The sequence below is a fragment of the Sinohyriopsis cumingii genome, chromosome 2, assembly GCF_028554795.1.
Source record: "Sinohyriopsis cumingii isolate HCF-2022 chromosome 2, ASM2855479v2, whole genome shotgun sequence".
Classification (NCBI taxonomy): Eukaryota; Metazoa; Mollusca; class Bivalvia; order Unionida; family Unionidae; genus Sinohyriopsis; species Sinohyriopsis cumingii.
The window spans coordinates 68281027-68402922 of NC_142962.1; the positions used below are offsets into that span (position 1 = coordinate 68281027).

The window sequence follows — 121896 nt, forward strand, 5'->3', positions numbered from 1 at the left end:
AAACTTATCACAAGATCTTGACTCACTTATATTAGCCGAAAATCAAAAGTTATGCTGGTAAATACTGTAGATGTTGTCATACCTGTCAAATGGTAGGAACCCCAATCAGAAAATACCTAAGGCTCATCTACAACCTATTCCTGCCTTTGGCGAACCATTTAGTAGAATTATGGTAGACTGTGATGGTCCCTTACCTAAGACCAAGTCGGGTAATCAATGCCTATTGCCCATTAAGTGTGCTTCAGCAAGGTTTCCAGAGGCAATTCCTTTGAGGAATATAAAATCTAAAACAATAGTAAAAGCTTTGATAAAGTGTTTACTCAATTTAACCTGTCCAAATATATCCAACTGGGTCAAGGATCAAATTTTAGGTCTGGAACTTTCCAGCCTAATATGCTTGAATTTGACATTCAGCAGTTGAAATCAAAAGTGAAATTACGGTTTCACAGAACCTCAATGGAGAGAACTTTTGAGTTTGGTAATAATGAAATTCGGTCTCTCTTGCTCATTCTTCAAATTTTTCTTCAGATTAGATAGTAAGGGCCTGACAAAGTTATGAAGAAAATGAATGAGTTCAATTATAATATTAGTGCTCCTGGGATCTAAAAAAAATTATAGGAGTACCAGTATATTAAAAGAGATAGCGAGGTTAAACATGCAATTAATTTAGTTGCATCTGTCCTACTCAGTGAAGATTTAAGTGAAGTAATATCATCGGATTCTACTGATATTGGAGTGACAAATCTTCAGAATTCGGAAATTATGAAAGAGCTAGACCAGCAACTTTCACATTTGCAAGAGCAAGAAAGAAATAAGCTTAAAGAGTTATTATTTAAATATAAGTACTTATTTCCAGATGTTCCTACAAGAACAAACACAATTTTTTATGACGTTGAAATTTTAAATTCCAAACCTGTGAGATAACACCCGTACAGGATGAGTCCTCTCAAACATGAATACTTAAAAAAAGAAATTCAGTATTTGCTGGAGAATGATTTTACAGAGCCCAGTAAAAATGACTCAAGTTCACCATGCACACTTGTTACAAAACCAGATAAAACTTTTCGTATGTGTACTGATTATAGAAAGGTGAATAGTGTGACAAAAACAGATTCATTCCCATTACCAAAAATCGTTGAATGTATTGATAAGATCGTGAATGCCAAGTATGTTACCAAATTTGACCTTCTGAAAGGATTTTGGCAAATTTCGCTAACGGAAAGAGTTAAAGAAATTTCGGCATTCATGACTCCAGATGTACTTTACCAATATAAAGCAATGCCGTTTAGGACGAAAGGGTCGCCAAGTACTTTTCAACGTCTTATGAATATGATTACCTCTGGTCTAGACAGTTGTAATACTTACATCGATAATGTCATCATCTACAACGACACCTGGAAAGAACATTTAGCAACAATTCAGAAATTCTTTGATAGACTCACTAATTGCATGTTTGACAATTAATCTATCCAAAAGTGAGTTCTGCTTTGCTAGTGTAACTTTTCTAGGATATATCGTTAGACATGGAAAAGTTAAACATATCGATGTTGACCTTTCAAGGCTATCTCTGAATTTCCCGTGCCTGTAAATAAAAAGCAACTGATTCGATTTTTAGGTATGGTAGGGTACTATCGAACATTTTGTTCCAATTTTTCTATAAGTGCTGAACCCCTGACAAATTTTGTTGAGTAAGAAAAACAAGTTCCCTTGGACTGACAGATGTAAGGACTCTTTTGACAAGTTAAAAACCATACTTAAAAGCGCGCCAGTTCTTACAGCTCCAGATTTCAACCAATCATTTAAACTGTCTGTTGATACAAGTGATGCTGGGGTTGAAGCAGTTTTGATTCACGAAGATGAAAATGGTATTGATCATCCAGTTTGCTTTGTTTCTAAGAAATTAAATAAGCATCAAAGAAATTATTCAACAATCGAGATGGAATGTTTGGTTTTTTTATTGGCATTACAACATTATAAAGTTTAACTTAGTTCAGGTCCTTATTTGATTATTCGGTTTTGTCACCACAATCCCCTTACTTTCATCGGCAAGATGAAAAATAAAAATCAAAGACTATTAAGGTGGAGTTTGTTACAGGAATATAATCCTGACATCAGGCGCATCAAGGAAAAGCATACTTTAATAGCAGACGCACTTTCCCGTGTATAACAATGTAGTTTTTCCTGTACACTTATTTTTAACCTCATGTATAATTAGTCAGTGGTAAAAAGAAAGCTTTATCATAGAAATCATTTTTTTGTGGGGGAAGTGTTATGTATATTTAATTTAATTTATTTCTGATTTAATTGTTTGTAAGTTTTAAAATCTTTCTATTTTTAAATTTCATGATATCTCAAAATAATGTAGTTCTGTTTACTAGTCAACTCATACATTTTTCAGAAAATAGTTTGACCTTGACTGTAAATTTTTGTAAAGATAAGGGTGACATGCTTCCCGACCTTAATTCAAAAGTAGTAACAGCCACTTGAACAAATTATTTTTAATTTATATTTATTGTGGGAATAATTAGGTTGAGATTGAGTCTGTGTTAGATTGTGACCCTCAACTTGATAATAGTTTTTAGTGAAGTGAACAACTTTTATTCTCGGAGTAAAATGATTGGTTTTTATCAATGACATACAGGGGCTAAGTGATTTTTTTATATGTAAACATGGCCCTTATAAGGTCATCGGTTTTGTATTAGTTCTAACCTTCGTTTTAGAGAAATAATCTCAGTTGGGTTTCTAAGCACTCAGAGGTAAAGGTGTTTATTTTGTTGTGTCATTTTGGGAATTACGTTTTAATATTTATTCAAATTATTTGGATTTAAAAGGATTAATTTGTTTCTCTGGAAATATTTTTGATTGCTCATTCAGAATTCTTGAACAAAGTCATCTCTTTAAAATTTTGTTTGTATTTCCAAAATCGGAGGATTATTTCTTGTGCTTCTACAAGGAACTGTTGACAACAACATTGAACTGGATACAGCATACGGCATCGCCTTTCATCTTGGATTCTTCGTCGGGATTCGAACTTGAATTCAATTGAACATTTTATTATTAGAACTTCTAACATTTTATTCGTGGATTATTCTGTGATTATTTTTGGATTTGATTCTTCAAAACGTAAGTTCTTATTCTTTTTTTCTTCATTTTTATAGTATTTTTCTAGGGAAATAAATTTGTTAAATTTTTCAAAGCTTATTGTTTTCACTCTTTCTTCTGTTACTGTGTATTCGAGCCTAAACAAGTAACAATAACCATTGGTTCTAGGAGATATTTGCTTTGTTTCTTCTGCGTCTTGTTTCGTTGAAAACATGTAAATTGTAAATGCTGTGTTAACAAATGTTTTTCATGTTGATTTTTTTAACCAATGATTTATAATTTTGAAAATGGTTTGTATTTAATCTCCCGTTCCAAAATTTTCAACTGTTATTTGTTTAGCTGCAGAAAGGTTGTTTCTTGTCCCATACACTTCTGGTTGAGTCCTTTTTTTTTTTGTTGATATTCTGCCTTTGTTTCTTTCTGTGAAATTAAATATGATGATCTATGTTTAATTAAAATCATTTCTCATCAATCTATATTTGTTATTTACTTTAGCACCACTCTGATGTCATTGTTAAATGTATTGATTAATTCTTGTTGCTGTTTTGAGAAGTAGCTGCAGAACCATCTTTGATCAGATTAGGTAAGATATTTGTTTAATGACCCGGCGTTTTTGTTATCATCTCTTTTAATCTTCATGTATTTCAAAATCTTCCTAAGGCTGACATTCTTCTGCGATCTGCGTGATTTTGAGTTACAGTTGACGATAATAACAGGTGTTAGGAGATAAAGAATACAGTCAGGATAAAAAAAAATGTAAAATATAGAGAGACATACTCAGAGCTAAAAAGGAACAAATTTTCAAGGAGTATATTAATTGAAGGCAACGCTCACAACAATGAGAAATAAGTAATCCCTAACATATAAGCAGAGACCTGAATTACACAAAAGAACGTCTTAGAAATCAATTGTTTTTACCAATATAATTGCGGATATAGTTGGTATGCTATACATTTCATTACAGAGAATATATTTTGCTGCTGGTTATTCTACTATTTCTAACGAATTGAGAATAAAACATAACGGACAATAATGAATAAACACTTTTATTCCTGACGACTTATATAATATTCAGAGTATATATTCGAAGTTAAAGAAGGTAGAAGAATAAATGACAACATTGACGAAAGTATTATATCAAGTGAACGAAAAGTGCATCAAAAGGTTCTAGTAGCACCACCCAATAATTACAAAATGTATTTAACTAACTGCAACAATAAATTATAAAGAATAATTAGAGTATAATATAGCCATTCCTGAATCAGATACAGTTTTCAGTTTCAAATACTTAAAAATGTATGCATTTTTCTTGATTAATTAAAAACACTATCATTTAACTCTATTAATCATTATTCATGTCTGCTTGATTCTCTATATGTGAGAATTTTTCATGGATATTTGGTTCGTACATTGTTAATGATCAGTAGAAGCATTTGAATATTCATTCAGTACGAAGAATAACTATCGGTATAAATGATGAAAATGACACGGGTTAGAATTTGTATATTCCGTTCACATTACATAGCTCAAAATGGGACTTAAGTCAGTCAGAAAGAAGAAACTATTACAAATCAAACATTAAGCAATGATTTCAACATAAACAGCAAATATATTAGAGATTTAGGTGATGCTGTAAGATCAAAAAAGATTAAACGACTAGACAATTTGCAAATGCATGTAATTAGTACACCAACTCGTAAAGCCTTGCAGGATAATAATTTCGGAGATATTAAGGTAATGTGAGATCAAGTAAACAATAACATATTCTATTGAGCAGAGTACTAAAAGAATTATCGAGTTATCAGAATTAAAGTGTTGCAAAATCAGATTGTTGAAAGCAATCGGCACATTTTAGATGCGCATAAGTTGTAAAGAGGGATTTAATAATTTGTCCAAAGTAATACAGGAATTGCAAATAAGAGAAAATATACAAAAATTAAAAATATTTCAACCAGTTGCAGGAGGGTCAACTGAGCAATAGATGCACAAGAGAGTGATATGAAACAAATTTTATGGAAGAATATTATACGTTACAATCCAAAATAGAAAAACGACTCAAAACCACGAAGGTAAACAAAACTATGAAGAAATTATAATATAAAGCTAACGAATGAATAGTGTCTGGAACATCAAGGTGGCTGATAATACTAATAAGTTGTCAGAGTTGCAAGAGAATAATGATTCACCCTAGACAACTACAATGATAGAGAACAACAAGAGCTAACATAATATTACCGAAAGAACTATAAAAAGAAAGTATGAAAAAGACGTATCATTCGTCTGTTATTAATTTCATTGATATGAAATGACCAAAAATTACCAAATTTAAAAACAACAGGAATAAAACAAACAAACTCAGATGCGAAAGAATACATTGAACAAAAACTGGTTAAAGATAGTGATTTGGGAGGAAATCATATTGACTAAGTAGATTAAAGAATGAAACTATGAGAAACGATGATAGAGATTTAGAAGTCTAAGATCAAAGAAAAGTTTTATTAAGGATACAAATCAATTCAAAACCGAAGTAGTTAAAGACTTGAAGCAGTATTATTGATAGAGTTAAAACCGAACAAAACAAAACCACAGAGACAATAAAAAGTGAATTAAACAAAGAAAAGGCATAAACAGTGTTTAATATCACGTTTTAATCGACTCATCGAAATGGAGTTTGATAAGAAAGTTAATGTTTTGCATGGATGTGCATTTTGTTAATGATTTTTGCATTGTATCTCATTTGGAGTTTCCAGATGGAGTCAAATTTAGTATGAGTGATAAATACGAAATTATAATTACATCCGAATTAAATGCAATAGCTGAACACATGATAAAAAGTTTGTAAGTTATTTATTAAATCTGAAAGTGCACCACTTTAATTAAGATCTATAGATTTAATTATCCGCCATCGTTCAAGAGTGCTCTTAAAACTCATTTATTTCGACTGCAAGAACAAACTTAAAGACCTAATAATGTTTCCAATCTTAAATATTTTCAGCGTGTATTTTTATGTTTTCTAAGTTCAAGGTGTTTGTTTTTTGTAATCATATCATTATATATGTATTTTATGTTATAGGTGTTGTCTAATGTTGTAAAGTGCTTAGAGCTTCTAAAGATTAGGCGCTATACAAAGTCCTCATTATTATTATTATTATTGTTGTTGTTGTTGTTGTTATAATTATTAGTATTATTATCATCATGCTTTGCTGAATACAGGTTATGCACGTATTTTGGTATGCCGAAACTTTGCTATCGTTCATCGCTCAGGATTAAAAATTCTAGGACTATACTCAGTTGTTATGAACTTGTATATTAAATATTTAGGATTTGGTTCCCTAGGGCTATAATTGTCTTTTACATTGGATTGGAGTTAAACAGCCCTCCTATTGTTTATATATTAGAATTAAACTAAGATATTATTTTACAGTGTAAAAAACGCATATATTTTGCATAAAAGATAATGGTATTTTAATAATTGGGCTAATACAAAATAGTACGTTGAGTGAACTAAAACTGACAGAAATATCAACGTGTGTTGCCATTAAATATAAGATGGCAACAGCAGCAACACTGAATGAAGGAGTAATACTGAATGGCATTTACATAAAGCAATTATCTCTTTATATATTTGATCATAAACAGTGCTGGTGAAGAATGAATTAGATGCGATAGAACGGGATACTATAACAAGAATATAACAAGACACTTGACAGCTGAAATAAAATGTTAAGAGACTAATGGACCGATAATTAATACTTAAATAATCTTGATGGTCCTCTTTCTGTATTTGTCTACGATTTTGATGATGTTTTCGAAACATCTGTGTAATTTAAACCTGATAATTTTGCAAGCGTTCTGCTAAAAAGATGAAATATGAGTATTTATTTATTGATTATGAGTATTTTAATGCCTGGTTAGTTTCTATTAAGTAGAAAGACTGTCAAAGTATGGTAAATACACATTTACAAAACTGAGAGAAAATATTTCTGGGCATTAAACGTTTTAATCCAACTCATCACTACGCTCCTCTACGTATTACGATTGACCAAGTGGGTATTACATAAGGTCATGAGTCAACCAATATATGAAAGTTCACATTAGCCGTGGGTACTACACACAACTCTGGTATAAGATTTGTGGAGTTTGTAGTATGCGACAAAGAAATTTAGTATACTATAAGACCTCCGGATATTAACAGATTGTCCGCTTTACATTTTTTCTTCTTTTTGATTTTGGAATCACCGTTACATTAATAAAAGCATCTGAAATTATAAAACGGTGGCAACTCTGATTATGAACTTGAAAATATTTGTCACCAGTACAATACGATTACTTAGAGTTCATGACTTAATATACAAAGATAAATACAGAAATGAAACTTCCTGCTTCTATGACTAAGTTACTAGATGAAGATTTATTAATGTCGGAGCTTATGCTACTTTAATAAATATACTGTAGTATCATTTATTTTCGTTGGGCTCAATTTTCGTAGTTTTGTATAAAAAAGGGCATTTTCGTGGGTACTTGCATTCGTGGTTTTGCCTGTCAAAGTTTACATACTAGTAATACTTGGATCACCGTGAATGAATTTAAAAGGAGTGTTGGTAATGTGCAAGATGAACAAAAACGTTACTCCAGAAATGTTTTTTAAAACAGATATCGAAACTTGTATGATTACATAATTTTTTTTCTTTCTTCCAACGTTATAAAGGCAGCAGTTTATAGAAACAGCAAAGTATTTCTTTGACGAGCAACAAAAACATACATAAATTATTAACATAGATGTCATTGTTTTTACATAGTATCATTGCATTGTGTATGAATGGTACATATGATATTGGATTTCGTAGTATATGTCATGTATTAGATAATAATCAACGGGTTATACACCTGCAGATAAACAGAAGAAACAAAACATAGATGCACATTTACTTTGTTTCTAATGCACACACTCAAAACATCCTGTTAAAATTAACGACATATTTAAAATAAATAGAACACGTAAACGATTCATACTTTGAATTTTGTAGCAATACATTTAGCGCGTTAAATATTTAACTTGAATATTCAGTTGAACAAGAAGGTATTAAACCATGGATAAGTGGAGTTGAAGAAAACAATCAACCGAAAGGAAGAAGAATGTGGAAAGACAGAACATCACAAGTCAGTACAAAAATTAATCTGTTAGAAATATGTAATGAGACGGCTTTACCCCAGACAATTTCCTGATGAAATACTGAGTTATATTGTACATGCAATGAAAATGGATAACATAACACAACATGCATTGATGTTAATTTCAAATAATTTGCTAACATACTAAAGATTATAACGTAGTTTATGAGGTAGTGATGAAGCTAAAAGATAAAGCGATACACAGAAATAAACGTTATCTTGTCTTGGAATTATTTAAGTTATTCTCCAATTTTTAAAATCAGGGTTGGGTGATCAAATCAAACTACCCATTATTTGGGGAAAATATTTTCGATGCATGATTTAGGTAAAGCCCTTTAACATATAAAATCATACAGTAACAAACAACCAAATAATTAAATGTTAATAATCAGGAGGGATGGCAAACTTATTGCGATATTTAAAGAAATTCATAGCAAGGTCGTTTGTAGTGTTACACAGTTAAGGTTTGCACTAGATTTGAAAGAAACGGACAGTAACTATTTCTTTGAACATGATGTCATTTGTCCTGAAAGTATAAACAAATATACTCACATCATAAAAGGTTTTTTTTTTTCAAAGCTGACAAAGTAATTGTGATAGATGATGTAAATACATCTGACAAGGTTTTATAATTTCTTATCTGTTTTTACCATTTGTTCTGACAGACGATCGTGCTAACTTGGAGGATACAAAAACGAAGCTAAATATTCTAGCCATATCATAATTCAGATGAAGACATTGCAGATATATTTGTGGGTGATGGTACATAAAAACAAACAACACACACTCAACTATTATTGTTGTCTTGGCAGGCGGTAAGACTTTCGGGTATTTGAATTTATTGTTCTCTTACGCAAATTTTCCCCAGTTTTCAAATAGAGAGTTTTTTATCGGTCTTTGTTCTTTAAAGTGCATTTTTTAATATTAAATTTGCATTTAATTTTATTTTTGGCCGTCAACAAAGTTCTTCAACAAATAATATTACTCTCTGATTTTTGTTAAACATTATCTGGACGTAGAATCCCTTATTTCGAAACCGCTCCGCTGGCCTAGTGGTTAGAGCGCTCAGCATTAACAGGTTAGTGTTAGGACTGGTCGGTATGGTGTCAGGATAATGTGACTGGGTGGGACATCATGCTACATGTCTGTGGCATGATGCCCCAGTGCTAGACATCACTATAAACTGTCACACTGCTGACATCGTAGCGATATGACTGAAAATGTTTTAAAGCTACGTTAAAAATCCAAACCACACATACACACCTATATTTCGATAATAAATTACATATAGTTCTTTTCGGTGCTTTCAATAACCACGGTACTGTTTGAATTGTTCCTTTCAAACATTGATAATCTCTTTCTGTGTTATTGATAAGCCTTATATATATTTGCTTCTATTCTTTTGGTACTAATTTATAATGGTTAAAACTCATCTGGATATTGGTACTTCTGACTACACTTTAAAGATGCCAAGAAACATTATTTCTATTATTTGGGGAATCATAACCTGAAACATTGTGTATAACAAGGGAAATATACCTTTTATATTTGCTATTTAACTTACATTTATTATGCTTATGACTCTGCACTTTCTACTTAAATGATAAAAAAAGAAATATAGTCTTCTGTAATTCCTTTTTATAAATATGATACTTGTTGGTAGATTTAAAGTGTTTTTATCTTCGTTTGTAAATATTATTAACCATCGTTATTTAGCCTAGTTTCATCATAGCTGAAATCTGCCAATTGTGTAAATACCCACAAAACATTTGAATGCATATATAATAAATACGTTGATTGTATGTAGAATCTTTATACTGATACAAAATCATAATCAGTATGTTTTGCTGTTGGAATGGTCATTGCTTTCTTTGGAAGATTAAAATGTTTTATGATACTTTCAAAGTAATTATAAATTGCACAAATGAATTTCTAACTTATCATTGTTGTTAATAATTGTACAAGAGGACTCTTCTCTGGCATATTGCCAGGATAATAATTTGCTTTTCCACATTAATATCGACTTTCTTTCATTTACCCACGCTGGCAATTCTTTGAACTTGTTTCACTTCTAGCAGGATGATATTTACATACGTGCAGTGTTTATCTACTTCACTCAACACCCAATTTGTATTCTTACTTATTTACTATCCAAAGTATGTGTGTAGTATTTAAATTACTTAGTCAGCCATGTTTGTTTTCTTTGCAATTCATGATAATTAATGTTTTTGTTTTGTGAATCCAGTTTGTAGTGATTGTTAGTTGTGTTATTGCCTATGGCAGTATTAATCATTGAATTATTAATGACAAATCTAACTAAACTTTCAACCAACGAAAATGTATCATCGGACATTGTCTTGTCTTTTCTAAGCAGGGTTATACATTAGTAAGAAATTAATACAAATCCTGATTGCTTCCCCCGTAAAATGTAGTCATTTGGCGGACATATTTATGATTCTTGAGCCCTTCCGAAATTATAATTTTCATTCATTTGTGTAATCAATCATTTATTTTATATTTTTGTTCGGATATGTATAAAAAGTGATGATATTTATTCTGACACTATTTTATCGGCGCATTAATTAATGTTTTAATTTATTACACGTGGGGTGTTTAAAGAAGTAATTAATATAAAACTTTATTTTTCTTTCTCTGAGCCTAAAATGAGCCTTAAGTTATAGTCTTTCCACATTTACATGAATTTTCTTTTTTTTATCTTTGCTTTGAAAATAACTTTTCCTACGCTAAAGTGGCAGCTTTATTTCATCGTGTTTACAGGCATTTTATATCGTTCGTATTTTATGTTTAGTTTTTGCAACTTGATCAGTTGTTCCTTGCAGGTTACAATCATGGCGTTTGTATTTGTAACCAGATAACCGGGTTGGATATCGGATTTGCAAAAGAACACTTTTCATTGTGATACAAATACAATGTTTAATAATGAATGACTTGAATGAGAAAAGAATTATGATTAATACGTGCGTGTATAAGATCTACGTATTGGACAAATTAACATAATCCGCACGAACCTAATAATGCAACAAATGAAAATACAAATAAATGACCTTACACAGTACAATGACAAAGGTGAATGATCCACAGTAATTTTACACGACGAAAAGAATGATGTGTTTTACTCAAATAGTAAAAATGAATTCACTCAGATAGTGACAAATGAAGTATTTTACTCAGATAGTAAAATGATGAAAACAAAGGGACAGATATAATACGAAATATCTTTAGAATCCCAAAACACTGGGTATTACAAGCCCCAAAATTAGCCACGGCTAAAAGATTATATGTATGGAGTTACTCTGTCATCAGCACACTTGCTTACCAGTCACACTGGTTAATCAAGCAGTCAGTATTCCAGGTAATCACCGACCACGGTTCAATTCCTTGGTCAATCAAGCAATCAGGGCCTACCCATCGGTCAGCAACGCCCTATCACCTGCTACTCGACCAGCAACACTGTTAACTCAGCTCTACGGTTGCTATGGTTCAGCTTTACATCTGATATGGTCAACTCCTATGGTTAGCTCTACAGCTGATACCATGTCGACTCCGATCAGCTCTACAGCTGCGACTCCGATCAGCTGAAAATACATCTAACACAGTGTACTATGCATGACACGGGCATATACGATGAACGTAATGACGTTATATACGGAATATTATACAGATTACATTATCGGCACAATAATTACAAAACAACAAACAGGTTCAGAAATGTGACGTGTTGTGTGATGTGATTTGGATTTTTAAACGTAGCTTTAACAATTTTTCAGTCATATCGCTACGATGTCTTCAATGTGGCAGTTTATAGTGATGTCTAGCACTGGGGCAACATGCCACAGACATGTAGCATGATGTCCCACCCGGTCACATTATTCTGACACCGGGCCGACCAGTCCTAACACTAACCTCTTAATGCTGAGCGCCAAGCGAGGCAGCTGTTAGTACCATTTTTGTATGACTCGGCCGGGGATCGAACCCACGACCTCCCGCATCCGAGGCGGACGCTCTAACCACTAGGCCACCGGAGCGGTGAGGTTCAGAAGTAAACCTATCCGTGGCCGATAATAATCCTACGGTACTAAACGTTTCTTAAAAATGCAACTTTATATTGCGAATGTAAATTTCTTGGCAAGTCGCAAAAACAAATAGAACATATTTGCATTATACTACCTAAGCTGAAGCTACATAGAAAATATACTCAAATAAACGTTATAGTACAATAGTTATAACTTATACACAAAAAATTAATAAATAATACGCATACCTCTACAGCTGAAGATGTGCAAGTCCTTTAAGTAAACCGCTCACTGACAAGACCTTCCGTAATGTGTAGATTTAGTCTTACGGAGAAGCATTTATACACAGACATTGTCGACATACATCGTCTGTTCGCTGGAAGTATTCAGTTCTTCCCATCGAAAGCACTTCGCATAGGATGAACCGAACTCACTGTTTCGAAATATTGTACAATATACATAAATCACCCTCGGGTAGCGTTGTACACAAAAAACGAAACCCGAGTACATGTATTTAATAAATAAAAGGATTTATACAATTCCGTGACAGTATGTATTTTTTTCACGAATAAATCTAGCATGAACTTTATTTAATGTTTTAACTCATAAATTATCTCACTTATTTATTTCGCTCGTCAAAAAACAACGACAAACAATAACAAAAGATAAGGCAACATATAAAATATATTGTTTAACAATGTTTATAACACTTTTCCCCAAAGTTTTGTATTATTATCTGCTTGCAAATGCCCGAACAAAATACACAGTTTGTCGGCTTTGTTCGTGAGGAGTGAAGGTATATTGTTATCCAGGACATTGTTATAGTACCAACTACCTATGTATTGATTAATGGTAAAAAAAATATTTTACTACACAAATATCAAGATGACTATTCGTTATCATGACTGGCTCTTGTATTTTTGTTTTTGGGGGTTCCTTAAATTTTGGAGTTAATACTTTTGTCTTCCGTTTATGTTCAGGACATAATATTTTTAGCTGGTTCCCAGCTGTTAAAAGAATCATCATATCCTCTCCATCACTATATATTTTTTCATTCTTTTTTAATATTGTACAAATCATCTTGCTTGTTGTATAGCAACAACTCCTTAAGTCTTCTCATTTGTATGAAACTGGCTTGCGAAACATTTTCTTCCTCACTATAAATTTCTCTATTGTAAAATTAGGCAGACAACACTCTATTGGTATGTATATTTAATTGTGTGTTTAATTCTGTGTCCGTGATTGTAAGGCGTAGATAATGTAAGCAACATGTTCACAATGACAACTTTTGTTCATGATTGTAAGTTGAAAATACCATGTTTATATAGCATTTGACTGCGGACCATTCTAGGCCAAGTATTATTTACAAATTAAATTGGAATTTGTTTCTTTGGAACGATTCACGTCAGTAGTTAAGTGGGATACCCTACGTACAATGGGAATTAGCATTACAGGGACCCCTGGGACACTCTACGTACAATGGAAATTTAACATGGCGAAAAATCGTGGGACACTCTACGTACAAGGGGAATTTAACATGGCGAAAAATCGTGGGTCACTCTACGTACAAGGGGAATTTAACATGGGGGAATAGAGTTTGGGTTTGTTTAGGGACAAGGGGAATTGAACATGGGATTTTTTTTTTTTTTAATTTTTTTAAATTTAAATTTAAATTTAGGCAATTGAAAGGCTATCTCTTTTCGAGAAATATGGCTGGCCCTGAAAAGGGCCTTTGGGTTTTTTCTTCTTTTAACTTCTTAACTTTTTCCACCATCCTCTTATTTTGTCCATCATTCCTTTCTTTTTCTTCTTTTCTGTTTCCGGCATCCAGTCCGGGTGGCCCATGGAACGGAACTTCTCTTGGATTTTCATCCAGTTTGTGTTCAGTTTTTCTAGTTCTTCCTTTTTTTTCTATTTTCTTCTTCTTTTCTTTCCTTTGACCACTTTTCTTTGATCTTCTTGACCTCTTCGGTCAGCACATTCCTCATTAGTTCTTCAGCTTTCTTAAGTTTTTCTAACCCCCACTTCGCGAAACACCAATCTGTCCATTCTGCAATGTCTTCTAGAAAGCACCTTGCACTCGTCACATGATCTATTGCTTCTTTTAACTTACCCACTTTCACATACGGTAGGTTAATTAAACCTCTGATTCTCTTCTCCTCATCCTCTATCATTTCTTTTACAATATTTACTGATAAGTGTAGGCTGGTTACTTGTCTTGAGACGAAGTCTTTTGTCACTGCATACCTCCATTCCTGTTCAACCCTTTCTGCTACACTCAATCCATCTACCATCCAATACCAACTTCCCATAAGATCGTTGTATAAAGCTGAAGCTGCTGGCATCTTCTTGTTTGCTTATTCCGTAGAATGGGCTCCAATGACCAACACTGTTAGTTTTATAGTGAAAGCGCGTACGTGATGGAAAACATCCCCCTAAAAAACATAAAATTGATCTTACCTAGATCATGACCAAACAACGCGCGGACGTGAAGGAAAACATCCCCCTACTTTCTCATTTCATATAATAAAAACCCAAACTATACTCTCCACATACGCTAAGAAACAATAAACAAAATCCATAATCTACTATCCACACAATCGTACGTGAGCGGTTACAAAACCCAAACTATACTCTCCACATACGCTAAGAACAATAAACAAAATCCATAATCTACTATCCACACAATCGTACGTGAGCGCTTACAGAACCCTAACTATACTCTTCACCTACGCTAAGAAACAATAAAGAAACCCATAATCTACTATTCCCACAAACATACCTTAGCTCTTACAAGCACCAACACACAAACACATACCCTCACACTATCTTAAAAAAGAGTTAGTGTTTATATTCACACTACTCTACCTACACATTGGCAAATTGATGGTTATTTCTTTTCTAGAGTATTGGGTAGCCCTGAAAAGGGCTGTTTTTTTTGTTTGGAACTTCATGGACACCTGGTTAATGGTGGCACCTTCCAGGCCTGGCGCCGCATACACATCTTGTCCCCCAGTTACTTTTTACCTTTTTGGGGGAGAGAGCAGAGGCAGGATATGTCGCTTCAGAATCCCAATTTTCGCTCTCTGGGATTCTGAAATTTCTTCTTCTTCTCTCCTTTTCCTCCTCCTCCTCTTCTTTGTATCTTCTCTCCTCCTCTTTGTATCTTCTTTCCTCTTCTTCTTTATATCTTCTCTCCTTCTCTTCTTTATTTCTTCTTTCCTCCTCCTCTCTTATCCTTCCCTCCTCCACAATGGCTTCCGCGGCCAGTTCATTTAATATGCGCCTGGCATATTCCAGATGCACATGAAGTTCCAACAGTTTCTCCAGTCTCGTGTTCATTTTTGGTGTTGATCAATCAACAAGGGTAGCTGGACTGCCGAACGAGTTTCAATTTATAGTTAAAGCGCGGACGTGATGGAAAACATCCCCCTAAAAACATAAAATTGATCTTACCTAGATCATAACAAAAAAAACAACAACGCGCGGACCTAAAAGAAACACTCACTCACTTTTTTATGCTACCCATCACTATTTTAAAATTTTTTATAAATCACTTCAATAGACTATCCACATACGCAAAGCAATCCAATCTAACCCCAAATTTACACCTCAAACACCAAAAAAAAAAAAAAGACATCATTTTAATCTACTATCCATACCAACTTACTTAACCACTTACAAACACAAACACACAAACACATACCCTCACATTTTTTTTTAAAAAAGAGTTAGTGTTTATTTTCACACTACTCTACCTACACACATTGGCAAATCGATTGTTATTTCTTTTCTAGAGTATTGGGTAGCCCTGAAAAGGGCTGTTTTTTTTTTTGTTTTGCTATGGCATTCTTTTTAGTTTCTAAGAATGCGATGTCCTCTGAGGATAGACTTTCTGGCGATAGGTCTGCTTCTTCGGAAAGAGAAGAAGAACTCTTTGGTGTCGATACGACAATCGACAAAGCTTCTGTCAGCTTCAGGTTGCTGCTGCTGCTCTTGTTGTTGTTGTTGCTGCTGTCTCTGAAGTCTGTACTTCTCTGTCCATTCTTCTTTTTCCCTGTTCATTTCTTCTCTGAAGAGCTCTTCTATCAGGTCTTCAGTGATTTTTAACATTCTCACATTCTCTATTTCTTCTGGCTTCGGTATCAGACTGTGTCTGACCCTATGCAAATTCACGTAGGCTTCGTTGAGTTTAGCTAGTTTGGAGCACATCTTCTTAGGAGGATGAGTCGACAATGGATGGTTAGACTGGAAACAACCCGGTTCTTAAAGTCAAAGCGCGGACGTGAAGGAAAACATCCCCCACACGGTTTTTGAGTCGCAACGTTTAGTGAGTGTCATGAGAGGGATAGTAAGAAATGAAAGAGCATCAATCCAACATTCTTATAGCTAAACAAAAGACAAAGGCATTTTTTTCAAAACACATTTTTTTATTCAAAAATCACTTAACACTAAACAACAACTCTAACATTTTTAACAATAATCCAACATCATAACATCAAACAATTTTTTTCAAAACACAACATTTTTTCCACAGTCTCATCACATTCCATCTTTAAAGTTTCTCCACTTGGTAAAGAGGGATGACAGTCTTCCATGGTTTCTAGTAATCAAGGATGACTTCTCTCAAATTGTTGATTTCTATGGTATTATCGAATTCTGCATACAGGATGACGTTCACCGTTTCATCAGGGTCTCGGTCTTTAAACTGAATTTCCACACGAATCTGGCCGGATTTTATAGGGTGGAAATGTCCCTCGTCGCTGCCTTGGTCTGGAGTGAAATCGAAAGCCCACAAAGCGTAGCCTCCTGCATAATCCTCGTACGTAATACCATGACTGGTATTGGTTCCTAACTGTCCGGTGGCTTCGTACAGGGACAAGTACGATCTCAAGTAATTCTTCTTGGTAAAGTCAGGTTCGAAAGGTCGGGTACACAAGGTCTTGCCATCGCGACTGACTTCGATTTTGGACACGCCAAAGTGTTGAAAGTAGAAAGGATTTTTTTCGGCAGCTCCGTTGAAGGCTGTATTCTCGACGATACCAACGATCAAACGTTTGGGTAACTGTCCTTGGAACAGATGATCTTCGATCATGGATCGCTGTCCCTTGGGAATGGTGAAGGTTTTCACTTCCACGCGTCGTATGGGATACTTGGCGGTCGTTCTGCTCAACGTCTGACTGATGTCGTTTCCCACTTTAGGTAACACTTCCACACGGCGTACGTAGAGTCTGGCTTCTAGGATTTTGGTTTTGTAACCGTCACTATCAGCCATCAAATGGAAAGCGGCACTGCTACGATTCAGTCTCAGGCGGACATCCACCCCGTTCAGCAAATACTTTTCTTGCAACCACATGTCCAAATGCAAACGATCCATCAGTTCTAAACTTGTGTCGGCTCCCGTGATTCTCTTTCTTCGTTCTACAAATCCATCATTGTTGTCTTTCTTTTCATCAGTTTCCAATATTTCAAACTTGGTAGGTTCGTCAGCTTCCCATACCACACAGGCATTGAGATGAGTGTTCTTGGCATCTATTCCGTACGTCAAGAGATTTTCCAGGTAGGCACGATAAGGGTAAGTATCCATGCTGCTACTGACCAGTTTGTTATTCAAGTACAAGTCCACTCCACTGAACAAGGAATGCATGAAATTGTTGACGGGAGCTACTGCTTCATCGTCTATAGCACCTCCAGTCTTATCTAGAATTTTGACTTTCAGGTACAAGTAACTGCTATTCAGATCGATGTAATCTTCGGGCTGTCCTTTGATTTCAAACTCGATGGGAGCGGAATCGGTCAGTGAGGAGACGGGGTGAAATTCCACCCACTGGGATTCTTGCATCGTCATCATCGTGGGGGGGCATGGCAAACAGATCCAGTTCCGTCTTGGAACAAGCGCAAGATTCTCGGTGCATCATTTTTTTGTCTCTTTTCTCAATAATCGAAAACGTCTAAGTCTCGAACGGTTCTTCTTTTCTTGGCCTTTCTCGCTTGAAGTCTGGTGAAAGGGTGTTTTCTTCGTCGTCTCTTTCTGCCTTGTCCTTGCTGAATGCCTGACTCGGTAGCGTGCAGGGCATTTATAGGTGTTTCTCGTTGGCCTAAAATGTCTTTGCCCGTTTGCAGCAAGACATTTTTGCCTGCCCTCATGAAGGCTTCTTTAGGGTTTTGTTTGTCGATGATGACATTTTGGAGAAATTCTTTGCCTTGCGTCAGTGCCGCATCTTTCAAGGCGTGCAATCCGCGTGTCACCATCGGTTTCAACACCGGGGCCACCGAACGAAAGGCCGATTTTAACATATCTCCTAAGCCGTGTCCTCGCTGTCGAGCAACCCCTCGGTACACTGGATACATGACTTACTTACGAGTCGTGAGAGTACCGTTTTCGAAAATGGAGTTTCACGGTGACTTTTCCTTTGGTGAATGGAATATTTTGTCCCGGATCTCCTTTTATAGCAATGTTGACCGTGTCCAAATACGACTTACTGACAGGCAAATAGTGAGGATGTACAAATTCGCGGTGGACGTGGTAAGTGTTTCCACCTTCCTCGTCAGCGTTCGTGGCAGAATCTACTTTGAAAGGAATGACACGCAGTAACGGTACGGAGGTGTGTCCCACCACGTTGTACTCCACCACATCGGAATACACGAACATCAAATTCAGTCCTTGGTTCAGTTCTACCGGGGCACGAAATAACTTGCTAAAAGACTCGTTGTCGTAAACGATGGGTAATTCGTTTTTCTTGAGCATGGCCTTTCTCATGTCCATGTCTCCACCCAACATGTCAAGCAATTCAGGACAAAATAAAATGGACACGATTTTACTTCGTTCAAATTTCATCAAGAAGCGACGAGCTGTTTTGTGGTACTCCATGGTGACACTTTTGTTGACATGCTCCAAAGCTTTCAGAAACACGACATTAAACCTGGAGGCTATGGTGCTGACCAAATGTTGACCACTAAAATAATAGCCTGGGGGAATGAACAAGTGATAGGTGGTGTACTTTTGTGTACGGGTTTTCTTGTCATAGTTGACATTGCTATCCATCCACTGTTGCATCTGCTCGTCATGAACTTCCACATCAAAAAAATTTTGACTGGGAAGGACATTGAGGACTTGGGTCGGGTGAATCATTTCTACTAAAGCCACTTCCCAATGGGCTTCGTGATCTAACTGGATGGCTTGAGGTAATTTGGCCGTGTAACAGCACAACGTGTTCTTGGGAAACACATCCATGGAACTGTCACTGGGTAAAGTTAAGTAAAATTGGTTTTGGTGACTCATAATTCCAGAGTTCTGTGGCTGTCCGAGGGGATATTACTGGACGTCAGAGGCGTGTCTCCGTCTAAAATGGGGTTCTGATTGTGGTTGAAGTGGTGACTGGCACTGGCACTGGACACAAGGTTCCCGGGGTTCCCGTTCGAGGAGAATTTCAGGGAGGGATTAGGAAGCAGGTAACCGATGCAACTGCTCAATAAAATGGTCCACAATTGTTTGTCTCCTTGTTGCAAACTCAAATTGGCAATGGCTGCCCCGATGACACAATACACCACGAAGATTTGGCAGAAAAAGACGATTTGCGTTTTAGGCACACGTTCTCCACACCACACCTACAAGGGTTGTTTTTGTAAATCTTGCACAGAAGAACTAGGTGAAGGAGGAGTGGTCGACGTAGCTGCGTCTGTTGTGTGAAAGGGCATGATGGTCACTTCTTTTTATAGTCGATGACTTGCGAAGCGTCGATCCAAGAATCAAAACTGGGTGGATATCCTTTCCAACGTACTTTGACTTCTTTGACACGTCGTTTGCCCACTTTACGGGTTCTGCGTTCGAGAATGCTTTCGATGTCGTACACGTCGTCTTCTTTTTTGGTGACACGTTGTAACTCGGGCAAATAAAACGTTCCTTTGAGCACTTCTCCGTTCATGTCTTCCAATTTATAGACGGAGGATGACGGCCATGCACTCGTCCAGTGACGCGAAACAATTCGGTCGTCCAGTTAGGTAAGTAACCTTTGTCGAAAGTGCGTTTGGTTTTGCCAATGCGCACCCAATCTCCTACGGCCAACATTCCACTTTTCTCGGGGACAGCCCTCGTCGGGGACGTACCAAACAGACGCTCAAACACCAACACTTCGTTGTCGGGAGTCACGTCTTGCGGGGCACGTCCGATGCTTCGATGGTAAGATTGGTTGTACGCTTGCACCAGGTGCGGTAAGATGTCGATGTACTTCAGAGTGTGGTGATGAGTAAAATATTTCCACATGCGTTCTTTCAAAGTGCGTTGAAAACGTTCCACGATGCTGGCTTTGGTTTCGGAATTCTCGGTGGTAAAAAAATGAATGTCACGTTTCTTTAATTCTTTTTGGAAAGCTTGGTTCAGAAATTCGGTGCCTTTGTCCGTTTGCCATCGAAGAGGGTGACGACCGCTTTGTTTCAACACCCGTTGCAGGGCTCGCACTTACTCGCTGCTCGATTTGGAAGTCAAGGGCACGACCCAGGCAAATTTGGAAAAGACGTCGATGACACAAAACAAATATTTGTAGCCACGATTGTAGCTGGCCAAATGAGAGACATCGGCTAAATCGGCTTGCCATTGATGATCGATGCCTTCCACTCGGGTGCGACTTCTGGCAAACTTGCGTCGAATGGGTTTGTGTAAAGTGTAGGTAGCTTGTTCTTGTAACCATCGTTGCACTTGAGGTAAACGGAGACTTTTCAGTCGCGTTTTGGCAGCACGATACAATTTTTGAACTCCTGCGTAACCTGCAGGATGGGAGGGATCGTAGTAAATGCTGGCTAAGACTTTTTCCATTTTTTTTTTTGTGTTGGTTGGTGTGTTAATAAGACACCCACTCTTGGAGGATGCTACTCTTTTTCTCTTGGGGTATTTTCTTGGATTGCAATGCTTTGCGTGTGCGGCCAGCAATAGGTGTCGAAGAGGAGAAGGATGTCTGAGCGGGGGATATCGGTTCTTGTTTCACTTCTGTCTTCACTTCTGTCTTCACTTCTGTCTTCACTTTCTTTTTCTCTTGTGAGGAAGAAGGGGTGGCCATCATCTTTTTAATCCATCCAATTCTGGAGGTAGGTGGTGTTGTTAACTTGCGTACTTTTTCTGGTGGAGTTTGAAACCCTTCCTCTTCTTCTCCTTTTTCTGTCTTGGTCACGGGTACTGGTGGTACTGGTACTGGTACTGGTACTGGTGATGGTGCTGGACTTTTCATCAAGGTCTTAAAATCTTTCAGAGTGGGTAGAGCTGTTTCGTCTAAAGCTTTCTGGTGAAAGAGTTGCAGTCGTTGCAAGAGTTGACCGTACTTTTGCGATTTTTCTGTTTCGGACAAATCTTGGCGATCCATCAAGGACTGCAATTCGTGTTGTAACTGGGACATCTCGCTCAAATGGGGATTGGGAGGTAAATGCGGGGTGTGTTGTTCTTGCCACCGATGGTATTCCATCCATCGTTTGTAAGGCACTAAAGCTAGTTTTCGTCCTTCCATGGGGTTGTCAGGGGTCGATTCTGAGATCTTGGAACTTCCGAGGCCTTTTTATCTTGCTCCCACCAGTCCTCCCAACATGGTTCCCAAGACTCCTTTCAGTATGGGGCCTAACAAGAGAGGTAAAATACCTCCACGCTGCACTAACATCTTCTTTTTTTGACGAATGGGAATTTTCTTTTGAACCATTTGGCGAAGAACGTGACGATGTTTGCCTAAGCATTGTTTCTGGTGTTTGGACAAAGGGATCGTGCCTTTCAAAACGTTCAAACAACATTCGCACACGGTATCGATGACCTCTTTGGAGGCTGTTTGAATGAGTTTTTTTCGTAGGGGTGGAGAAGCTTTGGACAGGACAGATAACATGTCCCCATGTTTGGCTAAACGTGGTGGCAGTCCTTTCCTTTTCTTTCCTTGGGGTTTTCTGGAGGGTGACATCTTTGAGTCTTCAGGAGCACCAAAAAAACACTGATACCCGACTTGGTCACAGGCCTTTTTTATACTGGAACGCGTCGCCACTGATTGTCTTTACGTCGTATTAGTTTGAGGACAGGCATGACACGTCGTGCAGGGGTATGTAACGGACTAAATCGAGCCAGTTCTTGCTTGGTCAAATCCAGCAAACTTTGTAACATGCCCGATCTTTCTTGAACTTTGATTTTGGGAGAAGGTACTTTGTGAGCAGCAGCCACTGCCACTAAATTGGAAGGTCCTGCCACTGGGGAAGTTCTTTTGGGGGTCATCAACGGAGAAGTTCTTGGTGTGATCAACGTCTCCAAGTACTCTTCAGTTCTGGGTGTCATTAACGGAGAAGTGGACAAACGTGAAGCTGCCGGAGACGCAGTCACCGCCGTGGCAGGTCGTGGTTTGCGAGTGTAAGGTTGCGTCCTGGCCGAAGTGCCTCTCTTGCGACTAGTTTTCTGCGGACTTTTCTTTTTCTGGGGGCTTCTTTTCTTTTTCCGGGGTGGTGGTGGTGTCTGGTCAGAGGAGGGTCCTGCCACTGGAGAAGTTCTCCTTGGGGACCTGGTCTTTTTCTTCTTGGGGCTTCGTTGGACTTTTGTCTTGGGGATAACTTTGGGGGCATTAGGATCCCATCTTAAGAGTGAGCGAATGATGACCCCTCCTAGAGTACCGCTCCCTCCAGGTTTCAAAATGATTTGTTTTTTGGTTTGAGTGCCGATGCGGGGATCGGCCAGTTGGACCAAAGCGACTTTGTTTCGATCGAAAAAGCGTTTGGTTTGATGAGGAATCTGAATGATTCCTTGGAGTAATTGACGTGCCGTCACCGTGAACCATCGTAAGACTTCTTTGAGACTAGCTTCTAAGACACGAGCTCGTGTTTGTGGATCTTTTTCTCGACTGATGCCATACAAGGCACGAATCAATTTGACGGGAAGATGCGACTGAAGGGACGTCATGTTCGCACTGAGAGTGAGACAGACGAAAAAGGGTCTGAGGTTTTTATAGATTTTTATGGGGAGTTAAATGAAGTCGAGGAGGAGACGTGTACAGGACAGGCCCTCCGTCTTGGCACCAGTGGTGAAACAAGTGGGTACGAAATCGTAAATCCTCGGGAGTCGTAGGTTTCAAATCGACGAGTAAATAGGCGTGTGGAGTTTGAGTGGCATCGTCGTACGCCTGAGTCAACCAAGGCGTTCCTAACTGTTTGGCTAAGACTTGCACTTGCGATTTATCTCGAGGGCTTTTAAACAAGACCACGTAATGCGCATTGAGACTGATGGTGCGATGGGCTTTACTTTGTTGAAACAAATTTTGGGTGATGTAAACGACACTGGCATTACGGTGATGCCCTTTGTGCGTGAACCACAGTTTAATTTCTTCTTCGTCTTCTCCTAACATGTCGTCGAAAATGACCAAATGGGTTAGACGGGAGTCAGAGACGATGCCATCGTCTTCTTTAGGAATGCCTTCCACAAACACGATGGAATCGCCTTGACTTTCTCGCAAGAGGCTGTACGCCGATTGCCACTCTTTGTAACACCACACGATTCGTTGAGGGGGTCGATCGATCAAATGATGTTTATGTTCGATCAAACGTTTGACGAATTCGGTTTTGCCTGAACCGCTAGGTCCAGCAATGAGCATGTTAAAGGGATGGCGAAGATACAAAGCCTCCCAACTGGCACGATCTAAGTGTTCGTCGATGACTTTGACAGTAGAGGAAGAGGGAGCAGAGACAGCAGAGGTAGCCATGGTGTGAGAAATGTCACTTGTGACACGAAAAACAAACAAGACAAGAGTTTATATACTTTTTCAGAACACGTTTATTGAATGTTTTTTTCAAACATGAATACGAAAGACAAAAAATACATAAAAGCCAAAGGCTTAAGTACAAGAATAAAAGGCACATGAGAACCATGAACGTGGAATAAACACAAGTGTCTGCACAACATGTTTTGGGTAAAGTTCTAACCAGTTCTATAGTAGGGGTAAGGTCACACAAGTGTCCTCCCGAAAGGGTCTTTCAGGCCTGTCCACGACAGTCCTGTCCTGGGTGACGGGTTCTTCTGGCACCGTCACTAACACAGGTTGAAAAGTAACTTTTTTCCTTGAATAACTCTCGTGCATACTAGGCCACCTCTTGTGTCCAAGCCTCAAAACCCTGGTCTCGGTGATGTCCAACATTTGACTCCTAACCAATCTGGTTTCTTCTTCGTCAACGACATGGTAAGTTACTTCAATGAACAATGAACTATCGATCTTGCCTAGGGTTCCTTTTCATATACAGACCAATACCGACGTGACCGTACGGTAAGGTGAAGTGATTGGGACGTCGCACTCGCTTCTGGTATACAATTTGATAGACTTTTTCCAAGAGTCGACTGACGATGTGGTGAGTGGGTAAACGTACAATCTTGTTCGGTTGATAGGTGGTCACTTTAAAGTTTCCATCCTCTCCCGATTGCAAGGCTTCTTTCAATACCCCAAAGTTGACCACTCGACTGGTACGATGATTCAGAGTCAGTCCTTTCACTTTGCACGTCGTGTGCACTTCTCCTTGTTTGTCCCGGTATTCGTAGCCGTAATTTTTGGGACCACCACTGACGAAACTTAGAATCTTGTCGTCGGGATGCTCGTCTGTCCAGGCTCCTAAACGGTCTCCTTCGATGTCAGGGTGCTGTTGATTCGGGTGATGGATGTAAATGCAACTGTCCGTGTCAAAGTACAGGACGCGTTCTTCTAACAGTTCTAAAGCTTCGTACAATTTTAAGCGAGCATGAGCTGTCACGTAAGCCGCAATGATGACATTTCCAAAAGGGTCGTCTTGTACAAAGTCCAGATCTTCTTCGTAATTGACCAAGATCAAATCCTCTCGAACGACGTCCACGTGTTTCATGTATTTGGTTTTGTCGTGAATCATCTGGAAGTAGCGGGAAGGTTCTGTCAAATATTCCGTCTTGGGTAAACACGGTCGTTGTGCCATTTTACCCCACAAGCAATTTAACATCACTTTGGCAAACGATCGCCTGCCTTCGTTTTTCTCGATGTGGTCTAAAGAGATGCCTTCTTGTTCGTAGTATTTCTCTTTGAATTGTATTTGGTCTTCGGGAGTGTGACACCAGGAAGGATAGCCGCTGGCTTCTTGTTTCAGTTTCAAAAAGGCATCCACGTAGTCGGCGAAAATGCCTTTCTGAGTAGGGTCACCCTTGTGGTACTGTTGTGTCTTGGGAAAGTGGCAAATTTCGTACACTTCTAACAGTTGGTATCCCATGTCCAGAGCTTTGAACAATTCCACGCTGACCCAGGTTCCCGTCAAGGCCCGTTCTTCCTGGCTGTGATGGCAATGTTGGTCCTGGTTGCACGTTTCGGCACAAGTACGGCACAAGGGAAACATCAGTTTGCCTTGACAATGGTGAGGTAAGACGGGATGGTATAGGTTCGTGGGAGGCAAAACTTTACACTTGATCAAGCCTTCGTATTGTCGAATGTTTTTCAGGTCGATGTGTTCCGTCAGCAATTGCGGGTGCCCTACAGGAAAGCGACAATATTTGCACACGTAGGGATACAGCGAACACACGTCCAAGTATTTGATTTCTTCTCCTTTCTCTTCGTCGGCTTGGTACAGCAAACAGGTGGCATTGGTCCTTCCTCCGTACAAACTATCCCTCGGGTTCAGCGGGTCCATGAACTGGTAACTTTCCACGAGGCGTTTAAACTCGGGATCGGTTTTCATACGGTGATCGTATTCGTGTTCCCACATTTCCACCACTTGGTATCCTTGCTGTTCTAGCTTTAGGCGTCGCTGACAAGTGTCATGGTACAGGTCTTCCATGGTCCGTTGTAAAAACTGATTTTTAGTGTCACGGTCAGGGTAGCAGACGGGACATCCGTGAAATAAGCAACCGTTAAACTCGTACACGATCTTGGGGTTTTCTAAGTCCCAGCCATCGACCGAATACGTTCCGATGGTCTTTTCGCCTCCTCCGTTGCGGGCATGCTGAATCCATTTGTCTTCCTTGTCGCACAAGTAATGTAACCAACGTAGGGCTTTGACCGAGTATTGACGCTTGACATAGTGGGTCGTTTGAGGACTGATGACAGCCACAGTGTTTTCAGGCATGAATCGTTGGCGGTACACTAAGGAACACGCTTTGGCAATGGTGCAAGCTTCTTTCAAAGGATCGACCCCTCCGTGTTCCATGAACAGTTCTCGAAATTTTCCACAGCAACGCCGTAAAATGTCCACGTCGGAACGACAATACTTTAACATTTCTTCCTGAAAGTCGAAAAGGTCCGAGGCGTGAGCTTGGTACCAAGCGTAGAAAGCTTCTCGTTGTTCGGTACGCATGTTGTCGGGGTCGTAATAGTGAGCCTCAGGCAAATGGGGTAGAACAGCATGTTGATTGGCTTCCGCATTGAAAAAGTGTGGAAAGTACCCTTTAGCTATTTCTGTCATTCCAAACGTTTTAGGCATTCGGCTCAAAGGCATGGCCAAGTAACTCATCGAATCTTTAAACTGTACTTGTCCCACTTGCATGAAAATGATTTTGGCTCCGTTCAAAATCACTTTAGGACGTTCGGTGCCTTGTTCCGTATAGTACCTCAAAAGAAACTGTCCATCGTATCCGGAGAAATTGTGAGCCATCACTGTGGCATGACGATGACAATCTCCGTAACGTTCGATGTCCTCTTGGCTCCACGTCTTGTCGATGGGGTCTAAGACCCATTCGGCAAAATCGGCTAACGTGTTTGGTCCCCGAAAGATTTTTTCACGCCCTCCGGGAATCTTGCTGCAGTGAGGGCAATGACTGAAGATAGGTTCTTGAATGCACTTCTCGCACGCTCGATGAGCCACGCAGAAATTAGGAATGTGAATGCCGGTCTCTTGCATGCATTCGAAATCGAAAAAGATGAAATTGCTTTCTTCTTGTGACCGTCCTCTTTTTCTGGTGGGGGTTGGTATTTTTGCACGTAGCATTCGTGTTCCAAGTCCACGATGTGGTGACAAATGTGACATTTTTTCTTTCCTCGACATACGTGTGCCTTGGCATTGTTGGTAAGTATGCCTTGTCCACAGGTAGGGCACAATCTCAAGAGTTGACAAGCACATTTCTGCTGTGAACCTTGCGTCTTCAGATGTTGCTGGTAACAGGCAGGGCTGACAAACGTACGCAGACAAGTTGAACAAGGCACTGGTTCTTCGCTCAGACAGGGTGGAGAGGCCAAACATCCTGGGCATTTCAATCCACAATGCTTGTGTTGCTCTCGATTGTTATAACCATAATCACATTTCTCACAATAATAACCGTATCCCAGGAATCCAGTGATACTGGTAATGGTATCGAAATGGTCATCGTGATGATAGACATGAATGTATTTTCCGTCCTTAAAATCTTGGCCTCGAAACAACAGAGGCCCGCGCATTTCTTGAGGGTGCACTTTCAAGGTGTAGCGTGGAGCTAGGGCATCTTGCAATTTTTGCATCTCAGGAATGCCACAGGGTGTGTCTTTCGACAGTCCGGCTTGTTGTAACAGGAGTTCTGCTTCGTTTCGTTGTTTGGCTCGATAGGAACGTTGAATAGTGTTCCAGGTTCTTTTCCATTCTACCGTGTCGTTCTTGTTGGCATAGGTTCGTCCCACCACGATGGCTCGAGCTAAACACATCTGGTCTTGAGGGTTGTTAATTCGGACGAGACTTGTTTTGGTGTTGCGAAGGTCGTCCACCAATAACATCTTTTTGCGTCCTGTCCCTTGAGGAAGAGAGACGTGAGCCATTTTCAGTGTGGCTTTACCATCGGTGATGTCAAACTGGTCATTAGATTGTTGTACGTGTTGAATCTTGTCCATGACTTTGGAAGGGGTCAGTTCTGCGGGTCTGCTAAACTCGATCCAAACAGGGGATTTCAAACCGTCGTGATCTATGGATAGTGTCAAGCGATCGTCTTCTTTGGGTTGACATTGTCGCTTGAGTGCAGTGAGCAAAGAATCCCACATCTCGGTGATAAACCCTTCTGCTTTCTCTAAGGGTACGTCGGCCTTGAAATCTTTAAACTTCACCGTGTAGGTGTAAGCCGTGGTTCTAAATTTTCTAGAGGAGCGCTTTTCCGTCTCTCGAATGGAATAGTATTTTTCAGGGTTGACTAAGGGTGACGAACTTGGTTTAGAGGGTTCGGATTCTGGTTCACTCATGTCCTCTTCAAAATCACTGGCATGAATTTGTGCCAAGATTTCATCCCTGGTACGAGGCGATAGATCACGTTTCTGCCTCTTACTTTCTTCTTCTTCTTCTTTCTTCTCGAATGAATAGGATCGTTTCATCTTGAGTGCAAAACGTCAAATGACTCAAGTTCAAACACCATAGACTAATTTATAGTCATGGCAAACCAGCGTATATAAAAAGGGTGTGTCTTGTCCTTTCACTATTCATTTCACTCTCAAACCGAGGAGAACGATGGAAGAGACTACCCAGATGGAACGTTTCGTCAGAGCTTTGCGAGGGGTCATTAGAAAATTCTCTTCAGACCAGCCGACGGACTACTCTCCTTCCTTTCGAGATAAGAGTCAGGATACTTGCTATATCTGTCAGAAGAAAGGGCATTGGTCTTCAGAGTGTCCAGACCGTCAAAAAAGAACAAAAACAGGGGCTAAAAAAGACAAAAGTCAAGATACCTGTTATTATTGTAAAGAAAAAGGACATTGGTCTCCAGATTGCCCAAAAAAGAAACAAGAGGAGTCAGAAGAAAAGAAGGATTCTTCAGAAGAAGAGAGGGATTCTTCGAAAGATGAGAGGGATTCTTCAGAGGAAGAAGAGGAAGAAAGAAGACAATTCTATTTAAAAGAAGCAAAGAAACAGGAGAAGAAAAGAAGAAGGGAAGAAAATGAGGAAAAAACGGTGAAGAAATTCAAAAAACAGAGAGACTAAACAAGGAGAAAGAAGAAGTCAATGAACTTTTAATTAAAGTGTTCTGTGGTGAATTGTGAATTGGATTGTAAAAAAATGGATAAAAGAATACATGAATGATGTAAGGTAAGTGTCTTTGAGTTTTGATTTTAAAATAAGAAGCTACACTCACGCACTCATACACAGACACGTACTATAAGGGTAAAATGGGTGGGGTTTATTTTTGAGTTATTGGCAAATTGAAATTGTATTTCTTTTCGAGAAATGTGGGTGGCCCTGAAAAGGGCCTTTTTATTTTGGTGTAGGGGTGAGTTTAACCAATCAACTTTAACTGCCTTAAGCCTTTGCCACGGCCAAGGCCTACTTCTGATGATTGGGTTGAAATCACTAAGGGTGGTACGACAGGCTTAGTCACAGGGTTGGCGTGTTTAGCTCGGGAAGGTCGTATTCTCTTCGGTCGTGATAAAGAAGTCTGATACATTTGTTTCAGACTTCTTAACTCCGCTAAAATGTCCAACAGTACCGTAACCGTTTGATTTTCACCCTCTTGTTTCTTTGCTGCTACTTCTTCTTGCTGTTGTTGCTGTTGTTTTTTTCTTACCTCTTCTTGTTGCTGTTGCTGTTGCTGTAGGAGAAAAGCTTGTTCCGCTTCCTTTTGTCGTTGCATAAATTTCTCCAATTCTTCTTTCTGTCTCTGTCTAAAATTCTCAACTTGCGGTAATGAAGAAGGTAACGAAGGTTCCGGAACAAATTCTTGCGAGGTAAGAAAATCCACAAAATCCCAATGTACCTCTTCTGAAAGTAAGTCCGGGTTCCCTTGGGCAGTCTCCCCTGCTGGTGCACCCCAATGGATCGTTTTCTGAGTTTCCGTCATGTTGAATCACTGTCGCATAGATTGACTGCACACAAGCGCTAGCGAATCTATATAGACCAACTGACGTCACAGACTACTCTCTTCGGATTGGATGCGGGCTGACTGAATTTTGTAACGCGTGTTTGGATTGATGAATGAACTCAATCCGTTTCAATCCTACCTCTACCTATAAATAAGCGCAGTTCAGTGCATTGATTCACTTGTTCTCGTCGCTTCAAGATGTGGACCGATGTGCAATCTTCTACGCTTGTGTCTTCCATGATGTTCCGGACGGACATACCCATGTATGTCCGATCCAAGTGGACCGTTGTCCACAGGACAAACACCAGCCTGTGGATACGTAGGATCTACGTTGAAAGACAAGGATGCCTGAAAAGAGTGCTGATTTACGGACCAACAGTGAGACGTAGCCTAAGGACAAGAAGAAGACCAATGCGGTACCCTTTATGTTAATGAATACATTAACATAAACCCAAAGGCCCTTTTCAGGGCCAGCCATATTTCTCGAAAAGGGATAGCCTTTCAATTGCCTAAATTTAAATTTAAATTTAAAAAAATTTAAAAAAAAAAAAAAAAATCCCATGTTCAATTCCCCTTGTCCCTAAACAAACCCAAACTCTATTTCCCCATGTTAAATTCCCCTTGTACGTAGAGTGACCCACGATTTTTCGCCATGTTAAATTCCCCTTGTACGTAGAGTGTCCCACGATTTTTCGCCATGTTAAATTTCCATTGTACGTAGAGTGTCCCAGGGGTCCCTGTAATGCTAATTCCCATTGTACGTAGGGTATCCCACTTAACTACTCACGTCTAGGTCAACTCAGAATGTGTACAAAATAAAGATTGATAAATAAATAATTAATTCCAGTTTTAGATCACTCAATTAAAAATTAGATTTACAATTGTGCTCAGATATAATTCATTAGGAATTATTTATGTAAAATATTAATTGGAATTATTAATGCCCTATCACTTTTGGGATTTATATACACTTCTTTAGATCATTGTGAACTCATTCAAGGACCTTTTGTATTACATCATTGTGTTTCATCCGGGCATTCATAACTACTTGAAATAATCTGTAACATTCTAATTTTTTTAAAATTTGTGATAGGACATTAAGGATTATTTGTAATTTAATTCTGAAAACTGTAAGTGTCACTCTCATTTTCACTTTGTATTGCAGAGAAATAAACTGCGTGTTGATTTCACTTAAATTGTTGGTTTCGTTTCTTTCTGTTACATATGTTTGAATATCATAGAGTCGTAATACTATAAGGACTTATTTTTGAAATTATAATTGGTCACCCACTTTAATTTACGAGTTCCAATTTAATCGATTATTACATAATAAATTAAATAAATACAAAATTAAGATTGTGTTTTTCTTTACTTTCTGTAACCGGAGTCATGCAAATAGATCTGTTTTATAGACGTCGCTCAGTTCGGTAATACATACACATATATAGGGCATGATTCGGATAAAAAATGGAATCACTGCCTGAAGTTAAGTACCTGTGGTCAGTTGTATGATGAAATACCGGTTAAAAAATACTACACTTGAATTCTATACAAGTTTCGATAAATACTATCCTACTCTGATAGCAAATAAATTATAGCTTACTTCAATTTTGTTGTGATTACAAACTAAATGACTATTTGCAACCTAAATGAACAATGACCTACATGTGTTTTGACAGCAGGATTTCCATGTATTGTTAATGCAACTCGTCATTAGATACACACTTGAATCTTAATTTACAGTTTGCGCCGATCTAGGTTACTTAGTACATTAATATAAAAATATGCGATACTGTAAATATAATCGTGTTTTACGGACTTTCGGGATCATAGATGAACTAAATATTGAAATCGCAATACGAAGCTCAACTGAACCGGACTTAAAAGGACTTAGAAACATCTTATCGAAATATATTTTTTGAGTTATTTTCGAAAATGAAAAATGACATGGTGGTAGCCTAGAAAATAAATACTAATTTTGTGACTCGTGGTTTTGCTTTTGGTGGTTTTTTAAAAAAAAACTTTTCAGATAACCTCTGTTGTGAACTAAATAAAATAGTTGCATGGTTTTCAAACTTCAAGAAAATATTATAACCTTTTTGCGCATCGAAGACCTTAGCACAGTCGAACACAGTGCTGAAAATCGGGAAATATTGTAAAGTTTTATATAGTGTTAGAATGTTGTTGTTATTGTTGATGATGATGATGATGATGATGATGATGATGATGATGATAATGATGATGATGATGATGATGGTCAATATTAGTAGAATTTCAGTAATATTGATGCTTGATGGGTAACGTATTAGATTTTCGAAACATTCGCTGCAGACACTTTACATATGAGTTGTATTCATCCCATTACTTATAATACTAACGTTTTCTTTGCAGTGCATAATAATGTTAATAAACATATGGTCTTACCACTAAAATCCATCTAGATTGCCCAATGCAGCTTATTAAGTTTTTTGGAAACCATCATCTTCGCTAGCCAAGGTTCCGATCTGTTAATCCTATCTGTAGATAGGGCTGGCAACGATGGGAATCCCTGTATGTTGTGAACTAAAATTAATAACAGTTTTACACTTAGAGACGTAGTGATTTTGATAATAGGACAAGCTATTCCTCAGTCGTAAACATGCATTGCGTTCTGACAGTTGTCTTTGTTGTTTGTGCCGGGTCTAATACACTTTTTATAGATTGTCAAGGGGTACTTGGTGTCTGAACAGGTCCGGATTAGGAATTTGAGGGGCCAGGAACTCTTCAGATGGGGGAATTGGTTGGTGGGCTTAAAATCTACAAACACACACCAACAGCAGTCCTACAAATACAAACTGAAATGGATGTACGTTTATAAACTCGGAGAAAAAAAACACGTTAGAAGTGGTAAGAATAAGTCAACACACTTAAAAAATACACAAGTAGACAACCTCTTTATTTGGAAACTGGATGGGAAAGTATGCAGTCCAGATGAAAGAATTACGCATTACCAACACTACAAAATTAAAAAGAGGCCAGCTCGGGTCAATGATTTGGTATTACTCCATCCCCCATGTGTCCGAACCAACCTTCGTCATTCCAGTAATATAGTCACTAGCAATATCAAGCTAAATTCTACTAAAACATCTTAATGCCCTCACTAGAGTCCCTGTGCAGCTATACTGAACAGAATGTGCAATGTATTATGGCATGCGTTGCTTTTAAAACGTGCTTATGTCCAAATATCGAATCGGAAAAATGCATAGTTTTAGTCATCGAGTCTTAAATGCGACTCATACTAGAATGCAACATAAGGTAAGTACATTAATTGCTTATTTTTACTGAAAACCAGCCTACAATACCCCATGTTCTGTCCCATATATAGTCAGCAACGAGATTATGAGAAAAATACCGAAGATTAGTGCTATATCTGACTGTTAGATTTGATTTATTGCTTTAGGTAAAGCGCGATGTAAATGAAAATTACAGACTTTTACTTTATGCAAATGTATTAATGATATCAGACGAATTCAGTTTATTAGACAAATCATGATTTCTCTCTCCCTCTCCCCCCTCTCCCTCTCTCTCAATATTTGTTTTTGCTAAACTGATGTCGTGTTGAAATGTGTTGAAATATTTACATAATATTTACATAAGAGGGCTTTTTAAGTTCTTAAAACTCATGCCCAACCCCATTATAACGCATCGTGACAGTCAATTATGTTTCAACTCATCCCTGAGCCTGCTAAATCTTCTGTGAAAGTATAGTTTTTGCCAAATAAGCTATAAGAAAACAACTTACAAAATCTCAAATTCAGCATGAAATTTGGAGATGTTTTGAAAAACTCGGGCCATTTCGGTTCAGCCTCAATGCTTTGGGTCGGATGGTGAATACCGTCTCTGCGACAAAATAAACGTATCGTACTAATGCTTTGGGCCATATAATTCGAAGCACTGTTCTCATCTAGACATGTTACTCATAATTCTCTGATCAATATACTGCCAGGTCAAAAGTGAGAAGCCATCTGAGCAAGAAAAGTTTACGTCATTTAATGAAATATATTTCAAATGGTCACTGAATGAATTAAGATGATTTTGAACTTCATTGTAAGTGTGTACTCTGATGAATATATTGATTGTAGTCAGAAATTATAAATTTGTAGCACTAAAGATTTGACAGACGATCAGAACCAGACAATGATTCACGCAGCCATTATAGATTTAAGTGAGAGAAAAAATCTGAAACAATGGTATATCAGGTATTACAATTTAGAAACGAAAGGTTTCACAACAGAGGATACACAGAACATGGGAAATAAGCTGAAGAGCAAATCTTGCCAGCAAATGGGTTGATATTATAATTTTTCGCCTTAGTCATCGAATTTTAAGACAATATTATCAGCATCTGCCTGTGGTTTTAATGAGTCTGTCAGTGTTCATGTTTCTGAAATCATTAGAAGAGTTTAGGTTTCAGGAAATGTGTTGCAAGAAAGCAAACATTGAAGTCTTAGAATGAGCATTGCGTATTTCTTGGTTTACATGGAGAAATAACTGGACAGTTGAAAACCAAAAGTGAAAAATAATTTTTAGTGATGAAACTAAAATTGTTTTGAGCAAAGATTTAAAGTTTAACTTTGAAAACAAAAACAATGAAGAATGACAGCCAGAGTGTAAATCCGTATAGTGCATACTTGCAACTCAAAAATATTTCAGAGCTATGCCACTAATGCTGCTACAGAGGTATGCAATTCAGTCATAGAATTCTACAAATGAGAAAACTATTGAGGTCTTCAACTGAACAAAAGAGGTATATAATTGATATATAGAGATCTCTTATTAAATAGTAGTGTTCTCTAATTGAATTAGAGACCTCTCTAAAGAAACAGCGAGGTCTGTATTGACTTGAATATATGTAATAACGGCCTATAATATATCTTGTTATAGACACGGCAGTGAAATTATTGATTCACTCAACATAATTATCACAATTATTTTACTTGGAAAACCCAGTAATTCACGAACTAGCTAACATAAATATGGTTTATTTAATCACGTAAGTTTACCCACGGAAACCTGGGGGTGGAGGGTGAGGCCCCATAACTGGGGGGTACGAGCCTCCTGCGCTCCCTCCCAGAATTCGGCCCTTTGGCCGATTGTTTTGAGGTCTGTATTGCTACGATCTGTTACCGATATGTACTCGAATTTATAGCTGTATTGGATTTACTGTTAATTAATTTAAAGACATTTTTAAAGTATAACAGCGATTCTTCTGTATTCTTGATACATCATTACAATACAGACTATTGTTTGGAATACCTTTGGAACTCATTTGGATTAATCGAAACTATTGAAAGGTATAGAACATTTATGATTATTAGATTTAAGTTGTGTTTACTTTTTCAGCTGTTTTTTTTTTAGGGAAATAAATTACATTTTTCAATTACATAAATCTTGTTGGTTTTTTTATCATTCTTATTACCATTAGCGTACGAAGGGTAAATGGCGCCAATAGGCTTGTGCCGTAAATGGCGCCCCCTCCCACCAGCTAAGGGGTTTGGGGGAGCGATTTGAGCTCCCACAACAGGGCCCAGGGAGGAGTCTCGGCCACCGACGATTTTAATGCCATGGTGGCTTTTCCTGGCATCTAAACTCTCTCATTCATAGTTGTTTTGGCGCCCCAAAACCTATGGCGCCCGGGGCAGGGTCCCTTTCTGCCCCCCCCCCGCCCCCGTTAGCACGCTACTGATTATTACTTGTTTTAAGATCATAGACTATTGTAAGTTCATTCAGTGCAATTCATTCCTTTCAGACACCGTGCATTGAATGAGTAGGTCAAAAACCTGTCTGAAACGTGGTTTGCATTTTAAAAAATTATAAAAATGTAACCCAGACCTCTGACCACTATGTCCCGCCTCCCTCCCTCCACCCCATAATTATATAAGTAGCTGATTCCCACCACATTCCTGTGAAAATTTAACTTAAACACCAGTCACCATAAATTCGCCAATGCCATAAGCAGCAGAGAGGGTGAACAGACCATAGAATTCCGACAAAACAAATAAAACAAACAAATAAAATGATCTCGTAGAAAGGTCAAGATTTTACAAATGAACTTTTCCTTGAGATGTTTTATTTCTGTAATGGACGATTGTACTAATGAAACCTCAGTTCGAAATAGTATCTGAAAAAATAAAGTACTCTACGTGTTTATTTATTTCTTGTTTATTTTTTTGACGACCAACGTTGGTAGGCACCCTCTCTGCTGCTATTAATTTACCACCATACCAAGTTTGATGAATATTTTTCAACGCGTTCTCGCTGTCGTTTTTCCTCATCTGTTTCATCTTTATTTGTTCTATGTTTCAAGTAATATTCAAGTTCTGATGGTGGTTTTTCTATTTTGGGATTTATGTTCTTTCTTTTTCTGTAATAGTTCATCAAACTTCGATATCGATCTCCACCGCAATTTTTACAAATCTGATATAATCCTCTAACGCCGTTGTTACATCCAACACAACTTCGTGGACCAGCATGAGGATTTTTCTTTATAAGATAATTATGTTTCTTGCAATATTCTCCACGGCATTTTTTATTACAATTGTTAGTGGTTCCTTGATGTAACCACGCACAGTTGTTCGTTATATTAATGATATCTATTTAATTCAATTTAATTTTATCATCACCCCTGTTACCCAAATATTTTATCAATACCCACACGATATCTTGTTCTTGGATCATGTAAGTTTATTGTTATAAATCCATGCGGAGTAGCTTGCGCTCGTGAGAAGAAATTTTTGAATTTAATTATATCCATGTCACCACCACACCAAGTTTGATGAATATTTCGCAACGTGTGTGTGTCTACGCCATTAAACACAACTAAAATGTTGCAGTTGTCTCTGATCACCTTCGGAATTTGTGTATATCGTTGAGTAACATAGATCACGTCTGTATTTTTGTGTCTACCTCGGGAAAATATTCTGGCTGGATTTGATTGTTTATCTAGCATCACATCGTCGTATACAACTAAATTATTAATAAATCCGTCTATGGAATCTACGGATGGTGCTTCATCAATATCGGTTATAAACTCTATAACATCATTATCCTCATCCAGTAATCGCGCGTTTTCATTGAAATCTTTAAGTACATCATAACATCGCTGATCATCAACGGATGGTGCTACTAAATATAATTTATCCCATTTCAACCATCTCATTATCAGATTAAGTAATAATTGCGTCTTACCCGATCCAGATGGTCCTATGATAATCATTCTGATGGAGTTCGGTAGCGCAGGATGATGCTTAACTGGCTCTCGTTGCCGAGTTGCTGAGAAATCAATTATATCCATATATATTATAACATGAATTTATATTGTTTATGCTGTAGAGTTAAAACTCCAACTACTGATTTAGCCACGGTTATAACAAAAAATAAAAAAATAGCGTACGGTGGAAAATGTTCTATATGCGGTAGAAAGAAATTTTCGTTTTTACCTAATAAGCGCGGTGGTGATATTGCTAATTTGATGTCAAAGTTTCCAGGTGCTCCATGGGCTAAATACAGTGGAGAAAAACATCTACCAGGATATAATTATTGCGGTCCTGGTACTCGACTCGATATCAGGCTCGATGATCAAGATCAACCAAAACCAGGCGAGGAACCAATAAACGCTATTGATCGAGCTTGTCATGCTCATGATGTAGCTTATAAAAGTCAAAATCCACAAGATAGGCATATTGCAGATGTAAAATTAATTCATTCATTAAATTCTATAAAAAATAAAAATATTAGAGAATCATTAGCTAATTGGTTAGTAAGATCCTCGATGAAAGGTAAATTAGCGATTGGGGCTGGTAATTAATAATGGAATCAATTTATTATTCACCAGTTGGATACTGGAGAGGCAAAGCAGCAATTGGTAAACTCGCTGATGCAGCGGCGCTTAAACATTCTACTGCTAAAACGTGGTTATCTAAACAAGCAATATGGCAAATTTATCTACCACGTCCTAAACAAATTCAGTACGCGTATTTCGATGTCAGTGTTCCTAATGAAGTTCATCAAGCTGATATTCTGTTTTTACCGCATGATACTGTGCGTGGAAAAACGTACAAATACGCGCTAACCGTAGTTGATGTTGCAAGTAGATATAAAGAAGCAGAGCCGCTATCAGCAAAAACATCATCTGAAGTAGCCGATGCGTTTGAACGAATTTATCAACGAGGACTCGGACCACAAGGTGGTCTGCGATGGCCACAGCTACTACAGGTTGATCCTGGTAAGGAATTTCTTGGTCCAGTATCATCGTTGATGAAACAACATAATACCAAAATACGACGAGGTCATACTGCAATTCACCGTGATCAAGCAATTGTTGAGCGATTTAATCGAACACTTGCTGAGCGGTTATTTGGATATCAATACGCGAGGGAATTTATTCAGGATAAAAGATCTCGCGAATGGGTGGCAAGATTACCAGGCGTGATAGCTGCATTAAATAATGAGATCACACGAACAACCAACATGAAACCCATTAGCGCGGTCACAAAAAAAAATATACCAACACAACGAAAAGATGTTGGAAAACAAAAAATATTAGGTGATGCTACAGTCAGATATTTATATGAGCCTGGTGAACTTGAAGGTGGTAAAGCGAGAGCGACCGATCCTATTTGGAGTGTTACCACACACAAAATATCTACCGTGACAAGATCCACCGGGAGAAACGTAGGCGTTTCCAGACCTGCAATCTACAGATTAGATTCGGCCGCTCCTCAACGTGGATTTACACGTGAACAACTACAAATAATTTCCGCGGATACACAACTACCACCAAAATCACTCCGGTGATTTCGATCACTTAACTAGCGCCTCTACGTCGATTACACTCAAGACAGGTTAACATGGTATTTTCTCGTGTATGACCGCGACTATTATCTTTTCTATCTACGGTAAATTGTCTTGAATCATTACTCGAATACCGCCATAACATTATACAATTACAACTGGCGCAATGATTGTTCTGCTGCTGTTTTAACTCAATAATAAATTCAACATCAAGATCAAAGTCACGTTTATTTTTTTTATCAGATTGTTTGTATCCGATTAATTTTTTTCTTATTATATCATCATCGATGATGTTAAATTTATCAACGATTTCAGGAATTATAATTCTACGTAATTGAGATATATTTCTGACCCTCGATACCGCCAAATAAACTAAATTTGACCACTCGATGCGATCGTCTACAATCCAGACTCGTGTGTCAGAAATAGTTAATCCCTGAGACGAGTGGATTGTCATAGCGTATCCCAACACCCATGGAGATTTGTCAGCGTGTATTGCATCTTCGACCACACTGATATCAACGGCGACAATATCATTTAATACGAGATTTTGATTCTCAGTCTGTCCTGGAATATCAACATTAATATTCTGTTTTCGTGTATCTGATGGTCTATAACACAACGGTACGGGTAGTTCTGAATATTTTTCTTTATGTAGTTGAAATAACTGTTGTTGTAAAGCGTCTCTGATTATTTTTCTACTTGCTACGATCAAATCGGTGGGTCTCCATAATTTCAAAAAATCACTCATTGATGTCTCTGAGATCACTCCACGTATTATTTCACACTGAATTTTGTTTGATTGTAATCTGATTAATTTTTTAAACTCCCTCAAATTTGCATCAAGAGCTCTATGATCATCATCTATTTTTTCGTAATAATCAACGAAATTTTTTAACCAATCATGTGTAGATGGTCCAACAAAGGGCGGCGGTTGACCATGATCGCCACACATTATTATGGCGGTATTTTTCGTCAACAACCAATCAAGAAACGTTTTTAATGTATCCAATGAGACCGTACATATCTCGTCCCAAATAATTATTTTAGGTATATATTTTTCTCCCATCCGTTCAGGAGTCCATGTATCTCCGCGCCACCGAAAGAAACTATGATACGTACACGATTGTACTTGCCGCTGTTTCATCTCACGTGCGAGTCTATGTGTGGGTGTCAGCACGATTATATCTGAATTTCTAAAAACATTAATCGTTCGAGTTGTTTTGCCGCATCCACCAGGTCCATTGAGATATACTGTCTTATATCTGGTTATTGGATCACTCAACGATGGTGCCTTCGACATTTCTGATATTTTATTACCCTCACGATAAAAATCTCTCACTGGAACATCTGCTGATTCTGTATAATTGTGTAATAGTTCCTTTTTTTATTCTCCACGAACCCCATCGTTCATCATCACTTGTAAATTTCTTAACAGGTTCTAAATATTTACTTGAAATATAAAACGAGTCCGTTGCGACTCTGACTGCGGTCTCAGGAAATCTATTAATCATCGATAATAAATTTATAGAAACATAAGCCAACATGGAAGATCTTAGATGAGTATATTGCGGGGATACGTCATTTATGTAACTAACGATCGTACCTAATTTTGTTCCGTCGGATAAATAAACACTCTCTCGATTTACAAATATATTTTTCGCCGTTGTATCAGCGATTATAAAATCGTACTCGGCATCATCTAGAATTAATCGTGCGTGATGTCTTTTATAATCATATGCACCACCTTGAGTAAATTTACCTATAATTTTTCTACCGAGATCTTTTGCGGTTTTGAGTTTATTAGGAATATCATCTTCGGAAACATCAGGACATTTTTCCTTAAACTCGCTGATAACTTCAGAATCTGACATGGGCAACCAAACTTTGGTCTGTGCATGATATGATATAATTGCCTCACTGACCACCAACGATGTCAGTATCGCACAATCTAGCATATATCGCAACAAAACTATAGGTGCCCAACGTTTTTCACAAAAATGTCTACCAAACCAAACATAACAAATCTTGTGAAGATTTTCGTTAAACTCGAACGATTCAATACAGGCGAATCCAGTCAGATCAAAATCAGGTAATGGTCCATTAATTGCCACTCGCGTCATCTCGTTTGTAGGGTGACCAAATCTTTCAAAGTACACAGAACAATCTCCGTATCCCAGAAAACTTCCTGGATAACATGCAACCATATCAACCGAAATAACATCATTGTAATTGTATTTGGTATTCCATAATCCGCCATGTCCATATTCGACGCAACTTGCGCGTACGTCCTCGAGTAAATCAAATCGTGTTGGTTTCCATGAATTTCGTTCTCCTGCGAAATGAGCCGCAACAGATGGAACGGTAAAACAATTAGTTAGTAATTTGTCAGTATTTTCCGCGTGCTTGCACTGTAAAAACGTCGCAAGATTTTTCATCTCGTCATGGAGGGATTCTGTGCGATATATTTCACCGTTCGGTTTGACAAACTGATCAAATTCACCCTCCTCATTACTTTTAAATAACCATACCGATACAGGATCGGTTTTACTTATTTCGTTGATAAAATCAAACATATCTGCCCCAGAATTATCTGGGGAGTAAAATCTAACAGTTCGATAACGTGGAAATATTGTTACTGCGTTAGTCCATGCGTGCGCGTTATGATCGATAATATTTATTGGAGCTCCCTTCGATTTATATTTCGACTGGTACAGTACTTCTCCCGTTATTGTCGCCACAGTTATTGGAAATTTTAATATTTTTCCTAACTCAGCAACATCTTTTATTGTAGCACCGGTATCCTTAACTGAATCAGCCCACGAGTTTATTTTTTCACGCCTTAAATCAGTTAATCCATTTCCACGCATCGCGTTTGTAAAGTGTTCTATTACTCGTTCAGCCACACAATTTAACCTTGAAAATTTCATCGGCGCTAGTTTATCAACGTTGGGTTTTTTATTTATCTCATAAATTCCATAAATAACCGCCGTTACAGGATACGCTCGTTCATAATACGGTTTGTCAATACCCGTCAGTAGACCCGGTCTGGAATTTTTACTTAATATGATAGTTTTAGTATTACCAAGGACAGGATCATATTTGTCACGGATAATCCAACTATCTGTTTCTGTTAATACAATAAATTTTACTCTGAAGAAATATTTTTGATTGCCCTCGTATTCAGCGATGTAGTTAATGATAGTTGCCGCTCGCTTGTCGTTCATTGTGGCGTCCGTGACAGCGTCCTTGACTCCGTCAGTGCGTATAATCTTGAACGTTGACCATGTATGAGATGCACCATCCGTGTAAAATTCTTTCTTAGCGTCGTGAATTTTCGAGATCAAACTTTTATTTTTCGGATCAACCAGATCTCGTACTGGCAAGTCAGAAGATAATCTGTCAAGGTTGAATTTATATTTAACAGGCCTAGTTTGGGATAATCTCTCAAACTCGTTCATATAATTAAAACAAATATTTAAATAAAGAAAATTATATATATATACAATGTCCCAATGCAGATGGTTGATGATCGGCTCAGTAAATCGATGCAACAAATCCTGTAGAAAGGAATTTTGTTGGATGCACTCACAAAACATACGACGAGGAAGTCTAGGACCAATACCATGTCTACGGTGTGGTATTGGAGTGCGAGGAAAAACAGAATTATGTGGAAAGTGCGGCGGGAAACGGTTCAGAGAACTTAAAAGATATTATGACAAAAAAAATAATAGCGGTGAAAACGCTATAAAATCCGTGAGGGATTATATATCAAGATTTCAGACAAACAATGATTTAAACGCATAATATTATTATAATGGAGCAAAATATATTTGTCCCACATCCTGTCATAACAAACTATGAATCAAATATTAATGGTATCATCAGACACTGCAAGTTGAAGAGACAAGTTGGTTGTATTAATAATCATGGTTATCTAAGGTTCACATGCGAGGGAGGAAAGAAACATTATCTATGTCATAGATTTACATACGAGTGTCACAAGGGTTTGATCAAAGACGGTCTTGTTATTGATCATATTGACGGGGATACTCAAAACAATAATTTATCCAATTTACAAGCTATCTCTCACAGCGAGAATAATACACGTGGAAATACAGGAAGATATAAGACAATCGGAAAGAGGGCGGTAATTTCCACAAACATAGAAACTGGCAAAGAAATTATATTTCAGTCTATGAACGCGGCTGCGACATATTTTGATATTAACTCGCGTGTAGTAAAATACGTCGCAGAAAATATAACCAGATCTACTTTCTCGAAAAAATATAAGCAGAAAATTACATTTCAGTATCAATAACTATCATCACCACATTATTAACTATCATCACCACATTGAATTAATTTTTTTAATTTATGTCACAGTAGGTCCTCCATACACTACTGAATTTTGATTATATAAAAGGGAGATTACTTTGTAATATATAGTTTTCTTCGTAGATTTTTGGTTTTTTATGATCGTAATTAGTCAGTTTAACTAATTACATCGTAACTAATTACATCGTAATTAATTACTCGTAGAAGTATTATTTATGTTTTTTAAATATTTCCCCATCATACAACATTACGAGAGATCATGACAATGTTATTGATCCGCAGGAAGCTGTGTGTAGAACAGAAACTGTTGTCATGGTAATCGACCTGCGGGTGTGTTCATGCCACTGTTATTATTGATTCTCAGTCTGCTTAGGAAAACCGCTGTTATAAATACAGAAACTGTTGTTATTGATTCTCAGTCTGCTTAGGAAAAACGCTGTTATAAGTACAGAAACTGTTATTATTCAGAAACTGTTATTATTCAAAAACTGTTATTATTCAGAAACTGTTATAAATACAGAAACTGTTATTATTCAGAAACCGCTGTTATAAATACAGAAACTGTTATTATTCAGAAACTGTTATTATTCAGAAACTGTTATTATTCAGAAACCGCTGTTTAGTGTAAATATTGGTTCCTTAGCTATATAGCTAACTATATATTAACTTCCAAAACATATGTTCGCAACAAGGTTTGATAGCTCAATCAGTATGGTATTGGACTGTGACGCTCGCGGTCCAGGATCAAACCCCCATGGCTGACAATTTGTCGGTGGTGTACGCATAATTGCGATTTTTATAATAGTGGGGGGAACCTCAAAAAACCCCCCGCTCAGCAAAATCCCAACCACAATATTGACTTGTGGTTGATACATATTTTCGTATCACCCACTGGATTAATTATTATGGGTGGGTTTTTGCTGAGCGTACATGTTTGTACTGTCCTTAGTTAAGTTATATGTTTGTGCTGTCCTTGAAACATCCCGACGAACTCGCTAAACACTCGATAGGTGTTCTAGGGATATTTTTTTTTTATTTTAAAGATTCATATATTATAAAATGAACCATGAAAATATCAATGATGTAATTGTTGCTATTAAAAAATTGAAAAAAGATGGAATTAATATATCTGATGAACTTAATCCTGAAAAAATAGTTTCTGACTTTGAGATTTTACAAGAACGTAAAACCCAGGGAACACACACACTATCATCTGAATACAGGCTCATGAAACGGATTCAGGCGGCAATGTTTCAGTCGCTAGCTACCGTAGAAGATGATCATGTGAAGGAGTTCGTTCCCCTCTCTGCCGCCGTAGAAAGAATTAAATCGTTATTATCCCACGAGTATGAGGCAAAGAAAACGATTAGTACCCGTATAAGACTATTAAGAAAAATTATGTCAGAGAGTAACTTCGTTACTGGTGAAACGATCCAAAGTAACTTCGTTACTGGTGAAACGATCCAAAGTAACTTCGTTACTGGTGAAACGGTCCAGAGTAACCTTGTTACTGGTGAAACGATCCAGAGTAACTTCGTTACTGGTGATAATGAAAATGAAAGTTTTGGTAACTGGGGTCCATGTCAACGCTGACCACGTGTATTGGTAGTCAAAATCAAGAAAGTTCTAACTTTGTCAAATTGTTCCTAATAAATTTTATTTATTATAAATTAATTTTATTTATTTACTGAATTAATTTGTTGTTTTTTTACTGAAATTTAACAAAATTGTACAAATTTCTTAATTTTGACTACCATTTACCCCATCAAAAACATAAAATTGTACAAATTTCTTAATTTGAGTACCATTTACCCCATCAAAAACATAAAATTGTACAAATTTCTTAATTTTGACTACCATTTACCCCATCAAAAACATAAAATTGTACAAATTTCTTAATTTTACAAATTATTTATTTCTGAATTATTATTTTATTTCTGAATTATTATTTATTTATTTCTGAATTAATTTATTTATTTTTACTGAAATTTAACAAAATTGTACAAATTTCTTAATTTTGACTACCATTTACCCCATCAAAAGCATAAAATTGTACAAATTTCTTAATTTGACTACCATTTACCCCATCAAATTTACAAAATTGTACAAATTTCTTAATTTTGACTACCATTTACCCCAACAAAAACATAAAATTGTACAAATTTCTTAATTTTACAAATTATTTATTTCTGAATTATTATTTTATTTCTGAATTATTATTTATTTATTTATAACTCTGATGGGTGAGTTGGTAAACCCTCCATTACATAAAGATCTACGATAAAAGTCTTACGACAAAAGTCTTACGACTTTACATACAGATTTATTACAAGCTCTTCTTCACGTATGTCAATTAAGCGATTAAGGTGGTCTGTGAGTTTAAAATTGATTCGTGTTAACATATTATTGTGACACCGTAAATACACAGGATTAGTTGGTTCTTGCACGATTAAACTTCCAGGGGGAACTTGTGGTGTGAACGTGTACAGGATGTATCCTTGTTGAGCCTGCTTTGATCTTCCGAGATCTATTTGATAGCTGCCATCGATTACGTCACAAACCAGATTGACCGCGACAGTCGGTGTTATATTAACGATCCCCGGAGATACGTGTCTTCCACCGCCGTGTGGATCATTATCATGTCTAAGAACAGCTGCTGGTGGAATTAATTTTCTCCATGCATGGAGTATTTTAGGAAAAAACTCATCAATGACATCATTGATAGATTTTCTTAACTCGGTTACACTATACCCGGGAAATTTATAATTTGGTACATCGGCTTCTGTTAATTTATATTTTTCTAACCATCTTTTTGCATCATATCCTTCAAATGATTCTAAACTAACCATCGCTTGAACTATTCGGTTATTAAAATATTCCATATCTGATATAAGCTGATTTAATATTTCCACACGCGTGATGATTTTTTCACGCGATGACGCTGATATGTCAAAAATATGTTCGTTAAAATATTGATTTAGTTGATCTAGTTGTTTTTTACATTCTTGATTGATTTCCTGAAAATATTCAACAATACTACTTCGACGAAGACTAAAACTATTTGCTTCTTCCCCGGAATTGTTAAAAGCCCATAACTCATCATAACTGAGAACGAAAAACCTGCTGAGCATCGATTTACCTTTTAAAATACGTAGTTTTTCCCCGTATGATGGATTAATTTCATGATATGATTGTCTATCCGTGACATAATCAGACTTTTTCGGCTCTGGTGGTATCGGTGTTATCGGTGGTGATATTTCAGGCCATCCTAGCACGGATCTTATCGTGGATTGATAAATATCAACGGCATAATCAGGCGAGTTTATTTCAATCGTCGAGGACAGGGTGGGTTCATGAACATTAATTGATATTTTTGATTCTTTTCCCGTTATTGATTTTATTCTACGCGCAAATTCCTCACTGATCTCTTCAATCTCGTAACTGCCAGTTGGTATACCAACAACAACCCAGTCAGGTGTTCCATCGGGTTTGTTGTTGTTAGCAAATATGAGCGAATTATTTGCTGGTGTACCATTAAATGATTTTGATCTGATATTTGGCCAGCTGTAATATACTCGTAATTGTGCTAGTGCTATTTCTTTTACTGGAATTGCAGTGGGAAAATTAACACTAAATTCAGGATTAATTGAACTTACCGAGATCATCGTTATCTTTGGCGGAGTTGTGTTGGTCACGATCTGCTGGAGTAATTCTGTCATTATTGATACTTGTATCTTTAATACCTTCGTCGTATATTTTAGTTATCATTGAAAATTCGAAATCAGATATAATTCCATCACTGAGACTCGCTGATAACAACGAGGATAATTTCGAGTATGCTACCGTCGCTGTATATAATTTTATTTTGTAATCGGATAACTTTTCGTTCGTACAAGTACATATTTTTTTTGTGATGATATTAAGCACACCTGCAATAGTTGTTGCTGCTGAAATACAAATAGTTACAGCTACTGGTGCCATCGTTGTCAACGCTGATAATATTACACCGGTTCCAGCAACAACAGCGGATACTGAATAAACAATCACATCAACGATAACCAATCGTCGTCGATATTTTTTTACTTTTACTGTATATTGATCAACTTGATCTTTTAGCGCCGTCTGCCATTCACGTGCTTGATTGTACCTGTATTGTGCACCGTCCATATATATTTTTATGCAGTAACCAATTGAGGTGTTTCAGCTACAAATTCCAAACACCACCAGAAGGATGTTGCGGTTAATTTCTTATCATCTGCTTCCAGAATAAATATTTCTTCGGTTCCGCTATTTAATACAACAGATACAACCCCGGAAAACCTGTCGGTGGAATGACGTCATGGAAACGTTGTAAATATTTCAAATTTTGCAGCACTAAACACAGACAACCTGTACACGCCAGTGACTGTTGCGGTATATTTGATAGTATTATTTTGCTGCGACCATGTTGCAAATCCCGATGATACCGTGCATACGATGTTTGTGATATGCCCGGGAGTTATTCCAGCTGGAATATTAATCAAATTGGTTTTGCTGACAATCTCAGGAATTCCCGCTACGACGTCTTGCTGTTTTTGTTTGATCGTGTCTAGGTCAGTTTTGATATCAACGAGTTTCATGTCAATGGCGCGTGGAGTACCGAAGAATTTATCTATGGCATCATCGATTTTTTGAAAATTTCTTCGAAATCTTCCAAAAGCTCCTGCGTGAACGTCATACTCGGCCCGTAACGTGGATAATTTACCGTCTACGGTGCCATAGTTGACGTCGACGTATTTTTTTGTTGCTGCGTCTTCGTCAGATGTTGGATCTCTTAAAACTACTATTTTGTTCCCGTTCATGCTAAGTTCACCCATCATTGTGTCACCGGTGTTTCTCACGCGATTAGCAACACTTTTTGCAATTTCATCTCTGATGGTTTTAAGTGACATACTTGAATCTCTGATTCTACCACCGTCAGTAAACACGGGAATATTATCTGTAACTGCACCAAGTACTCGCCGGACTATATCATTCCATTTGATATTGCTGGTTTTTAGTTTACCATATCGATCTTGAAAAATAACAACTTCATCTGGGTCAACTCCAGCCAGGTTCATGATATCAGCGAGGTCATCCTTAGTCACATACTTCGACAGATCAACGTCGCCGGACTTTTTCTTAACGCGTGAAGAAGATCTTCCGTAAATGTCAACCATTATATAAGATCCTTCGGATCTAAGATCTGTTTAAAACGCCTTACGCGCAACATATCGGTTGCTTGTATAATCGTGCACGACTTTATGTGGCGGCCTGGATGATTTTGATATAGCGTCGAGTACATTAATTACTTCACGGCCACATATTGGCGGCTCTGTCATTGTTTGTGTGGGTAGCGTTGAATACCAAACTTTACAACCAGAGGTTGTTGCGTGGAGTGGTGCGACATACTTGATAAATTCAACAGGTGGAGCTAACCCGTACGAATCAAAATAAACAATTCCACTTGGATCAACCGCGTATGATACCCAATGAGTACCGGGTCCGGAACGTTTGTCAAGATTAATAATACCTGTTTCTAGTTTGTTTGGTTGTTTCGGTAATTGATCTCGCATAAAAACACCTCTAAAGGCAGATATTTTTAATTTTTTAGCGGCATTAAGTAAATCAAAATTTGATGCTGGAACGTCTAACGAAATGATCCTGGAAGCCTTAGGCCTCTCCCCCAACGAGATCCTGGCAATCTTAAGCCGCGCCCCTTTTTTTTTGTATCCTTGCCCTGTTGCTTTCTTTAGTGCCATTCCAGCGGCTGTTCCAACAGCACCTAACGCGGCCGCTTTTGCTACGGCTGGAGCAGCTGCAGCTATTAATGCCGGAATGGCCGCAAGTAGTGGAAATATACCACCGGTTTTAACCATGTCTTTGATGACGCTCGGGGAGAGATGGAATTGAACTCCAGTTTTTGATTCTAGGGCTTTATTGAAATGTTTAATCTGATTATTTGTCAACGATAATTTGTTTGGACCACCACTAATATGATCTCGTTTTAGTGATATTTTAGTTCCGCATTTGTTGGCGGTTTTTGATTGAAGCTTTTTTACCTGACCGGGGGTCAGAGTAACATTAACATGACTATACGACATTTTTATATAAATAATATTTTTCTAAATAACACGATTAAATATTTTCCACCGGTGCATCAACGACCCTCATTCGACCACTGCCACCTTCAAGTAACATGGCTTTGTCGCTAAGTACGACAGCGATCGCTCTGTAGAAGCCGGGAACAATTGGTGGACCGGGTATATCAGGAGGAGGGTTAGTAACATGAGCTCGAAAGTGTATATCAACAACAGATTGTTTGGATAAATCAAGATGTTCTAGTGAAAAATAATAAATCGGATATAGACCTGTAAAATCTAGTTGTGATATTTGCAAACCGGTATCTATATTTTGATCACGTCCCATGAATGCCATTAAACGATGATATGCACGCGCTACATGATTTTGATCAAAATTTAGTTGTATATCCTCGGCTGGTTCTTGATGTCCATTTATCCGTAAGGAAACTTCATTAACTCCAAGGTTATCAAATATTATATGTGAACGTTCTTGATTATTTATCCGGTTAATATTTTGCAATGCAATAAAAATATGTCGTGGTGCAGAAACACCCTGTTGTGATGCTATATGCCATGTAAATAAACCATTAATATTGCTTTGAGCAGCATCTGTGGTTACTGTTAACCATGATAGCAATGATTTACCGCCTTGATCCATAAAAGATAGTAATTTTTGTTCCTCAGTAATAGATGGAGTCATTACTGGCATCCATAGTGAAAGTTTTGATATATTTACTTTACCATCAGCAACACCAGCACCTCGCCAGATTGCATCATTATCATCACCTTTTCTTACGAGCACAATTGTGTGTTTAGCTCCAAAGATGACTTTTCTAACATTTCTGCAAAATCCAAAGATGTGAGATAATGGAATTGCACACGAAAAATTTCTATCATCTCCCGACAGCGCTGATCGGCGTGTTGCAAATCCTAGGTTGTAAGTCGCATTAACGGTTCCTATAATATCAAAAGCAGCAGCTGGTCTGGCTGCGTGTTCAAAGTCAACTGGCTGTGGATCAGATGCAGTATCTTGTGGTGTCCGTATTTTGGTATACTGAACATGATCAGCGTTGTTGGTAATATCCTTGGCAAACATCATTGTTGGACCGGCTGATCTTGTAAAGTCGTCAGAATATCTCGCCAGACCAATTATTGTTGTAGCAACGTCGACATCATTCTGAACTGATTCAATATTTTTTCCATCAATCATATACGTGGCGCCACTAAATAATGCCATGATCCCGTTGTTGACAAAACCAACACGCAAATTAGCAGCATATGCCGTATTAGCTACAACATTCGTTACAAGTCTACCTTCTACTTCAATAAACGCTTCAGCGGGCAAGAAATATCTACTTGTATCATGAACCTGTAATTCGATTCTCCCTCGCTGATTTGGTAGTCTTGCGTCATAAGAATAAAATTGATAATCACGTACCGACTCGTACTTAAGGACAGGTGCCTCCATATCAAATGCTGGGTCTGATTCGCGCCTGAACATTTTTATTATAGTTACCATTTTTCAAATGATGATCATCGTCGACGAAGACCGCTCCCTGCTATTAAATTTGCTGTTATATTTTTTTCTGCTTCTTCAGATATCGCCGCTAGTTTTTGATTTGCAGCCTGATTTATTATTTTACTTACGTCTGCGGGCATCACCTCAGTACTTGCCAGTTTCACCGGTGATTGTTGTTTTCGTCGCAATAATCGTGCTAATCTTTCTTTGATCGCCGAGAACGCCTTACCAGCAACATTGACAATTGCACCAGGAGCTTTATCACGAACAATATCCTTCATCGATAATTGTTTTGCAACAGGTGCTACTTTTGGAGCTATCCTTGTAAATAATCCCTGAATAACATCACCAAGTCCATTTCCGTAAATAACACTATAGATTGGTAATCGTGAGTTTACCGCTCTAACCTGTGTGGGTTTACGATGATTATTATGTATTATCATCTTATTTTATTTACCATTTATCTAACAACTAGTCATCAACGAGCTCATCGATAAGTTCTCGGTAAACGCCAATATCCATGATACCACCTTGAAATAGTCGCCGACAAATATCAGCTGCTTCATTGGTTATTTCTGGTGAATTATTTCTAGCTCGTTTTCCTCCTATGAGAACTTCTAACCGTGATACGTCATTGATGATATTATCAGGACATAAACCATGTCCTGTTTTAGGTTCATCTTGAGGTGTTTTAAATACTGGTGGTTGCATTACCGGAGTAAGTACTTCAGTGGTGACCGGGGGTGAGTCACCTTCTCGAAATCCATGTGGTGAATCTATCGGTGCAAATGTTATATCCGGTGCAGAAATTTTACGTAAAGGTGAAGAAATTTTCTTCGAGGAGTATGATTTAAGTGACTCTTTAGCCTTTTTAATTTCCGACTTCAACCTTTGCTGCGGCGAAGAAGATTGCTGTTGTTCTATTTGTTGCAGAGGTGGAGGAAGCTGATACTGGGAGGACTCTCCTTGTCCTAGTTGTTCCCGTCTCCCTCTAAGTCTATTTACTTCTTCATTAAATCTTTCAAATTCTGGACCTCTAGCTTGTTTTTTATTGTAATATACGCGATATATCCATTTAATGAAATCATCATTACTTGTTTTTTCATGAGAGGGTTTTAAAAAATTAGATTTATTAGATATATTATCTAATGTCATCTCAGGTAATTTCTCTCTTTCAATATTTCTAATTTCCTCAACAACTCCTTCGTTAAATCTTGCAGTTAATTTTAAGCTCTCTCTTCCTGATTTGGATTTAGATGCAAGTTTTTTTCTCACATCGGCGACTTCAGTACGAAGTTCTCCAATACCTTCAAGTATTTCCTCACCAACAGGTGGAGGTTGAGCCGCAGCTATGTCAGTTGGAAGGTCTCGTAAAATCTTCTTTGCCTGTTTAGTTCTTCTTGCTATTTTTTCTGATACCGGAAGAAGATCTTCTTTGATGACAGTTGCAACTTTCTCAGTAGCTGCAGTGACGGGTTTAAACAGTTTTTTAGTGTCTTCTTCATACTCAACTTTTGCTTCTTGCTGCGCTTGCAGATTTTTTCTGAATGAGTCTTTGACAGGAAGAAATTTTTTAATTGCTTCTAATCGTTCTCGAGCTGTTCTTGCAGTATGAGATTCTGGATGTATCATTTTATTATAACATAATAATTTAATTAATATCAGCAGAGGAGGAGCAGCAGAGAGGGTACCTACCAACGTTGGTCGTCAAACAAATAAACAAGAAATAAATAAACACGTAGAGTACTTTATTTTTTCAGATACTATTTCGAACTGAGGTTTCATTAGTACAATCGTCCATTACAGAAATAAAACATCTCAAAAATCTTGACCTTTCTACGAGATGTTTTATTTGTTTGTTTTATTTGTTTTGTCGGAATTCTATGGTCTGTTCACCCTCTCTGCTGCTCCATAATTTTGATAAGACTTATGCATTAATGAAGCGTGAAAGGGACACAATTTAAAACTAATCTAATTGATTTTATGCTCATTTCAGACGTTTTGCATGAAAGAATGAATAATAATGTATACATCAAAATAAAAATAATGAAAGAAATGGCATCGTATTCGTTTCGACCTCAATTGACGGACGTAGAAGTGTAATTAAGCGAAGACTGTAAGGGACGTAACTCGTACGTAGCACGTGACCTTGAAAACGAAAGTTGAATTCGTAGACATTGAAACGAGGTTTGTATAAATACAATCTGCTACCAACATGTAATCGAATGGAGATAGTTGGGTACCATCACAGGTGGTCGACGCGAGCTTGATGTTGAGAAAGAAAACAAAAACAATAATCTGAAGGAACAAAATCATACGGAGTGACAAAAATACCTTAGATTACCCCCATGACCCATTCTGACATAGGACCTTCACTATCAATGATAATTGATAGTATCATACTATATAAGAAAGAAGGTACGTAACTTCCAAATACTTGGTTCCACCCATGACCCTCGATTTCCTTCTGCTATTTCCGTCTTTAAAGGCACACAGCCATACTCTATGGCGTGCTTTAATCCTGAGATATTTCTCTGTTCACCAAGCCATCATTGACTTTTCTGCGTTGTACCAGACAAGTTACGGGCTCCGAAACGTGCGAATTTTGCCTGCCGGGACAACGTCGCGCTCAGGTGACAACCATTGAAAAGAGCTACATATACCATGTTTGGGACTCTACGATACATCCCATCTTTAATTACAGAACAGTGGTAAATGCAAAAGTAAGTTTTTACTTACCATTAACTCGATTCAACTTTACGAATCCTGTTCCCTGGAAGAATTAGACATTGTCTTCTTCACTACACATACATTGCATACAAGTGACTCTCATTTTCAAAACATGTACACTATGGGGCACACACGTCAACAGCGAAATATGATTGGCTCAAAAGGTTATACTTTAATGTATACTCTTATTAATTTAACACATTCAAATGATTTATAACATGATGCGATCATATTATTACCTATTTTTGCCTGGGTACAAATAGTCTACATCATAAAACGGTTCTCTGATGCATGGTTGTTATTTAAGTATAACCTTTTGAGCCAGTTATATTTTGCCATTGATGTGTGTGCCCCATAGTGTATGGTCGTGTGCCTTTGAAGACGGAAATAGCAGAAGGAAATCAAGGGTCATGGGTGGAACCAAGTATTTGGAAGTTACTTACCTTCTCTCTTATATAGTATGATAGAGAGGGTCCTACGTCAGAACAGGTTATGGGAGTAATCTGAGGTATTTTTGTCACTCTGTATGATTTTTTCCTTCAGATTATTGTTTTTTGTTCTTAATATCAAGCTTGCGTCGAGCATCTGTGGGTACCATTAATGATTTATTGAATAAATTATATGTAAAATGAAATATTTAGATGGAATTTCATAATGTTATTCATATGCAATGCTGTCCAAGCTTTACGTTTATAACTGTCTATTGTGGAATAAATCCAGGCACTGACTGTTTGGGCAGGAATCCAGTAATATGAACCTTTTTTGTCTTATAAAAATATGTTGATTTATTGTATTTTATTAAAATACACTTGTTCATGCATTGTGTAATTCCTAGTCAAAAAGGTAGTTGGAATTAATGAAAAATGTATCAAAATTTATCAAGCACAATGGACAGCTTTGCCATGCACTAGGCTACAACGTAAGACATATCACATGTTATTTAGATTCTGTAGCACCAAAACAAAATATCATGTGATACGTCTTATGTTCTAAGACTATGCCATGCCCCTGGAGAAACCTATATGTTTAATGGATTCACTTTCATATTCAAATTACCAGAATCAAATTCATTGTTTATATTTTTTGAAATATTCACTATTGTACAGTGAACAAGAGGGTATATTATATTGTCATTAGGAAGCTTAATAGAAAAAGGCTTTAATATACTATAAGCATTCAAAACATTCAACTCAAACATAATCATATGCTAAGCTCATAACTCATTAATACATGATTAATGGGGAAATCAAGGACTTTTTGAATGATGGTTTATTTTTGACAACTTGAAGGAAATGCTTCGTTTAATTTCTAAGTAAACTTTCTTTGTTTTGCACTGAATAGTTTACTATTTTAATTGTAAAAGTGTAATCAACTGAAACTTTGAGTGGCATATCTCTCAATACTCACACCTATATAGATGATATCTGTGTTAAGGAAATATTCACGATTTAAGTGGAAACACTGTATTGTCCACTTCTTTTCATGATATATTTTTAAGGCAAAAACAGGTGATTTGCATGGATTTTTATTTTCATCCATTCTGTGCCAGTGCTGTTAATGGAAATAAAACACCAATAAAATGATGTTCCAGAATGTTACAATAAATTTAGGACACAAACCTCAAACAAATTTAGCCTATAGATAATAATGCTCCAGATCGTGTGTTTTGTCATATATTTTCATATCAAAATGAAGAGATTTATATTTTTGTTATGACAATTTGTGCATGGATTGATACAGCCAGCATTGTCAGCTGTGGTGGGAGTACTATATAAACATCACAGGTGGCTGTTGTATCAGGCAGAATTCAGAGTGTAACATCGTCAAACAAAGGCTATTAATGAGTTTACCTATAAGGAATTTGGTTATTAATTTTGTTTATTTCTGCATTTAAACATGAATACCAGTAGTATAGCCTTGGCAGGCATGCCCTCTACTTTAGTTGTAGATGCTGCACCATGAGTTGATTGTCATGTACTTTGTTTGCAATCAGCACTAATCAATCTTTGATTTCTTGATCATTTTCAAACAAGATTATGATTCTGATAAGAATTAAAATCACTGCACAAACAATTTATTACACTATATAATCAAGAGTTTTTCCTTAAATTTTTTATGGGTCACAGTGTATATCAAGTAGAAACAGGTTATATAAGGTCAGTCACAAACAATTTATAAATTTCATATGGAATACTACCTTTTCTAAACAATAGCTGAAGTCAACTTTTCATTTTTGGAGTTTATTTTAGGTGTTGCTTGATGGTGCCTCCTCACTGATTACGTAAATGTATGCTTCAGTCATGATGCATTTTAAGATCTATTCATCCTGATATAGAGAGAGAGAAAGATAGAGAAGAGGTGAGGAAAGTAGAATGAAAAAAGAAAACTGAAATAGGTGATATCGCCACATTGGCAATAAAAGTGGTATTGTCACAGTGGTAGTATCTGGTTTCTCTCACTGATACTTTTCATTATTTCATGACAATATATATATAAGAAAACAGATTCCAGGGGACGGCTCACATATTCGGTTGTCAGCTTGATGTGAATCCTTGCATTATTGGGTAGCTGGAGAAAAACTTGTGCAACTATGCAGGACACATAGATGGTATTTACAATCTAATTTGTACATATTTAACTCTTGATCATTGTTTATTAAATTTTCATGAATTTTAGTAATATATATGTGCATACTAATCTTGTCTCAATCACTAGATTTTTTTTGGTAATAAAAAATGTTTATTTAAAGATCTGAAATAGTTATGCAGATGAGTAGACAGAGACAGTATATTCTCCATTGTCAGTTATTACCAAAACTTTAAGATGCCATTTCTTACTTGTAGTTGCACAGTCTAATTTTTATTCCTATAGTGTAAGGCTGCATGATCTGTAATATAGATTGTTTAGTAAAAAGATTCACTTTTGTAATTATTCTATATGTAATATACATGTATAAAATTTAATTTACCAATTCAAATATGGAAACAGACTTTGATTATCAGTGTTATTTGATTGCCAGTCATCTGAGCCTGATCCAAGGAGATAGTCTACTTTGCCGTATGATCATGTTTGGGTGGGGAAGTTCCAAACCAAACAAAATAGAGGGAATTCCACTTGATGAAATAAAATGGCTGCAGAAGTCACTTCAACAAGGATTGGTATGTATAATGCTTCATCAAATTTAACATAATCTACCTTATTTACACATGTCATGATGTTTAGTTAAAACAAATGTTTTTATTCATATGATGGGAATCTTGGATTGGTATCTATAATACTTCACCAAATTTTACAGATGCCATGTGTTTAGTTAAAACTTTTGTTTTTATTAAAATGATGAGAAACTTATACTCAGTTTGTGTTTGCTTTCATTCCTTTCTAGTCTGTAGGAAATATATAACAGTACTTTTCATAATAAGAACATAAATCTTAATCATACAAAATAAGTGTCAAAAACCATAGTATTCATGAGTCATAATTAATTAGGTGGCTTAGAAAATATGTATGTGACAGTATACATGTATTTATATTTATAATGTTGTAGCAGTGTCTATATACATGTATGAAATATAGTATATATGTACATTGGTTTGGGTGTGAAATGTATATTTCATAAAATCAAAAAGATATTTTAATATCCAAATTTAAAAGCAGCAATACTTTTATATTCATAATGGAAAGGAGATTATTTTGAAGAAAAAACAACTAAAGATTCTCTCTGTTTCAATTCTTATTTCAAGTTTTATGCAAATTTTCATGAAAATTGTAATCCTGAAGAAATAAGACTGTATCTTGATTACAGAATATTTTGTGTTGCAAACAGTTCATATGATTACATTACATCTGGGTCTGCAAGCAATTAAGATGATTACTGATTGTAAGTCAGCTTATATGCGGGTGATTACTGATTATGATTACATAAGTTCTAAATGCATTTATTTAGGCAAACTTATATTTAAAAAAAATTACACGTATACTTATCTTGAGGTTGGCATGCATGATTATTAAAAAGAAATAATATAAATTTGTTTGAAAAGTAATTTATTTAATTTTCTGTTTTCTAATAAAGTTTAAAAAAATAATGCTTCAAAAATTATGCTAATACCATAAGAGCTGAGTTGTAGTTTGCTTTGATGTATGTGACCTTGCACCATACCTGTCAATTTTCACGCCAGGAGGGAAGAAAAAAACTCCTGTTTTTTGGGGTCGCTCCACGCCTACCTCCTGATTTCATAATATCTTCCGATTTTTGCAGAGAACTCCAGATTCTTACATTATGTCTTCGATTTTCGTTTCTTCTAAACAAGAAAAGTCCTACATGTTCTGTTGTATCACCTATAAATTATTGTTGTGACGAAATAATTATTTTAGTATAAAGAATTCACTTCTTCACTAAATAGAATATTAAGTTTAAACATTATTCACATAAATTAATGATTTTTTTTACCTCTACAATAATAAATTTTTTTTTTTAACCAGAACAAAAAGATAAACCACAATAATAAAATCGTCCACAGTTAATTTCAGTCCCAAGAAAGATCACTATGAATGCTGTAACTCCATATGCTATAGTTCCATTTCCACGAAAGTAACTTACACGAGTGAACACCTGGCATTTTTATACCGTATATACCAATGTTAAACTGGTATAATTACCAGTCAAAATTCCCTCTTATCACAAGCCAGTTTCAGGGTTTAACGATTAACTGGCCTGTACTGCTGTCGCAAAATAAAAGACAAATTCACTGACTATCAACATAGGAGACACTGAAACATCAAGCTTTTGATTGTGTGGAAAGTTATGTTTGTTCAGCTAAAAAGAATTTTAGCCTTTATTATTACCACTCTTCGAGAACATGTAAATTATGATGGTTATGTGCCTTGTACAAATAAATGTGCATACCTTTAAAAAATATTACCTCAGTTTGTAGGATCGCTTATATCATTGAAAATGAGTAACTCGTGGGTGCGTGATTCAACATAAATAAAACAGCTGTTAAGGACTAGCTGAAATGTTATCTGGAAGAATGCAGTTTGGTCAAAACAATGAATAAAACAAAATCTGCATCTATGTTTGGGAATAAGTAAGGATTTAAGTGATACCATGCACGCTTTGCACTGTGTAAGTACTGTACATTATAGTTCAGCATGGTCTCCCTGGTAAACTCAACCGGCCCATGAATTATGAAGTCTGTATTTACCTTGATTTAACTTTGTGTTGGAGAAATCAGAAAATATGCACATGCAAAATAATAACAACATCAATCATAGTACTTTATAAAAGTTTAATAATTGTCTGGTCACCGAAAGTTACTTTTTTGTACATGCCTATGTCTTAGGACACAGAAAAAATTATTGCTTCCTGCCCCAAGATTAACAGCCATTACAGTAGTCAACAAAAAGACCTAAAAACTGTCCAGTTTACACATTGACCCACAGATAAGCGGACCCTAGTCTTCCAGGCCTTTATGTTTTCCTAAATTATTTGGCTTATGCATGAGTATATACGGTACTGATAGTGATTACATTACGTATGGGTCTGCAAACAATTCAGATGATTACTGATTATAATTACATTACGTATGGGTCTGCAAACAATTCAGATGATTACTGATTATAATTACATTACGTATGGGTCTGCAAACAATTCAGATGATTACTGATTATGATTACATTACATCTGGGTCTGTAAGCAATTCAGATAATTACTGATTATAATTACATTATGTCTGGGTCTGTAAACAGTTCAGATGATTACTGATTATGATTACATTACATCTGGGTCTGTAAGCAATTCAGATAATTGCTGATTATAATTACATTATGTCTGGGTCTGTAAACAGTTCAGATGATTACTGATTATGATTACATTACGCCTGGGTCTGTAAGCAATTCAGATAATTACTGATTATAATTACATTACGTCTGGGTCTGTAAACAATTCAGATGATTACTGATTATAATTACATTACGTCTAGGTCTGTAAACAATTCAGATAATTACTGATTATAATTACATTACGTCTGGGTCTGTAAACAATTCAGATGATTACTGATTATAATTACATTATGTCTGGGTCTGTAAACAATTCAGATGATTACTGATTATAATAACATTATGTCTGGGTCTGTAAACAGTTCAGATAATTACTAATTATGATTAGTATAGGTCTGTGTCTGAAGATATTATACAAGTTAATGAACAAAATTAATGTAAACTGTACTTGGTCTGGGTCTGGACATATACAAGTTAAGCAAAGGGATTTGGACAACAGAGCTGTAGAACATAGTATCATTACATAGGTTAATATTAAATGAAAATTGTTAATTATAAATTATATTTTCAGGCTCAACATTAATACTTGCAATCTAGCAGTTTTCTTGTAGTAAATCTTTTATACTTTATGTCAGTGACAGTGATGCATGGTCATCTTTTTTATATATTTGAGTTAATTATTGATTAAACCAATAATGTTATTTTCAGTTGATTCCTTTGTTTGAAGTTTAGACAATAGTTTTATAAGATCAACCTAAGTACTAATTTTGGTCCCCCATTTTTCTTCTTTGCATTATCTGCTTATCACTTTCACCACAACATTCTGTATAAACTGTAACTGATTTAGTACCTTTAAAAGTTTGCCATTAAAATCAACCAACCACCATTCAGCAAGTTCCTAATACATCTAACTATCTACAGTCATTATGATATCACTAAGTTTAATCATCTGAAGATAATGGAATTTTGCTTATAGAATATTAGGAAAAGCACTATATTATTAGAAAAGAAAAGTTTTATTTATATTCATTTTCTGTTTATATCAAATTAAAGGATTACAAATTAGTTATGAAAATAAAGTATTCACAGTGTGAGATTTCTTGAGGACACAATTGATATGAAGTAAAGAAAGTACAGTTTGTTTCAAGTGTAATTTTTTGTGATATATTTCATTGGATTGGTTTAGTCAAGATTTCAAAAACTGGAATTTATTTATTAATATAAGATTTTGGTAATGTTATGATCCTGTGCATTTTTGATTGACTTTAACTTTATTTACCAGTGCCTAATTTGCATCATGTTAAGATACTGGTGTACCCATTCATCTGGGTTTATAACAGACAGTATGGTTTTCAGTTGGTCTCTGGTCTATCCCTTGCTTAATTAGTTTTGCAAGTATGCAAATGAGTGTCCAGTATTCATATGATCCGTCATTGACCACCCTACAAGAAAAGGTAGTTTTCACTAGAGATGAGAAATTTTAAAGCGAAGAGCTTGAAAATAATTGAGCAATATATGATTCATGATTTGTACATGACATACTATTATTTTCTCAGACTTCTCAATGGACAAATTCCAACTCTTACCAATATTTTAATTTGATACAGAAACTTATTACTATTAGTAGAGTGTTCATAAAATTTATTTATGCAACTCTTGTACATATATATCATGTTTTCCCACTGGATGTCCATTAGTGCAGTTAGAATGTGGAAACATTCTTATGAATGACTTAACCAATGTGTGTGTGTGTGTTCTGTTACAATGCACCACACACCTAGGGCAATGGTTCACAAACTTTCATCTGTGACCCTAATAAAATATTTATTCTGAGCCTCACTACCCCATTTCCACATTTTAAGTTTTGCCACACTCAAAATAATCCTGGCAACACTCCATGACCATCCAGAACATCCTCACAACCATGATTTGGGTTGCAACCTGGAGGATGGGAATCAGTAAGCTATGGTATATTCTAGTACATGTGTTTGTAGGTACCAAGCTGATTTCTAAAGATTAACTGCACCAAAATACCCACTGAATGCACACAAATCATACATAATATTTGCAAACCACTCATTTGTTTGCTTCATTAAATCCCAATAAATATTTTTAAATGACCTGTTTTTCAAATTAAGGAGGAAACACTTCCACTCAGTGTTCATTTCTGGAGTAGACCTGTATAGTACTGAAGATAAATTACCTGTGCAGTTTTGTAATGAGATTAAGTATTATCTTGTTAATGGTTTTCAATAATTCATGGAGTTTAGGAATAAAAACAATTGCATCAGATGTAATGTTAGATGATGAAAGGTCTCACAGTTCCATATTGATAGTAAAACTTAAATATATTGTATCGCATTAGCTCATGTTAACGAAAAACATTTGGTTAATATTATTATTATTATTAATTTTAATATCTGTATTAGGAAAATGTACGTCTTCTGAAATGTAACTCTGAAGCATTAAAAGCAGCAGTTGAGTCTCAGACATACACGGCCCAAAAACTTCAGCAAGAACTGTGGAGCTCTAATCTTAAAAACGTTCTGACAGACAAGGGGACCCAAACAGAAGAAACAAATAACTCAGAGGACACTGGTTGTTCAGGTGATGCTGGAAGCTTTGGTAGATTAGCTGATGAAGATCACCTGGCTAGTGACATGCATCATGAGGACACTGAGAGTGCAGTAGATCCACCATCTAAACAACATGGTCGACAGGAATATACAGACGACATCCTTGTCAAACTTCTACTGAATAACCAGGTTGGTAAATACTGATTGTATTGTTTGTAAGTCTTATTTACTTGTATAGATTGATTCCTGCCTTATGTAATTTTCTGTGCCACCACTTAAGGAACTGCTCCACATAACAACTGGGTTATTCTGACATGCCTGAAACTGACTTCTGTATAACCTTATCTTTGAATCTTCCATATCTGAAAATGTAAATTTAAGGATGGGTGGGTAAAACTAATTTTAATGTAATACTTACCTGTTGTTGTTTCTTAGGTTACTCATTTCTATACAGAAAAATATCATTGAACTTATGGTCAGAATTCATCCTCCAATAGGATGATTCCAGATTGTTCTGAAGTCCAACTCATTGCTTCTGTCACCCATGTGCACTAAGTCATGAGGTTCTGTTTCAGGTCGGTTGCTTTAGCAGTGTGATATCAGTTTAGGACATTAAGAGGGAATCTGGAAATAACAAGACAAGTATTCAGTATTACATCATTAATTCATTTTAAAACCTACCCCATCACCACCACCATAGAAATACCTAATATCAGTAATACATAACCTGTTGCTATTGCACAGCAAAATTTGCCAGTTCTGTGGGAGGCTGATGATCCCACAGCTGAGGAAGAAAAACTAAAGAATACTCACCATCACTTTAGTAATGTAGACTACTGATATTTACATAGGCCACATTTGGCCTGAAAGAAAATATGCCTTCACTGTAGTGAGCTAGTAAGCAAGGTAAAAGGAGGAGAAGGTGTCTGAGATTGCCAAAATGTGTCTTTCATCACATCCTCCAGAGGTGAATCAGTTAAATTCATACCTGTTAACTCTCATGCTGGGAGAAAAATACTCCTGATCTTTTAAGTCATTCCATGCCTACCTCCAATTTTTTATCTGTTGCAGAGAACTTCAGATTATTACATTATGTGTGTTGATTTTCATTCTCCTAAACAAAATCCTACATCAGTAGATATATCTTATGCAGTCCACAGAATGCATGTTCTATTTTATCACACATGAATATTATTGTGGTGAAATAATTATTATCACATCAGTTTATGAATTTTTTTAACCTACTAAAGTCTGAAAATAAACCACAACAAAAAATAAACCACAACAAAAAAATTGTCAGAAATTAGTTTTAGTCTAATAATGAGTACTGTGATGCTGTAGCATCTCCATTCCCATTCACTGGCTTTCTTGCTTGTTTAATTAAGACTGTCCTTTGGCTTTTGTGCTGTTTGGCCACAGCTGACCAGAATATGCAAAGAGGGCAGATCCTGGGGCAAAATATAGCATGTCACATGAAGAAATGGCATGTCCTTTAAGAATTTAATGCATACTGGACCCAGAAGATCAGTTAATATTTAGTGAAAATGAGGCTTAAAAAATACCATGAAAAACCTCCAGATTTTAGGTTCCAGTCTCCATATTTTTTATTATAACTCCCTACTAGATTTTTGAAAAGTTGACAGGTATGTAGATAGGTCCATGAGGTTGTAATTTCTTGAACCTCATGGGCTTTAATCATTATAAATGAAAGGTCTTTCTCATTATGAGACTGTTATGCTCGCTTGATTGTTGTAGCAATTCACCTTTAAATGATTGAAGTAGAAATATCTGCTGAGACCTTAAGGGTGGGGGTAAGATGCTTCCTACGTTTTCTTCTCCCATTAGAACCTATCAGATAAAACAAAGTCCCAACCGGATGTAAAAGTCTATCTTGATTTTGCCCACTACAGATACAACTGAGACTGAGATTTTTAGTCAGGAGTAAATCAAGTGATGGAATTTATTTGTTGCCATGAATCCTGGCTGGCAATAGAGAGAAACCAACTCATAATTTCCATTGAACCTAAGACAGCCTTCTTCATGTCACAGATGATAAGGCAAACAAGAAAGCAATCTTGAGAGTAAGGTTCTTGAAAGAAGCTTCACCCAAAGGTTTATAGGGCTTTTTAGTTAGAGATCACATGACACAAGAAAGGTTTCGTCTAGGAATTAGCAAGTGAGACACCCATCTTTGCAGCTAAAATATCTGATCAGGTCTACTATGTGCGAGTCAGCACCAGTGGCTGAGCTGTTCAGAAATTTTATTGTGTTGGATAGGGCTGCCTGATAGACTGTGATTGTAGAAACAAAGAATTGTCTCTTTTAATAAAGGTAGTGAAAAAAATCAGCCACCACACTCATCATAGGGATAGCTAGGATTAACATGTTTCCTACTGTACCATTCAAAAAGGTTCTCCACTTAGCATCATAGACTTTTGATGTAGATTGTCTCCTGGACTGAATGGTGTTCTTGGCAACTTTGTTCGAAAACTTATCTGGTTGGAGAGATCATTTGAGATGCACCAAGCATAAAGTTGGAGAATCTGGGGGCTGTTGTGAAGGAGAGAGACCCTCTGTTGTGACAGAAGGTCTCTTCACTGGGATAATGCCTTGGACTGGGCTGACAGCAGGTAGAGAAGGTCATTTAACCATGATTGTTGGAGCCACGGAGAGCTATCAAAATAAGCTGAGTGGTAGAGGTCCTTACATTCTGAAGTGGTATCATACTGAAGGGTGGGAAGGTGTAAGCAAGGAGACAATTCCTCTTCAGGTTGAAAGTATCCACTGTCCAGGCCCCCTGTGGAAACATAAGAGGAGAGTTTGTTGTTTTTCTTTGTCACAGACAAGTCCACCAAGGGTATACCCAAATTTTGAACAGGGAATCTGCTACATATGGGTACAGAGAACATTCCTTGCAGACTATCTGGCCTCATCAGGACAGAATATTCACCAGAACAGTCTTTTTCCCAGAAAGTCTGAGGGTAATCCATTTACAAGGTGGTTACTAGTAAGGGAGGATACAAAATGTCACACAGATGGAAGGGGATTGTGTGCCTCCTTGCTTGAGGTGCATTACCACGAATGTGTTATTAGAGGAAACCAACATGCAATAACCTCTTATTTTGTGTATGCCCCCTGAAGGGGGCAGAACACTGCCTTCATTTCCAAATGAGCATCCCACCCAGAATCTGGCATGTCGCTGTTTGAAGATGTGGATCAAATCACTTAGATCTCACAATTAGTGTTAGAGTTATTGCCTTGTAGCTGGTGTTTTGTAAAACAGAATCTGGTGAACACAACTTGTTTTGTAACTTTTTATGATTTGTTGTACATATTTTATTAAATTCATACAGTCAAATGGTTCTCTTTGATTCTAAAGTATTGATCAAATATTATAGCATGTTCTTATTCAATGTTAAAATTTCCTCAGTATAAGATATATTTAGAATTTTAGAAAACAGTGCCTACATAGCTCTTTTTTGCTTTTGTTTTCTTTTTAAAATGTTAGACATCTGTTACTTTTATTTTGCAATTGGGGTTATTTTGAAGCTTACCCTTTTCTTAGCATTGTAAACAGTCACTTGATCCAATTTCATGTGCATTCCTTATTCTTGAAATTTGAAACTATCTCTCCTGATACTAGTGTCAGATGATGAAGGAAAGTCCACATTATTACTGTCATTGTCATTCATTTCCATTCAGTCATCTCCTAAAATCTTTAACTTTGCAATACTTGCATTGATACCATTAGTCACTATCACAAGTTCATTGGTGTAAGTATTCAGTATGAAGACCATTACTTACTACTGAGTTCAGTGGCATAAGTATGAAACATGAAGACCATTAGTCACTATCACCATCAGTGGCAATAGTATTCAGGATGAAGACCATTAGTCACTATTGCCTTCAGTGGCATAATTATTCAGTATGAAGACCATTGGTCACTATTGCCTTCAGTGGCATGATTATTCAGTATAAAGACCATTGGTCACTTTCACCATCAGAGGCATAATTATTCAGAATGAAGACCATTAGTCGCTATTGCCTTCAAGGGTGTAAGTACATGTATTCAGTATGAAGACCATACCATTAATCACTATTGCCTTAAGTGTTGTAAGTATTCAGTATGAAGACTATTAGTCACTATTGCTTTCAGTGACATAATTATTCATTATGAAAACTATTAGTCGCTATTGCCTTTGATGGCGTAAGTATTCAATATGAAAACCTTTAGTCACTATCACCTTCAACAGAACTATCAATGGGTACTTGGGTACCCGCCCATTCATAATTACTTGGATAATAAAATGAGCCGTTGGGTACGGTACCTGTTTAGATCATGTAAAATAAACATGTTTCCATGTTCAGATCAATGATTGTATCGAGCAATGTCAGGAATGAGCAAGACACAGAATAACAAGTACAGTTCTAGTATCCTGGGACTATTGGCTGCTGCACATTTATTCATTGTAGACTTCATCTGTTGAGACTTATATTTTGTATGTGTACAACCATTTGGCCATTTACGTTGAATAGTTTCCGTATTTTCTATTTATCGTAACTCTTTATAAAATGTTTCCAAGAAAACTGACAGGTTTCTTGAATTTGAAACCATGTGTCACAGATTCATTATATTTTGATATACATTTTGATAGCAGCCCAGTCTTTATTGATAAAACTTGAGCCAAATATTAAGAAAAATGGGGTTTATTGATGCGACTCAAGGATGTTATACAACCGAAAAATGTTATCAGACAGGGATTTTGTGAAACTGAAGAACATGTTGCATCAAGAAAAGGACAAATCAACATCGCTTTACAAATTGTGAAAGATGAATTTGACAGTGATGCAATACAGGATTCAGAATTTGTGGACAAAATTCAGCTAAAGTTAGACATTTAGACTAGTTCAAGTGAATGTTGTGTACATGTATAAATTATATATCATTTTGTTTTATGCTATACTTTTGTACTAATCCACATGGATTTAGCTGATTTGTGACAAGAATTTTAACTGCAGATCCAGGTAAGTAGCAAAAATAAATGTATATTTTTCATACAGTTTTCTGTAATTATGGCATGTATACCAGAGTGCTTTGGGATCATCGATCTTAAAGCTTGTAATCAGTGAATAAGTAAATAAAAACACTCACCTTCATAATATTATATATGTCTGTTTGTTGTTCTTTGCTTTATATTAAAATGCATTTAATTTCCAGTTTAAATAAGATGACTGCGGGAAACAATTGATATAGTTGCCATTTAGATTGCAGTAATGCAATGGGAGTTTCTCTGATAATGTGGTAATACCAAAAAAATATTTTTATGATGGCATATACTTGTTCTAATGTTGTGAACTATATGTTTGCACAAAGTGTAAATCACCTTGAAAAATGGATGCTACTCGTTCTGCCACATGTGCCGTTCAACAGAAACTTATCAGAGAGAACTAAAGAAATGTATCTGTAACCACCTGTGACGTGGAGACTAGGGCCAGGATTGTCACTGAGAATGGAACACCAACATGAGCATTACAGTACACGATCAAACAACTCGTATTCCGATGAAAAGTAATAAGCCATGTACAGTACACAGTTTTAAAGTCAACACCTGTAGTTGTGAAAGCCACCAGAAAACAACAACTGGCCATACTTCACATTTTGACTGATTTCTTGGTTTTTGACAAATATGGTAGTCATGTTATCTAACTCTTGCATAGCATCAATGGACATTATCAGACGTCAGAATGGTCAACTGATTTGTTACAGTCTTAGTGATTTTAAGAAGATATAGATTCTGTTTTGAGAACATGGGTACAACCATTATTTGGAAACAGTAATATTCATGGATGTTCATGTAGTTTTAGAATAGTGTACTCATCAGCAATCCCGAGATTCTCCAGAAATCAACTGGTGGTGCAATGTATATATGATAAGTACATGATAGGTGGCAATTTTCCCATGATAGGTGGCAATTTTCCCATGATATCATATGAAGCTACCATTATAAATAGATTACTCATTTTGTGCTCAGATTATGCTTCTTTTGCCACCTTTATTAGTAATAATTGCACTTATACCTCTCTGGGGGATGGCATGTATAAACGTATGTGGGTTTTTTTACACTTGATTGGCAGATTGTACCTTCTTACAAGGTGGTCACTTTGTTGTCCAGATCGAGTAAATATTAATATAAAGTGTGAAACTTATGGATGGAATAATTAGAGATCTGAGCAGATATATAGAACAGAATGACACGAGCCCCCGTACATGAAATACAACAATTTAATCAATTACATAAATAGCTGTGATAATACGTTACATTAGGAAGATACACTTCTCTTTTGAAATAAATCATTCACTGAATTTCAACCACAAATATACTTATATAAATAGCCAATCTGTTTAAAAGATAGAATTGGTTCATCACAGAATTGAGTGAACAGTCAAAGTCATTGCCATGTACAACTTCATAACGTGCTTATTTCTGGTTCACTCCATCTTCGCTGTGGCTGTTCTTCTTGGTCCTTTCCTTTTTTCTTCTCCAAACTCTATTGTCTTGCCTCTTTTGGCCCTCAGACTTTGTGTGGGTAGGTGGATACATAAGTATGTAGATACGCTAATACTTAGATAAATAGGTACATGGATATGTCAATGGAGCTATTTCCCCTTTCAAAATAAACAGAGAAGCAACCTAAATATTCTGTCAGATATCCTACTGGGAATAGATCATTACTCCCCTCTTGTTATGTCAGATATTGTCCTATCAGAATTGAAACATATACCAAAGGCTATCTGGTCAAGCCAAACATGGCAGACCATAAACAAACCTAGTTTCATAAGATTAATGTACTTCCTAATGGCTATTTCACCACTGACTCACATTACCATCACATGAGACATAACATTTCCGTTCTTATCTCAATTACACAAATGAATGAATGAAATTCATTAATGGCTTAACTACATTATTTTCAGCAAATACACACATTCAAGTCTTTAGCATACATTAAATCTCAATTCATGGCTTAACAATGTTAATTTCAGTCAATACACACTCAAGTCTTTATCATACGTGAAACCATCTAAGATCAGAGAATTTACATGGATTCTCGTAACTAATATATCAACTAAAGTAATGAATGAAATTCTTAGACTACCTGACTCCTTATAACAATCAAGACAATAAATTTGAACAATTCTTCAGACTTATATAAAGAAGATCATTGTACGAATTCAGATAGATGAACTCAAACACAGTTATATTCATATCAATAAAATTGATCTATGGATTTAAACAAATAAATTCATGCAGATATAAGCAAATAAATTCAAGCAAATTATTGCATTGGTATCTACGAATTTCATGAGATTGATGCAAATCATGAGATTGATGCAAATTATGAGATTGATGCAAATACCTTATGCTTTCAAGCTTTGCTCACTTCTAGTGCCAGAATTGTGTCACTTGACTTTCCCTTGGATAAATGTTTTACGAGAGAATTTCTTCTAAGTTCAGTCTCAGAGTCTCCTATATTTTTCCTCTTGCAGGAAAACATAGACTGTCTAAATTTTTGAGATGGGGCATATAAAACCCAAGAAATTTCATGTGGGAACCATGCCCCTTATTTAGCATAACCAATCAGGATTAAATAAATCTACCACCTTTTAAAACTAGGTGCCAATATTGCGGTCAGCCTGACTTCTAGATTTCCAAATAACTGAGTCTGGACAATTTAAAATCTGACATGTTTGATACTAAGATCGAAGTTAACCTTTTCCTTCCAGTTTGTCTGATGGTTAAATAAACGAAGACTTAATTAAGAAGAATCACTTCCTCTCATGACACAGACATTAAAAATCATTGCAGTATAGCGATTTAACATGCACTTGTCCCCATAAATCTAATTAATTGTTCTCTAGCCCAAATTAATTTGCTCTTTATAGATGACAGAAATTTTCAGCCTTACAACCTACAACAAAGCAGTTTAACTAAACATTTAATGTAAGTTTCCTTTGATCAAGTACCCAGGTAATTGATCATTAGGAGTGATGGGTACACAGATGTTTGACAGCTTTAACCTTCAATAGCATAAGTATTCAGTATGAAGACCATTAGTCTCTACTTTCTTAAATGGCATAATTAGTATTAAACATGAAGACTATTAGTCACTAACACCTTCAATGGCATAAGTTATAATTCAATATGAAGACAATTAGTTAATATCACATTCAGTGGCATAAGTTTTCAGTATGAAGACCATTAGTCACTATTGAGTTCAGTGGCATAAGTATCAGTATGAAGACCATTAGTCACCTTTGCCTTCAATGGCATCAGTATATTCAGTATGAATATCATTAGTCACTATTGAGTTCAGTGGCATAGTTATTTAGTATGAAGACCATTAGTCACTATTGAGTTCAGTGGTGTGAGTATTAAACATAAAGACAATTAGTCACTGTCACCATCAATGGCATAATAATTCAACAGCAACAATTTAGAAATTCTTAGTTCTTTACAATTTGCTTGCTTATAGGAACATGAAGTTATCTTGATCATTGAGAAGTTTGCTGCATTGCCTGAATGATAAAATCACGTGTCTTGATGACTATAGTGGACTTGCCTAAAATCTGAGACATAGACGACAAGATAGAAATAATCTAGATGGTTATTTGTGTGCCTTTTATGAAGCATTGGTGCCTGTTTATGTCACTTGGTGGTGCTTGTGCATGTCACTAGTTTATGTCACATACCCATGGAATTTTACTTTGAAAATATTGCATGGACTCAGCTGGAAGAAACACTGAGAAAAGTGTGAAAAACAGAAGACATTAACACTGTGCTTATATAGAAAGCAGCACAGCTGTTGTTTTTTAAACTGCTTGAGGCTCTTAAATATTAACAGTTAAGTTACAGTACCTGTCCTTGTTGGATTTTATGTCTTAAGTTTGCTTTGATAATTGCTGTTGCTGTCATGTGATTTATTCTGTCCATATTTGTGTGCCTGAAGTTTAGAGAAAAATCATACTTCAGAATTACTGATTCCAAAGTAACTATTATTTTAACTTTGCTAAACCCGTACGAAATAATTAGGCGGATTCCACCTGGAACTTAAGCAGACTCCAGGCGGAATCTGCCTAAAATGTTAAAAATCTGGTTAATACAAAGGCGGACATGGAAAATTTGAGAAATCAAAGATGAATCCACCTAGAGTCCGTCTAACTCTAAGATGGACTTTTGTCAAATTCCTGCTATAGATACATCTTTAGGCATAATTTTAGACTTAGTTGATTTTCCACCCACCATCTAGGTGGAATTAGGAACTTAGTCACTGACATCTATTATATGAAAGGAGGAATCTGGACTTAGTTTATTTTCTAACCAACATCTAGGCAGAATGAAGAACTTAGTCATTTACATCAGTTAAATAAGGCATTATTAGGACTTGGCTTTTGTGTGTCTGTAAAGTTAAATGACTGAAAATATAGTGATATTTTGTGATTGTAATATCACTGACAGTTCAATAAAAATATCAATAACATATAATAACATTTATTTTTTCTTGTACAATTTGATTGATTTTCAGCAGCATTTATATTTCCTGTTTCTGATAGCTGTAATTTTATTGTTTATTTTCGGCACAATTTATAACTTCTTTTCACAGCTTTCCATGTTAAATTTCTTTTTCAAATTTGTTGTTGTTGTATTTTTGTTTAACTTCAATTGGATTTAACTGCCCTGGAACAAGTTTTCATCTTGTTTTCCGTTTTAAAACATAATTTCGCTTTTCTCCTGACCTGAATTTCCTCGATATGGACCCATTTTTAAATATCGTCTCCGAAACTTTTTTTTAAAATAATGCTCCATCCGGTCCCATTCCCCAACGAGCTTTCAAATAAGTATTTGTTCCGTTTATTGTTGAACAGATTATCGTTGTATAAAGCTGTCTGATTGGTCAAAATATTTTAATTGACCAATGAATCGTCGCGTAACAGAAACTGATGGGAAAGATCATGTTTGCTAAACATGGCGATTCGAATTTTCGAGCGGGACGAGAGATTGAATAACCATTTGAAAAATGTGCGGCAATGAGAATACCCTGAACGCAAATTTGATGGGAATATAATTGATGAATCTGTATGAAAACTGAACGCCAGGACAAGAATTTTGCATTTTGTGCCATAAAGAGCTTTACAGTAGCGGCTAACGTGCTAAATAAAACAAGGAATTGAATCAGGAATCAGGATGATTTCGAAGTTATACAACTCCAAACTGATTAACTTTAAGGAGGGACAACGTGTAGATCACTGGTGGGAATTGTTGCCAGATATCCATGTCTATCAAATATAGTCATATCTTTGCGGAATTTTCTTGGCTGAAAAGCAGAATCTACTTTCAATCTCGTGAGGCATTATTATGTATATTATCAAAATATTCTTGGTGTGTTGGAATTCAGTGTAAAATAAGAGTAATTATATCATGATAAACGTTTGTCACGGCTGCTTATGGAACAAGGACTAATTCGAGAGACCACAGCAGCATCATAGTTTGTGCATTCAAAAATCCAGTCTACAGTACAAGTGACATAAGGCAGGCTCCTAGCTTTTCTTCTTCTCATAATCAAATTGTCTCAAATGGATGCTTTTCTGTAATTTTGCATTATTTTCACGGCTGAATTTTTCAATGCAGATTAATATTTTATATTTTATATATGTTTATGTGTTCGATATGGTGGACAGATTTATATTAACAAGCTCTATCTTATGAGGAATTTTAAGCATTCTTTTTAATTATGTTGTGGAATTATGGCCCCATGGTTGTTATGTGCACCATTTTAATTTCAGCAGGATGTCTCTGTTTATTATGATCAGTTTGTAATAAAATTGCTTGAGTACATGTAATGTAAATCATTTACACATACTGCTCTCCTCCCTACCCAGAAGAACTTCCAAGGCATTATTTGAAGATTTCATATCCATTTAATAACCAGAAAATATTAAGTATAAAAAGCTACATTAGGATAATTCAAATACCAGGCTTATCTAAACTTGGTTATGTGACATTGCACATTTCAAATATGGAAAATTTGCAACAGGTTTGTGCATACCAGTGATAACATTGAGCAGAATTACTAATACAGTGATCCCTCACTTTAAAGCTCCTCATTATAATGATGCCTGTACAGTCATGGATCCCATTAAATTGTTTGAATTTAGTTTATACTGTTATTCTCATACAATGCCAGTATTAGGGTCATGAATTCCATTAAATTGTTGAAAGTATGTATTTATATCTCTATGGGATGCTGTTTCTTTTAGTAGGATAAGTGTGTGAATGTGTAGGCATTAGATCAGTATTACATGTGAGGCCCCAGCTGTAGTTTCAAATTAAAATTATTATTCATGCATTAAACATTTGTATTTGTACATACAACGTGATCACGATTTACGTGAGGGTTACATTTTTGAACCACACATGTAATTTGAGATTTGCTTAAATTGAGATCATTTTCTCTCTAGTCTTAAATAGTTCTAGGATGGCTGAGGGCATTATCTAAAAGTAATAAGACTTAAATGGAATGCATTCTCTCTGGCAATAGTTTTTCAAGTCACAATGCAGGTCCAAGTTCTCAAAGTACACTGCACTGGCCATCCACCCTTCGTTAATAGCATACCAGTAGACGGGCAACTCCGATCATTTATATCCCTTCAAGGCCATGGGATTTTCAAAACGATAAATCAAGAGAGGCTTCAACTTGCAATCACCTTGCGCATTGCCTCCCAGGAGAAGTGTTAAGTGGTCTTTAGCAGCTATAAAACTGGGCGCAGTCTTCTCTTCCACCGAAATGTAAGTGCGGTCAGACATTTTATTCCAATGTATTATAAAGACCGGTTTTGTTAACATTAAAAATCTGCTTTGCTGAGTAATCACCACTTTCAATAATTTTCTGCAGTCTGGTGGGAAAACCTCTTGCTGCTTCTTCATCAGCTGATGCAGCTTCACTTGTTTTAACATTTTTAAAGCCAAAACATGCTTTAAACTTGTGTAACCACCCAATACGGGCATGAAAATCTTTCGTGATCACCTTCTTCAGATACCTTGAGAGCTTCGTACAGGCTAGAGGCTTTAGCACGCACAATCACTTGGCTAAGAGGAATTTTTTTCTTAAGCTGATCATCAAGCCACATTGCCAACATCCTTCCCATCTTGTCCATTATTTTGTGGCAGATATAGCAACTTTTCTAGTTTGAAAGGGAGGTTCCAGCTTTCACACTTGCTTTTATTTTTTCCACACTGTCAGTCATATTGTTCTACATGTACTTTCACGAAGGTTCAAATCATGCTTTATCATGGTGGTACTCTGACCACCTTCATACCTTTTCACAACTTCAGGTTTAACCTGTTAAGAAATAACCTGCCTAGGTCTGTTCAGACTATCACTTGCTTGTCTTTTAGATCACTAATAAGATTCCAAAATTTTACATGTACATACGTATGCAGCATGGAGGCCAAGATAAACAGAATGGTGGGGGTGTAAGAGGTGGGCATGGTGGGTAATGTTTGCTTGTGACAGTGGCACAATTTATAAGAGTGTTTTATAATCTCAGTAGTAGCGATCTTTTTCACATTTTCCCCCATCTCACATTATTTTGAAATCGCATGAATTGAGATCGCGTAAATCACAATCACACTGTACTGATTGTGTTTCAAGGTTACTCAAAGGCTGTGACAGACATGAGGTGACTGCTGGTTTCTAGAAGTAAATGATGACAATTCTAAGGTTCTTATTTGATTTTGCAGAAAAGAATCTTATTATTGTTTTATTCATTTCAAAGGTCAAGTCCATTTTATTTTTTATTTATGTTTTTTTTTTCCTGCATAATTATGAATGTCTGCAAGGAGACTGTAAAGATATTGATCAGTAATTACATCCTGTCTGTCAATCATGCCTTGATGGATGGACAACCAATTTGGCCACCATAGTGTCTTTCTTGAAAATCATGTTATTGCTGCTACTTCTGAACGGATGTCCATATAACTAAGGGATTTCACTAAAAGACTTCTTTTAAAGTCTAGTATATCGTAGATGAAATTGGTGCCAATCTAACATCCAATATGACCACCATGGCAACCATCTTGAAAATGTCACTACTTCTCAATCAATGATCACATTGGCATTGAGTTTTCGAAACAAAATACTTCGCACATTGTCTAGTTGATCCTAAATGAAAATGGTGTAACACTTAAATCAAATATATATGTCATGGCTGCTGTCCATGATATTGTTATCTCTACTAAACAAAAATTCATATTGCCATGTAACTTTTACAAAATGACTGTTATGATGTCTTGGTCCTATAAAATTGTGCTGATCTGATATCTGTTATGGCCACCATGGTAACCATATTGAAAATTTTGTTATTGCTGCTCATCCTAAATGGAAAGTCTTACTGGCATAGGTCTTTCTCATGGAGACTTCTTAAGGTGTCTAAATGAAGATGGTGACAATCTTTCTTCCAATATGGCTGCCACAGCAGTGAATTTGAAAATCTAATTACTGCTTAGAATTATAAAAGATGGTTTCAGTATTCAGCAGTTAAAAAGAAATGGTCTTATATTGAATTCCTGGAAATTCTTTTCATTCAGTAGATGTCAGTTTTTGTGAGGGACTCTTGTGTAGGATATGTCTTTTTGTGATTTTTAAACTTTTAGATTATTTCTTTAGGTCAGTATCTCTTGTTTGTATTGTTACAAGCCAGGGGTCTTTACTTGAGTGAGCTGTGTCAAACCCTGGCACGATTCCCGCTAGAAGTCATAAGCTTACCCCATATTTCCAAAGACATCCATACAACTTCAGTTGTAAATTAGAAAGCCCAACGTGTCCATTCTATACATAAATTTTACTCTAATCAATACAAGACCACAGATCTCATAACCTGCCAGATATCTATCAACCGCACATATGTGTCGTTTCTCTTCATTAGATTATTTCCGTACTGCCAGCAGTTCACGCCGTAGAAACTAGACAACTAACCCTTATCACAGGGAACTATTTTAACTGTGACACCTTAGGCCAGTCAAACTATGGTTTCCAGACACTTTTCTCCATTACAACTGCATCACCTTTGCCACTATGGTAACATATGGTATCTGCCGAGTCCCTTCTTATTGATTCCATAGTGTAATTTACGGGTTTACTACCATAAATACTGCCACTGCAGTCACGCTACCAATGTACACCACTAGATTTTAGTAAGGACTTTATTATTCCATGGACTCATTTGGTTTGGACCTGAATCCACTACTAGTGAACCATGGCATCATGGAAACTCATTAACACTTTACTCTGTGATGTTTGCTTCTAGTAATTGGCTAATTATTTCGGGCAAAGGAATATCTCTATTTGCGCAGAATTCTAATAATCAAACTAGGAATCACAAAAATCTAAGAATTCCTTAAAATGGGGTGCTATAACTAAATGCACATGCTCCAAATTTATTACAGTATCATTAATCATCATCAGTCTTCTTTACCGTGGGACAAGGAATGTCTCAAAGGTTGAGCAGCTTATAGATTCAAAGATAAAAAGCACAAATGGCAGATGTTTCAGGGTGGGTTGCTAGTGGTTCATTAAGTTATTTATCAGGATGTATTGTTTTTTTGCAAAATCTGGCATCAGATGTTGTATAGAAATTTTTGTGTGAGACATGGAATTTATTTAGGAATTTAAGAATTAAAAGGTTAAAGGTGATGGTTACAAATAGATCTGTTACTAATTAAAGTTGACATTGTGCATCCATGAAAGTTGTCATCAGACATGGCTAAGAAGTTCAGTACTGCACTGCAGAGATATCCAGGTTAGAAGATCAAAGTTTAAGACCACAGGGCAGGGTTGATGAAGTTTTGCTTTCACCCACTTACCCACGACATGTGGTTTCAGACAATCACCTCACTTTTCACTTGTACCAAAATTGTCACAACTTGACTAAGATTTGATGAGATGTATGCGCTTTAGTCCAAAGAAATAACAAATGAAAGAATGTACTACATAACTTGCATATTAAAATAATTTACATTTTTCAAAAATATTGGTTGATACTACCCATTTGTCTACTTCAGGTGTATATGTTTTAGCTGCTGGATTTGAATAAATGTCTGTGTACCATATGTCTGCCACCAGGACCAGTGCTAAGCCATTACAGCTGAGAGCAGGGTCTAGGTTGAAGTCCTCAAACTCTTGTCCATCTTAAATGACTGCTCCCTTGTGCTCAAAAAATCAGCCTGAATTAATCTAAAGTACACTATCTTTAGCACCTATTAAAATAGGGAAAATTAATTTTGCCTTATTAGACAATACCAGCTTCTGAAAGTGCAATGGATGAGTTACCAAATATATAAAATGTGAAAAACAGTTATCAGCTTTTTTTTGACAATTTACCTTTGAAGTCCAGGAAGTGAAAATGACCAAGTGGAGCTAGCAGTTTTTTGAAAGGTGCAAATCTGGCATAAGACCAAGCTGTATACTCCATAACCCATATTACTCCCATCAGTCATACACCAAAATAAAGGGAATTAAAGGTTCTTTGAACGATACTTAAGATATACAATGTCCTTATTAAATAGCCAGTATAACCAGTGAGGACACCCGGGAAAATTCTTTTTCTTAAAAATTCTAACCCTATGCAAAATACGAAACTGTAGAGCATCACCTATGTGGAACAAATACTTCTTAGAAAGCTTGTTGCAGAATAGGACCAGATAGAGCATTATAAAAAATATTTAAAAAATCAAAAACCGTTTCGGAGACATTAAAAATCGAGGAAAATCAGTTTCAGGTCAGGAGAAAAGTGAAATTCTGCTTTAAAATGGAAAACAAGAAAACAATCTTGTTTGAGGACAGTTTAATCCAATTGAAGTTGAACAAAAATATAACAACAACAACACTTTTGAAAAAGAAATATAACAAGGAAAGATGTGGAAAGAAATTTATGTTTCCAAAATGAACAATAAAATTACAGCTGTCAGAAACAGGAAATATAAATATTGCTGAAAATAATTCAAATTGTACAAGAAACAAAAAATAAATTTTATTATATCTTATTGATTTTTTTTATTGAAATGTCAGTGATATTACAATCACAAAATATCACTATATTTTCAGAATGTTTGGCAAACTCTCAGTGAAATTTCAATCACAAATTCTTACTGATATTTTCAGAAAATTTGGTAAAATTTCCAAAGTTATGATAATTTTAGTGACAAAAAACATTTCAATGAATGTCAAATTTTTTTCACTGATTTCGCTGAAATTTCAGTCACATTTTTTTGTCTTTGTTAATATTGAAATGACAAAATTATGATTACTTGTCAGGCATTCTAATATTTACTCTGTTGATAAAATGAGTTTGCTACATTATTTTCACAGGGATGGTAATAAGGAAGATTCAGAGAAGGAAAATTCATGTGAAAGTGGAGGTGTAAAATGTAAGACTGCGGCTCAGTATGATGTAACAATTTTTCCAAAGAGACACTAGCCAGAATCTTAGGCAGCACAAAATGTAAAATATGACATAACTAAAAGACAGAATTTTCAGCCACAGTTGGTTGATTGTTATCCCTGGTATAAATTTATTGACTTAGAAGGAAACATGTTTTGCATTCATTATATGATCGCTGTAAAGAGCTTTCTGATTGGTCAAAATTTTGTACTTGCCCAATGAATCGTCACATAATGGAAATTGATGGGAATGAGCATGCTTGCTAAACATGGCGATTCAAATTTTCAGGCAGGATACGAGTTTGAATAACCATTTGAAAAATGTGCGGCAATGAGAATAGCTTGAATGCAAAGTCGACAGGAACGTAATTGGTCAGCCTGTATGAAAACTGAACGCCAGGACAAGCATTTTGCTTTTTGTGCCATAAAGAGCTTTACAGTAGTGGCTTATGTGCTAAATAGGACAAGGAACTGAACCAGGATGATTTGAAGTTACATAACTGCATACTGATTAACTTCCAGAATTTAAGGAGGGACAACATATAGATTACTAGTGGAAATTGTTGATATTGTTGCCAGGTAACCCATGCCTGTCAAAGATAGTCATATCGTGAGTGGTATTATTGTATATACTGAAATATCACCTTGGTTAATAAAGTTTTGTTTAATTCATATCCATTAGTTATTTGAAACCTTTTTAAATGTCTGAAAAACTACTGAAACTTCATTAAAATACTATATAATGATCAAAATTTTAGTGAAATCTCACCAACTCTCAGAAAACTTACAATTAAATGTTAGAGATCTCGACAAAACTAAGTGAAAGTTTTGGCCAGATTTTTTTTGAAACCTCACTAGAATTTCTGTGAAAGTTTTGATCAGAATTTTCTTCAGATCTCACAAATATTTCAGTGAAACTTTTGTGAGATGTTGCCAAAATTTCAAAGAAAGTTTGGTCAAAATATTTGTGAAATCTCACCAAACTTTCAGTGAAATGAAAAAGACTTAATTGATGCCATCATGGATTAGGTTTTGTATGCAAGTAAAAAATGAGGACAAGAAAAGCATAAATCTTATTTGATAATGTCTGTCAAAATAAAATGTATGATCCATTTTAAAAATTATTGTGAATACTTATCATTGATTCCAATAATGTCTAAGAGTCATTTGGCAGTTTAATAGAAATCTGAAGTAGACTATTTTTTGTTGGATAATATTTATGTAGACATTTTAGGCAGCCTTTTTTTTAGATAGAAACTTTAGGCAGATTTTTATTTCAGATGGAAATTTCAGGCAGGTTTTTTTTAGGAAGAAATTTTTTTTCAGGCAGAAATCTTAGATGGATTTTTTTGTTTAAGTGGAATCTTAGGACAACTAATCTGCATATTTCACCTAAAATAATGCCAGAAATCACCTAAAGTCCACTTGAAATTTGGCTAAGCTTCTTTCAGGTTAGGCAGAAAAACGCTTAAAAAACCTGTCTGAAATCTAAGTTCACCTGGAATTTTTTTTACATACAGGATTTCAGGTGGAGATTTTAGACAGTTTCTTTTTATATTAGTGGAATATTACTATTAGAACAACTTATTTGCATCTTTTGCATAAAATTCACTGTAGCTCCCATAATATGAGCACTTATGGTCTAGGCAGAGAGCGCTTTAAAAAGAACGTCTGAAATCCGCCTGGAAAATTTTGTATGGGTGGATTAAGATCAGAGTGAGTTGTACCTGAGGACCTGGTTTGAGAAAACACAATATAACACATCTGCTTTATTTAATATGCGCCATCTCTATACTGCTAATTAATCAGACAGCTTTGTTTTGTTTGGCATGTTTTGATTTGGTCACTTATCCAAAAACATACTCAAGCTGTAATAGAAGGTGCACACATAAAACAGTTCACAGTGACCACTGTTAGGTGTGTACCAGAATGTTAATGTATACATGGAAATAGGTAGAATCAAGTGTTCAGTACACACAATTGGAATTAATGGACAGATAATGGTATATAAATTGATTAAAGCATGAAAATATGGACTTGCCTGACTTTCTTAAATAGGAAAAAATGCACTAATCCTGGACTAGCGACATAAACAATTTTACTTGCCCTATTTTGAAAATTAGCATATTCTAGGATATCAAGTTAAGGGGTTTGATCAGCCTTTCAGGGTAAAAGAGTTATAGCTTTTTTTGTGAAATTGTTTAAATATTTTGGCAGTGACTGACAGATTATTATCAGATGTAGATGGAACTGCCTTACATTTGGGTGGGGTTAGGTGCCTGGGTAATACATTACTAAGGCAGTAGTGATATTTGTTGCAGGTGGAACATATAATTTGTGTAATAAGCTCCTTCTTTATAAATGATATGTATTCTAGCCTTGCTAGACTTGGCAAAGAAAAGTGCTGTTGTGCATGGGATATTGTTTTCAGAGAAACATCTTACCTACAACTGTTACCATAATACTGTTGCAGCAGATTCAATAGTTTTTTGCACACTTAAAAAGAAGGCCACAGATAATGAACTATTTCTGATGTAATTATTTTTGTCAGGCCTTGAAAATTTACTTGCATATTTTTCAGACTGTACTCATGAATCAAGCCATAGTAAATCAGAATGCAGTACAAAACAGTACTCAGTGGCTACAGAATTTACAGCAACAGGTTGACAGTTGGTTTTCCCAAAACTTTGGGCCTTCTTTGAATGAGCAAGACAGGAAGTATAAAGCTCTTGAGGATGAAAAAAATCAACTAAGTAAAAACTGCAAGGACTTAGAGGAGGAAAAGAATCGACTAATTAAAAAATGTAGGGGGCATGAGCTGGAAAATGATCAGCTAAGAAAAAAATGCAAGGAACTTGAGGAACGAAAAAAAGAAATTGAAAAGCTCAAGAAAGATTATGACAGGTTATCTACAGAAAATAATTATTTGAAGAATCCAGCAATGCCCAGCTCATCCAGTGGTAGCTTTTGGTATCCCTCGTATAATCCTGTACCACAAAAGAAACCAGGTAATACTGTATACCTTTGTTTATCCTTTTGTTTAAGAACAGATTGTACATTGTATATGTATCATAATAGGTTGTTTGTATGACCCTATCATATTCCTGTCATAAACATGGTAGGAGCATTAATATTTTGGCTTATCACATCAAAATCTACATCAAGAAACATTCTATGCATGCAAATAGACTTTCTTTCAACTTAACACGTTGGCACAGCTCACGTTGTTCGCATAGCTCAAATGAGTACGAAATTTTCATATTCAGATATTCATTAATGTATTTGCACAGAACATGAGAATTCTTCAGTGTTAATAATAATATAAAATAATAAAATCCATCCTTTTATTGTTTTCCTTGATATTAATGACTTAGCCCGTTGTCAAACCACAATGAAAACTTGGTCTGTAAAATTGAATTACATGTAAATTCAGAAGTCTAGTATAAATTTAGCAATAACTAAGACTATAAAGCAAATGACTGTTTATCTTTAAATTTAAAAGTCTTGATTTGCCAGCACCACATGGTGTTATAATTTATGTATTTATCTTTCAAATTCAGTAAGCTTGGTTTGCTAGCACCCTATGGTATTATAATGTATGTATTTATCTCTCAAACGCAATAAACATGGTTTGCCAGTACCCTATGGTATTATAATGTATGTATTTATCTCTCAAACTCAATAAGCTTAGTTTGCCAGTACCCCATGGTGTTATAATTTATGCATTTAACTTTCAAAATGTGAAGGGTGTAGACAATAAATGTCTTATTGACTTTCAGACTTACTTTTGTTCATTTAAATTCCAAAGAAATGGAGACCCTAGATATCAGTTTTAATCCTGTGAATGGATGTAAGATTTTACTACCCTTCTTACACAGGAGAACTTAAGCATTCATGAGAGTCGGTGTATAGAGAAGGGTCAGTTTTACAATGAATTATTGCAAGATGCATGCTTTGTACTCAATTTGTGTGAAAAATCAACAGAATGGGTAAAAATGTGCATCATCTTTTCAGGTATAAGCTTTTTTCTTCATGAAAACCCACCAGTGGTCAAAAAACGCCCCCTTCCCACTCCTTTTTCAAAATTGGGTGGAAAAGGCATGAATTTCCCGCCAAAAATTTTAAGTTCTTCGATAGACCCTGATCAGTATGTTTGGCCTGCAGATACGTTCTTTTTACATGAACCCAGGTGTGCTTTATTATTTGTAAAGGGTGCAGACATTTTTATAGAAAAACATGATCTTGGGAATGAAATGATCAAATACATTTTTGATTAAATTACAGGACAGTTTTGTTGTACCAAAGTACAGCAAAACTCAGACCATTTATAATACAAAGTGACATGTAAGAGCTTCTATATAGATTACTATGAGTGTACCACTGAGTGCAGTGATGTATGTTTAATTAATATAATTTATGTACATGTCTTCCTTACATACACATAAATTATTACTTAAATTGCAAGTTTTGGAAATGAGGTGAATTATTTTCTTCAGAAGTTAGATGGAGTGGGATCAGATCTCCTTGGACTGTGGGGGCAAGCCAGATCACACTTCCTGATGTGCAAACTCTTCCAGTCATGCATTTTAAACATAATTTTCAACTTCCTCATTCCATCTTATCATGGGACTCTTTAATATTATTGGATAATTAGATTAGGTGAATATATGATTATTATGGAGTGAGTAAACATTTAACCAAACATCTAGAAGCATTTTATTTTCTCACCAGATCATTCAGGCCACCTGTTACAGAAAGCAATGTGTTCAAATTGGACTCGTGTAATGGCACATATTAAACACAAACAAGTCCAAATTCACAATACGAGAAATTCAAACTTGAATCTCCAATCAGACATTCACTTGGAGGTAGAATACAAAGCACAGAATAGGATTTTACCTTAGAAATGTTATGTATTGTCTCATTCATTATCAATTTTTTGTCAAGAATTGATGAAAGTAAATAAGTATACCTTATAACGTCCTTCGTTCATTGAACTTTAAATGGTGTATAATGAGGTCTGGGAAGAAACATAACTGATATTGACAAGCACATGGTCATGATTCCTGCTAATGTCAGAAACAAAAAAAATGTAATTTAACTCGGCTAATTAACAAATTGTTCACTGTCATTTATATTCTAAATTTAAAAAAAATTATTACACTGTCCAGTGTTATTCAGTATGATGTCTGGTTTCACCTGAAATCAGTCTGACATGTCAATCCACTTGGCTGAAAATAATGTGATCAGTATTGATGAATGGTACAAACACTAAAGCACTGATTCTCAAACTGTGTGCTGTGACACGGCACACTAGTGTGCCGCGAGAGATTTGCAGGTGTGCCGTGGGAGTCTTGAAAAATATTTAAAATTGCTAGCGTTTTGAAACCTTGAACATATCGAAAAATTAAATGGTAAATCAACGTCCCAAAAGTTAAAAAAAAGTGACATATATAAAAATGCAATCTCTTTCAGTCTGTCATTCATTGGTTCCTTTCGTAACCTGAGACTTGTGTGAGATCTTGGGAAAACTCAATCGCTCTAATTATAATAATAGTCTAATAATAAATACATGCAGCCCATTATACAATCGGCACTGCAGTATTACTTCCAATCACACGCAAGTGATGAATATGGATGGGTGATCAATCCATTCAGAAACAACGAAACTACAAATCATACAACTGAAGAAGAAGAACAGCTCATTGATTTAAAGAACGATAAATATTTTCAGTCAACATTTCCCAAAAAGAGCCTGGATGAGTTTTGGATCTCAATCAAGAAGGCATATCCTGCAATCAGTTAAAAAGCAATCAAGGTAATTCTGCCATTTGTTCCTTTGTGGTTTTGTGAGTTTGGATTTTCAGCATTGACTGAAATCAAATCGAAAAAGAGAGACTTCTTAAAATCAACGATGAAATGCGCGCTTGTTTGTCGACTTTGGAGCCTCGCTTCAATCTGATTTGCTCTTGAAAGCAGGCATATCCTTCACATTCAATTTAAAATTAAATATATATGTAAAAATAAATAAATTCTTCAGCACAAAAATTGTTAAATCTTTTAAGGTGTGCCGTGAAATTTTATAGATCTTTTTGGTGCGCTGCAAGACAAAAAAGTTTGAGAAACACTGCACTAAAGATTATAAATGGAACCCGATACAGAATTTGATGTTAAAAATAATTATATTGTCTCTAAAGAAAATCCTGAAATAACCAATGAAACTTGAAGCTGGTGATTATGCCATTTGAAATCAACAACAGAGATAACAAAGATATCACTTTAATTGATCACATGTAAAATGAATTCAGCACTTGAAATTTTCAAGTGAAATGTTAAGGACTTTATCATTTCTTTTATCATGACCTTAGGAATGATGTTATAATTAATTGCCATCATTCCAGGATTCTCAAAATGTGACTGGTTATTGACATTAAAGTTACTTAGAAATGATAAATATTCACATCAAAATGCATAAAAACATCCTCAAAACATAAAACGGTCATCAACTTATATATTATTTGTTGTCAAGATGTAGTATGGCATTATAACTGTTACATGCCAAAATCATAAATTTTGCCAAGATTTTCAGCTCCAGACCATGTTTCACCTTGAATGGAGGAAATGATGAATGTGTATTATAAATCATGGTAAAAATTGTAAATAGAAATTACCATTCAGTTTTTCTTAACCTGATTTTCACATAATGTTAATCAATTAGTTGTCAGAATATTACATCTCAGATTCTTATTAAATATTGATAGCAAGTGGAAAAAGGTTGACATTGTTATAAATAAGCCATGTTTATTTTACAGCATTGATACATGACACATTTATGATTGTGTCCGATCATATGCAAAGCATAAGTGAGAGTTATGTGTATTTTTTACCACTAATACATTGCTCAAAATAATTGTTCTATATCGAATATTGCTCAGCACAGATGGAAAAGTAGTCTTTCTAGTCATAAGTTGGTAAAGGATTTAGATTACGTAGTATTTTGCCTTAAATTCATTTGGAAATGGCTTGAGTTTTTCAAATGATTTTCAAAACTAAATTTTCCAGCTGCTATTGATGCTGAATATTCATTTCTATTGTTACTTATTCATTAGATTTTTTAAATGCACATAGCATTCTTTTATATTGGTTTGGAGGTCATTTTTTACAGTAATTCTTTAAGGAAAAAGATAACAATGCTGATTTCAAATTAGGTAGCAGAGATGTTACAGGTACCCCATTTAAAATCTCCTAATTTTGTGTCCATGATTCATCTTACTCTGAATTTTTAAATTTAAATAACAATCTTTTATCATTGGTTTGGGGTTAATTTTTATTTACATTAATTCTTTAAGGAAAAGACAGGATGTCATGTTTAAACAATGTGAGTAAAACTTCATGCTGATTGCATACTAAATAAAGGAGACGTCACACATAACCAATTTAAAATCACCTAAATTTGTGTCCTTTGTTTGTCTTTGTCAGATTTTTAAATTTAAATAACATTCTTTATCATTGGTTCAGGGATGATTTTGTAACTGTAATCTTCTTGGAAAAAGTTACGATAGTTTTCATGTCAAATCAATATGAGGAAAACTTCACACTTAATTCAGAGTATATAGCAGAGATGTCATAAGTAACCCATTTAAAGTGTCCCACATGTACATTTCACAGTCTCTTTTTCTTATCCCAACCCATTATGCTTATGTACAATTTGTGCGTCTTTGTATACATGGCGAAATATGTTCTGTAATTGGTGTTAAAGATATCGGGGAGCACACATACAGTGTTGACAGTTTTATGGGGCCTGTGTACCTAAAGCATGCATTCAAGAATGAACAGTAAATAATGTTTATACGCCCACATTTTGAAAGCTGTTAAAAAATACATAAGCAAGCAACTGAATTTGGAATGTAGACAACATGCAGTACATGTCATTGCTTTCATTTTCAAAGCACAAATTTAAGGATCATATGTCTATTCTAAATTTGAAAAATGTATCAAATTTAAAGATTGAATTTCAGAATATTAAAGTTTATAAATAGGAATTATAATGTAATACATACCAGTTTTACACTGTAAATATAAAGCTGTATGCTTTCTTTATATATAAATACTGATCTCACTCTATTTATTATAGTAGAAATATATGAAGTTTAAGTGGATTTGACATGACATTTATCATCAGAAACATGATGTGTGTTAATGAGACATCTTGAAGAAGAACAATAAGGGTATATAAATTACCTAAATTACATTGCTGGATGATAGTGGATGATGTCATGAGACCATGATCATTTCAAATGACAAAAAAACAAATGAAAAACTCTTATCATAGATTTCACTTGGATACAAAAATGCCATTAAGCAATTTATGAGTAATAAATCCAGACATGCCACCTGTTATGCTTTTGGCATAATGATTACGCTTTTTTCACCAAATTACATCCTATGCTTGCCTTTATATGGATTATGCATTTCTGGTACATCACAAAAATGAAATAAAAAATAAAGCAATAAATGTTATGTTTGTCATTTTTATCATCTTCATTTTAATCCCATTCATGATATAAATTTAAGAATATTGTCAAAAAAAGAAGTCTGCTGTATGATTATAGTGTAAGAGTACATTTGCCCATCCTAGACATGCATGTGCTTTCCATATATTCTATTTATAGCAGCTGTTTCTGACACATTTCCAAGAAAACAGACAGGTTTCTTCAAATTGAAACATTGCTTGACAAATTCATTATATCGATAATATATAATATTTGATTGCAGACCAGTCTTTACTCTAGACTAGTTAAAATTTGTCAGTATGTTTTTTATTTGTATTTTGGTTTGAATCCACATGGATTTTCCCCATTTGTGACAAGAACTTTGACCAGCTGCACTACCAGGTTAGTAGGAAAAAAAATGAACAATTTTTCCATACACTGTACTGTATTTATGGAATGTAAAATATAGATTACACTTTTTATGCTCAAATTATGCTTCTTGGCTGCTTATATTAGCAATAATTATGCTTATACCACTCTTGGGGTTGGCATATATGTAAACTTATAAAACGGCAAAATAAAAGGCTGTGAAACATTTATGTCATTTTCATTGTTTCAAATGGACGATCATTCATTTGGATAGCCATCTGATGTATTTCACAGTCATTGTTAAAAGGTGAAAATGTCTTCCTGTTGCATCTGCAACATATCAAGGGTTTGGCTTTCCTGACTTATATGCTAACTATAAGAACTGAGATATGTTCTTTGTATTCTCTGTAATTATACAATCACAACATAATTTGAATATATTTAATGATAATGTTGAATTATTCAAAAAAAATTTCATTGATGTGTAATTGCTTTACATCTTATCAACCCAAAAAAGTATTTTTTCACACAATGCACACAAGGAACTATCTCCTTTCGTACAAAAAATAAATAATTCACAGTCATGTGTTTTATAATTTTGTAACATGAACAAGTTATAATAACTCTGAAATTTTTAAAAAGATGAGTCTGAGATGTAACACAAATTTTATTAGATCAAATTTTGTACCAGCTTCCATAGATGATACAAATTGCACAGATAATTATAAAAGGCTCTTTTTGTCCAAAAAGTCTTGACCCTGTTCTAGGTCAGACCAAGATTTGATGAGTTCTAGTTTATGATTTTGTTTTTCCCACTGAAAAAATAAATATTGTAGCAATTGAGATGACTTGATTACTGGCAAGTAATTAAGCTTGCTTATTAGGCAAGAAATGAGATTTTGTCATTGTCTTTACATGTTGGTAAGGAGAGATAACATAATGCACAGGATTTCAATTAAATCAAGTACTGGCAGATCAAATATATGACTAAATATGTTCCTTTAGTGCTGAAGAAGACTATAGGCAGAGAAGGAGACTAACTCTCAGTTAATTTAATTTAATTAATTAATTAAGGCTCATTTGTGTATTTTTAATTTGAGTGAACGTGTTTATGCGGCTTTTTGACCTTGGAATGTGTATAAGTAATCTTGTTGACAAATTAGATGGGATTTGAAATCAGGTCATTGGTTTCCCCCTTATAAATTCTGGCCCAGTTGATTTTTAATTGGTTGGCTGTTAAAGGATCTGACCTTGTTGATTTGAAATGATCCAGATCGTCATCCTGGTTCTGAAGTTGTGTCTTAATATTTTATATAAGTTAGTGGGTAACATAAATAATTTTTCCTATCATAAACATCTGTAGTGGAGACAGTAATTAGGTTGCATTGAATTATTATTATCTGATGGGATTTATTTATTTCAATTATTTATTAGAATTACATGGTGCTCATAAACTTTAGGACTAAGTTACTATTTTGGAATTCCTTTAGATACATTTAAAGACATTTTTGGATTATATCAGTGTCATACATCAAGGCTGTTAGCACATCAGCACAATAGACTGGACTTCATTTGGGACACCAGGAACTCATTTGGAATGCTCTATACTTTTGGAGTTGTGATAGAACGTTTAGGACTATTTGTGATTTAATTCACAATACTGTAAGTTGCATGTATTTTTAATTTATCAGTTTGTATTGTAGGGAAAGAAATCATTTGTTGGATTTTAGCACTTTTTTCTGTTACTTAAAGACCATAGAGTCTTAACACTGTGAAATACATGTTGATTATTATGGATTGACAGAATACAATATAAAGTAGAATGGTATATCTTTATTTTTTTAACACGTTATTTATTATTTGACAATACTGAGTGCTTAAATACTATGCGGAGAAAGATATTTTTTTAACTTATTTAAACTTCAGTTAATTATTACTGTATTATTCCCTCTTTTGCAACCTCCACCCTACCATAAACATCAATGCATTTGTCTGATTTTCAATCATTCTTGATAAACAGAGGTTAAGTACACACCATGGTCAAACCTTACAACATTAAAACAATGTAGAGTTGTAATAATAATAATAACAAGAAGAAGAAGAGGAAGAATAAGAACGTTAATAATATATTGTTTCCCCAAGGGGTGCAAGAGTGAGACTCAGAAATCCCCTTAGTGTCACAACCAGGGGTTAGATTGAGCGAAAAACAAGCCTATTATCAGAACTGGGCATCAGATGAAAAGTTTGGGGGTCCCTGAAGCACAGATGAGGGTAAAGGGAGACACTGATGATAATTACATGTATGTTGTAATATAGTTTGTAGTGATCATAGCATCTGATATTGCTTTAATGACCTTTCTTCAAAATTAGACAAGTTGACTTTTTTAACAACTCCATAATCTTCACTTTAACAGATTTATTTAATAAATCAGCCAATTGGCTGAAATCAATTGTTACTTTACAGAAATTTGTTCAGATTGCCATATTCGGTGAGAGCATGTATCTCTGTACAACCAATATATTGTGTCTTCAAATATTCATGATATTTGTAAGAAACATGCAGCATTATATTCAGGAAAGATTACTCTTTTGGAAATGTGCAAAAAATTTCAATGTTAGTTGTATACTCGAACGGACATTTTCTTAACATCATGACCCATACACATATATTTATATATTTGTAGTAACAACCCAAGTATACTGTCCAAGGAAGTCAGAGCTGACGACCAATGTTGTTTCTGAACTGAGTAAGACCCTTCAGCTCCAGATGTCCTCGTACAACTTGGAGCTTGTTATGCAAATGTGTGACATGCCTTCTCATATCAGTAGATCCTTACCTGTAATAGTCATCTGTTTGAATGCATCTCGTCTTGGTACAGATGTCAGCAATGCTCTCCAGGGAGTTCAAAGTAAGTTCACAATAATTTAAAGCAAGCATGACATGGAGATCCACATGGACAGAGAAAACTCAAAATTAATAAATCTTCCAATCTTACGAAAGAAAAATGTGCTGCCCTGCCTGTGACAATAGTCTATATACATGTATTCTTGCTTTTAGCAAACTTCAGTTTGAATACGTTAACTTTTGTCCTTGTTTTTAGGTCATATGTTCACATGGTCATGTGATTTTATGGTATGGGAATGTGTGTGTACATGTGACAATTTCCACATTCATGGGGCAAATCCTGGGTTTTAATCATGATTCTCTCAAAAGCCCACCCATGTAAACCTTCATCAAGCTATATCCTTTGATTTGTTAAGGATGTAATCATTATTTCAGTTAACAAAAATAATGTTAGAAGCACAGTTGCCACACTATCCGGGAAATCAGGAAAAAGTTGGGAGAAATGAGAGTTAAAAGTCCTTGAAGTTTGCAGATATGATGAAAGTCGGAAAAAAACACGAATTTTCCACACTACTTGATAGCAGAAACAGTTGCATATTTGAGTCAAAACTGAACTGATCATGAGTTAAATTTATCAAGTTCTTACCAGAATATTCAGAGGTTGCAATTCAGATCATTTGGGTGCTTGACATAGACGTATTTGTTTAGTCAATCCAAATGCTCATTGGATTAGATTCGTCTAGTAGACAGGTTATTTTACAGCTCATTATTGGTACATGTATCATTTCGTACATAGAAGGTATGAAAACCAATCTAACATCACAAGAAGCCAGCATGGTGGCAGCAAAGCATAGCCACTGACCAGATGGCCTAGCAAAGTTAAATGCTGTTACATTGAGTCATACCTACATGAAATCAATATGAACTTTTTTTCTCTCAGAAATTGCGAGTATTACAAACGATGTCTTTTATCTGCTGACAGACAAGATGAAACTGCGGCATTGATGAAGTTTGATGTGATATTCACCATTTACATTCCTAGTTGAATAAGTACACAGATCTCACAAACCATATGTTCATGACATAATTGGTCAAGTAGTCACATGATATCAATAATAACATGTTTCAAATGTAGAAAAAAATGTAAATATTAAATGAAAGTTGTATACTGGTTGTAATTAAAAAAACCAAAAAAAAACAAAGCACTCAAAATTCTCTATATTTTTATTCAGAGAACAACTACCTTGGGTCTTGTGGTATCACACAACTATCTCGTTGACATATGCTTTCTACTTGATGAATCTGACCATCGAGATTGCTGTGACAGAGACAGGTTTCTGGTCATTCTCAAAATAAATGTGTTGAGAATTATATGTTCTTTCTGCTTTAAAAAAAAAGATATCTGACTTTCATTTAATATATTTGAATTTTTGTTCAACAAATTTAGAAAGGAGCTTCTTGATGATATCCTGTGATTATTGGAATTCCAATATTGTAGTTTAAAATTTGTGTAGTCATGTGACTATTAATGTAAATAGTAACCAGGCTCAAGTTTCATCTATGCTGTAGTTTTGTCTTGTCAGTCAGTGAATTAAAAGCGTAATATGTATGGTACTTGCCATTTTTGAGAAAATAAATAATTTTCCTATTGATTTCATTCGGATTTGACACAATGTGACATCATTTAAGTTTACTAGGCCTGCTGGTAAGCTACTGCGCAGTGGCAGCAAATTCCATTTTTTCTATAGGCAATTGCTCTGACCCCACATGCCAACCTAAATGTCCAAATGTGAAAAAATGGGGTGGGAATATTCAGAGGAAACCCAGATTAGAAAACAGACTGTCATTCATATTAAATTAAATTTGTAGTCTAAATTGTCAAATCTCTGAGCAGAAGTTTGGTGCTAAACTGTTTACACTGTGAAATGTGGCTTGAAGTATTGGTTAAATCTTAAATAGATCACAGGAGAAATGGGAGATTGTCATCCATTGTATTTTATATTAAGAAATGTTACAAGCCCTCATGAGTATCAGTACAGGTCCAGGGACTCGTTTATCGCATTACAAGCAGGCATAAGTTGATTTTACAGAAAATTCAATCCTTATTTATTCAATAGTATATAAATTTTGTAATCTTTTTGTCAAAATTTAAATAAATTCTTTTGTAAATAGGATTTTTTTTAAATGCTGGATTTTTAACCAAATCTTCTGAAGGAGTTTGGATTGTTTGAAAAAAATCTTGTTTTGGGCTTTATTGGCATTGATTAATTCAGGATTTAAGATTTCTTTTCAATAAAAGATTCTAATACTTTGCAATTATTGCTTTTCATACTGTGATAGGAAATATTTACTTCATATAACATGCAAATAGATTGCTATCTTGATTTACTGCTGATTATTCTGATTTCTTTAGAGTGAAAGGTTTGAACAGAAACAAAACTAATTTATGTTCATCATATTGTTTCCTCGTACCAACATAATGCAGGTCAGCAAAGTATAGTTAGAATTTTTATTCTGTAAATTGAAATGACTTTAAATGCCAATTTATAGGAATATACAGTAATCAGACTTGTTATGTGTAATACATTTTGTGTTTTAATGCATGATCATCTTTTCTGACTCAGATTATTTTGGAAGTCTTGAAATGGATACGTCATTTGTTTTAATAATGTATGTGTTATAAGCTAAAATATTCTTAATTCCATTCAGTAATGGTCATTGAAAATATTAATTTCATCCTGGAAAATCCTTAGAAATGACCTGGTAATTTATCTTTAAAAAAATCCATGGGAACCTTGCAAAAGCGTAGATTAAATAATATCCCAGATATTTGTTACTGCGTTATATTTGAGGACATATGATTGTGGTTCACTTAGTGTTAAGTGGCAGTGATTTTTAGCTCATTGTGAGCTCATGATATATCACTCTGTTGTTTATTTCCTATATATCAACAATTGCATTTTGACAGTCTGTATTCTATATTTCTAATCCAATCAAACTGGAATGTGGGCTTACATTATCAAGCTCTAAAACAAGTTGATAATGATGTATATTAATTAGATGATCTTGCATCTCTTTTGCTGACCTTGTTACCACACTGGAGGCCATATTTCTGATCCTATTTAATCAAGCTTAGAATAAATGCTTATATCATTAAGATCTTGGATGAATTCGGTAATGAGTGAGATCCAGTAGTCTTCAATAAAAATGGCTTCAAATGTTATAATTCAAAGCAACAAAGACAAATAACTTGTTTTCTTCAGCTGGCTACCATCTAATTTATCTATTCTCAGAACAGTTGGATTGTTCCACTTTGTACATCTTACCTATGCAAAGTTAGCCTGATGGATTGTCCCATAAAGGATTCTAATAACATAACATCAACCTAGTTGCTGTCAGTCAGTTTAGGGTGGATATTAATATCTGAACAGCTTGTCTTTAATCACCTTAATGACAATCAACCATATAACCAAGGTGATAGTTTCCATGAGCATTAAGCACAGCTGTTTACTTTTTAGACAGGTTATACAAAAACCTGCTTACATGTTTTGTTTTGAGTCTGAAAGAATGAGTTTGAAACGGCATAGGGATATGTTGAGGTCATTAGGTTGAGATATACATGTCAGGGATCGTCCTGGGCTTCGCCAATGTCGCAAATTGCGATTTTTTTTCCTTATTGGCGACAAAAATATTCCATCTGGCGATTTTTTTGGCGACATACTTTTTGGTTATTTAATTTGTACATACAATCATGGATTTGGACTGAATAAATTTAAAGCCAGAACGAAAGGAAGCCACAAACTTGACTAAGCAATGCATTGGAATCAATCTGTTACACAAACGATCCTTTGTTCTTATTGACAACCCTATCTTTACAGTGCATTGTTACATCATAATCTGCTTACGCTGACATCTGGGCTGAGTACTGTATGCTGCAATACAGTCAATCGTGCTACCGCACTATACCTACAACTGACCGACTTCTGAAGACGCGAATAGAACAGATACAATTAATTGTATAGCTAATCCTTCTGGTTTTTTTATACATATACCAATACAATAGTTTTGCTGAACCTTCATAGAAAACTGATAACCTCTGAAGTACCGACTACTGTGTATAAATACAAAGCAAATGGAAAAAATCTCAATCACAATTACATCTGTCGCCAGTGCAGCATTTTACTCATTGATCTTTTCCTTTTGCCATCAGTCCCGTGTTACGGCTGCAGAGACTTGAACTCCGCAACAAGAAATAGCAAAAAAAAACAAAAAAAACAGTTTTGCATAATTAATAATAATTATTTATTTCTCAAAACACAGGAGTGAAAGAATCCCGAAATTGGGCGTGAATTTACGCTTATATATACGGTCCAATATTGCCAGGTGTTGACTCGTGTAAGTTTCATTCGTGGGAATGGAGATCCTATTTTTCTTGTCGAGAAAATTTATACAGCATTCAGTGATCATTCTTGGGATTTAGGAAGCAATTCGCTACAAGCTTTGTGAAGCTAGCCATAAAGGGGTGGGGGGGCTGCTGAGAGACTACAGGTGTCACCTGTCAGCACTAACGACTGTGAACGTGGATTCAGTAAGATGAACCTCATAAAAACTGACATCAGAAATAAGCTCTGCATCTCATCTCTCGAGAATTTAATGAGAATCAGCATGTACAGATGTGAAAAATTAGACTTTGAAACTGCATTCAACAAGTGGGCAGCCCTAAAATCGCGACGGATCTTCATGTAACACTTTGTAACATTTTGTTAATGCATGTTGTAATTAAAGTATTAACTAATCCATCTTTTGTAACTTTCATTGCCTGTTACATTGATAGACTAAATTAACACTTGGAAAAATGTACACTACTTTTTTTGGCGACACTTTTTGAAAATTTGCGACAAAATATTGAGGTTGGCGATTTTTCTGGCGACAGCTTTTTAAAAGCCAGGACCATCCCTGCATGTATTCAATTCATAAGCCATATCAAATGAGTTCTTCCCTGGACTTGGTACAAAACATGAATGCAGTTTTGTATTTTTCACACACCCCTTTTCACACTTTCCAAATGTTTTTAGCTTTGCTGAATGAATAACATTCAGAACAAACTGGGATTTATACAAGTTCATTTCACTGCATCACAAGTGATCTATGTACAGATGTAAGTAGTTCAAATCTGAGAGTGCGATATGGAAATACAAACTGAACAGCCGAATTGAATACCAAATCAAGCACATAAGATTACATGGGTGTGTAATAAATTAGCATATATTGCTTTGTAAAGAATGCTACCCTCTCTCTCATTTAAAACTAAGATTTCAGAAAATCATGTTTTTCTAAATATGAATTTATCAAGATGCTTGGTGAGTGTGATTATGAGCATGTTCTAAGCATATTAATGAGGTAATATTGTATCATTGACAAAGCTTATCTTTTTTTTACACTGAACATCATATTTTAGCTCCGACTTGGCTTAAATAAGCCTATTGGCAGGTGCTGTAATGAGCAAGATCTGCACATATTATTGAGGTACCTTGCATCTGATTGGCTGACCTTGTTGCCATTTTAAATTTGGAGATTATATTTCTCATCTACTTTCTGTCAACATGGTAAATGGGCCTGTATCATAAAGATCTTGCATGATTGTAATTAGGAGTAGGATACTTCTTATTAAGGGTAAATAAAACAAGTAGAATTAATAGATCTGAATTTTGGTACATAATTTAAATTGGTTTCTTTAAGAAGACTTCACAAATCTGTATAGTGTCATGGTCATCTGTTGAGCTAATCTTTAACTGATATTGGGCCCCTTGTTCTGTTCATGTAAGTGGATTAAGCATCCTTAGGAGTATATAGTGGTCTAAGGTTGACATTGCCCGGGGTGGGAGTGGGAGACAAGCACCCCAAATCCTCCAAAAAATGCCCATATGACTTGCGTCTCTGACTGCCTCTGTCAACTAAAATCCAGCTCCTGGCCTTCGCGAGTGGCTTAGATTTGAAGCCTGGCAGACCATGTTTTCTACTAACAGGAGAAGGGGTGAAGACGGCCCACTGGTGCCTTAAAACCAGTTGCTTCGGGTAGATGGGACTTGTAAACCTTGGATGGTAGTTCATCTAGGAGAGGGAAAACTCCGATTCCAAACCTCTGCTGCCTTGTGGCTATACCCACTCATGGGAAAGGCTAAGGGAGTAAACCCCGACAGAAAATACGGAGATGGAGTCCCTAAGGTGATCTGGCATTGACTTCAATGTCATTCCGGCAACTCCTGTGATGCCGTTGGTGCCAAGCTGTATTGGCATTCGTCGTTCCCTTGGGCACACCAGCTGCGTGGAGAGGGGGGATCTGCTGCATGGATAACAGCTGATTCTCCATACCACCCTGCCCAGGCTTCATAGCTCCACTGGAGAGGACACTCCAGCGTCGTCGTACGGCGTTGGCACAACACGAGAAGTAGCAGTCTACCGGTTCTAAGTCAGAGCTCGATTGGCATAGAGCTTGGCGCCAGGGGTTACTTCTGACGGTGGCAGAGATCACCAGGTCTCACTGGACAGCTACCGCCCGCCTGAAGCTGGGCAACGCCCAGTCGTTAAGGTGCTGCCCGCCATGGCCTGCCTGCTTCTTTGGGTGCGTGGAGCTTAGAGAACCATCTTGACAAGTGCGCCATAAAACTCCGCACCAGGAAAGACTAAAAGAAGAAATAAGAAGACTCCAACTCTTCGTTTTGCAACCTGGCACATCAGGACCATGTGTCCTGGATTGACCGCTGACCTACAGCAGATTGATTATGCATGGAAGACTGCCGTCATTGACAGAGAACTCTCCTGACTGAACAAAGACATTGCCTGCCTCCAGGAGACCCGACTGGCTGACAGTGGCACAATCAGGGAAGCCAATTACATGTTCTTTTGGCAGGGGAAGCCCTCAGATGAACCTAGGCAGCATGGTGTAGGCTTTGCCGTAAAGAACACGCTAATTGCCTTCATTGAACCTCCATCATCAGGTACTGAGAATCCTTGCCCTCCGGCTGTCAACATCCTTAGGCCCGGTCAACATCTTCAGCATGTACGCCCCAACCCTCTGCTCCACCTACGAGGAGAAAGACAAGTTTTATGAGGCTCTGGATCAGGCAATATCCAGTATCCCCAACAATGAAAGCCTTTACTTACTAGGAGACTTCAATGCTAGAGTGGGAGCTGACCATGAGGCCTGGTCCACCTGTCTCGGCTTTTACGGAAGGGGCAAGATCAACGAGAATGGTCAGCGACTGCTGGAGATGTGCTGCTCCCACAGCCTATGTGTGACCAACACTTTCTTCAGATGCAAGGAGATCCACCAAGTGTCGTGGAGACACCCACGTTCACGCCACTGGCACCAGCTAGAACTCGTCATCACCGGGCGTGCAGAACTGGCCAGTGTCCTCCTCACCCGCAGCTACCACAGTGCCGATTGTGACACGGACCATTCCCTCATGGCCAGCAAGGTGCGAATATTACCCAAGAAGCTGCACCACACCAAGAAGAAGGGTCACCCTTGCATCAACACCTGCTGTGCAAGCAACCCAGAGAAAACACAGCAGTTCATCAGCAAACTGAAGGAAGCCCTCACCAAAGTGACACCTGATGACACTATTGACTCCAAGTGGTCCCATATCCGTGACTCTGTGTACAATTCAGCCATCACAGCTTATGGGAAGAGGGAGTGAAAGAATGTCGACTGGTATGAGGCAAACTGGGAGGAGATGGAGCCCATGACTGAGGCAAAGAGGAAAGCCCTCCTGGCATACAAGACTGCACCTATCCCCAGAACACTACAAGCCCTCAGGATTGCAAGGAACAATGCCCAGAAGACTGCCCGCCGCTTTGCAACAGTATACAGACAGCTGCTGACACCGGTAATACAAGAGGATTGTATGAGGGTATCAGAAAGGCCACAGGCCCCCCCAGCTACAAGACTGTCCCCCTCAAGTCCAAGATGGGCGAAGTCATCACAGACCAGGGGAAACAACTGCAGCGATGGGTTGAGCCCTATCTCGAGCTATATGCAACCCAAAACAATGTCACTGGAACTGCCCTGGACGCCATTCCAGACCTGCCTGTCATGGAGGAGCTAGACACACAGCCCACCCTGGAAGAGCTCGGAAAAGCCATCGATTGCCTTGCCTGTGGGAAGGCTCCTGGAAGCGACAGCATTCCGCCTAAAGTCCTCAAGAGCGGAAAACCAGCACTGCTCCAGCCCCTACACACACTCCTCTGCCTTTGTTGGGAACAGGGATACATCCCACAGGACATGCGTGACACCAACATCGTCACTTTGTACAAAAACAAAGGAGACCGTAGCGACTTCAACAACTATTGGGGTATCTCCCTCCTCAGCATCATTGGAAAGGCTTTCGCCCGTGTTGCCTTGACACGCTTGCAGATCCTAGCCTTTCGTGTCTACCCAGAGTCCTAGTGTGGATTTCGAGCTGGCAGGTCAACTGTAGACATGATCTTCTCACTACGTCAGCTGCAGGAGAAGTGTCGCGAGCAGCGGATGCCCCTCTACATTGCCTTCATAGACCTGATGAAGGCGTTTGACCTGGTTATTCAGAGTGGACTCTTCAGACTCCTGCAGAAGATCGGCTGCCCCCCACATCTGCTTGCTGTCATCATGTCGTTCCACAAGAACATGCACAGCACAGTGTGCTTCAATGGCGCAACATCTGAAGCATTCCCAGTCATCAGCGGAGTCAAACAACGCTGTGTCCTTGCGCCGACCCTCTTTGCCATCTTCTTCTCCATGCTTCTCCAGTATGCATTCAAGGACTGCAGCAAGGGAGTGTACATCCTTACCAGGGCTGATGGCAAGCTGTTCAACATCGCCCGTCTCCGTGCTAAGACTAAAGTCACAGAGGTATTCATCCGTGAATTGCTCTTCACCAACGATGCAGCCTTGACATCACACACGGAAGATGGACTGCAGCAGCTGGTATGCCGCCTCTCCCATGCTTGTAAGGAATTTGGACTGACCATCAGTTTGAAGAAAACGAACGTCATGGCGCAGGACGCAGACTCCCCTCCCTCTGTCACCATCGATGGGTACAACTTGGAAGTTGTCGAGAACTTAACATACCTTGGGTCTAACATCTCCAGCTCACTCTCCATTGATTCTGAGGTGAACGGCAGGATTGCCAAGGCAGCAGCAGTGATGGCCAGACTTAACCAGAGAGTCTGGAACAACCCCAACCTCACAGAGAAGACCAAACTGCGTGTCTACCAAGCCTGTGTACTCAGCTCACTTCTCTACAGCAGCGAAACATGGACCACCTATGCAAGACACGAGAGGAAACTCAACAGCTTCCACCTGAGATGTCTGCAGCGCATTCTGCACATCCGGTGGCAGGACAAAGTACCCAACACAGAGATTCTAGAACGTGCCAACATGAACAGCATGTTCTCCATTCTCAGCGAGAGGCGCCTTCGCTGGCTTGGCCATGTCAAAAGAATGGACCCAGGTCACATTCCCAAGGACCTGTTATATGGGGAGTTAGCAGAAGGTGCACGACCAACTGGACGACGACATCTGTGCTACAAAGATGTTTGCAAGAAGGATATGAAGACGGCAAAGATCAATGTCAACGACTGGGAGAGCTGTGCAAACAACCATTCCAGCTGGTGCCTAGCTGTCAGGCAGGGAGTTCAAAATGCAGAGGAAGAGAGAAGAATAAAACAAGCTGAAAAGAGAGCTAGAAAGAAGGATAGACAAAAGCTTACTTTGGAGCTACGCCATTGTCTCCCATTGTCGGACGGATGCCAAGATGAGGAGTATATACCATACCTGCCATAGCAAGACATGTCTCATGAAAAACATGATTTTTTATTCCCAAACCCACTCACATCATCATGTCATGTTGCAAAAGGCATAATTTTCAATGTTAGAAAAAAAAATATAAAGAGTTTTTGACCATCACAGTTATGTCTTTTGTATGTAATCTCATAAACAGCAAAAAGTCTGGTTTAGAGCCCATGTAAAACTATCCTCAGGGCAGTTTATTTAATAGATTATCACAGAGGCAATTAAAAGATAAAGTGATCACACGTAAGCAACTATCACATGACAGATTACTTAATTTGCTGAGAATAGTCAGAGGGAGGCCATTCTAAATCCTTTGAATACTGCTGTGGGAGAGCCCATTTGTTTAATTGTGACATTAAACTAGAACAACCCAATATGTTTCAAGTTATTATTTACTTGAATCAAACAACTAATCAAAGTTTATGTTTTTAAGAATATAAGTTATTAAACATAATTGCCTTGAATGAGAATGTTTAGTCACCATTATTAAAGGTTTTTGATAAGTTTGTGATAAGTGGCAACATTCATATATAAAATCTTAAACACAATTATTTTAGAAGTGGAAAGTGTACAAGTGTGATGTATTTTTGAAAGCAAACTGTCAGAATGCCACTGTGACCTGGAAAAGGATGACTCATCTGCAAAGTGGGCAATGCCCAGCAAAACTGAATATTGGAACTCATAGAATTTAGCTTGAATTTGTAAAGCACAGGAGAGGGGACGAAGCATTTTATTTTCACACAAACTGACAGTACCATGCTAACATGAGTCATTCTGGATTGTATAGCAATTTTTGATGAGATAAACCCACCTAGCATATTTGAGACTCCCTTACTACACTGCACATGCAGAATAATCATTTTTTATTCTGAGAAAAATTCAGCAAGATCTTCGGGGAAGTATGAACCATCCCATCTTTAATGAGTGCAAAGATGAACAAAAATGATACTGTCCAGTTGATCTTAAAGACAGAAACTTGGTATTTTTGTATCAATGTTAATATCTGTCAGTTAACGCGATTATGCGAGCGTTGGCACATATGTCTGTATTATGTATGGTGATGGACAATGCTAAATCTACAGTTTTTTAAAGTGCAATATAAATGCTTCTCAGAAAACAAATATTATTTTCCTTTTTATTATATTTGTATTTCCAGTAATTTTCTATAAGTTGATATGAAAAGATGGCTTATTCTCCATTGGACAATGTGGTTTTGTGCACTGCCCCCCCACCTCAAAACACACTTTTGAGATTCCACCCTACATATTGGGTTAAATCTAGTTATAAGTACATTTGAGTTTGCAGTATCACAGTAAATCTCTGATTGAAACAACTATGAAATTATTATTAAAAAAACTGCACTGAAATATTAACTTTATTATAACTTCTTTTTATTATACTGTTTCTCGTCAGAATTTTTTAAAAACTATTCATTAATGAAAAGAAATAAAGAACTATATGGTATACCTAAGGAGGATATGACAGCCTTCCCATGACCCTTAAAGGCCCCAAAGAAGAACAGCTCTTTGGTGGAGAAGAGCACTTCTGATTTCCAGGAGGATATGGGATCAGTGCCAGTGAGGCTTTGGTCCAGGGTCCCTCCCAGTTGGGGAAATACTGTATTAGGGTAGAGAGTGAGTCACACACCCTGTGATGTTGGAGTAGCACTCATAAAACCCATAGCCCAGTGATTTTGGATATCAAGTTGTCTCCCTCCATGAGGAAGGAGCGGTGCTGTCCCAAATCCATTGGCTTGGTGTTGGTAGCAAGCAGATCAAGCCATCCAGGAAAGAGAGAGCAGAGGTCTCACTCTGTAAACTCTATAGAGGGCTTCCATATCAGATCAGTGTCATCTGCATTCACATGCCAGACAAGGGAATGGATTGGCTTGACATATCCACTGCCCTTCCCTATGATCCCTCTTTCACTGCAGGATGTTGGGAAACCAATTTTCAGATAATTCAGTCATCCTTCCCATCTATGCTGTGATGGACACCTGGGTCTTATCCTTGTAGCAGTGCTGATATTGTGAGTCATCACCTACTTATGTGGAGATAAAGAAGTGGTCGGGGCCAGTCTTCTTCTCCTAAACACTGGTGGAAAAGTTGAGAAGCAATTGCATCAGCCTGCAACGTCTGCTGCTAGGGACATTTCCATCACTCTGTGTGAAGAGTTATGGGACATGAATGCCCGGTATCTCAGGTCTCCTCCCCAAAAGAAAGACATGGGGTCACATGTCCTACCTTCCAGGGGTTAGAGCAGGACAAGTATGTCTTGTTGGTCTTAGTGGAATCAGGTTCCCTTGCTGCCTCTTACTTGTTGACTCAGGCAGTGGAGTTTAATGCCTTATTCCTTGGGATTTGTGTCCTAAACCCTTGGGCTCAAAGGACAAGAAAATTCTTTATATTTTGGAGACACTCATGGGACTGTCTCACATGCAAATCTTCTTTTGCTCTCCCATTTGTTAAGAGCCAAGAGTTTTCCAGGCAGTGTAATTGATGGTTTATTTTGCCTCTTTGCTGAGACCGGTAGCCTCTTTGGATAGCTATAGAGCATGCTAATCACCCAGCTCCTTAATCCCCACCATGTGGCTGCATCTGTGAGCTGAAAGAGCATATTAGCTTGATGCCCTGTCATTAGAAAAAGTTGGTTTATGGTAAAATTATGACTCTGTCTGAAGGATTTGGATACATTAATTGACTTAGGTATTTTATTGGAAGAGCAGTGACATAAGCTCAGTTAAGTTTATGAGAAAAACATGAAAAGCCATTGTATGATATTTTGCAAGAAAACTTCAAATTGCTGATGTTAGTGAGTGAAACCTATTGATGAAGATAGTGAATGTAGTGAAGACCTAGAGAAGCATCATAATTAAACAAATACCTTCACTGTTAATATAACATGCTCGCATTAACCAATGGGAGAGATTTTATGAAATCCTTTCTATGTCCAGAGGAGCAAATACCATAAATGAGATATCCAAACAATCAAAAACATTTATAATTATTTGATTTGATGCTGCAGGTAAGCAGGTTGGTGCAGTTTTCAGTGATGAATCATTTTAGCTTATTTGGGCTGATGTCAGCTTAAGACAACGTTTGCATAAGTTTGAAGATTTATTTGTTGCTGATTATTCAGATTGCAAGTATGTTTATTCACATGACCTTCATACATTATTTAGGATTATCATAAATTTAAAGATTACTCTACATGATACTGTGTTCTTACCCAGTTACATAAAATTTTCACACACACACATATATATATATAAAGGTCAATGGCATTGAGATGCAAGAAATGCAGAGGTGGATGCCTTGGAAAATATGAACTCTGCAGCAGAACATGCCATTACAAATACTGTAAATCACATTTGCCACATTTGCTTGCATTATATGTTGGTCTCTGTGTTCAATCATGTATTGAATGTGGTATTAGAGTAAAGTTACATAATGATTTTTGCCACCCATGTCAGTCTATTCACAAGTATTATTCCAAAAGCAGGCAAAGACTTTTAAATTAATGAAAATAGAACCAATTCTTATTGAAAAAATATACAAAATCAACAATACAGAAGTTAATGAAATAATAGCCACAATTGATGTCTTTTGCAGTTTCTGATCCTGGTAAAGTCAAAGCAGTACTACAAAATTTGTCAATTAGACAATATTATTCCCATGTATATAATCATGCTGACTGTGAACTTTAGAAACATGCACATGAGCATGGGATATGAGTACAAAGCGGTATGTTTAAAGGTGACATACTTGTAATGTAAGGACTTTCTAACAATTTTAAACTGTTTCTTTAGGCTAATTTCCTTTGCTTCCTGAAGGTGGTTGCTTAAAATAAGTTTAACTGATTTTTGTAATCGGTCATCTCTTCTTTCTCCATTACAGCTGGTCCAAATGTGGCTGTTTTGATACTTCATCACAAGGATGTCCATGCCTTGCCTACACAGAGCAGTGACCGGGTCCTGACAGGGTCTGAGTATAAAAATGTAGGTGCCATCATTGACATGGCCTATCTTACAAACAAGGGAATGTACACTTGTGACATGAACAACAGGGCACTAGAAACTTTAATGGAGTTTATAAAAACACATTCACAGCCATAGATTTTAAATTTGTTGTTTGGTTCTTTTTGTTATTTTGTTTCGTGCCACTTTTAGATCACTTGACCATAATGTATAGACCAGTGTACAGCTTGCTTCATTTGTCATGTGTTTTTCATTGTGCTGTCTGTCATAATTAATAATTGCTATTGTTAGCTTTTTCATAATAAAAACTTGACCACTTTAAAACAAACATGGTCTTTCTTGAAGTTTGTACAAATTATGCCAATATTGAATGCTAAATATGGCTGCCATTACCACATTCCAATAGAAGAATCTTTAAATAACAAATTGTCAGAAACCACTTTACAGTGTGTGGCCAACAAAGAAAGTATTTTTGCATGGAGCACTTAATTTGATTCCAAAAATGAAGATCTGCCATCAAATATGGCTGCTATCATTACCAGTATTTTTTGTTTATTTGTTTAGATTCATCTAAAATATCACTGAACAGAATTTGACCTCATTTGGTAGAAAGCATAATGACATGTAGGCATTTCTGTTTTATACAAATTATGTTGCTGATAACCATTCCTAAATATTGCAAAAATAATTTAATTTACTTCTCAAAAACTGCTTAACAGAGTTAAACCAAATTTGACATAAAACACCACTGAATGAAGGCCTTTCAGCTGAGTACAAATGTTGCAGATCTAACGTTGCCATTGTTACTAAAATTTATACTTTCAAAAAAAGCAATCAGCTTTAAATTAAAAAAATTCACATATAGTATCATGGCTTACAGATTTTCAAGTTATCACTGATGATGACAATATGCCATCCATTATGCCTGCCATGACAAAGAGAAAAACCTCATAGAAGGCAACATAGAAAACCAGATTTTTTGGCCAACATATCAGCCTACTTGGGCCTCTTGTGATAAGGAGATTTTTTGGGGGATGACCATTTTTCTGTGATAATTCTGTCCTCTTTGAAAAGAAAGTAACTGTATGAAATGTAAGTTGTAGCAACCTACATAGATATACTAAAAGGAGTTATGGCTACATCAGGCCATTTGATTATGTGACATCACACTGAAATGATGTAATTGTTTGTCATTACTCCTGTGCAGCCTTATAGAAATGTATTACCATTTCAATTGTTTGCATTAATGAATTTTGGTGAATTTATTTGTTGTCATAAAAATATTGACAGTTATAAGAAATATGTGATGTATATGTTACATTTAGCAATGTTATATTGAGAGATGATTATGGTTTATTTCTTTTATTGAGAAACATAGGTCTAACACAAGGATTTTATTTCATATATATTTTAAGAAACTTTTTATTTCCCTCATAATTTAATGTTAAATAATGCTTTAACATTTATGGTTTCTAAGGCAATTTGTATGGATTTTTTTTTTTTATCGGCTGCCAAAGTTAGGGTGACCAGTTGGTTTTGAATGGCACTGTTAACACATTTTGGTTATAATATGCCAAGGATATATATTAAAAGTCATGTATATTTTCCAAGGACACAATGAGGCAGCTGACCCAGGCTGGCCTAGGCAGATATCAAGCCCATGACCCATGAATTACGTCTAATGCTCAACCAACTGACCTATTGCACTTTTTCGTACAACCTTGTGATATTGTCCAACTATCAGTACATTTGATTTACACATGATATTTTAGTTTCAAAATCACTGACCTTAACTGTGCTTTTCAATCGGTTGTACTTGGTGCATGGAAGAAGCTTATCAGTATTGGGTTCAAAACATTAAAGTCAAGGTCACTGTAAATTTAATTCTAGATCACATGCCTTGACCAAACTTTGTGGATGTCTTCATCTTGTGGTAAGAAATGGCCTGTTTATTTTTTAGTTCAAATGTCAAGATCAATGACCTGATTAAAAACATGTATCCACAGATAAACTTGAGTACTAGTCCACATACCTCAACTAAGCTATGCAGATGCCTTGCATTTTGGAGTCAAAAATGTCAATAGTCAATGTCACTAACAAAGAAAAACTGGTTTCTGCACATTGACTTTAGTCTTAGATTATTTATCTTGACTACGCTTTGTGAATTGATTGCACTTAAACCATAAGAAACTAACAGACTTTTTGGGTGAAAATGGAAAAGGTAAATGTTACTTTGATTCAAAGAAGAAAATTGATTCTGCACAATAACTCATTTCTAGTGGTAAGAAATAAATTAATAAATATAAGTTCAAAAGGTTAAATATCTAGGTCACATTAACACAAGAAAGCAAATTGGTTCTGTGCAATAATTTTTGCTTTAGCTTCTGTTCCTTGACCAAACCTTGTGGATAACTTATACTTGGATTAATAATGGCAACTATAGAAATTGGAATCAAAAGATCATTAGTCACGATGATGGTAATTCCAATAAGAACACACAATGGTTTCTGCACAGCAAAATTAGTTCTGGACCACATGTCTACCAATCTTTGTGGTTGACTTGCATGTTGTAGTCAAGAATATATAGGTCAAGGACACTGTGACACAGGAAAGGGAAAAATAGAAGGTAAAATAATAGGTATATGGTTTGGTATGTGTATATGTTGTAATGTTGTAAAATAAAAAAATATACCACAGGATGGCTAGAGGACTTATTGATAGTGGAAGGAAATGCACTATGAAGGTTCAGTAGCTAAAAGGTCAAGGAAATGTGAATAGGTGTGATTCTGCCACTAATGTCATTTACACCAAAACTTCAGGCCATTTTGTTAAAATGCAACTATTTTAGAAAATACCACTTGACCCATGCTGATTTAGACATAGACAGTATTTTGGGACATCTTGAAGACGATCTCAGCATATATGGTTTGGTTTGGAACTTTAGAGATGGCACCTTCAGAATGGTCTAAATCATCAATGGGCTTTATAATTGATACATTTTGAGGTAAAACTTTAATTATTTAATTTAGACAATGGTTTTTAAAGTTTTAAAAATAATTTTTTTTAAATTTAAATTGATAACTTTGGTTAATTTTTAGTTTATGTTTGCAGTTAAGCACTAATTTGAGATTTTTATTTGAATTTTGAGTTTTAGAAATTTCTGTTGAGGTTCTTTTATTGATAATTGTTTCTAACATCCAAGACTTTTTCACTTAGGTTTCCTGGGTCAGTACACCCCTCTCTACAGGTATTTCCTGCTGGTCAGGTTTCTTTGCGCTTCCCCCTCTAGAATGAATACTTATTGTCTGTTACCATAGTCCTTGAAGTTTTTTAAGTTAACTTGTTTTATGTTTATTTATATTTGTATGTTATTGTTAGTGTTTTATTAGACCATATTTTCCAAGTTATATTACTTATTCATTCACATTTGCTTCATTTATAGTGTTTGCTTCAATGCGACATAATTACCATGTCTTGTCTCATCTGGATCTGCAGTAGATAAGTGCATAGACAGGTACTAGTTATCCAGTATGCTTATTGGTAAAATTGTCCTTTTGCATTAACAGTCTTAGTGTTCTTAGAATTTATAAAATGTATTCATTAAAAATGTATAAAAATGAAGGAAATATATAAAGAAATTAATTACTGGTAATATGTATATGTTTTGAAATATTTGCATAAATGCAAAGAATATCTGACAGTGTTTATTTAAATAAAATTATGTAAGACTTTCAGAAACATAAAGACACTCTGGAAACTCTATTATGCTGTAATTCTGTTTTCTTTGAATGCAAAATAGTATTTCAAAAGCTTCTCTTTATAAATATCACTTATGTTTATGATTGTTTTATATGAAAGAAAAGAAATAAAGATTAATCACTTATAGTCTTCTGTTGAGGATGAAAGTCATTGTGTTGTGGAATGTAAGCAAGATTTGATATTGGCAAAAAATATATTTATCATATATTTTACAACTTTTTATTTAAAAAAATGTATCCAAACCTTTACAGATACTTTGAGATATGAAGTATTTAACCATATCTTATAATATCTGACTTGGAGCTTGTATACCTTTGTTCTTTACAAAGATAATTTCTTATCCAATTCTGTTTCTTTCTTTTTATGACAGAAAATAAAACACCTGAAATGAAATTTTATTTGGTTTATACTCAGTGTAGATTTTTAGAATTTGATGGATTAAATAGTTTCCTTAAAATTATGTAACCTATACTGTGTAATGTATCTTTGAATGTATTTGTCTCTGTATTGCCATGGGCCAATTTGGTCAATATTGATTAAAGTATCAGTCAATGTATGACATGTTTCTTTCATCACTCTTGTCTCTTCCTACTTAGACAAATGGGCCACATGTCTTTGTCTTCATACAAAGTAGCAAAGCTATATTATTGTTGTCTCCTGCTTTTTATAGGAATGGAGATAATAATTGGGCCTGTCTGTCCTCCCATTGATATTTCTGTTCTTCTATCTATCCATTCTACATCTGTTTCAATAGCAATTCTTTTAATTAATTTGGGGCTGTATACCGAATTCGGCATGCAGCTTGATATTGATGAGATGATGATATGGTTCATTTGTCAGTCATCTGCATCATTATTCTGCAGAGTTATAGCCTCAGGTTGTTAAAATCACCCATTTTCCTTTCTGTTGTTAAAATCACCCATTTTCCTTTCTGTTGTTAAAATCACCCATTTTCCTTTCTGTTCAGTAACATCTGGATCTGTCGTTAAATTTCTGCCTAATGTTATATGCAGCTTGATGGTGATGAGGCAATGGCTGAGTTTGATTGTCAGCATTTTGCATTATCATTTAGCTGAGTTATCAACCCAAATTGCCAGACTTGCCCATTTTGACTTTTGCATAATAAGTCTTAATTATTATTGGATTTCAACATGTTTGGTATGCAGAATGATGCTGTTGAGATCTTGTTTGGATTTGATTGACAGTCATCAACATCATCATTTAACAGACTTGTAGATTCTGTTTGTCAGACCCATTCATTTTCTTTTGCACACAACAAATCCCATTGATGATTATAAGATTTCAGTTCAATTTATTAGTGTGGTTTCATTACAGCATACTAGTAATGCAATAGAAGTCAATATCATTACAAATGTCACTGCAAATTTGTTTTATTGCCACATGACAAACGTGAATGGTACTGACTATTGCGCTTGACTTTAGATTTAAACCATTTACATCTATGTGACTGACATATGCTTGTACCAGAGCTGGTGCATTTAACAAAATCTTGACAAGCGTGCTTCAGTTCTTATCTGCAGTACCCAATGCAACCTTCTGGTCTGTAGGAATGTCACTGTCCACCAAAAGCTTTTGTATAGATGGATTAACTGGTTCCTAGAATATTTGTCTTTCAAAACATCTGCATGCTATGCAATACAATACATATGATTGTTGTTGCAGTCTATAATCACACCCATTATATTTCTCAGATTTCCATTATGTCAGTCTACTACTGGTATAGGAATAAGGACATTATGTCTCAGATTATCAGGAGCATTCTATACTCATGGTACTAATGGAATGGAAGAATGGGAACCATTCTAGAAATAAAATAGAGTATATATGGGTTGGGCTGGACAGGATTGGTTGATAAATTTTTGTGAAAAGAAATTTTGGAGAGTTTATTCTAGTTTTAACCACAAAAAAATACAGATAATATTTTATTGATTGAATTTCAGTCCTTTTACAGACTTGGGTTTGGAAAACCAATTTCTGATATTAGCATCTGATACTTTGTCGCACAATTGAAAATGTGTTTCAAACACATTTAGAGCCAAATAATGCCACAGCTCATATAGTTTTCTTTACAGAGAAGACTGCATCAAGGATATGTCTATACAGATAAATTTAAGCTTGATAAGCATTGACAAATTAAAACTGCAAATCAACAGCTCAAATTTTGTTTATCATGCGTTTGACTTGATAGACGATTGCCTCACAAGCAGACTTTTTTCGGGGGAGTTATAATTTGCTCAGATCATTCTTCATTCAGTGTTGATGGCAATCGATCAGGGATTGTTCTGAATGCATTCATCATATAGGTTGGTCATATTTAGTCTCAGCTTTGACATAAATCGGGTGAGATTTGTAGGTGAGCATTAAATGATTACTGAGGGCAGTTATTATAGTTTTTGTGTAAGACTGAATTTCAATCCCTGTTGAAAACATGGCCAGATCAAATTTCAGCATTGAAAACTGAACCTAACAGCTGTTGAAAATGAGTCATTCTTAAAAAATGACACACATTCATGTCAGTTTTCATCAGTTTAGGTTTACAATTCAAAGTTGAATAACAAACTACTTTCATTTATTGCTATTCCATTTTGCGGGCTTGTATCTGATATTTCTTTCAGCGGACTATAAAGTGTTGAATACAAATAGCTGAGGTCGTGATAATATGCCCAGATAGTATCTACATGTGGAATTTGCATAGTCATGAAATACTAATAAGGAGGGAAATATAGTTCTTTGTACACATTTAATCTCCCATAGGGCCCTCAGACACAACACAAAAGGAAACTTTTAAAATTTAAGCACTTCTCCAGAAAATTATTACTTGATTTTACTCTCTCTCTCTCTCTCTTTTACACGCACACACACACACAGTCTTATGTTTATGTGGCAATGAATATACTCCCTTTAGTAAGCGAGTTTATGGTGTGCTTGATTGAGTCACTGTAAAATGACTTGAAACAATCATTATTTTGGGGAATCTTTTCATGTGCCCTACATGCACCACAGAGGCACCTTTCTTGCACCAAAGATGAAAAGTTAATGGTCATTGGCACAATAATACAACCTAAAATTAACGCTGTATCATTCCACATACAAAAGTTTTATATCTAAAAGATACATAATAATACTACATGTATTTCCTTTAGAAAAAAAAACAGTTGTAAGAAGATAAACAAAAGCAATGAATTTGATTGCATTTCATTACCATTTACTCAGTCTGACAGGAATGCAGATATTGTGAACTTGAATGGATGAATGTAGGGATTGATAGATACCTTGTATACTTGGGTACAATGACAAACAACATAGACCTTGTTCTGCCACCTCATAATGCACCAGCATGTTAGAATCTATGTTGTTTGTTCTACTGATTACTCCTAAGAAAGTGCATAGATGCAGATCACCTGGCACATACTGTGATGGTACAGTCTGCAGTTGTATCCAGCATATAAGTGAGTATATACAGTAAACTGCTAGATATATAGTAGCATGATAAAACATGCACATACGCACACAACTTTGTCCTCATATCACATGCACATGTCCACACATGAAAGTTGCCAACAGATGCCCCTTCAAGGGGACAGTCCTGTGAGGTCAAAGACTTTAACTGAGCTCAGTAATGACCAAAACTGTTATTATAATACTATTCTTGTAAACCACTCTATTTGATGATTATGGAACCTACCATAAATATACTTGCAGAAAGTTGCTTTATTTTCACCACCCATAAATTGGAGTCATTAATACTCCAGTTCAATATCTATGCTCCATTTCCACCAACGCAGTGTCAAAGTCTGCTAGGTTTATCATTTTATCGTGACTTGTCATCAAGGACAGCTTAATAATTGTATTGAGACTACTTTGTGCTGCTGCAAGAAGTTCTGAATAGACACATTCATGGATGCAGCTCTGATGAGGTTATTTTAGGAGCACTGGCAGTAACAACGGTTACTACTGATATGTCTACAACAACAATTCTGATTAGAGTGATGATAATAGTTAACTGCTGTGGTGATTTTGCAAATAGCATTACATCCATCCACATACATAAACAAAGCAGTTTTCTTGGTGGTTTTATCTGTAACAGCTGTTGTTCTGCTTTGCTCATTTTCTCATTTTGGTAACATTGAGGGTCCATCATAGTTCTGTTAAAAATGTTATCACGTAATATAATTGCTTGATAATCATGCATTTTTCAGGTGTAACATGCATATGCACTTCTTGCAAATTACTTTTTATTTATTTTTTTTATTTGTAAAACTGTCCTACAATTATAAAAGATATCTTCCTGAGGAATGCTTAAGTCTCCGACGATTGTGTGTTCGGGGCCTAGCATCACGTTCATATAGACACATTGATTATGCTTTAAATAATGTCTGAAACAATTGTTCTTGTCTTCATCTGAACACAATTACACAGACAAGCGTGTCCTTGTTGAATAATAGTGTAGATTTTTCTCTTTTTGAATGAGTCAATGTTGGTGCAACATAATCATCAGGGAATGCAGCCAAAGTAGATTGTCAGTGAATTCTGCTTCATCCTTGTTAAAATATAATGACAGAAAAATTCTGTGTGTTAATGTTACAATACCAAACTGGCCTCTAATTGGTATTGGTACATCAGGGTGGTCCAAAGGGTGTAGTGCTGTGGGAACTGCATTTCCTTTTTTGTCGTATTCCATTTGTTGCGCTTTTGTCCCAGCCTCCCACATCTGAGTAACACAAATTCCCTTGCTTCTTTATTGAGTTCTCTCACTTCTTTATTTAGCACTACACTACTAGGTGATTCAAATTTTCAGTTTCTATTTACTTAATCTGGATAGATACTGAGTCATTCGCACTCACTATCTCCAATGGCCAACAACACGATTTTTCTATATTGTCTTGGACAATATGTGTTATTGATGGTTTGTCCTGTTGGCCATTTTTTAATTAGTTTTTACTACACTTTGCTAACCACTAATGCTGGCTATGATGAATATATGGTCCAGACAACTCCGGTGGCCAAGTGGTTAGCAAGTCCGCCTTAAATGCGGGAGATCGCAGGTTCTAACACCAACTGAGTCATACCAAAGATGTACAAAAATGGTACTAACAGCTGCCTTGTGAGGCGCTCAGTATGAAGAGGTTAGTGTTAGGACTGCTCAGCCTGGTGTCAGGATAATGTGACTTGGTGGGACCTCTTTAAACTGCCACACTGCAGATATCTTAGTGATATGACTGAAAAATTGTTAAAGCTATGTTCAAACTCAAAATCACAAACACAAACACCAGACTCACCTACCAAAGATTTTGATGTACCAGATTTTCTGATTCTCCCAATTACAACAGCGCATTGTTTCTACAAAAGCAACATTTTGAAAACCATAGTTAGATGAGTTAAGTTCATATACTACTAAGTGTACATTCTAAGTGACAATAAAATCAATGAGCATGTGTGGAGTAGCTGAACACTCGAGTGTACACAAGGCTGTAACAGCAAGATGTTTGCATGTGGGGACGTCCATCTGAGTTTGCAATGGCAGCTTTAAATAAAACAAGTCGTCATCCGGGGCTATCGTCACCGGTTAAATAAGCAATAACTTCAAGTTACAGTTCAAGCCCGTACAAGTCAAATATAAAGATGTTTGGGTGTCACTACATATGTGATGTAAATTTCTTGTGTGTATTATTATTTATATTTAATGTTTGTTGTGTGATTGACCATTGTCCATAATTTAGGATTGCAGTATAGGTTCAGGTCACATTGGTTTTCCCCTTAAAAAAACAAAACATGGTCTACCTGATGGCCATGTAGTTTGCTGCTAAAGTTTAAGTTAACAGATCTGACTTTGTTTATGAATTTGATAGACATTTCCTTTGTGTCATAAGTCCTGTGACAGTCTGTATAGAAGGTTATTTACATCAGAATTTTTTATTGCTATTTTAACATATGTCTAGCGAAAGCAGCCTCTTAGTTGTGTTCAGTTATAATTTTTGGAGGATTTATTTATTTCAATTATTGGTTAGAATTACAAAGTACTCATTGATGCTTTTGGAATAAATCACTACTTTGGGAGAAAAAAAAATTGTTTAAGGACATTTTGGTTTATATAATTAAAATAAATCAAGACTATTAGTATATCACCACATTTCATGCTATTGGGACATCAGCACATTCAAGATTGGAATTCATTGAGAACACCACTGTAATTCAGTCGGAATACTCTATAGTTTCTTGGACATGTGCTCAAACTTGTATGACTCTTTGGTACTTAATTGACAATACTGTAAAATTTATTTTAAATTTTCACTTTGCATTTTAGGGAAAGGTTTTGTTAAATTAAAAAAAAATACTTGTTGGTTTTCACTCGTTCCTATTACTTAGTTTAAGACCAATGAGTCGTAACAGCGTGAAATAATCAATTCATCCACGTGAAGACACCACGGAAATGCTTGACTGACCTTGCATCCTTGCATACCTAGCTAATCAAAATGAGTTATACGTCTAGGCCCCAGCCGATGACCACTTCCGCTCAGCATAATCGAAGACCTTTTCCGTTCTTCGACCTTGTACTACAAGGTCCTTTAGACGCCGTTGCTCTGGCTATAATAAAGCAACAGTATGTATTGTGTATATTGACTCAGTTAAGGCGGTCGCCATTATCATAGCATTGGAACGCTTATTCTCTATACTAAAATATTCAAACCGAGGGTTGGAGGTCTGAGACGACATTATCTCATCTTGTCACTGTCATCATGCATCAGTGTGACTGGTTGGACCTATATCAGCAGGAGCAGCAGAGAGGGTGAACCCACCTCATTTTATAAGCGTTATTTTGGTAAACTAAGGCTTAAAAAACAGAAAAGGAAAAAAAAAATACGCTGATAACGTAAAACCGAAGCCTCTAACTTTCCGAGCCTCCCTGGGGTTAGCTTCCTGTTCCTTTTTTTTTCGCGTCGTCGTTTTCGAAAAACATATCGTAAGTTTTACTACGTTGACGCCTTATCAAGGTCGCACCCTCTCTGCTGCTATCCAAGTTTATTTATCAAGACCTATACGATAACGCGACCGCGGATCACGTAAGTTTATTGTTATAAATCCATGCGGGGCTAACTGAGCCTGACTAAATAAATTTCTAAACTTAATTATGTCCATATCTCCGCTACACCAAATCTGATGAATATTTCGCAGAGTATGTTTATCAACTCCGTTAAATACAGCTAAAATAATGCAGTTATCTCTTATCACTTTTGGTATTTGTGTATACCGCTGGGTTACATAAATTACATCTGTGCTTTTATGTCTACCTCGTGAAAATATTCTAGCAGGATTTGATTGCTTATCCAGCATTACATCGTCATATACAACTAAATTGTTAATAAATCCATCAAGGTCATCTACGGATGGCGCTTCACCGATACCAGTAATAAATCTAATAACATCATCACCGTTCTCGCCCAACAATTCTGCATTTTCATTAAAATCCTTAAGTACATTGAAGCATCGCTGATCATATACAGACGGAGCTACTAAGTGCAACTTGTCCCATTTGAGCCATCTCATTATGAAATTAAGCAGCAGTTGCGTTTTACCACTTCCAGATGGACCTGTTATGATCATTCGGACAGAATTTGGTAGCGCAGCATGATGCTTGACCGGTTCTTGTTTTCGTGTTGCTGAGAAATCAATTACGTCCATGTCGTAGAAATATAATAAATAATATGGATTTATAATGTGTAAAATGCAGGACGCGTACTCCCACAAGTGGACTAACAACTATTACAACAAAAAATAACAGATCAGCAGTTACAGGTAAGTGTGAACAATGTGGTCCAAAAAATTTAAATTTGCTTCTAATCCAAACAATATTAAAAAGAGGTGATGTTGCCGCTCAGTTAGCAAAACTACCAGGAACTCCATGGGCGAAATATCCAGGAGAAAACATCATCCAGGATATAATTACTGTGGTCCTGGTACTCAACTTGATATCAGGCTTGATAACCAAGATCAGCCAAAACCCTGAGACTATCCAGTAAACGCTATTGATAAAGCGTATCACGCTCATGATGTAGCTTATAAAAGTAAAGATCTTCAGCAGCAACATATTGCAGATGTAAAATTGATTCATGCGTTAAATTCCATAAAAAAATAAATCTTTCAAAGAATCAGTAGCTAATTGGTTGGTGAGATCTGCAATGAAAGGTAAACAAGCATTAGGAGCCGGTAATTAATCAACCGATTATTATTATAATGGAGTCGATTTATTATAGTCCAAGGAGAAATTGGAGGGGTAGAGCAGCGATTAGTAAGCTCGCCAACGCATCAAATGTTACATGTGTTGCTGCTGAAAAATGGTTAGCACGAGAGGCAATATGGCAAATTTAGCTACCACCACCTAAAACAATTCATTACGCACGTTTTGATGTTAGCGTTCCTAATGAAGTTCGTCAGGCTGATATTTTATTTTTACCACACGATACTATCAAAACTGGAAGACGTCGATTAACTTATAAATACGCGTTAACTGTTGTTGATGTTTTTGATATAAAGAAGCAGAGCCGTTATCAACAAAGACAGCAACTGAAGTGGCTTCTGCGTTTGAACAGATTTATCGACGTGGACCCTTTAATGGCCACAGCTGGTACAAGTTGATCCTGGCAAAGAATATCAGGGCGTAGTATCATCGCTGATGAAGCAACATAACGTCAAAATACGAAGAGGACATACTGCAATTCATCGTGATCAGGCAATTGTTGAACGATTTAATTGAACGCTTGCAGCAACACGGAAGGCGAACAGACCACTTTGTAGGAGCGTCCAAAACCGAAAATAAACTTTTTTTTTATCTTTTATATTATATCTTAAGCAAATATATTTGAAGCAAAAATATTAACCAACTCGAGGAAGCCTCGAATTGGTTAAATAAATTGTTTTTATAATTTTGTCCGTGTTGATAGCGATCATATTACAAAAAATCGACTCAACATGAGGTTGCGCCCTTCCTGCTGCTATTTATCCAAATATTTTATCGAGACCTACACGATATCGGGATCTAGAATCGTGTAAATTTATTGTTATAAATCCATGCGGAGTAGCTTGCGCTCGTGAAAGAAATTTCTAAATTTATTTATATCCATATCTCCGCTACCCCAAGTTTGATGAATATTGCTCAACGTATATGTGTCTACGCCATTAAACACAACTAAAACATTACAGTTATCCCTGATTACTTTCGGAATCTGCGTGTATCGCTGAGTAACATATATCACATCAGTGTTCTTATGTCTTCCTCGAGAAAATATTCTAGCTGGATTTAATTGTTTGTCCAGCATCACATCATCGTATACAACCAAATTATTAATAAATCCGTCTAAAACATCAACACTCGGCGCTTCATCAATATCGTTTATAAACTCGATAACATCGTTATCTTCGTCCAGTAATCGCGCGTTTTCATTAAAATCTTTAAGCACATCGTACCATCTCTGATCATCAACTGATGGCGCCACCAAATATAACTTATCCCATTTCAACCATCTCATTATTAAATTAAGCAGTAATTGCGTCTTACCCGATCCAGATGGACCTATTATAATCATTCTGATCGAATTTGGACAACGCAGGATGGTGTTTAGCTGGCTCTCGTCGCCGAGTCGCTGAGAAATCAATTATATCCATATTATATAAATACATGAATCTATATTGTTTACGCTGTAGAACCAAAACCCCAACTAATGATCTATCCACGGTTACAACAAAAAATGCGAGAATAGCATATGGTGGAAGATGTACAGTATGTAACAGAAAAAAGTTTTCTTTTTTATCTAAAAAAGATGGTGGTGATATTGCTAAATTAATGTCAAAGTTCTCAGGAACTATGTGGGCCAAATGCCAAGGAGAAAAACATCTACCAGGATATAATTATTGCAGTCCTGGTACTGGACTTGATATCAGGCTTGACAATCAAGATCAACCAAAACCAGATGAGTATCCAATAAACGCTATTGATAAACCGTGTCATGTTCATGACGTAGCGTATAAAAGTGAAAATCTACAAGACAGACATATCGCAGATGTGAAATTAATTCATGAGTTAAATTCTATAAAAAATAATAATATAAGAGAATCACTAGCTAATTGGTTAGTAAGATCCGCGATGAAAGGTAAATTAACGCTAGGTGCTGGTAATTAATTATAAATGGAAACGATTTATTATTCCCCAAGAGGATACTGGAAAGGTAACGCAGCGATTAGTAAACTCGTCGATGCAGCAAAAGTTACACGCGTTACTGCTAAAAAATGCTTATCCAAACAGGCAATATGGCAAATTTACCTACCACCACCAAAACAAATTCAGTACGCGTATTTCGATGTCAGCGTCCCTAATGAAGTTCATCAAGGTGATATTCTGTTTTTACCACATGATGCTGTACGTAGAAAAACGTACAAAAACGCGCTAACCGTTGTGATGTTGCAAGTAGATATAAAGAAGCAGAACCATTATTGACAAAGACAGCTGCTGAAGTAGCTTCTACGTTTAAACGAATTTATCAACGTGGACGCGGACCACAAGGTGGTCTACAATGGCCACAGCTGCTACAGGTTGATCCTGGCAAGGAATTTCTTGGTCCAGTATCATCGTTGAGGAAGCGATATAATGTCAAAATACGACGAGGACACACTGCAATTCATCGTGATGAGGCAATCGTTGAACGATTTAATCGAACACTTGCTGAGCGGTTATTTGGATATCAATACGCGAAGGAATTTATTCAAGACAAGAGATCTCGTGAATGGGTTGCAAGATTACTAAGTGTGATAACTGCGTTAAATAATGAAGTAACTCGAACGACCAACATGAAACCTATTAATGCAATTACAAAAAAAAGTATGCCAATACAACGACGTGATTTTTCAACGCAACCATTATTAGGTAATACCACTGTAAGGTATTTATATGAACCCGGTGAACTCGAAGGTGGTAAAAAAAGAGCGAATGATCCTATTTGGAGTGTTACCACACATAAGATATCCACCGTGACAAGATCCTTAGGTAGACCCGCAATCTACAGATTAGATTCAACTGCTCCTCAACGTGGATTTCCACGTGAACAATTGCAGGAGATTACTGAGGATACGCAATTACCACCGCGATCACTTAACTAGCACCCCTACGTCGATTACACTCAAGACAGGTCAACATTACATTTTCTCGTGTATGACCGCGACTGTTATCTTTTCATTCCACGGTAAATTGTCTTGGATTATTATTTGAATATCTCCATAACATCACACAATTACAACTTGTACAATGATTATTCTGTTATTGTTTCAACGTGCTGATAAATTCAACGTCGAGATCAAAATCGCGTTTATTTTTTGTATCAGATTGTTTATAACCAGCTAAATTTTTTCTTATTATATCATTGTCAATATCATCACTAATCACTGACTCGTCCAAGACAAATTCTCCGCAACTGAGATATTCTTCTGACTCGAGACACTGCGAGATAACTAAGTTTGACCACTCTATACGATCATCTATAATCCAAACAACTGTATCAGAAATAGTTAATCCCTGAGATGAGTGAATCGTCATTGCATATCCTAGTGTCCACGGAGATTTGTTCAACGATAATGCATCTTCAACAGCGTTGATATCAACTGTGATAATATCATTTAATACTAAATTCTGTTTCTCGGTCTGTCCTGGTATATCAACATCAATATTTTACCGCCGTGTATCAGCTGGTCGATAACATAACGGAACTGGCAACGTTGGAAATTTTTCTTTATGTAACTGAAACAATTCCCGTTGAAGTGTATCACGAACTATTTTTCTCCTTGCCACTATCAAATCATTTGGTCGCCATGTTTGTAGAAAGTCGTTCATGGGTGTTTCTGAAATTATTCCACGCATTACTTCACATTGAATTTTATTCGGCTGTAGTCTGATTAATTTTTTAAATTCTCTTAATTCTGCATCAAGCGCTCTTTGATCATCATTTATTTCTTCGTAATAATCAACGAAATGTTTTAACCAATTATGTGGAGATAGTCCAACAAACGGTGGTGGTTGACCGTGATCGCCACACATTATTGCAGCAGTATTTCTTGTTAATAACCAATCAAGAAATGTTTTTAATGTTTCTGATGATACTGCACATATTTCATCCCATATTATAATCCTCGGAATACATTTTTCTCCCATTCGATCAGGAGTCCATGCATCACCTTTTCATCGGAAGAAGCTGTGATAGGTACATGATTGTACTCCTCGTTGTTTCATCTCTCGCGCGAGTCTGTGTGTAGGTGTTAGCACGATCATATCTGATTTCTGAAATAGTTCGATCGCTTGAGTGGTTTTACCAGAACTGCCAGGTCCGTTTAGATAAACCGTTTTATTTCTAGTTATTGGATCGTACACCGATGGTGCAGACGATAATTGTAGTGTTTGATGTTTTTTACAATAAATATCTTTAACCGCAACATCAGCTGATTCGGAATAATCAAGTATATTTTCCTTTTTTATTCTCCACGAACACCATGATGCACAAGTACCGATATGTAGTTATTCTAGTAATCCTGAATATTTTTTATTGATATAAAGTGAATCTGTAGCGACTCTGACAGCGAGTGTAGAAACTTTATTTATCATCGATAATCGATTTATTAAAACGTACGCGAGCATCAATGATCTTAAATGAGTATACTGAGGTGACTCACCATCCATATAACTTACAGTTGTACCTAATTTAGTTCCATTTGACAAGAAAGCTATTTCTCAACTTATAAACGTATTTCTGTTCGTTGTATCAGCGATTATAAAATCTAACTCGGCATCATCCATAATCAATCTTGTACAATGTCGTCTGTGATCATATGCTCCTCCTTGGGTGAACTTGCCGATTATTTTTCTACCGAGATCTTTTGTAATTTTATTTTCGTAATCGGTTATATCGGGATTTTCATCATCGGAATATTTCTTTTGTTGTGGTAACCAAACTTCGGTTTGTTTCCGATATGATATAATTGCTTCACTTACAATCAACGATATTAACATCGCAAAATTAAGCATATACCGTAAGAGTACTATTGGTACCCACATTTTTTCTGAAAAATGTTTTCCAAACCAAGTATAACAAATCGCATGGAGATCTTTAGACATTTCAAATGACTCGATACAAGAAAATCCAGTTAAGTCAAAATCCGGTAATGGTCCATATATCGATACTCGTGTCATCTCGTGCGTCGGATGACCGAATCGCTCAAAGTACACAGAACAATCTCCGTATCCAAGAAAACTTCCAGGATAACATGCAACCATATCAACCGAAATGACATCTTTATGATCGTATTTAGTATTCCACAATCCACCGTGTCCGTATTCGACACAACTCAGTATTATATCATCAAGAAAATCAGACCGAGTTGGCTTCCACAATTTTTTCTTTCTAGCAAAATGAGCCGCAACTGACGGAACAGTAAGACAGTTGCTCAATAGTTCGTCAGTATCATCAGTATATTGCAGCGCAAGATTTTTCATTTTTTTCGTGGAGAAGATCTGTACGATAAATAACACCATTCGGTCTTACAAACTGATCGAACTTGATTTTTTCTTCCATATCTGATTCGTCGTTAGAACTCTGAAACAGCCAAACTGACACAGGATCGTTTTTACTTATCTCGTTAATAAAATCAAACATATCTCCGCGATAATATTTAACAGTTCGATTTCGTGGAAACACTGTTACTGCGCTAGTCCACGCGTGCGCGTTATGATCAAAAATTTCGACCGAAGCTCCTTTTGATTCATATAATATTTGTCCTGTTATTGTTTTTACGGTTATTGGGAATTTTATTTTTTTCCTAACTCAGTGACATCTTTGATAGACGCCTCGGTATCTTTAACCATCTCGCCCCACTCGTTTATTAATTAACGTCTTTTATCTGTTAAACCGTTTCCACGGGCCGCGTTTGTAAAATGTTCTGTTACTCGTTCAGCCACACAGCTTATTTTTGAAAATTTCATCGGCGCCAGTTTATTAATGCTAGGTTTTTCATTTATCACATAGATTCCATAAATAACTGCTGTTACAGGATACGCTGGCTCATAATACATTTTGTCAACACCAGTCAGCGCTCCTGGTTTGGAATTTCTACTCAGTATGACAGTTTTTTATTATTGTGGACAG

General features: G+C 36.2%; 1 protein-coding gene across 1 annotated transcript; it reads left to right on the plus strand.

The window, feature by feature from the left end:
- The first annotated feature begins 52996 nt into the window (after positions 1-52996).
- On the plus strand, positions 52997-108254 carry LOC149805094 (uncharacterized). Its single transcript, XM_089947340.1, has 6 exons — positions 52997-53034; positions 56597-56735; positions 61782-62117; positions 81007-81433; positions 89971-90195; positions 103860-108254. The coding sequence occupies exons 2-6, from the start codon at positions 56637-56639 to the stop codon at positions 104075-104077; spliced, it is 1305 nt and encodes a 434-aa protein (XP_089803466.1). The 5' UTR covers positions 52997-53034; positions 56597-56636; the 3' UTR covers positions 104078-108254.
- The last annotated feature ends 13642 nt before the right edge of the window (positions 108255-121896 follow it).

Coding starts and splice junctions, on each gene's coding strand:
- LOC149805094 (XM_089947340.1), top strand. CDS start 56,637: ATGATCATGTTTGGGTGGGGAAGTTCCAAACCAAACAAAATAGAGGGA. Junction 56,736..61,781: donor AGTCACTTCAACAAGGATTG/GTATGTATAATG, acceptor TATCTGTATTAG/GAAAATGTACGTCTTCTGAA. Junction 81,434..89,970: donor TGTACCACAAAAGAAACCAG/GTAATACTGTAT, acceptor ATATATTTGTAG/TAACAACCCAAGTATACTGT.